The 144179-nt window shown below is 42.8% G+C and overlaps 1 protein-coding gene across 1 annotated transcript; it reads left to right on the top strand.

The window, feature by feature from the left end:
- Positions 1-1404: 1404 nt before the first annotated feature.
- On the top strand, positions 1405-97968 carry LOC121433958 (fermitin family homolog 2-like). Its single transcript, XM_041632638.1, has 2 exons — positions 1405-1658; positions 97454-97968. The coding sequence occupies exons 1-2, from the start codon at positions 1405-1407 to the stop codon at positions 97872-97874; spliced, it is 675 nt and encodes a 224-aa protein (XP_041488572.1). The 3' UTR covers positions 97875-97968.
- Positions 97969-144179: the final 46211 nt, after the last annotated feature.

Here is a 144179-nt window from a genome sequence, read left to right on the forward strand (position 1 = left end):
TAGCTGAGGACTGTGAGGACTGTGCATATTGGAGCTGGGGTCCATGTCACTCCGTTGAAGGGCTGGGGCGGGGGACACTTGGGGGTGAGCACTGAGAGGTTTTGTGTGAGATGCAGGACAAAAGGTAAGCCTCCTAGCCTTCCCACTCTGTTGACCCACATGTAGACACAAGTCCCTCTGTATTTTCCAGACACTCGTTCTGATAGGAAAGACCTATCCTGCTGCAAATCCTTGTGGGAGAGATGCGGATGAGACACACTTACCACGTCAGAGTCTAGCAAGTCCAGCTGTGGTCTTCTGTCCTCAAATACTGGCTCATGGTTGACCCTACCATCTTCATCCTTTGACCCCATCCCTTTAGATCAGTACGCATTTTAGTTCCTGCCCCCAAGACTGCAAGCAGAATTCCTTCAGGATGCCCAGGAACACCTCACCATTCCACAATGGGACACACTGGGGAGGGAGGGGGAGGGGAGTGAGGGGGAGGGAAATGGGAGGTGGGGAGCAGGCAGAAATTTTTAATAAAAAATAAATAATAAAAAAATAGAAAACAAGAACAACAAAATGGTTAAAGAAAAAAGAGAAACCCTCTGTTATATAGAAAACAAAGCAATAGCAAAACTATTTTATCCAAATATTATGAAAATTATCCATTCACTTAGGAGTGTTATTTGGGGCATTTTAGAAAGGAATGAAGTAAACCAAGTAACCAAATAAAGGAAGGGTTGCACTCACGGAGGGTGTTTGGGAATGAAGGTACCAGAATCAGCAAGTCCCAAGTCAGGCAACATTAGAATACACTTCTTGTCAGCTCCTTTGTCTGGTTCTCCCCTCCCACGTGAATCATGCCAACCTGGAGATTATCTGCTGTAACTTTCTATTTGCATTTGGAAAACTTTTATGTGCTGGTAATTTTTTTGTCACCTCGACACAAGATAAGGTTATTTTGGAAAAGGGAGCCTCAACTGAGGAAATCCCTCTATCAGATCGACCTGTGTAGAAGTCTAGGGGCTTTTTCTTGATTAATGATTGATGTGGGAGGGCCTGACTAACTGTGGGTGGTACCTACCCTGGGCAGGTGGACCAGGGTGGTATATAAAAAGGGGGCTGAGCAGGCCACAAGGATCAGGTAGGAAGCAGCATGTCCCCCATGACCTCGGCTTCAGTGCCTGCCAACAGGTTCTTGCCTTGGGCTCCTACCCTGTCTTTTCTCCATGATGGAAGGTGACCTGAAAGTTGCAAGATGAAATAAGCCCTTTCCTTACTGAGTTGCTTTAGGTCATGGTGTTTTAATAATACTAATAGAAAAACCAAACTAAAACACATAGGAGGCTTCTTAGAAAACACTGCAAAATGGAGTAGATGCTGCCTCAGGGGCTGTGACACAGGTGTTGTGTAGCAGAGATGCCCCGGGCACTTGCAGTCAGGGAGCCCACAGAAGTTCTGAAGGACGTCTCATCTCGTGGCTTCCTGTTGAGTCCAGCATCCCAGCATCATCTCCCCATGGACATGCTGAAGCAAGCAGAGGGACAAAGAAGCTACAGTGACAAGGAAAGATGCAGCTCGATTCAGGGTGAAGGGAAGAAGTCTAGAATACCCCGCTTTAGACAGCAAACTGAAGGCAGCAACAGTGACGAGCTCCTGGCAAGACCCAGATGGTAAAATCACCGCTTGCCAAACACAACCCCAGCACTGGGGAAGCCAAGTAAGGAGGATTCTGAGTTTGAGGCCCGCTTGACCTATATAATTATACCCTGTTTTAAAAACAAAACAAAATGGGAAAGAACCAAAACCTTTATGTTTTCCTCCCTAAAATGGGTTCAGATGTTCTGTAAGATTTTAGTGAGACGATTGGGGCTTACAATCTAGTGAACTGTTTACTTCAGAGAGGCCTGGCTACGGGCCAACAGCTTGTAGAACACAGTCACCGTTGATTCCATATCTGGAGAAGTCCTATGTCTCTCCTTTCCCAGGGAGCCAGCAACACAACTTCTTCCGCTAAAACTGTCTGACCTTAGAGCATGGTATTCTCCTGGCAGACACTTGACCATGGCAATCACGAGGGGAAACACTCCAGGTGCTTCAGACATGGCTTCTCTAATAAGAAAGAAACCTATGCTTATAAATACACCTAATTCATTGCTGTAATGTTTCCAGTCTATAGCGAGAATAGCTATTGCTTAGTGGGGCATTTAGAGTGGTTTTAATCAGTAAAGCATATCGTCTCAGGAAACAACAGCTTTTTAACAAACTTGTGCTTGTGCTTACTATTAATTTTTTTTTAACTAATCATAGTTACTGGAATGATCCTAGCTTTCCCTTTCTTTACTCTGCTTTCATTTAAAGTTGTCTGGGAGAACAGAGCACTGTCTTGAAATGTTGTGTTCCATGGAGGAAAAGAAGTTAAAGGAGAGATGATAAAATGGGCAGATATGTGAAAATAAAAGGAGAATACAAAGAGTCAGTGACAAGATCACTGGTGAGTTTGTACAAGCAGGAAAACAACCCATTAGCTCTAGAAAAAAATAGCACCATATGAGAATAAAGAAGACACACACACACACACACACACACACACACAGAGAGAGAGAGAGAGAGAGAGAGAGAGAGAGAGAGAGAGAGAGAGAGAGAGGGGCTCCCTAGGCGTACGGAAGGAGCAGATAGGAAATACAGCCTTCCAGTGTTTGTATCCTGCTGCTGAGGAAGACCCAGCGTCCTTGCAGTTCAACGAACACTTGCTGTTTGAAGCTAAACTGGGAACCAGATGAGAAAAGAAGAGCGACTGACCAGCATCTAAACAAACAAGAATAAATTGCCTTTACAAGCCATTACATGTGTTCATGTCTTAATGATTTGATAGAAGAATTTCACAACTAATTATGCCTTGCTGCTAAGAAGCTAATTTTATTTTTAAACCTCTGCCAATTACCAGTCTCTAAGAACATAAAGACAGATATATAATCATGTACTTTTATATTATAATAGTAGAGTATTAAGATGTAGTGTCTGTTAGGTATCACATAAACTTAAATATAAATACTCTCTCAAACTTTCCACTACCTGTTCCTTGTAAACCATGATTGTGAATTAATTCCCCCTTAATTTATTCTTATTACTATCAATTAAAGTGTACTCAGCCAAGCTTTTTCAAAGAGTTTCACTTTGTATTTGTGAACAGATCTCATTTAGAAGATGAAGTAACTTTGCTTTTTTTTTTTTTTTTTTTTTTTTTTTTGGTTTTTCGAGACAGGGTTTCGCTGTGGCTTTGGAGCCTGTCCTGGAACTAGCTCTGTAGACCAGGCTGGTCTCGAACTCACAGAGATCCGCCTGCCTCTGCCTCCCAAGTGCTGGGATTAAAGGCGTGCGCCGAAGATGAAGTAACTTTGAAGGGGAGTGAGTTTTTGATATTTTGCAGTAAGGATGCAGTTTCAAAAGAAATAGTGGCACTGATTTCTTAAGCCAGCCTGAAAAGCTAGAGAAAGAAAATTTGCCTCTTACTTCCAAGTCAAGAGCTATGTGCTTTGCCCTGTGTGGCCTCCAGCCTCGCTGTGCTGTCTCAGTACAGGTGGAAAGGTTAATGGAGAGATGATAGGATGAGCAGATGTATGAAAATAACAGAAGAATAAAGAGTCAGGGACAAGATCACTGGTGAGTTTGTTCAAGCAGGAAAACAGCCCATGAGTACTAGAATAGAAATAGCACCATCTGAAAATAAAGAAGAAATAAAGAGAAATGGGTCCTCTAGGACATGTGTTATTAACCATCCTAAGGGGTCGACCAGAAGGACTTGATTCCTGGGCATCTGCATACAGAGCAGTGGCTAAGGGATCAGGGAAAGGTAAGGTCACCCCCGGGTTTTAGGAACAACTTATTTGAGGAGTGATTTCATGGGCTTTAGGCTTTTTAGGATGTAGACCCAGCGTCCATGAAGACAAGCTGGCTCTTCTTCACACACACTCTCTGCTTCCTACAGAAAGTCTTTCAGACAAAGCCTGGAAAACTGTCCTGAATCCACTGGACATGCTACAGAGGTTATAAATGTTTTGGGAGTCTGGGCTTAGAGTTCTTAGCTAGTTTCACACATTGTAAATGTCTATGCTTCTATAGATCACTGAGTCTTGAAGGGAAAAAACAAAACAAAACCTCCAGTCCACCATAGGACCAGTTAGTGTCCTAAGCAGCAGGTCAACAGAAGAAACAATTAGTTCAAGGTGCATAAAACTCCAAACCTCTAGATGTCAAAGAACAAAGAACTGCTGACCAGCACTGTGACAGTGGGGATGACTTAGATTCAAATCCTACCTCTTTAATATGATTTGACCTTTAGTTTTCCAACCCAAAAGGAGAAATGTCACAGAGAAATTAGGCATACTAGATAAGATGACATATGTCAAACATTAAGCATGTTGTTTGTCATGTAAATATATTAAACAATAAATGACATTAACTGTTATTGATTACTTAACTCAATAAACCTTAAAAAGTTATCTTCCACTCCATAGTCTGCCACAATAACAAACACCCGAGATAACCAACTTAATGAGAGGAAAGTTTTATTTGTGCTCATGATTTTGAAGTTTCCGGTTGGTGGTAAGTTGATCCACAACATGTCCACTGGTACTGAGATAGCATAGCAAGGCTGAACACCACACAGAGCAAACCATGCACCTCCTGACTTGGAAGCAAGAGTCAAGTTTTTAAGCCTATAATACCCCTTAAGATCATGCTGCCACTGCCCTGAAAAATCCCACTAGATCCAGCCCCCTCAAAAGTTTCACCCCATTCCTACAGTGCTGCAACCTTTTAAGCCCTTATCCATACCATAATAGTATAAACTAAATCAAAAAACATAAAAATTCTGAAAATCAGTCAAATCAGTTGGTTTTGTTAGAATATTCACCCTAATTATTACTGTTTGGTAAGCTGCTGTCTCAGATAATGTAACACCAGGGGCTTGGAGGAATCCTGGGAGATGTTTGTGACTTCTTCTGTTGGCTGTTAGATAAGCAGGATCTCATTACTATGCACTATCCACGAAATGCAAGCAGGTCCCTTGGTAGGCCAGGTGTGATGGTAGACATCAGGTTTCACATTCAAAGAGAGGACTCTTCGTGGAGGAGTTTCTTACCTGGACCATGGCCACAGAACTGTGCAACCGCTCCGGCCCAAATGGCCTCAGGAGCAAGAGTCGGAAACTCTATCGTCTTGCATCATACAGGTGTTAGGGTGGACAGGAGAATGATGTAGCAGCAACTAAAGAGCCATCTCTCTCCTCCTTTCACCTCCTTTGATTTGATAGATATATGAAAACAGTGGGTAGTAAAGCCTTAATAAAGGCAACTGTTATCATCCCCACTTAACCAAAATCCTCCCAAGAGTCAAAGTAGCTCTCTCAAGGAAACCAATTGCCCTAGTAAAAGGCCAGGCAAACTTAATTCTACCACTTCAGCATGCATGTCTACTTTTTTATTATGATTAATTTTTTATTGATTTTAATAAGTTATACATTTTTCTTTACTCCCCTCCCATCCTCTCCCCTCCCCTTCAACCCTCTCCCATGGTCCCCAATTTACTCAGGAGATATTGTCTTTTTTTACTTCCCATGTAGATTAGATCTACATATGTCTCTCTTAGGGTCTTCATTGTTGTCTAGGTTCTCTGGGATTGTGATTGATAGGCTGGTTTTCGTTGCTTCATGTCTAAAAGTCACTTATGAGTGAGTACACCTTTTTGTCCTTCTGAGTCTGGGTTATCTCACTCAGTATGATGTTTTCTAGCCCCATCCATTTGCCTGCAAATTTCAAGGTGTCATTTTTTTCTGTTGTGTAGTACTCCATTGTGTAAATGTACTACATTTTCCTCATCCAGTCTTTGGTTGAGGGGTATTTAGGTTGGCATCTGGATCACCATCTCTGGAAGTCATTGCAGAGCTGACCAGAGTGGTGAAGGCAGAAGTTCAAGGATATTCCTGGAGCAGATCTTCTTCCCAGGCAGCTCCAGGCTGTGAGGGTGCCTGGAAGCGTACCATCACACCCTTTGGAGGGCTTTCTTGCCCTCTTATCTCACATGAATAAGTTTTGTCAAAGCCTTGGAATACCTTTGAGGCACCCAGGCAGCAAAATTAATATTAGAAAGAAGCATTCATCAGACCTACAAAGTCTAAGTCACTCTTTACAAAAAAAAAAAAGTAAGATCAAGTGCAGGTGTATAATAATAAATAATCTGGTGTTTCCCAATGACTGAACACTATCCTTGTTTACATTTATGTATTACAGGATCTTGCCTGTAATATAAATTGTTCTGACATTTTCAGAGCTATTAAGTTTGTTTCCACAACTCTTTCTCAAGAGTCAATAAGGAAAAGCAATAGAACCTAATTGGAAAATAAAACAGAGTTGAGCCCAGAACATCTCAGTTAATGAGCAATAGAGATTATATTGACTCCATTGTATAAATAACATTAACCCTCAACAGTAATTAACAAATAAAGAGATTGCTTGTTTAGTCATCTGGTTAGGTATGTGCATATATTTGGAGTATTAATCTACAGAGGGATATTAGTAGCCAGAAAGTCATTGATGTGTTCCTCTAGAATTAGAGTGGATAAAACATTAGCGGCTCTGCACCTGAAGCCACACTTCGACATGAGATGCCTGCTACAGCTGGTGAGAAGAAAAGGCTCCCACTAGGTGACTATTCCAAGTTGGGTTTTCTGATTCAGAACCATCACCAAGATGATTTACAGTCACGTGTGCATTCTAGAAAACAATGGCTGCGTTCCAAAAGAAAAGAGAATAAAGACGATGCTCCACGAGAGCAACATCAGAGCCAGCGGATCCAGGACTAAGCGTTGAGTGCGTTACAGGATGGTCCTTTGTCCCGACCAATGGGACACGAACGGGATCCGAATGAACCCTGGAAGAATGGGACTGTACATAAATTCAAATTCATATTAGCGTATGCTGGGTAAGACAATGAAAATACTGTATAGGCCAAAAGCAATTCAACAGAACAGCACACAGAAAATAACAGCAGCCTGCATGCATCCTTGGGAATTGGCAGTAGCATCTTTTGGTGGGTTCTAGAGACACAACATAAGATGATCTAGTCACAGTTTCTGACCTCAAAAAGCTCAAAATTGGAGACATTGCAATCTGGGTGGATACCACAACAAAATGGAAATCTAGTGAGATACTATTCACGTCTAAGGAATGGAGTCAGTAGTAGAAGGAAGTGATGTTTGACCTGAGTATAAAAGATCAGTCAGTGGGAGAAAGGTGAAGGAAGTTCCACCCAGAGGCAAGGAGAAGGCCAGATCAAAGGCAGGGAAGGGAGGCAGTGTGCACGAACAAGCTGCTGCCCACTAAGAACCTGGGTTGATGTACCATTGAAAAGCTGTGGCCCCAAGTCTCCCAGCAGTGAGCACTGAAACAAGGAAATGTGTAGTTGTATCCATTCTTCAAAGAGTCTTGTAGAATCCCAAGGAGGAAAAAATTAGAAGGTAGAAAGATTAGTCATGGAAAAGTCAGTTAAGAAGATAAGAATTCAAGCAATGTAGATTTGGAGAAAGGCAAAGTGCACAAGACAGTACATTAGCAGACTACGGAAAGGTTAAAAGGGAGTTGTCAAAGATAGTCCTGTGTTTCTGATGTGTAAATTTCAGAGATGAAGAGTTGGCTCAGTAGTTAAGAGTCCTTATTGCTCCTTCAGAGGACCTAGGTTCAGTTTCCAGCAACCCATCAGGGGGCTCACAACCACCTGTATCTCCATTTCCAGGAGATTCAATACCTTCTTCTTCGGCACCTGCACATAAACGGTACACATGAACTCATGTAGGCATATGTGTGCACATTTGCACACACACACACACACACACACACACACACTCATTTTTACAGATAAAAAAGTACATATGGCAAAGCCAATATGCTGGGTAGAAACAAAGCAATTTTAGGCAAAGATGGCTCTCCTGGAATCAGCGGTGGCCCTGGTATATAAAGGTATCTGAGGAAAAGAATGGATGTCAGGAAATATAACTGGCATAGAATAACTTCACGGTGGCAGTTGTCACCACAGGAGAAGAAAGCACATGCGGAAGATGGTGGGAGCTTCATGCACTTTTATCAAGGACAGAACAAAGGGCACTGAAACCATATCAGCCTGGAACCTGTGAAAATTTTTTCAGCCAGGAAACTGGTACATGTTTCTTAAAAGCAAATTTTCAAGAGGCGTCAAGAGTCTCCTACAAATTGACTTCTAGGATTTGTTCTAAACAATGACAGGAAACATAGTCAGAAAGGTTACCCCAGACATTTTCTTAGGCAATCATCATTAACCATGTAGAAGTCCATGAAAGGAATGTTAAAAGCTAAGATATATATAGCTAAGAATAATTATTATGATTTTTGATACTTAATACAATAGGAAAGATCATCTGTTAATAAAGGTATAACTTGATAACATTGATTTGCAAGTCTAGAGACATCATTGGAAAATAGTTTAATTTTAATCTCGTTAAGATCTAACAATATTAAATATTAAATAATCTCTACACAGTCTTCAAAGAATAAAATTAATTGTATAAACATAACAATTTTATAAGTACATGCATGCATATGGTAGTAGATGGGTGAAGGAGAAAAGCAAAGATCTTTTCAAGAAATGCAGACACTAAAGACCACTGTCAAATCTAAACAGGCCACAGAACAAACTGAACCACCACCAGAATGGAGATCTAGTTTCTTCTCTGAGGTTTCTGCAATTTTAAAAAGCATAAATTTTGTAGTAGAGGAAAACCACCTCTTTCAAAACAGTGTGGCACAGGAGTGATAGATATGTCTACCCTGCCCACTTGCCCACTTTCTGTCAGTTATTTCTCTCTATATATATAATTACAAGTTCCCATTTTAGAATAAAACCCAAAAGCTGTACAGTAAAGCCGGCTTACTGCGCCTAAAGCACAGCCAGTTAACAGATTGCTGGCACACTCTGGTGGTGTGTGCTCATTAGCTAACCAGTATTGATCGCAGGGCCAGTGAATGTTTGCTGGCCGTGTGTTGACAAATCATCGCACTCACTATTTGTTCAATCAATTGATAATATCCCAGGGCCTAAGTATCATAAAATGAAATGGTGTGTGGAAATTTAACATTAAGATTTCGGTAGTTTGCCCTCCCCGCTTTAAAACATATCTGATTGTTTTGATTATCAGTGGCGCCAGGCTACATTAGAAGGAACTGAACCAGCACAGTGAAGGAAGTGATTTATTTTTGCTGACTGCTTTCTTAGGTTTCACAGTCATATGTCCAAGGATTCTTTGATATTGTATCTCTTCTTTGATACTTAATGGTCGATAGCTTTCCTCTTTGGTTTTATTGTCTCTTTATAATCCAACAAGTAGCTAACTATGTTAAGTTACACTTGTTACAAGACTTTAAAGGCTAGTTAACCAGGAAGTGCTAGACACCAGGAAACTGGAGAATAATGGAATACAAACCTCACCAAGGACTTAGAAGAACCCTCCTCCTCTCCTGAAGGCTCATTCATTAACATGTGGAGAAGGAACAGATGAAGGCAGTATTGAAGGATGTGGCAGAGACACTGGGAAATCTATGGACAGGCTTGGAGGAGGGGTTAGAACTCAAGGCTTCTGGAGGATTGGAAGGTAAATATTTGGGGGAGATTTGGAAAGGGCAGCAGATGACACGAGTGAAACAAGCCAGGCAAAAACACACCCCACATTATTGCATCCACTCACAGGAGAATGCCATACCATTTGAGAGTTGAGTAATGGTTACCAGAGACTCAGGGGAGAAGAGGGCAATGGGCACAGGGTAAAGATCATTGATGCATTTAATATGTCAATTAGATAGTAAGAATAAGTTCCAGTGACCTGAAGCATAGCAGAGAGAACACAGCTGATGATGACTGCATCCGAATATAGAAGACCTGTGGAAAGTCTTCTCATAAAGAGCTGATAAGGAATTTTGGTGATGGGTATGCTAATTACCCCCAAGTTGATCATTATAGTACATGCATGAATGAAACATTACACAGATGCCATGGTACCTTATTAACAGATACGACATCTATCAGTTAAAACAAACTTTAAAAATTTGTCTGTACCTCTCAAATATATCCAAGTGGTTTGTGTCAATCAAAAGTAACACAAAATTCAGTTAGGCTTGAACGTGCATGCCTGTAACCTTGGCTTTAGGGAGGATTGTGAGTTTGAAATTGACCTAGGCTACACGATGAGACTCTGATGGGAGAACAGAAAGATGGGGAGGTGTTCTCTCTTTAGCAGCCGACTAGAGCATTTTGCTGGGCAGCAGGCAGATGGACTGAAAAGACTTCAAGCCAGTTGTGGTGGCAAATGCCAGTAGGATTTGCTGAAGGAGGCAGAGACAGAAGGATCACGAGTTCAAGGTCATTCTGGGGTACACATTTATTAAGCCTGGAAGTTGGTGTGGGACAATTCTGTATTCTGTCAATTATGCTTTAAATAAATGCTAATTGGCCAGTAGCCAGGCAGGAAGTATAGGCTGGACAACCAGACAGGAAGTAGAGGTAGGGCAATGAGAACAGGAGTATTCTGGGAAGAAGGAAGCTCTTTCTGCAGTCCTGTCCAGACACCAAAGAAGGAAGATGTGACCTGCCCCTCTGAAAAAGCTCCTGATTACTAATAATAACACTCCTATCTGTTGACTGTGTCTCTGGGGCTTAGATTTTATGTGCTGTGATCTCACAGGGCAGTCTAAGATGAGAAGCTTGTTTTGAGGAGTCCTGGTGATGGGGACATGAAAAGCGCTGCACCCGCAGTGTGCTGTATGCTCCAAGGAGAGCTCACAAGTGCCCTCGAATCCTGGAACCCTGGTGGGCCCAGAACCAACCTTATCGAGTGGACATCACTTTTATTCTTTTCATTTGCTTTGAAAAGTAAAATGGGGAATTTTAGCATTATCAAAAATTCAAGGAGTTTGCCACAAAAAATAATGAGGGGAGATGCATGCATCACTCAGTCACTGTGGGTTACAGGCTCTGGCCCAAAGCTTGAAAGATGGGGGAGCATCAGAAAGAACAAAACTGTCTTCTTAAGGAAGCACCACCCTGTGGGAACAAAGCTCTGAGAACAGTTTCAGTTGCAGCGCACTTCACCCCCGTCTGCGCTCTATGTGCTACAATACAGTTCACGAGCTTCGGGCAAGGGGCTGGAGGTTGAAATACACAAACACACACAAAGACAGACAGACACACGGACGCCTAATCTCTGGTAAAAAGCCCTTTATTTCATAGCAGCATGGAGGCTTAAACACCCAGCAGTCGAGTGGGCCAACAGGTGAAAACCCCATCCTCTGATCCTCAAGGCACAGCTTTTAGTAACTCCAATCAGAAGGCTCTAGCAGGGAAGATCAGCTGAAGGCCAGGACTCCATTTGGTCCCAACATTCAGTCACCAGGCAGCTCTCTCCAGCAGGGGAGGAAAGTAGGTACTTTCAACCACAGGGTAGACCAGCAAGCCACGGCAAAAAGAAACTCGCATCCCTGTTCACTGTGTGGTGACAAGTGACTACTCCAGCATTCTTAGAGCCAAAGCAGGCATCCTGGTGGTCCTTACAGGCTAGGCTCAGTGTCAGGTCCTCAATTAGGCCAATTAGAGAAATAAAAATGAAAGACAGAGGACAGAAAGTCATCCAGTGTACCATGTGCAGAAGAAGAAGCTAGAAGTTTTTCTCTCATTCTGAAAAATACCAGTTCAAAACAAGCCATATACCTTAGGCTGAAACTCCTAGAGGAAAGGGAGGAAGACACTCAAAGATAGAGGCACAAGCAAGGATTTCCTGAAGAGGACTGCAACAGTGCAGGGAAGAATAACAAGAACTGACAAACAGCATCGCACTAATACAGAAGTTTCTACACAGCACAGAAAGCATCGGCCAAGTGAAAAGAGCCTGCGGAGGGGGGAGGGGGAGGAGTCTCAGAGCCACATATCTGATGGAGTTAGGGTCGAGACTCCTTTGTGGATTTCAAAGGTTAAATACACAGCCACCCAATCAATGAATTAGAAGGCCAATAACGGACAATGAATATACGAAAAATATGTTCAAAATCCTTACTCATCAGAGATATGCAAATTAAAACTGTTTGCGAGCCCATCTCACCCCTTTCAGAGCGGCTGTCACCAGAAAAACAATGACAAGTGCTGGTGATTATGTGGGGGGAAGGGCCACAAACACCGCTGGTGAGACTGTAAACCAGCCGAGCCACTGTAGAACCAGCGCGAAGGTTCTTCCAAAATGTAGAAAATAAAGCTACCATATGGTCAAGCTGTATGATTTGTGGGTCTCTACATAAGGACACCACAGAGATCTCCGCGCCTCCACGTCCACGGCTATGGCTGCACTTCTCACAGTAGGTATGGACTCGGCTTCCATGGCAACCAGCAGATGAATAGATACAGAAGAGCCGTACATATCCATAGCAGAGTTCTATTCAGCCATAAAAAAGAAAGAAATGATGTCATTTTCAAGAAGATGAAGATGGAGATCATTCTACTAAACAAAACAAGCCAAACTAAAATACAAGTTTATATACTTGTTCTCATGTGTGTATGGGCCTGAGTGTGAGTGTGTGTGTATACATGTGCGTGTGTGTGTGTGTGTGCATGATATTGTGCCAGGGAAACTAGATAGCAACATGCAGAAGATACGTATATATCATACATATTTATGTATGTATGTGTGTATGTGTGTGTATATACATATATGTAGGAAACAATAAGCAAGAGAGAAGAACAAGAGAAGATAATCTGGATATAAATATATATGAGTGAAATATAATTTACATATATGAAATGTCATAAGGAATTACATTATTTTTACACTGATTTTAAAATTAATTAAAAAAAAATCTAAGCACTGGGCAATGGTGGCACACGCCTTTAATTCTAGCACTCTGGAGGCAGAAGCCAGAGACTCTCTGGGAGGACAGCAAGGGATACTCAGAGGAGCCCAATCTAAAAACAAACAAACAAAATAACTATAGAAGCCATCAAGATGGCTCAGCTGGCAAAGCCCTGGCATCACAAGCTGGTGACAGAAGCCACATAAGGATGTAAAGAGGGAACAGGCAGCAGATGTCACAATGTTGTCATTCAAGGTCCACACACATGCAGTAGCACCCATGCCTATACATGCATGCGGTAACAAAAAATAAAGATTTTTTTTTTAAATTTTAAAACTCCAACCATAACAAGACCCCTAGAAAAATTGTTTATTAGATGTTTTGTGATTGATTAGCCTCTCAGGACACTGTTATTTATTTTATAGTATTGCTTTTCCTGATCTTGACTTTTCAGATGCAATTTTTAAATAGTTCTGTTTGTGTTTCCTACATGAAGGATTTACTATCAATACAGTGTTTGTGGTTTGTTTGACTCTAGTATTTCTGCAGTGTGTGCATGTATGCGTGATAATTGAGGTCAGTATAAAATTCTTGGATTATAGTTCCTTTTCCTCAGGACTGAGCACATCACTGCATGACTGCCTGATGCTTTGTATTATAGAGAAAGTCTAACAATGTTTTTTTAATACATAAGTAATGATAAAATTACTTATACCTAAAGGATGCATCTTTTTTATTCTTTAATTAAAAGTATGAAGAAATTTTATGTTTTTGAAAAAAAAGATGTGAGGAATATCATGTCCCCTCCCCAAATTTTTGGTTAAACTCAAATATCAAAATCATACCATGATGACAACCACTTGGAAGAAAACCCAGATAAACCCAGCCACAATCCAGTGAAGTAATGGCTAACCTTAAATAATAGATACTTTTATATAAGTTATGAGGCAACTCGTCTCTGAAATACTGAAATCCCCTTGGTCTTGAGCTGTTTGTTTTGCTTTGAAGAAGCAGACATTTGAAGCATCATAATCAAAGACAACATTGTACCAGTTAGACACTGAGCCCAGATGGGTGGGTCCTGGTGTTCTGTGGATGGGAACCTTCAGTTTGAGCCCTTGGCATCAAAGCACATAAATATCTCTTGGGCCCCACCCATTAGCCTTACCTGAGGTAATCTCTCTCCGTTTGATTGACAGCTCCAATTTTCACATTCACACCTACTTCTGCAGAGCCTAATGAGTGAGTTAGTCTTAAATGCCCCAAGGCTTCTTTGGGAAGACCATCAGTATAGCGTGCCAAGCAAAGCTTACAACATCCCAGGGATGACTCCGACACTGACAGGTCCCAGGGTTGAGTAACTCTAATTGTGCAACAGAAGAAGAGCTTTGAAACCGTATTTATTTGTAAGCAAAGATACTGTGATAGTGCAACGTTGCTTCGTTAGGGAAATGTCCTCAGCAACTGCAAACACACACGAGAAAGCGGGAGGCACTTGTTAGAATCCCTCCGAGTGCAAGCAGCTATTTGCTATCCTTCCATTGTAGGGAGCACATGTGTTTGCGATGTCAGGCATCGGTGTTATTCCTGGACAGCCTCAGCTCATGGGCCCCCATGAGTTCATTCTGGGAACCAACAGCAATGCCTTAAAGGCAGTTAACTAAATTTAACCAAAATGCTTAGAAAGTGCTGGAGTTACCATGCAAGTTTGTATGTTCAACACATAATGTCACACTTTTCTAGGATTGTCCTGATGCTACCTTCTATCGCAAACTGTCCAATTCTTAGTCTTTTCCCCAGAGCCTTCCTTCTGTGATTCTAAGCCATATCTAGAAATGGAATCACTATCATTGATAGTCCATCAACTTCCTACCAACCCTACCCACTCTGTCTTCCTTGGTGATATTCTTAGTTTCTAGTACACGAAAATAATGTGCCTTTGTGCTTGTAGTCTATGAGACAATGGTAAGGAAGAAAGTGGAAAAAAGCCACATTTAATAGAGGTGGACACTGGTCATCCTCCTTGGACCCAGCATAGGCCAGCCCAACCTCAACGCTGGATTGCCGTTGTGTGAAGTTCAAGAGAAGTTAGGACCCTGAGAGCCAACACTAGACTGACAGCTCTCCTGCCTTCCAAACCCTTCCACACTGCTCAGTACTCCATAGGTGCAGGCACTACTCTATGCCAAATAAGAAAGCTCAAACTGAAATAGGGCTACAACCTAGCAGGGCAAACAGCTAGCACGAAGTTCAGTATCTATGGTTCTACTTGGGACATTGCCTGTGCCTCAACAAACTTAGGGATCCCTGTCTCTCCATCTCCAGTCTCTGCAACACATCTGGCATCTCTCTTGGGACAGCTCCACTCGTTTTCAACATTCCTTGGTGAAGATCTCGTGTGTCTGTATCTCCAGTATCTTGGACTCTTGGCTCTGTCTTAAGCTTCATCTTCACAGCGTTAAGCGAAATGGGCCCTCAGGTACCTAGGGTAGTTTTGCCCTGCCCATCATTGCAGCCTCCTCAAGCTAGGGATTTCTCATTTCAAATTAATTTGCATTTGTGCAAGTTGGAGCCTTTGATGGGCGGAGTCTTTCCCTCGAGGCGTTTCCCCAGTTGTCTCTTGTAAAATGCATCCTTGCCTTTACTAGCAGCAGTGTCTACCAGCTAAGGATGCTTTGTCCTCCCTGCACTCCCCAACAGCGTCTTTCTTTGACTTTAGCCTGATGGAGGAAGGTCATTGGCTAATAAAGGAACTGCCCTGGCCCATTTTATTGGTTAGAGGATAGGTGGGAGGAGTAAACAGAACAGAACTCTGGGAGGAAGAGGAAGTGAGGTCAGAGACTCAACAGCGCTCTCGGGAACAGACGCCTGAGAGAGACGCCATGCTCCGCTCCTGGGATGAAGCTCTGACCCAGGATGGACTAGGCTAGAATCTCCCCGGTAAGCGCACCTTGGGGTGCTACACACAGATGATTGGAAATGGGCTAAATTAATATGTGAGAATTAGCCTAGAAGAGAATGGGCCAAGCAGTGATTAAAAGAATACAGTGTCTGTGTAATTATTTTGGGGCATAAGCTAGCCGAGCAGGCGGCCGGGGTGCTGGGAATGCAGCCCCACTGCCCTTAATACTACATTAGCCAAATTCACACTCCATTAAACTGCACACTTTCATATTTTTCTGCTTTGAAATTTCATTATAAAACTCACTAAATACAGTGACCTGGCTCTTGAAACTTTCTCTACCAAACAACCTGGCCCATAACTTTTGAATTCAGCCTCACACAAGTGTCCAGGACACAGAATACATCCAGATGTCTTGGGAGAACATGACACAAATGGTTTCTAATTTAATTTCGGACAGATACTTTGTTTCCTTCTGAAGCTCCTTAAGTAGACTTTACAGTCTGCCTTTGGCCAGCGTTCTGGTGTTCAGTTCTCCCAGCAGAATGCTCTGATTGCAGCATTCTAGGACCTCCCCAGCTCACGACATCAAACCCCTCCATATGCCTCACTCATTCCAGAGCCCTGTAAACCAAGGGTTCATTCAGGCTTAATGGAATAATGACCCTACTTCTCAGTACCAATTTCATACATGATTTCCAAACATTTATAAGAAGCAACTTAAGGGGGAAGAAAGATGGAGAGTGAGGGTATTATTCTCCTCAAGGTGCCTGAGCCTTGGAGGGGCAGACTTGAGTCCAGGACTGTAGCCCCAATTCATCTCCCACTAACAGAGCACAGGAGAGTACAGACGGGGGAGGATCTAGCACAGGACTTGAAGTACCTTTCTCCTACCCCAGAACTTACTGATATTTAAGTGCCTGCTTCGAAGATTACACTCCTGTCTGGTAGTCAGAACCATGACAGAACATGACTGTACAGGCTTCGGGTGGACAGGCCAAGCAGACACCTGACTCAAAACCCTGAAGCACCCCATAGAAAGACCCACGTGACTTGTGAGCTGTATAGACATAGGAGCAAATGCCTGGCTGGTGTGGGCACTGGCATCTCTGGGTATTCATAGAAATGCTACAAGTCCAGCAAACCAGAAGGCGGTAACTAAATATAGCTTGTCACTTATAGATGCTGTATTCCACATCATTGGAGCCATATGGGAAGGCAACAGAGCCATCAGGAGCCAGAGACAGGGAGGCAGTAATCAAGAGCCTTTATTGCATCTTCCAGGGTAAGTACCAGGCAATGCAAGATGAATGGGCTTTTGATGTGCCTGCTTGAAAAATGCTGGGGTTCCCATGGCAATTGGAAAAGGTGGTTTGTGGTCTTGGTGTGAGAGCCTAATGAAGGAGTCATCTGGGTGTGGACTCCGGGCTTGTGGGTTTGTAGATGAAGGTGAGCTCCAGGGGGAGTTTCAGTATCTCTTGGACTTGGCTAACCTTGGAAGTTGTGGTCCTCTGGGGTCAACAATGCCCTAGAGATTAAGATGCAGGAAAACAGAGGGCTATAGCTGTAGCTCAGCCACCGAGCTCTTTACTCAGTACTCAAAGGTCTGGATTTGATCTCCATTACTACAAACAAGCAAAAAGGGATTCATTTATCAGGAAGCTTATAGTCCTGATGAAAAGGTCCAACTATGGTGGTACCCACCATGGGAGCACATATTTACATAGGACCTGAGAAAGTTTAAAAAGAAAAGCTCTGAGAATACAAATATGGAGCCAGATGTGGCTTCCTAGTTCCATAGTCTCTCAAGCAGGACGTATTGTACAGTTATTGGTCTTCCAGCCAACACGCCATGAGCTAAGCTGCAATGCAGTTTAAAGTTTTGCTCATGCAGACAGAAAATGTTACAGATAAGCAGGAAACCAGGTTCAGAAAAAAAAATTCTAAATAGATTGTAGTGTGTTTCACAGTGTGCGTAGGCTTAAGAAAATAAGAAAAGGGATACAGACAGTCATAAAAAATAAATGGTTTTAAAATAATAAAGTAAAGTCTATAAAGAAAGAAATGAAGTAATAATAAAAAAAAGATAAGCCATGTAAGGATGGGAAATATTATAACATAGGAACTTTGGACCCTATATGGTGCTTTGTTAATTTTGATTTTTTTTTGAATGCTAATAAACTGGAAACAGCTGCTGAGGGACATCGGATAGTGGAATGGACTGCAGAACCAACCTATATACTTTAGGAATGCCTTAACTTTAAAATAAAAGTCAGAAATACATTATATTGGAGAAAAGGTTGTTTCCTGTGGAAACAAAAGCATGTGGATTCCTTTCAGATTAAAAGAGATCAGGTTTAACAGGAGAATACCTTCTGAGTATCTTGGCTACAAACATGGGGGAGGAAACCAAGAAAGACTACAGGACAGGCGACATATAAGCTGATCCCTCTACATGGGAACAGCTTGGAGACGGAATGAGACATGATAAATCTTGTTGACCATGGAGTCCTCATGGCTTATTATTACATGGCATCCTTTCATATGGCACATATAGACATTCATGGTACAGTTTGGTTATGCAGTCCAAACAACTTATAAGGTTGATAGATGACTTTTACCTACTCAAACATAGAACAAAAAATTGTCTTTAACTGGCTTATGTACACTGAACATTCCATACTGTGTTAATGCAGATATGTATGTTACCTTTAAATGTTTGTGTGTTTTCAAAGCAAAAGGACCAGACACCAATGAAAACAAGTTAATATTTAGTAGGGTTGGTCATTGTCAGAGAAAGCTAAACAAAGAAGATTAGATTCAAGGATCTCTTTCTAAAGGGAAAATGGGGGGATATAGTATAGAAATGATGGAATAAAAGGTTGATTGTTAGGTCTACTGTTGAACAATCACTAGTCTCAAATACTTTACATTGACATAGCTTTTTGAATATTAATATAAATTTAAAGTTATTTTTCTCATATTGTATTATATATTTCTATTTCTCATTTAAAGTCTTGTACTTATGCAGTTTACTTAAAAATGTCATGCCAAGTTTTAATCCTTGAAAGCTATTTAGAATATTAAAGAAATACAGGTCATTATTTAGTCTATAACAATCAAATCAATAACATCTATAACAATCAAACTTATAGTCAAGTTAAGTATGCTTTTAAGGTCAAACAGATATATTTTAGATAGTCTTCAAACACTTCAAAGACCTACTGAATATGGCATTTAAAATGTTTTAGTGACATAAGACTTTTCATGACAATAAGACATGTTTGCTCATGGCATCTATAGTCTTCTTCAGAGAAGATAATGGGCTTCAAAGAACTTCCATAAGAAGTTTTCTATCATTGTGACAAAGCTAGGCATTTGGGCAAGAAACTGCCCTTGCCTCAACTGCTGACTGTATGCTGTCCAAATTAGATAAGCACCCTCACTCTTCTCTCCCATTCCTATTAGCACTCTCTGTCCTTACCAGTTTTTTCCCAGGTTCATGACTTTTGGTTTGGTTTTGTAATCCATGTATTTTAATGTGTGGCCATTGGTGAGGTCTGCAGAACTGGAAGGCTGTGGTTTCCCCATCTCCCTGAGTCTGTCAGTAGCAAACAGTTCAGCATGAGGTGGTGCTGGTTTTATAAGAAAGTGGGCTGATCAAGCCATGGAGAACATCAGTAAGCAGAGTTTTCCCATGGTCTCTGCTTCAGTTCCTGCTTCCAGCTTCACGCTTGAGTTTCTGCCCTGACTTCTCTCCGTAATGGACTATGATATAGAATTGTAAGACAAATAAGCCCTTTCCTTTCCAGGTCACTTTTGTTTACCACAGCAACAGAAAGAAATCATTGCTTTTGCTAAGACAATGGATATAAACGTAGACAGTTTGACAATATGACAACTTAGCTAAATGCCAGCATTATTCCACCCTAAGGCCTATGACTTCTCTGGCCATGGGGTTTTGCCCATATTTATGCCCCAGTCATTGGTCCCCTCTTGTGGAGTCAGTCTCAAACCCAATAAGTGAGTGGTTGGTTACCTCTTTGCAGTAGCTCCACTACTGCAGAAGTAGGCACGTCTTCCCTGACAGACTAGTCTCAAAGATGGAGGAGAGCACTGGTACCTTTTCTCCCCGAGATGCCTGTGTGACACTTCCTGGGGCCACAGAAAGTAGCAGGCTGCTAGGCACCCTGCTCCACTCTAGCTTGGTTTCTCTCTATTATGCATCCAAGCTGTGTGAAATCTTCAGCAATAATGTCTCAGCATCTAGTTTTGGTAAGCAATCAAGAGGAATAATCATTATCTCTGTATTATCTTGGAAGCCTCCCTTGCCAAGCCATTAGAAAGGAAGCCATTGGGAAGGTGGCAGTTTAAGAGAGGGTGAGGATAGTGGAATGTAGGTAATATGAAAGCAAAGGGGGAAATTCTGGGGGTGGTAGTGTTTAAACAAGAAGGAGAATAGGAGAGAGAAGATAAGGAGTTAGGAGTTAGCAAAAATGAAGGAGGTATGAGAAGTTGTGTGGAAATCTACTGTCATGTAAACAGATCAAGAGTATAACATATAAAAATTTTCTGTTTATTGCTTATGTATAGGTGCTTTGCCTATGTATGCATGTGGGTACCTTCTGTGTGCCTGGTTCCTGCAGAGAAGAGCGGGCAGATTCCCTGAAACTGGCGTTATCGATAATTGTGAGCCATCATGTGTTATGGGTTCTAGGGACCAAACATGGGTCCTCTGCCCAAGCAAAGTACTCTTTTCTGCTGAGTCATCTCTCCAGAACAATTTATATCACTTTTTAAAAAAAGAGTTTGAAGGGAAATACTCCAAATGTAAGTTACTGTGCTCTGGCTGTGAGAAAACACCGTGACCTGGGAAACTAAAGGAAGGAAGGGTTTGTTCCAGAGGGACAAGAGAGTCAACCCATAATCTGTTTGCTCTCAGACCCAGCGGGCCTTCTGGAGCTCCAGACACAGGGCAAACCTGAGCCACAGGCACATAGGTGAACTCCACACAGACCTCTGTGCCCTTCTTATAAGGTCCTCCTCTCTGGTACCTGCCTGGAGCCCTTCAGCAGCTCTTTCTGAACTGGTTCTGCAATGGGCTGTGCATCCTTGGCCCTGACCCCCAACTGGAGAAATCTACAGAATACCCAGGCAACAGTACAGGCTCTTTAAGTTCACATTCCCCAGTTACCCAAGAGACCACCTTCTTGGCTACCCAGGAAGTGGGGCCTAACAGGACATCCTTGGTGTAGCTCCTATGATCTCTTTCTCTCTGTGTGCTTTTATTAAGGGTGTACCACTGACTCGGCCCCACTTTGACTATTTCCACTTGATCCTGGAGTGGAATTTCCAAATCTACGAGCTAGAAATGTTCCCCTTTAGAAAGATAGTTACCTTGGATATTTTGTTGTAGAAATGTGAGCCCAACTGACACTGAAAGCCAAGGGAATCAAGCTGCCTGGTGTCTGCATCCTTGTTTTAAGGCTCACTGCCACGAAGCACCTTCTGCTCAGCCACTCATGTGCTTAGTCCAGTTTTGAAGTTTCTAAGTACATGACTGGCTATTCACGACTTCAACCAAGGCTAGGTGTACTGAACCTGGGTTTCACACCATGCTGTAGGCTGCCTCTGTCCCCTGACTGATCTGTCCAGCTGCTCACTGAGCATTTAGTCCCTGCTAAGAAGCGGAGCCTACAGTGGCACAGTACCCCCCACCGCCTTCTTAGCCTGCTCTATTGTCTGTCTCTGGTCCAATCCCTTCATGGCTCCGTGCTTCCATTGCTTGGACTGTGAGGCACCACCAGTGACCACATCTGCGTCACAAAATTGCCATGGGAATCAAACATATTCATTCATGGGAGAAGAACAACATACCTTCTCTTTCCCACAAATATTAGCTGTTGTTGTGTGTGCCGCTGGGCATCATCTTATCCAAATTCATCTGTTTTCACTCTGGGTTTGAAAGACAGTCTACTTTAGAATTGTTTTAGACTTGCAGAAAAATTCCAGAAACAGTGAGGGAGTCGCCTGTCTCTCACACCACTTCTCCACGTGCACCAGCGTTTGGGTGAGTGTGGCCCGTTGGCTACAGGCCATCTAATACTGGGGTGGCCAACGGATGACCCACTTGCTTTATTCAGATTTCCTTCACCAGCACCCAACCCTCTCTTCACCAGGGCGCCATCCAGGATACCACTCGACCAGAACTTACTAAGCTTGCTGGGCTTTAGTATTGTCTCAGGATTCTCTCATTTTGGACTCTCTGGGCAGCTCTGAGGCTCCCTGCTCTGGGAATTTCACAGAATATCCCTCAGTTGGAGGTTTCTTCACTTTGCTATTGCAGTTTGCTGGGCTCTTGATAACTAGTCTGGGTTTTTGTGGGCCTAGGAGGAGCACGCAGAGGTGGGATGCCCATATCATCACATTGTGCTGTGGCTCTGTCCTGCCAACTTATAGCATCAGCATTGCTGTTCCCCTCCACTATCTAATAATATATTCTGTGGTTGAGTTTCACTTTTCAGTCTGGTTGCTCATGATTGCGATCACAATGCTCAGCAGCCTGAGCGGGAGGAGTGCTGCCTTGGACTCCAGACTGAGACCCCGCCTTTAAAGTCCAAATCAATAACCTAGCCTTGAAAATGGAGATGTCTTTGGTCTTTCCTCCAACCAATAGAAGACTTTCTCAGACCCTAAGCATATGAAGGTTGCTGACATCAGCCTCAGGCCCCACACTATAGTGCACATTCACCAATTCGCTCTTAGACTAGCCAATAAGAGAGCAATAGGCTAGCCCCATTCTGGAGAAAGGGAGAGGGGAGAAGAGTGTCTGAGGCAGCATCTATCAACTGCCAAGGCTAGGGTGTGACCCCCAGTGAAACTGGCAAAATTGGGCTTTCCTGTGATAAATAAAACATGGACCCTTTCCAGGTTTGCTCATAGCCCTGGGGCTGCCCTTGTCACAACTCCAATAGTGTGGAGTGTGTAAAAAGAAGGGAAGAAAAATTAAGAAAGTTTATCAATTCTGCCACCTTCAGCCAAAGCTGATGCCATTGTTTGAAACTGATGCAATTCTGTCTTGAAAACCCTTGTGCATCTGGCTTTTTTTCTGACTAAATCATCCTCTTACAGCTGGTTGCATTAACTCGAACGATTGGCCAGCTCTTGACCTTCCTTTGAGGGAAAATTTGAAGTGGAAATACTCAGCAAATACCTGGAAATTTTCCGTTGAGACAAGTGGCCTCAAAGCAGCTGATAACATTTAAATGGCTTCATCACAGTGAAATTTTGTTCATGATCATGCATTTTAAAACTTCTAGCCAGGGGCCCTAAAAGTAATTCTATAACCATGAAATGGTCTTCAACCCATTAAGATACAAAAATGTGGCACAGAAAATGTTTTACAGAACTTGTTCCATGTTTAACAAGTTGCTTTTATCCATTATAAGACATAAAAATAACTGTATCTCCATTATTTTGGTCCTTTAGGTTCTTTTGTTAATATTTTTTTTTATCTTTACCAAGCTTCAGCCATTTTTTTGTTTTGTTTTGTTTTGTTTTGTTTTTATTTTTTTTATTTTTTTAATTTATTTATTTATTAAGGATTTCTGCCTCCTCCCTGCAACCGCTTCCCATTTCCCTCCCCCTCCCCCGATCAAGTCCCCCTCCCTCAATTGCTCGAAGAGCAATCAGGGTTCCCTGACCTGTGGGAAGCCCAAGGATCGCCCACCTCTATCCAGGTCTCATAAGGTGAGCATCCAAACTGCCTAGGCTCCCCCAAAGCCAGTACGTGCAGAAGGATCAAAAACCCATTGCCATTGTTCTTGAGTTCTCAGCAGTCCTCATTGTCCGCGATGTTCAGCTAGTCCGGATTTATCCCATGCTTTTTCAGACCTAGGCCAGCTGGCCTTGGTGAGTTCCCGATAGAACATCCCCATTGTCTCAGTGTGTGAGTGCACCCCTCGTCAGCATTTCAAATTTAGAATACTTTAAAGATTATTTTTATTTATTGATCATTTCTCAACTTGAATTTTTTCTTGGTGGTGATCATTCCCACAGGAAAGATAAGAGGCTTTTATCGGCTGGTGAAGGGAATCCCAAAACATGGGGACACTAGCAATTTTCTCTACAATGTTATGACAATGAGCCTGTAAGTTCCTCTCTCTGCAGAGCCAAAGAAGAGATCCCCTGAACACAAGACACTAAACTCTACAAGCTTCAAGGTCTTCAGAGTCTCATGAAATAAACTGCCTGCTCTTCCAGAGGACCCAGGTTCTATTCCCAACACCTACATGCAGCTCACAGCTGTCTGTAAGTCCAGTTCCAGGGAACTGAACACCTTCACACAGACATACAGGCATGCAAAACACAAATGCACATAAAAATAAGAATAAATAAACCATTAAAAAAAAAGAAATTGGGCCTGAACCTGGTTTCTTTCAGCTTTGGGGGAAAAAATAAACAAAAAAACCAGTATAAGCCCTTGGCAGTCCAAGTCTGGAGAACAAGGAGTTCAAGACCAGCCTGAGCACAGTGAGACCTTCTTGAAAAGTATGCAAGTAAACAAAACGTCACAACTGAGAAGAGAAAGCTTTCATCTAAAAAATATATATAACTTCAGTTTTTTTCTTACTTCACAGTCTTACCACATGGTTAACTAGGCCCATTCACGGTTATCTTTTCGGATACTCCATGGAGGGCCCTGGGAGGAGACAGCCTCATGCTGTTCTAAATGGTGAATGTGTCTTGGAGTAGCTTTAGGTTGCTTCAGACCTTCCTCAGTTTCCCTGACTACCCACTTAAAAGTCTCATTAAAGCAGAAAATTTCCCAAAAGCCTTATGCTGGTTGATTTTTATCAACATGATACATATCTGGGAAGAGATCATTTTAATTGAAAAAAAAATGTTTTCTAATACTGGCCTGTGAGTTTGTTTCCTGATTAATGATTGATATGGGAGGGCATTGCCCGTTGTGAGTGGTACCACCCCTGGGCCAGGCGGTCCTGGGTGCTGTAAGAAGGCAGCTGATCAAGCCTTGAGGAACAAGCCAGTAAGCCACACTTTCCCATGGCCTCTGCATCAGCTCCTGACTGCAGGTTCCTGCACTGTTTGAATTCCTACCCTGGCTTCCCTCAGCGATGGACTGTGATGTGGAACTGTAAACCGATATAAACCCTTTCCTCTTCAAGTTGCTTTTGGTCATGGTATTTTATCATACCCATAAAAAATTAACTAAGACAAGCCTACAGGGCAAAATCTTCCAGTCTAATCTTCAATCAAAACCATATCTTGAAATTCTGATCTCCATTGAAGCTGAAAGAAAAGTTGCTGGTGAAAGCAGCCCACCGAGGCATGGATCACAGAGCCACTGGCTTGAGTCTCTGTTCCTTCCCTTTCCTTCCCTCCTATCAATGTCTCTCTTCCCATGGCGCCTTCCAGGCTGGGACTCTGGCTGTTTTCCTGTTCCTGTCCTTTGTCCTCACTCTGGCTCATGCATCTCATGCCTATTACACTTTACATGACCACGACCTGTTGTTGCTCCTCAAGGCAGAGTAAGACATGCCCAGACCTGTTCACTGAGCACCCTGGTTTTCAGGCCATGCAGGCACAGGCTATCCTTAACCAGAGTGTATGACAGCCTCCTCCTTACTTGGCTACCTTTGGCCATCTTCAAGAATGAACTTGGGGCTAGAGATAGGGCTAAGTGGTTAAGAACACTTTCAGAGGACTCAGGTTTGATTCTCAGTGCACCCATACGGCAGCTCATAGCTGTCTGTAACTCCAAGTTCCAATGGATCTGATGCCTTATTGTGTACAGGCACTGCCCATATGTAGTACACAGGCATGCATGAAGGCAAATCACACACATACATACACACACACACACACTTTTTAAAGAATCAAGTTAAGTCTTGTTTCTTCACAGAGGTTCCCTGCTCTGCCTCTTTGGGGGCAGCTGTTCTCAGTAGCTTCTAGCAGGTGCCTTTGATGTATCCCCTGAGTCTTTTCATTACTTTCCTCTGGTGAGAGCAGTGGTAATCTTTCTCCTAATGCATAGCATCCTAATTACAATTTCTAGAAGCTACTTATGCCTTTAAAGTCTCATACTAACTATTGCAACTGTGATCTCAGGAGAGACAGGAATGTGGAGGTCTCAAATGGGGTCAGCTCCTAGGGACATGTTACCAAGAGACTTCAGGCTGTGGCCAACCAATCAGCAATGTCTTCAGTCCACCTTGTTGTCTCCTTGGGGAAGTCCACAGAGAGAATGCCTGCATGGTCACCTAATTTCGTGGCACCAAAGCACTTATACACAGGCAGCAGCCTGAACCATTGAGCCCCTTCTAGAACCTTTGCCTCACAGAATTAGCCCTTGTTTTCTTTTTTCTTTTTTTTTTTTTTCGAGACAGGGTTTTTCTGTAGCTTAGGAGTCCTGGAACTAGCTCTTGTAGACCAGGCTGGCCTCGAACTCACAGAGATCTGCCTGCCTCTACCTCCTAAGTGCTGGGATTAAAGGTATGCACCACCACCACGCAGCCAGAATTAGCTTTTCTATCAGCACAAAGGAACAACATAGTAGTAATAGAGCCTTGACATCTATTGGGTCTTCTGGTAGTTAGTCCTAGAATAGCCTGCACTCAGGTTTTCTTTGGAGCCCCCACTTGCTCCTCACCTGCCTGTGATTTCAAGTGAGAAGCTGTCAAATTGAGCTGTAATTCATTAGGTCATATGTTTCCTCTCACCTACACTTCAACCCCGAGGATGCTTATTCATTTTTCCATTCCTAGTACACACTACACACTCCAATCAAATGTTCAGGAAGTGTTGGATGAACAAAATATCTAAGGGAAAACAGTGATGAGTCAAAGTTCCACGAGATTAGTGAATCAGAGTGATTAGGTAGCTTATAATATGGAGGTGACAACTCTGCGGTATGGAACACATTAAAAATGAGGATCTTAAAAATCACCCTAGTTCTGCCAAGGCAGTGCCCGAAACAGTACAACATTCTTATTCCCTTTAGGTCACCAGTGAGGCTCTGTGATCCAGAGATAATGATGTCAGAGCAATCTGTAAGAATGGGAAAGTAACAACTTGGCCTGCAGAAACCACCGTGGGTTTTTTCCAGCACATTCATCGGCAAAAATCTCTTCCCGTTAGAGTGCTGGAATAAGGTGATGAAAGAAGCCTTAAGTCACTCAGGTACCTAGATGGTCGCTCTGTTCCTGGGGAGAAGCCAGAGTAGGAAGCAGCAACCGGAGCTCAAGCCACTGCTGTCCTCTTGTGGCCTGCTGGATGCTGTGCTCTGGGCCTTCAGCTCCATTCAAGAAACAAGAAAATGCCAGCCCTTCCTGGAGCTCTGACTGCTGTGGCAGAAACAGCAGGAACTCAGTTTCCCAGGAACTGAGCCTGAAGGACATCTGCGCAGGGGACACTGCCCAGGAGGGTGTTTCTTGCCCAGTCTGGGCATGAGCCTATGGAAACAGCCATGCCTGAGCAGGAGGGAGGCTGTCATTTTGAGTGGAATTTCCCCACTTTCCTCTTGGTGCTGGTAGAACAGGTCTCTTTCACAGGACAGTAGACACTGGGGAGCAGAGGGCATTGCTTGATGAGTGGACAAGCTAGAGCAAACAGGGTGTCATATCACAACGTCACATGGAGTAGAAACAAGCAGCTGAATGAGTCTAGAGCCAAACTTCCCTCTTCTAAACTCAGGACATGGGAGCAGTCAATATTCTACCATGTAGGACCATGGGCCCCTTATTCTGAGTTATTCATTCAATAACAAACAACATCAAGTACCAACAATATGCAAGTCCCCTCAAGGGTTCATCATATAGAACCATGCTGTCCTTTTGGAGTTTGTAGTTTAGATATCAGAGTTGAGACCCAGGTTTCAGTATGAAATTCAGTCATATATCACAGCCTGAGGGCGATTTATACAACATTTTCAATGTGCCTGCACTTGACTGTCACCCATCACTTGAGGTCAAGTATGGAATTTTCCATTTGTGGCATCTTAGCAAAGCTCATTTCTGGTTTCAGAAACTCGAGTCAGGGAGTTTCTTGTAATGAACGCTGAGCATAGAGCATCTGGAATGTTTTGTGTTTTCTAACCCAGGAGGCAAGCATGCTCACCCAATGCTGGGTCTGACAGCAAAGTCTTTTGGGACACCGGGAACTCCTGGACCTAGGCTTCAAGTTCCTGTCTGACAGCTCATGAGGACAGACCCAATAAAAACACACCGCTGTTCTTCCCACCACAAGAACCCCATTCGAAGACTCCACAAGAAGATGTGAAGAAGAGAAACAGCAAGAAATATGCGTAAGAAAACTTTGAAAGAAGTAAAAGAATGCCCTGAAAGAGTCATGGTCACAGTTACCACTGGCACTGTCCAGAAACCTAGATCCCACCCTCAGGGTGGCACAGGGAACTACAGATGTTCCCTGTCCACCTGCCTGCTGCCCATCAGGGAGACACTCCCGTGAACCTAAAGTTAGGGGACAATCTATTTGAAAGGAACCATTCAAAGGCGGCCCTGTGTGATGTCCTGAAGGAAGTCACTGGGTACAGAAAAAGTGACTCATGGGCAGATCTGAGAGTCCTATGGGTTATTTTGTCTACACTAAGAGAAGGTTACAATAAGCTGATGTCATTGTGACGGGCATGGTCTGTTTTCCTCTGGAAGAATTCTTTTCCAGCGGCAGGGGGTATGTGTTAGATCTTTGTTTGCCTTGCAGTGCAATTCCCAGCCGTGCCCATGGAGTTCTGAATCTCCAACTTTTGTGAAGGGTAGGAATTCTGTTTCCCTTCCTGATGCAAGAGCCTTTCTTTATTAATTCATAGGCAAGAAAACAGTTTTCTTTTTAGAATTTTTTTTCTGGATACTTTCAAAAGCACCTGAAAGAGAGGGCACTTGGGTGTATTTAGCAATAGAAAGAAGTAAGTTATGGGTCCCATTTTTAAGGTGGTCTATTAAAATGCCAGGCAGTTGTTCTATTTAAAGTGTTCTGATTTACCCAAGCTGTGCAGTAACTATATAGCAGTCAATGTGATTTAAGAAATTAAACTCTGTGGTATGCATAAATAGGATGGGAAAGGCTAAAAATAATGCCATGACTTTTGATGGTGGGTTTTCTGATTGCTTTTATTCTGGATAAATAGGAGTTGGTTCTAACAATAATAGATAACTCATCAAATATAGCTAATGCAATTGAAATGTTCCTGAATATACAATGTAATTCAAATGTGTTCAATATAGATCAGATTAAATATAGTCAGCTTAATGTTGTGAGAACAAATGAATTAGGAATAAAAACAGCGTCTGGCGTGGTCGCATACTCCTGCAATTCCAGCACTTAGCAGTTGAGCAGAGGGATTGAAAGTTCAAGGGCAATTCAGACTATATAGAAAGAGCCGGATTTAAAAACAAGCAAATGCACAAGAATAAAACAAAAAAGTTTTAAATCTCACGAGCTTACAAGAAAAAGAATCCTTTCTCTACCTGTTTTGGTGATAGGAACCCGTTCTACCACAGTATTTCTGTATTTCTTATTACCAACCAGGACTTTTCAGAATCAACACTGCATTTCAGCCTTCTTATTGAGAAGCAATAAATTAGCCTGGAAACAAAAATCAAAAAAAAAATAGTTACATATTATCTATTATTGTTCTTCTTACCAAGACCTCAATTTCCTCTCTCATCAGCTCCTGCACTGCACAGTGAACACAATTCTGGACAAAGAGGACAGAAAACGTCTTTAAAGAGGCCCGTTGGTCAGATTGTCCCTTCTTCTGCTCTCGGTCTCATCCTTCCTTTGATCAGACCTGAATCTGGAGGCTTGGATGTCAGCCCCATCTTATGACCTTAGAAAACAAAATCATGCCCTGCAGATAGGAGAGTGGAGACGAGGGTGACATGCACTTGAGCCATGTGTGGCACATGTGTGGAGGTCAGAGACAACTTGGAGAGCGTAGCTTTCTTGTGTGGGTTCTGGGGATCGAACTCAAGTTGTCAGGCTTAGCTGGTATCGAGTGCCCTTAGCAGCTTAGCCACATAGGAAGGAAAAGAGAAAGGGGAGGGAAGAAAGGGACAGAGGAAAAAGGATGGGTTAGGAGGCTTAGAGACTCAGACATATATGCATGCACAAGTGCGCTCTCTCTCTCTCTCTCTCTCTCTCTCTCTCTCTCTCTCTCTCACACACACACACACACACACACACACACACACACCATACACCCAGAGCTGTGACACACAAATACTTAAGAGTTTTTACTATAGTCATCAATATCTGGAGGACATTTTATGGAAAGAAGGATTCTGTTACATCTTTTATAGAGCATTAAAGATTTCTTTAAAATGTTTCTTCTGTGCTGTATATACTGGGCAAGAAATCCTTAATGTTTCTGAATTTGTTTCGGCCTCAATTTAAGATTACCCCGTTAAATAAAGTGTCTTAAAAGCCGCATGCCAGTGTGTTTTGACTTAAAATTAAAAGAACTCTGCAATTCTTTTGATTTTGTTAATATTCCAAAAATAAATATTTGACTCATAAAGGTTAGGGGATTCATTCCTGTTTACAGCCGTGCACATGTCTTGTGCCGGTGCCAGTTCTGTCAGCCACACAGCTGTCCCTCCAACAGGCTCCGGCCAACCAGCTGTGTGCCCTGGGTTGTTTGAAGACTGTTAAAAGGGGGGTTCAGACTTTCATGTGGACAGGTGTCCCAGCATAAAGCAAAGTTGCCTTCGAAGGAATGTAATAAGAGGGACCCCGTGCGGAACTCTATAAAACAGTTCAAATTGAATGCAGGTAATGAAACAAAAGGGCTGCCTACAGCTTGAACAATAGGTTATTTCTTTGCCAATTTGCCTTTTGTTTTTTATGAGCAGGTACCCGGTGTGGTTAGGCCCCACCTAGGGCATCCTCCCTTAGTTGTCATGAGGCTAAGCTTGCTCTCTCTCACACAGGGCTCCAACAGAGCTGCCTTTGGCTCCGTTCCTCTTGTGTCACTGGGATTTCTCTAGCTACAGGACTAAGCTACTAAGTAAGCCCTGCCTCACACACTGCTCGATCCCAGCACTGGCAGGGTCAGTTCTTTGCCTAGACTGAGCTATGCTCATAGAGAATCAAGAAACATTAGAAACCGGTTAGGAGGGTGTGCCAATGTTGCTCGGAATTCCTTTCCACAAGTCGTGAGCCTCCGGCCCTGCAGCATTTGAAAAGAAATTGAACACGGACATGCAGAAATTTGGTTTATATGATTTTAACGTTTGGTTTCAAAACAGTGGCAAAGTTATAGAAAATTTGCCAAAAGGATTCAATGAGCTTCCTTCTGAATACTCCTCATCCAGATTCCAGATTTGCTAATATTTTATCACAGCATGCAAATAGTTGTGTGTCTGTGGTGTGCAGTGTGTTTGAATGTGTGGCATTTACATAGTATGTGTGTGAGTATGAAAAGTATATGCTGCACGGTGTTTATGACATATGTAGTAGGTATGGAATATATGGTGTGAGGTGTAGTATATAGTATGTGTGATATGTGTGTAATGTTTGTATGTGTATGTGTATTGTGGTGCCTGTAACACGTATGTAATATGTGTGCAGTGTGGCTATGTTATGTTTGTGGTAGATATAATGTGTTTATGGTGTGTTTGTATCATACATTGTGTGGTGTGTATGATATGTGGGGTGTACAGTGTGCGTATGCATGTATGGGTGTGTTTGTGTCTTAGTTAGGGTTGCTGCAATGAAACCCCAAGACCAAAAGCAAGTTAGGGTGGAAAGGTTTGTTTATTTGGCTTACACTTCCACATCATCTATCATTGAAGGAAACCAGGACAGGAACTCAAAGTGCAGACAGATACCTGGAGGCGGGATGTGACGCAGAGGCCATGAAGGGATGCTGCTTACTGGCTTGTTCACCATGGCTTGCTAAGCCTGCTTTCTTATAGAACCCGGGACCACCCACTTACTGTGAGCTAGGCTCTTCCCTATCAATCACTAACTAAGAAAATTCCTTACAGCCTTGCCTAGATCTGTATCTTATAGATGCATTTTCTCAATTGCAGGTCCTTCCTTTCAGATGACTTTAGCTTGTATTAAGTTGATATAAAACTATTAAGCACAGTGTGTGTGGACTATGTAGCATGCATGGTACATATATGCTTTATGTATAGATATGTGTGGTATGGATATGTATGGTGTGTGGTACATTTTTATATGTGTGGTATATGATTATATGTAGCATGTATGGAATATGTGATGTGTATATGATGTATGTGATACATGTGCATATGGCGTATTGTGTGTGTGTGTGTGTTATGTATTCCTGAACTATTCAGTAACAGTTTGTAACACAAACTTTAGGCTTCTTACTTCTTAAATACAATTGCTGTGTACTTCCTGCAAACATGAACATCTATCTACATGTTCGTCAACATACAACTGTGTTGATCTTAGTACCACCAAGTTTCCCAGTACACTGACAATGTCCTTTGGACAGCTCAATTCAGCATCACAGGCCATTTGTGGTTTCTAAGCTCCAAGCCTCCTTCCATTTCAAACACTTCTTAAGCCCTTCCTTTTGTTTCATGAGCTTGACACTGAACGCAACTTTTTCCCTTAAAAAAAAAATCTTTGCAATTATTAGTTTATACATATTAAATGGGAATCAGATGTTCAGTATTCTTCCTCAAATTACATAGACAAATGCAAATGGAAAGAATTTAAATTATATAACAAAACAATTCTATCACAAAAGTACATGAAGTTACATGACCACTATTTTAAAACATCGTCACTTTAAGAGAATGACAATCTCAACAGTTACGGAACAGGCAAATAGTTCTCTAAACTGCTAAGCAAGTAAACACAAATCTAATAAACCTAATAAATGAATTTAGATTTTATAAAGAGAAATAAGATGACAACTGGTCCTAAGATGCAAAGTTTATCTTTCTTCCTTGTGTCTTAATTATAAAGGGACAATTCACAATACAAGAAAGTAGACTTTAATGTGGCATCCAAATTTTAATAAAAGCTGGCCTGACAAACTAAAAATATATTTTAACAGACTCTCGAGCTTCCTGAGCAAACCATATTTTGGCAAATGGGCAAAACCACTACACTACCTTTTCTAGGGCACTCCCTGGCACTGATGTCAACAAAAGTTCAATGGTGGCGTCTTCCATTTTAACATCACACCTTGGCGGACCCATTCTCAGGTCTTCTTTAATAGGGCAACTTCAGAATATGACTGCCATTAATAGGCAATGAGTGAAAATGTCCTCACATCTTCATTTCTCATATCTCAATATATTGGGTGTGTAAGAAAAGAACTGTAGTCGCTGACTGTGTGAAATATAAACACTGCAGTAATCCACGTGACCCAAAAACAGGTGAAAGCAAAAGACTAGCCTCCCCTTGAGAAGAAAAGGTCAGACTGACAAATGGAACAATAGGAATGTATTTATTTAGAAGCATTCAGAATATCAACAAAGCAGCTTCATTTGTTTGCCTTTACAGAATAGTATTCAGTTAACAGAACAAAAAATAATTTCACGTAAGCTGCATCAGAGACAACTAGAAGATGAAAAACCCTGCCTTTCCCATAGATAGCTAATCTGTGCTACACATCAACACAAACTCACTTTGAGTTTCTGTTCTGGTTTACAACACTCATGCTGTACCAGGCAAGGTTGGTGACTAGTGAGACTACTAGAGCTGGAGAGATGGCTCAGCAGTTGAGAACACAGGTCGCTCTTCCAGAGGACCTGGGGTTTGATTCCCAGCACACACACATAGAGGCTCACATGATCAGTAACTCCAGTCCAAGGCGTCCAGTGCCCTCTTCCGACCTCTGTGAGCAACAAGTACATACATGGTCCATAGATATGTAGACCAAACACCTATTCACGAGAGAGAGAGAGAGAGAGAGAGAGAGAGAGAGAGAGAGAGAGAGAACTTCTATCAGCACATCATCTCTGCCTTCCTCCTCCCTCCTCCCTTCAGACCCTCCCTAATGACAGTTTTCTTTTCCGATGTTCCAGGTTTGCCTTTAGCTCTGAAGGCGGCAGCATCCTCTTTGTACTTTCCCTTCTGTTCAGTAGCCTTCCTCTCCTGGGGCTGCCCATCATCTGCAGCAGGGTCAGCCCACATCTCACAGCTTCTTTGCCACTTCACCAGTAGGTGAGTTGGGCCACAATCAATAGAGATGAAGGAGGCCAGAGGAGGCCTCAGAAGAGCACTGGGACTCTTGAGCATCTTTTTGGGATCCTCTTGGGGATGGAAGTAGGTTTCCCTTTCTCTTTCACAATGAGTCTCACTCACTTTCTGTGTTTTCAAGTTTCCCTTTCTCTTTACAGGCAAGGTCTTTGTCTCTCTGAGAGCTCCACAGAAAACGGAGGTGCTCACTGAGGCCTTCGGGTGCTCCTCCAGCCAGGTTTGCACAAGGAAGAATGGTGTTTTCCTCTTGAACTCTCAGGGTTTCCTTTGCCCAACTTTGTCTGTGGTTTTCTGTAGACTTGTTCCTCAGTGCCCATCTGACTCTCACTTCCCTGGTTCTGCTCTGTGGAGCTCAGTGTACTGCAACGGCTGTGTCAAGAACAACAAATCTGTGCTTGCTACAAATGCCCCAGTTTGGCCTTACTCTGCACTTCCTCAACTCACCAAGGGCAGAAATATCTCACAAGTGGAACTATTCTCTGTGTGCCATGTCCCATGCCAATGGCACCCAATGTTAAGTTGCTGGATTCTGTCATTTTGTTTGGATACAAGCTGCAGAGTTTCCCTGTGGTCATTGAATACCCTGTTCTTATTAATTGTTAAGTAATTAGTGAATATTTGCAAGAGAATCTCTGCCAAAGGGCAGACCTTTCTCTTCTTCCATTCACTCATGTATAGTGTATTGACTTGTATAAAATGAGCATCTATTATGTTCAAAAGGTTACATGGTGGGACCATGACTATTTCGATGCAGAATGTCCCATTAGGTCAGTTGAATGGCTTAGATTGGCTTTGTATATTTTAAGAGCTTCCATAATTTCTAAAGCAAGTTGAATGTCCCAGGCTGATCTTGTATTTCCTTATCTATCCATAGAGTCAGTCATGCCTCCAAGGTCCTTAGTTCCTTTAAGTGGGGTGTGACACTTTAACTCAAACTGTAAGTACTGGGGCTGCTCCCTCTCATTGGGGTACCACTGTTTCCAAGCCCTTCCAGTACATAGCCAGAAACTGTATGTATATGTGCATACTAGTAAGTTTTAAATATAAAATGCCCCCCAGAGGTTCATGTGTTTCAAACCTTGGTCCCCAGCTAGTGGCATAGTTTAGGGAAGCTATTTCTATAGCTTTTGGGACATGGGCCCTAGCTACCCAAAATAGGTCATGCTGGGTGGGCCCTTGAATATACCAACAACTAAATTCAGTCTCAACCTCTCTGCTTTCTGGTCCCCAAAGATATAAATAAGCCATTTGGCCAGGTCCTATCCTAATGAACAGAATCTCCCCTTATGCCCCCGAGCTGTGGTGAACTGACTTCTGCTGAGGCTCTGAATCAAATTAAGCCCTTCCCCACTTACATTGTCAGGAAACACACGGCTTGTTTAACTGTCTGTACAAAAATCATGACCTTACAACATTGTGTCCAATTTGGTCGGGTTTATTTTGAACTATCCCTCTTTCCACTCAACTAGCTTCCTGCTCCACCAGCACAAAGCACACTTAGCCGCCATCCTGATCCCTTCATTGATTGGCTCCATTTTTATGCACAGAACCAGTCTCTACTGAAATGGCTAAAACTGGGCCCATATACCAATGGTCTCTTCCTGATACAGTCCCGATTTACTGAAAGGAAGCATAAGAGGCAGGAGTTGGGAAGGCAAGAAGGGTCAAGGTGGGAAAGAGAGGCAAACACTGCTTTTGTAGCGGTTGACAAGGTGGCTCCTTGCCTTGGGTCTAATGATAGAATGATGACATGCATGTGCTATCTGTCTTCATTTGTTCCTAGCAACTTACTTTTACTGTACTTTGCAAAGCTGTTGGCTTGTCGTGGTTTTTAAAATAAAGCTCCATCACCACAGGTAAGCTGCAAATGAATCCGGTTTTTAGCTGGCACTTAAAGCAAAAGAGATCTGGGGGCTGCCACGGGTACTTTCAGTTTCTGCTACATGGAAGAGGTGCATGAGGTGATTACGAAGTCTGAAGTGTTTGCTAGTCGCTTAGGAAAACTCTATGGATGCCAGGTTCTCTCTCTGCTCCCCCCAGCACACCCTTCTCCCTCCCTGAGCTCCTTGTTTGTTTTCCCAGCAATATCTGAAACACCTGATAAATTACCTATTACAACTTAGTTCTTCATTACATTTTTACTAAAATTAAACCAGGGAAAAGGGTTCAGGAGTTGCTATAGTTTGGTTCTAGAATGCTCCCCCAAAACTCAAGGGTCAAAGATTTGGTTCCTAACCACAGTGCTACTGGGTCCTGGGGCCTTTCGAGAAATGGTCTCATTGGAGGATTAGGGTCTTTAGAGGCAAATCCTCAGAGGAGATTGTAGTACCCCTCCCCCATTGCTTCCTCCTCCTTCCTTGCTCAACCATGAAGTAGGCAGGCTTTCTTTGTCCTTCATTCTTACCGCGACCACCCAATAGGCCCAAAGCAACTGGGGTGATAATCAGAGGGAGCCTCTGAATCTGGGACTCAAAATACTCATTTCCTCCCTGTGTGGGTTTCTCACTCACCCTTGTTATAAGAAAGGCTTGCTGAGCATCCTGGGGCATGCAGCCTTTAATCCCAGCACTGGGGGTGGGGCAAGTAGAAACAGGTGGATCTCTTTAAGTTTGAGGCCAGCTGGGTCTATGAAGTGAATTTCAGGACAGCCAGGGCAGTTACACGGAGAAACCCTGCCTCAAAAAAACAAAATAATTGAGAGAGGGAGGGAGGGAACCCAGGGAAGGAGAAAGGGAGGGAGGGACAGAGGGAGGGAGGAACAGAGGGAGGGAGGGAGAGAGAGAGAGAGAAAAAAGAAAGCTCACAACCACAGGATCACCGACAATGCTGGCTTTAGACACGTTAGGTGTCAGCTTCATATCATGACAGAGACACCCAGGTCTTCCCTTCCATCTCCATTAGGCCTAGTGAGCTTCCCTTCCTGCTGTCCATCTCTCTTCCAGGATTGGTCAGTCCAGCCCTCAGACTCCCAGTTCCAGGCCAATTGCCTGTCCTTGTTTGAAGCCAGTACTCCATTAACTTAGCTGCAGTCTAGAAACATGAATGCAAGTTTCAAGACTGTAGCACAAATTCTAATTGTTCTTAATAAAAATAAAAACTGGGGTCAGATATTAGGGGGTGAAAGCTGAAAAATCAGAGAAGCAGTGCTGCCAGCCACTAGGGAGACCTTTGACCTCTATCAAATCCTCAGACCAAAAGGCCCATCCTGTCCTCAGACTGTGTCCCCTGACGGGGTGATCCTCAGACTGCACCAAACTCCTGTCTCCTCCCACCTGTGATAAGCGTGTACATCAGTTAAAGAATAAATAAAATTGCTGAGAGATTGGCATGAGGGAAGCGAGGGAGACGAATTGTTTTCAAAAGGCAAAAGGCAGTCTCCTCTGTGGGTCCCTGTGTCACCCAGATGCCAGGAGCCACCTGCTCGGACTCCTGTGCCATCCGCAGCACTGATCTGAACAGTAGGCAGTAGACTCCTGACCTTGGTCCCCTGTGCGTCCACACTGTGGGGGGAGGGTGATGCTCCCGCTCCTGCACATCTGGGGTCAGCCTGAATTTCCATGTGGTCTCCCTCTGGGTGAGAAGGGGAAAGATCACAGGTTTTAACATTTGACCAGTTTGGGGACAGGTGTGGAAAGAAGGCTCATGATTCACCTCACAGGACAAGCCCACTATCTCAGAGGCCTTCAACTCCCTCCTACTTGTTAACACTTCTATATGTAACTGCTCCCAGGCCCAGATGTTTGGCAAGGCCCTATGTGACAGGCGAGGTACGGCTCCCTGATCTCCAAACAAAAGACAGACCACAGACCTCTGTTGTGGATGGCATTCTCAATGCAGGGAATATTGGCACTAGGGGTAGCCAGTAAAATCCTTGGGCCTTGGGGCTCTACTTCAAAAAAAGAAAACATGAAGTTGGGGTACAGTTGACACAAAAAGGCCAAGTTGCAGCCAGCAAGATAGCTCAGGTGCAAAGGTGCATGCCACTGAGTCTGACTACATCGAGTTAATTGCTGGGACCCCATGGTAGAAGAAAGTGACCCCTACATGTTGTCCCCTGATCTCCACACATGAACCTGCTATACATCCTGCCCCACAGTTTATTATTATTATTATTATTATTATTATTATTATTATTAATTTAAAACTGGGGTAAAGAAACTAATTGTACGTCAAAAGCTAAAGGTTGTTACCAGGCAACCCTGAGGCTAGAGGGACAGAAGTCTGCCAGGCTCCAAGGGCTGGAGCTTGAAGGAACTACACTGCAGAACTTACATGAAGGGGGCTGGGCCAAACCCATGAAGATGGCATCCCCACACTGGCAGCTGGGTACACTGGTTCTGCCCTCCTCCTGCATAATGGTCACCTGACAGCCTAAGGACAAGGTGTCCCAGGAAGGGCTGTGCACAACAGCCTAAGGACAGGGTGTCCCAGGAAGGGCTGTGCACAGCACAAAGCAGGGTAAGCCATCAGCAATTGTGAGGAGAAAGAGCAGACTAGAAAGGGAGCCCCCATTCCTGAGTTGCATACCCCCACCAGGACAACTGAATCTTGGGATGCAGAGAAAGGGGGAGAGGGGATCCTGAAAATCATGTGATACGAGAGGAAATGAAATAGGCCCAGGCCAGCTCACTTCATTGAATCCTTTGCCAGGACCTACATTAGGGTAAAATAACACCAGATTCCGGCAGGGCTGCTGCCAAGTTCTTTCTTCAGACAACTTACCATAAACACCTCCAAACATCTTTGCAGAAAAATTCCAAAATGTGGCCTTCTAAGAAACATTTGTGGCTAGACTATTCACCCGCAAAATGACTGCATCAAGAGAAAAATACCAGTCAGCATGGATGCCCTCTGTGTCCTTCCAGAAAGTGCAACCCAGTCACCCTCCACAGCAGGAAGGTAACCTGTGAGAAAGCAGGTGGGGGTTCTGATGTTCAGTAGACTGAGCAAGACACAAGTCAAGCCTGACTGGTACTCAGCCCAGCAGCTTCCATTTGCACATCTCCCCCCCCCCAACTTCCTCCACAACTCCAGCCAAGATCTGAAGCCAGCTCCGGTCCTTTGAAGAGCAGAGAGGGGCAATCCCCCTGGATGGACCACCCACCCGGTGCCCCATGCAAGCATGTTCGCTGCAAGTGCAATGCTCTGGGTCACGGAGATTTTGATTGATTTTCATTAGAGCAGCAGGACTTTGATTAAAGCACTTGCAGTATTCCATATAAAAAGAAAAGAGTCCAGGGTCCAAGATGATCACTGCCACTGTTTATCTGTGGAGAGCTTTTCTCCCTTAGCAGAAGGAACCCCAAACCCTTCACAATGTTTCTCTTGTTTTAGCTTTTTTAATGCATATTTTTGTGCAATATATTTTATGTTTCCCCTTCCCCAAACCTCTTCCAGATCCTTCTCACTTCCCTATCTATCAAAAATTATGTTCCCACTCTTTCTCCTACTCCCTCTCTCTCTGAATATTTTTTTTTTTTGGTAGATGCCGGGGCTTGAACCCGGGGCCTCCTATATGCGAAACATGTGCTCTACCTCTGAGCTACATCCCCACACCTTCCCTCTTTCTCTGTATGTGTATATATGAGAGTATGTGTGTGCATACACATGTGTTTGTGTGTGTGTGTCCTTAAACAAATCCACTTATACATACACACAAAAAATGAAAATCAAATCAAACAAGCAAAAGACCACTAAGACAAAACAAAACAAAAAATGGGGGGAAAATTATATAAAAATCCACGGAGTAAATTTTGTGTTGGTCAACTACTCCTGGACATGGAGCCTGCCCTGGTTGCGGTTGATATTCCCAGTGATACTCCATTAGAGAAAAATGATTTTCCTTTTGCCAGCAAGTATCAGTTGCAGATTGCTTCTTGGTTAGGAGTATAACTCCACGTGTGTTTCCTCTGCTCATGGCTGGGACCCCATCTGACTTGAACTTGTGCAGTCTCTGTGGGATCACATGTGTATCTGTCCTGTTGTGTCTGGAAGACAGTTTCCTTGAAGTCATCCATCACCTCCAGCGCTTTCCATCTTTTCAGCTCCTCTTCGATATGGGTCCCAGGCCTTGAGGAAGGTTTAGATACAGACATCTCATTCAGGTCTGAGTACTCCAAAGCTTCTCGCTCTCAGCACACTGCCCCATTGTGGACCCTGTGCTAATTCCAGTCTACTGCAATAAGATGTTTCTCTGACACGGATTGAGGGAGGAAATAATCCATATCCCAGACCAGTACAGCCACTGTGGATCCCTGGTGGACCCTGTGGGTCCAAAGGAATTGAGGTGGACTAGAAGAGAAGGGCTGCAAGGGGCAGCAAGAATGAGGGAGGGATCCTAGGTCTGTAGCAAGAGGAAGAGTCCCCAAAGAATCTTTTCCTACATTTTGTTTTACTAGTGATTAAAATCAGTCATGTGTCATCCGAAAGTAGAGGAGAAGGTATGACTGAAACCTAGTCTCTGCTCAAGGGCAGGAATGGCATGAGATGCATTAGGGAAAGAATCTGGACATCAGTGCTTTGTATTTTCCAGTCTCTTCTTCAAAAGATGCCACTGTAATGAAGCCCAAGAAAGCTGGGGGTCATGACCCTGATGGTTGCAACCCCTGAATCTGTTCAAAAGATGCACTGGCCGCAGGAGGGGCAACATGAGTAATGGTTGCGTGTAGGTGGTAGTGACCACAGTGACAGCAGTATTGTTAATGAAGATTGAGGGATGATTGTATTGGAGTACGTCACCCAGCTCTGATCTACCTTCCTGAAACACTCATAGGTTGACATCAAAGAATGAGGGAGGGACAGCAAGATGACTCATCAGGCAAAGGTACTTTCTACTCAGGCTGGTGGCCCCAGTTAGAGTCCCAAACACACCTCGTAGAAGGAGAGAATGGGTTCCTCCTTCAAGTTGACCTCTGGTTGCCACATATGTACGATACATGTGTGTGCACACACATTTTTGAGAGAGAGAGAGAGAGAGAGAGAGAGAGAGAGAGAGAGAGAGAGAGAGAGAGAGAGAGGGAGGGAGGGAGGGAGGGAGGGAGGGGGGAGAGAGAGAGAGGGAGGGAGGGAGGGAGGGAGGAGAGAGAGAGAGATGAGTTTGGTATAGAAACAATTTCACAAGCTGGCCAAGTATGAGAATCATTGAATCATTGTAGCCACCTCCTGTGGGCCACTGTCCTCTCTCGTTTGCATCTGTATCCCTTATCATACAGTTCCTAGGGACATTGTTGCAAGACAATACTCGTTTGCTATTAACTGCTAATGGGGCTTTGAATTTAATGCATGCACAGATCAGATCTCTTATTCCACAGTAAATTTTGCAAGGCCAAGGTATGGCTTCATTTACTACTTGTGATCTCCTGCCCCTAGGCCAAGTGTGGCCTGAGAGCACGGAATTCTAGCTGAAAGAAGCACTGTGGTTTGGACCTAAAATACCTCAATGATGCCAGGTCCCATGACTCCGTGTGGCGGGAGGGGAGTGAAAGCGAAAGAGGTCGGACAGAGAAGAAGGTTATCCTAATAGTGTCAGCTCTTGAAGGGAGGAGAAACCCAGACCTTGCTGCCTTCTCTTGCTTCCCCCTCACACCCCAGCTGTGAGGGGTGGGGTTTGTCATGTTTGCAGCTATGCTTTTGAGCTTCGCCATAATCCAAAGCAATAGGACCAATCCCTTACAAGCTACCTTTCTAAACTGAGCTAGGTATACCTTCCTTCATTGCAAGCCGATTGGCTCGGTGCTCGTTACAGTGTCAGAAAAGCTTTCTAAAGGAGCTGACTGGTGACAACGATGCCCTGTCTACCCTGTGACTGGGTGGCCAGCATGGGAAGGGGCAGGAGCTGGGCAAACAAGGTGGCAGCCTTAACATGAAACAGGTGCCCTTCTGGGGTGTACTGGGAACAAATGGACATTAAGAGACCCACACACACCCCTGCCTCCAGAAAGTGGCTCTGAGATCAGAGACAGGAGGGTCTCTGCCATTCTTTCTTTAGGATGGTCCTGTCACCACCCAGCTTTTCCATCTTCGTTGTGCTGGATGGAGGAGCAAGGATACAAGGATGTGGCCTAAAGTCTCTGCCCAGAAGCTGGAGATCCGCAGACAGCTGGCCCGGGCAGGTCTGTGAAGACATCTCAGGATTGTCATGACTTTCCCAAATTTTCCTATGAAATTTCTTTCTTCTCATTCCTATTAACTTTGCAAGTTAAACTGTCAGGCTGATTTTGAGAGGGTATAAAATCGTTGTCCCTCCTCCTAGGCTGAAGCCAAAATCTATTTTGGTTCACATAAAACTGATCAAATTACAGCTTTTGGCATGTTCCTTAACTAGGAAAAAATAGATTGGATTAACTAGTGCCAATAAACTAAGTATTTTCAATTAAATTCTAACATTAGTAAAAATATCAGTCACAGCAGACTAAGCCCTCGCCAGCTTTACAGTCAGCACTGTGACCTCTGAGCAGCTGTCTGCAAACAGCCTCCATTACTCACATGAAACTCCAGACAATAAAAGGAATTACTTGGGGGCGACCCAGCGTTTAGGCACAAAGACAGCTGTGGGAATCTTGACTTCTCCCATACCAGGCCATTATCAATCCACATACCTACAAACATCTGATTTTTTACAAAGAAGCAAAAAATATCAAATGGAAAAAAGAAAGCAGATTCAATAAATGGTGTTGGCATAACTGGACAGAAACATGTAGAAGAATGAAAATAGATCCTTATCTATCACCATGCACAAAACTCAAGTCTAAATGGATCAAAGACCTCAACACAAAATCAACCACACTGAGCCTCATAGAAGGGGAAGTGCACTTGAATGCATTGACACAGGAGACCACTTTCTAAATATAAACCCAGTAGCACAGACACTGAGAGAAACAATTAATAAATGGGACCCCTTGAAACTGAAAAGCTTCTGTAAAGCAAAGGACACAATCAACAAGACAAAATGGCAGCCTACAGAATGGGAAAAGATCTTCACCAACTCCACATTGAACAGAGGGCTGATCTCCAAAATATACAAAGAACTCAAGAAATTGGTCATCAAAAGAACAAATAATCCAATAAAAAAATAGAGTACAGACCTAAACAGAGAACTCTCAATAGAGAAATCTAAAATGGCTGAAAGACACTTAAGGAAATGCTCAACATCCTTAGCCATCAGAGAAATGCAAATCAAAACAACTCTGAGATATCATCTTATACCTGTAAGAATGGCCAAGATCAGAAACACTGATGACAATTTATGCTGGAGAGGATGTCGGGTAAAGGGAACACTCCTGCATTGCTGGTGGGAGTGCAAACTGGTACAGCTCCTTTGGATATCAGTATGGTGATTTCTCAGAAAATTAGAAAAAAAACTATCTCAAGACCCAGCAATACCACTTTTGGGCATACACCCAAAGAATGCTCAATCATACCACAAGGACATGTCTCAACTATGTTCATAGCAGCATTATTTGTCATAGCCAGAACCTGGAAACAACCTAAATGGCCCTCAAGCCAAGAATGGATAAGGAAAATGTGGTACATTTACACAACGGAGTACTACACAGCTAAAAAAAAAAAAATTACGTCTTGAAATTTTCAGACAAATGGATGGATCTAAAAAACATCATATTGAGTGAGGTAACCCAGACCCAAAAAGACAAACATAACATGTACTCACTCATAAGTGGCTTTTAGATATAAAGCAAAGAAAAACCAGCCTACAATTCACAATTCCAGAGAACCTAGACAGCAAAGAGGACCCTAAGAGAGATATACAAGGATTTAATCTATATGGGAAGTAGAAAAAGACAGGATCTCCTGAGTAAATTGGGAACATGGGGATCATGGAAGGTGGTAGAAAGGGAGGGGAAAAGAAGGGAGGGGAGCAGAGAAAAATATATAGTTCAATAAAAACAATTTAAAAATAGATTTCAAACCAAAAGCAAGAGAATGGACAAGTGTGTATTTGGACCATTCTAACTGACATGCAAAAAAATAAAAATAAAAATCTACACTAACAAATGATTAACATTTGTTGTATGAATGTAAGCAGTTTGATTAATTCTTCTTAGCGGGTTGTTTTGATTCTGAGTAAATCAATTTAACAAGCTGAAATGAAAACAAAATATTTTTGCTTAGCAGTGAGCAGTTTTCCTAACTGGGGCCATGTTTTTGCATGGAGATCAGTAACCAGAATACTCTTTTCAAAAGTTAAAACTCAAAGATCATCACTTACGTTGTCCTGTAACTCACTATATAATGGTTGTAGTCACTATAGAGCCCAGTTTGGAAAACCCAAGTCAAACTAGGTTTTTTTTATACAGAGGGACTTTGATATAAGAACTTGTTTCTGTGGGTTTGGGGACTTAACAAGGACACATGATGCCTACCTCACTACTCCAGGGATGGTGGCTGAGCATCCTCGTGCCAAAGACGTGGGACAAGAAATGCTTCAGATTGGAGATATTTTTATATTTGCAATATTCATATTTACATGATGAAATATCTCGAGGGCAGTGCCCAAATCTGAATGTGAAAATCATTTGTGTTTCATATATACTTTCACTGTATAGCCTGAAGGTCATTTCATGAAGTATTTTTAGTGCACCTGCATTTTGTCTCCAACCCATCTATTAGGCCACGTGTGGAATTTTCCACTTGGAATATCATGTCAGCACTCAAGAAAGTTTGAACATCAGAGTTCTTTAGATTTTTGAGTGCTGTCATTTGGTCTGGGATAATTGTGGGAGCAGTTATTACCTGTGATCTGTGGACACAGAAAACTAAGATTTTGGTGTCCTCAGTACCTCAGACCTCAAAGAGCGAGCTCTGCAGAGCTGGGGCTTGGATGTGTGTGGACAGGTGATGGCTGGGCAATGCTCACGCCTCTGAGGAGACATGACAGAACAATTCCAGGAAGCCAGAAGAAAAGGCTAAGGAAGCAACCAAGCACTAACCAGGGCTCTAAGGCAGAGTACCAAACGGAGCACCTGAGCCCCAGAGGACAAAGTCATTGTCTGAAGTAATAAGGGCGGCGGAGCCGCTTCCCCAGCACTCACATACCAGCTTGCTGACACACTCTGACTGAGAACTTTCAGGCAAAGGAGAGCAATCCCATACTCCATTATCACAAAGCAGAGTACCCAAGGAAGAATCTCTATTGAAAAACATGAGGACTGGGATAGTAGCCCAGTGGTAGGGAGCTCACTTGGAGTGTTCAAAGCCTTGGATTCTATCTCCAGCATCAGGAAGATGGAGCACGGAGAGAGTGTGTCTCTTCTTATCCTCCCTACTTCCCTCCCTTCATCCCCCCTCCATTCTCTGTTCCTCACTTCCTCCTCCGCTCTAAGGATGATTGAACTGTACTGCATAGTCCTTCTGTGCACTATGGCCAAATCACATGGGACCAGAAGAGGGTGGAGAGAAGAATGTGATGCTGCCACTTCCAAACCTGGCTGTGCTGTCTCCTGGGTGTAGTCCCCTTCCTTCTCCTCGCACGAGTGCTGATGTCACCACACCAGGAGCTCATGCCTTCTCCTGTACCCCCACCAGAAGTGTTGGAAGCTACAGAGATATTGAGACTCATTTATCCCAGCCTATTCTAACACGCACAATGGGAACTGAATAGGACTTCTCAATGGAACAGAAACAGTTTAATGGTGAAGGGCTGGCAAACCTTTACTCATTCTCAGAGTCTTGAGTCACAATTTTTGCTTATGAATGATTCATATTCATATTCTTGCTTTAGAAGTTAGAACAACTGGTTTTAAAATCTTGCCATAATATCCACTCTTTCTGGTGCACCTGAGATGTGACAGAAACGAAAAATGCACGCAGCCCTCCTGACTCAGAGTCAAATGCACCGCTAAGAAAGATCCCTGGAAACCACCCTAGTTTCTATGAACACTTTCCCCCCTTGGTGCCTCCTGGAGTCTTTCTGGTCAGTGTTGGCAGAAACAAAGACTGTAGGAAAGAGTTAGGGGGGGAAACAAAAGGCACACGAGTATCAACAAAGACAAAGGGCTTAAAGGAAAGAGATCTTATTGAATTGATAGTCTGTGGGTCTTAAAGATAATACAGAGGTTCTTTTAACTGAATGTCATACAGGTATAGAAAAATATTGATAATCACATTTTAAGAAACAAAAGTAAAAAGTATTAGAAAACTGGAAACATGATAAATGATGCTCTTACTTTTTTTTTTACCCTTAGCAATTTGTGTGTGTGTGTGTGAGTGTGTGTGTCTCTGTATGTGTGAGTGTGTGTGTGTGTGTGTGAGTGTGTGTGTGAGTGTGTGAGTGTGTGTGAGAGTGTGTGTGTGTGTGTGTGTGAGCGTGCATGCATGCATATGCACGTGTGCTCTGGTAGCAGAGAGTGCTTCATAGAAATGGGACATGTCAATGCAAAGAAACAGGCTCCTGAAAGACGAATTTAGCCTCAAAGCCATAGATTATGATTCCTGGTCTACTTAATTCTCTTGAGCTTGCTATAGTCACAGATCTAAAGATATACTTTTAACAATGTTTAATACACTCTGTCAAACTGTGCAATTGAGTATGGCATGAGGGTCTCAGAGAACCTGTATGGCTTGCAATACTGTAGTCATCTAGAAAGCTAACTTAATGGAAAAGCATACACGGCTATGGGAATAAAGTAGATTCTAGAAGCTGGCTGGCTAAAAGTGGGAAATTTCTTGCTTCTCAGACTAAAAGAGTGAAGCTGGAAAGATGGCTCAGCAGTTAAGAGTACTGTCTGCGAGCGAACTAAGCTCCTGAGAACTCATGGACTCTAGACAGACAGCAATGGAGCCTGCATGGGACCAATCTAGGTCTTCTCCATGTGGGAGACAGTTGTGTACCTTGGTCCGTTTGAGAGGCCCCTGGCAGTGGGATCAGGATCTATCCCTGGTGTATGAACTGGCTTTTTGGAGCCCATTCCCTGTGTTATGATGCCATGCTCAGCTTTGATGTAGGGGGCAGGGACTTGATCCTGCCTCAATTTGAATGTACTAAGCTTGGCAGACTCCCATTGGGAGGCCTTACCCTTTTGGAAAAGTGGATGCATGCATATAGACAGGAGGCTTTTGATAGTAACCAGGCTCAGATGGAGTGATGACAATGGAATCTTCCCAATGGGATTAGTATCTTTAGGTGATACCAGAGAGACATTTCTAAGGTTCTTTCCCTCCTTTACCCCTTCCTCCCTGGCTTCTTTCTGTTACAAGGGTTCATTGAAATGGCAGCTCAAATGCAGCTCCCATGACAGAAGCCCCAGGAGGGTCTGCCCGGCCAGAATCTCGATGTGGGGATTTGAGCCTCCAGAACTGTTAGTTCAAGCAAGTGTCTTTGTATTATTTTGTTATAGTGGCTCTACTGGCTAGACAGTCATATATAGGTAAGTGTGTATGTAACATACTATCACCTCTACATTACACAGGTGCAGGTGTATACACATTACACATAGATGTGACGGAGAGAGACAGACAGACAAACAGAGATGCAGAGTCACAGAAAGAGAGCTAGAGCTCCAGCAAAGGCCCCTTTATTCCATTTAAATGTTCAAGTGGAATAAAGAGATTGATAAATCCAAAGCAGGAAATTCTCTGTCAATTCTGGAAAGAATAGCGCAGGGAGTGGCCCAACAATAATACCTTTTCTTTGCCCTTTTAGGGCGTGGGCTGAAGTTTGATTTGATTAAGAAACACCCACAAGTAAAGGCCATGCGGTTGAGGAGGTCAACACAATCTCATTTCCTCTCCTTACATAAACTCATTAGCAAAATTATTGATTATAGTCCTCGCTTGCAGTCCTGGGTCGTATTTCCTTTTCTGCTCTTGTAGGACAGAGCAGTGTGAACAGGACTGAATGGTTCACTGGTTAGTTACTCAGAGCCTTAGAGAATTTCCCTGTCATAATCTCTTGGTTTGTATCCGTAATCTTTAAGCAAAAGGCCAAGAGCCCGTGGGCAGTCTTGCTGAGTCATTTCATCCCCTGGCCCCAGCACGGCTGCCCTGTTGGCTCCAACTCTCTGTTCTTATCCTCTCCAAGGGTTCATCCCCTGGCCCCAGCACCGCTGCCCTGTTGGCTCCAACTCTCTGTTCTTATCCTCTCCAAGGGTTCATCCCCTGGCCCCAGCACCGCTGCCCTGTTGGCTCCAACTCTCTGTTCTTATCCTCTCCAAGGGTTCACGCCACACCTCCTTCTGCTGTGAGTAATCTCGATAGGGCTGAAGTTATTTTCATCCCTAATAACTTTATGGTGTTTACATAACCTTGCTTTGATATTGCTATTGACTTTGGAGTTATAATTACTGCTACTAATTGAGAAAACTAGATGACAGATTGAGGCAAATGGGCCAACCACTGTGTAGGAAACAAGCAACGGCCGTCATTAGAGACCAAATGGCATAGAACAATTTTAATTAGACGTGACTAACGTCAGCTGCCTCCACTCTCAGGGTGGTTATGGTCAGGAGCTCAAAACTACTGCAAGTCACATTGCCTTGTTTGATCTTGAGGGAGCGGCTGTCACTGGCCTCATTGCGTTATCTCTCTCTCTCTCTCTCTCTCTCTCTCTCTGCCTCTTTCTGTGTCTCTCTGTCTCTGTCTCTCTCTGTGAGTCTCTGTCTGTCTCTCTTTATCTCTTTCTCTTATTTTGGCTTTGATTTCGGATTGAACAATGGGATATTTTCTTTTTGTATGAAAAGTCATTCCAAAAGGTTTTTTTTTTTTTTTTTTTTTTTTTTACCAAACAGGAAGGCAAAAACAATCACAGAGACACTTGGAACCCTCAGGACAACTACTCACCTGTCTTATTATAGGTAAGGGTCAAAGCTTCCTTAATATAAAAAGAAGCAGGTACGAGATGCATTCCCTGCTCAGTCTTCTTTCTCAAAGAGGATTTGCCCTAAAGACTCCATATAATGCCTAAGAGTGGCCCAAGTGCCCCCAAAAGGGCAGTGATGGTTCTAACACTTTTCTTGGAGGTAATCTTTAAATCATGTCAAGTATAGAAAGCAAGCCAGTATTACAAGAACTCTGCAGCAACTTCCACCAGGGTTTAGAGTTCTTTTTCCTGCCTTTATCCCTGAACGGTTAGACTCAACATCAGGAACAAGCTACATCTCTGTGGATTTCTCTTTGACCTGCACCCCAAGCCCTTCCTCCCAGCTTGTCCTTAGCAGTGTTCTGCCGAACATCCTCCTATGGGTCACTGCCTACCCTCCAGACACAGGTGGCAAGAGCCACCGGCCAGCATCTCCAGCCCTTGTTCCTTTTATTGTTGCTGTCACTTACTCAATTTACTACAGATTAAGATGGCTCTCTGCTCTGACTTTCTTGGTTTCTAAGTTTCAGAGCTTTGGAATATTATGCTTTTGTTCTGTCTGGCCTTTCCATTCCTGTCATCACCCTCTAGGATGTGACATGCCTCTTTGGTTTCCCAGCAGTTCTGGAACAACCCACTTGCTTGCCCTGCTACCCCCAGCCCTCCCTGTGACTACCCTCTAGGCAGCTGTTCTGCTGGCTGCATGCTGTCATATGTCAACCTCAGCTGGAGACCGACGGGATGGCTGAAGACACTCCAACCTCAGCTCCCTTCATCTGCACATTTTTATCACACAGAACCACAAAAGGTTTATCCTACCATGCAGCAGCACAGATCATAGAAATTGCTAGAAGCTCACTGCCCAGCATACAGAACCTGGGCCCCGACTCTCACCTTACCACTTTCTAGCTCTGTAGTTCTGAATTTGGCACACCACCCAGTTCCTCTGAAAACATTTCGTCATACACGAGAGGTTCATCATAATTTGTATGCAATGTTTGTCAGGTGCTCAAAAATGTTAACATCAATGGATGTGTTGAAAGAGGCCATTTTATTGAGTCACAGGGGAACAAAGGGTAAGGTCTTCAGTAACGTTAGAAAGTCATTGGCCAAGAGCAATCCCAAGTGAAAGGAAGACTCAGAACGGAAGCTGAAGTACGAAAGGCCACATTCAGCCGAGGATCTAGAAGACTCCATCTGCTCAAGCGGAACAGTGAGGAAGCCGTGGCTCTGCAGATGGCTTTCCTGCAGCAATTGCAGAGGCAGATCTCACCTGCAAGGGGGCTGCAGGCAGCCATGCCTGCAATTACACCTGCATGCATCGAGAGATGCCAGAAGAGGCAGTTTCAGTCACTGCAGTGTAGAGGCTTACCGCTATCTATGTGCTTACCAAGTGCTCTCAGGGTCTCCGAGACTGAGAAAGAATTTCACATAGACAGATTGATAACACATACAGGATGGACTTCTTACTGCGTGACCTGGACTCTCATCCCTCATGGACTCCTTATCTCAGAGGCCATTCATAGGGAGCCCTTACCCCCATTTTCCAAGGGCAGACAAAGAGCAATGCACACACTGACACCTGATCTGTTGCAGAGACAACAGCTTTTGGGTTTCAGACCAGCACTGTTGCTTGCCTCTGCTTCTCCATACATGCAATTATCTCAGCAAAACTCCTATTTTCCTAAATGACTGTGGAGGGCTTGGGAAGGGATGGAGTGGGGGGGGGGGTCTCTTCTCTGTGGGAATTGGGGAAGCAGTTGTTTAGACCACGTGAAAGATGGCAACCTCATTACAAAGTGCTTTCTTTTTGTTTTTAATTGGCACATTGCATCCACAAATGTTCATTACAAAAGGTGATTAATGGAGCCCAGAGCTTTCAGGCTGGAGGAAACAGGCCCGGCCTGATGCCCACCACTCCCCTTCACGTCAGCAAGGCAAGAGGAGGCAGCCCCTGCCAGGGTCCAGATGTCGTCAGTTCTTCACTTGTTACTGGATTTGGCCTATTTGTGTCATCTCGGTTCTCTTGGCTCTGTCCTTGGAAGCTCAGAGTTGGGGCCACAGATAACAGGAAAGCCCACAGCGATACTGGAAACATGAGGGGCTGGTGGAGGGTAGGGCGCACCACCCCATGAGTGGCCACACCTTCAGCCACCCTGATTTCCCCAGAAGGCAGGTGAAAAACCCTTTCACACTGGCACATTTGGCAATGGGACTATTTTATTTTTGTGTTTCTGTGATTCCCAAAATAAGCATTCCATAATTGTTATTTAAAAAATTAAATCTGAGGTATTACTTGAAACCAATACAGGCTTAGGAGTTTCTAGTATTAAAAATAAATAAAATAATGTGAACTTTCCCTTTGAGGACATTTGTATCCCTTTGTACACAAAAATATATTTAATGTGATTAATTAAAAACTTTATAAATACAAAAAAGAAAAATTTTATTTTTGAAAATTTGAAACACTCCTTAGTATCTTTGTGGCTTATATATGCACAGGGAATATTTAAATGAATTCTGAGGATCAGGAATAGGCTTTCTCTATTTAAATAAATTTTAATTTCCTTCTATTATTTATATGTGCATGTGTGTTTATGTGTGTTTTGAGCATATGCCATGTGTATAGTGGTAGTGTTGGAGCCCAGATGAGGGGCAAGATCTCACTCCACCCCAATCTGGAGTTTGGGGCAGTTGTGAGCTTCCTGACTTGGGTGGTGGGAGCTGCTCTCAGATCCTCTGGAAAAGCAGCAAGTACTTTTAATCACTGAACCACCTCTCCGGCCACAGGAATGTACCTGCTTTACCCTTTACTGCCTCTGATGGGAAAAAAATGACATCGATCCCTTACTATGCATAGTCTCCAGGATGAAGTGTTCAGAGAAGAGCCATCATGTCCATGAGGCAGCCAGAACCATGTCTCGGCTTCGTATCTAGTGGGACTAATGGTGCAGCAAAGTAAAGCTTTCCCTCCCCTAAACACAGAGACTGCAACGAACCACAAAATAAATTAAAACTTTTCTTTAAAAGGGAAAAAGTAATCCCGGCACCCTGGATGAAGTGTCAAGCAGATCTCTGTGAGTCTGAGGGCAGTCAACTCTACGAAGCAAGTTCTAGGCCAGCCACGGATACATAGTAAGACCTTGTCTCAAAAGCAAACAATAGAAAGTCTGAGACCTTAGGGCTCAAGTGTGGCCATCTAGAGCTTGGGGTGAGTTGACCTTGCTCCTTCTGGATCCAACAAAACAGCTAGGCCACAGTAGAAGTGAAATGACCATTCTTGGAATGAAGCGTGGATGGTCAGCTCGGAGGGTGGGTAGAAGATTGATGGGTGGAGGAGTGAATAGATCGACAGATGGCACAGAAAGCAAGTGTATGTACGTAAAGCAAGCAGACATGATCATGTTCTGTCTCAGTGTTGTTCGCCTACTCTTGAGTGCTTTGAGTTCAGCCTGAGAATGTAACTCAACGCTTTCTTTTTACTGTGTTTGCAGTATGCAGGGACAGTGATCTTTCCGTGAGTCAGCGCATCCTGGTTCCCCTGAGACCGACCCTGTCTCATCACAGGATGTGCTTCATCTCCAGGAACCCCTAAATCCTGGGGAAACTAAACATCTAGCCGGCCTCGTTAGCATCAGATGCTATTTTAAGACTCTGCAACCCGAGTTTCTGTCTGTGTTTAATACCGTGTGGTCACTCAGCATTACATCATAATGGTTTGAGTGGGGCATGTTTTTAGTTCTGATTACATTCTGTGCTCTATAGTACTCTAGTGAGAGATGGGGCTGGGGCTGGGAGAAGTAGAGCTGGTTCTCACCCCCTGACCTGGACATACCTCTTGCTTCTTCAAGACTCATGCCTCATGCACCAGTCAAATGGAGGCTCCTCAAACACAGTCTACCCACACTTCTTGCCAACAGTATGAGTCCCAGCCCTTTTTCCCCTCCCCCTAACTCCAAACACTGCTTCCACAATGTGGCATGTTTAGTCCATGAGGTTCCAGCACTCCAAGGGGCCTGTCCCCTCTTGGGCTCTAATGTGGCCCATGTCTGTCTGCCCACGGTGAGTTGAGTCTTCCCCGCCTTACTGAATAACATTTCATCCCCACCACTCCTCTCAGGGTGAAAATATCTTTTCTCCTGTTTGTGTTGTTGTGCTCAAGATATTTAGTGTGTGAATAAAATAATCCGTGTGAAGTGTTTTCACTATGGTGAACCTAAGCTGGTTTATACATAGCAAGTCCCTCATTAATATTGTTCTGCCTTCTCTTTTTACAGTGCTGACGCCTAAATAACATAAGTCGACCCCAATCTTAAAGTTTGTGGGACTTGAAGTAGTACTTGAATTTAATATCAAGGGTTGAATATCTATACTCCAAAGTGCCTGATTTTGAGTAGCAATAAGTTTCCATGTCTCACGTCAAAAAATAAAATTTATTTTTCTACATAAAGTTACCAAAGAATTAATCTAAAGAATTAATCTAACTTCAAACTTTTAAAACAGCTATGAGAAGAAGTAGATAGAATTTCAAATATGCTCTTGTCAGTATCCACAATCTTTGCTACATGGGGCTTATCTGTCTCATAAACGCCTACCTGAAAGGGACCTCAGAAAATAAAAGTTCATTGCAATGTCTTTAGACTCAGGACCAGGACACTGGATTCGCACCCCTCGTTCTCCCCTCCACACTGGAGTAATTAGAACTCACAACTTCCAAGCCTCACCTTGGTGCTTACCCTTATTTCCCACTCCTACCCCATCTTGTTACCACCAAGACCATTTCAATGACTTGTCTCCTGGTTCTCAGAGCTGTCGTGGGCACCTAAGGGATACCACTCTCCTAAATATGCCTACAGTGTGACTTTTTCCCATCACTGACTTCTCCTTCCACCTCGTGGCCGATACCCACTTTAGAAACACAGATGTGGGTCAGCCATGGAGCCCATTTAGACTATTAGAAATAATCCCATTGGGGAAGTGAAGAACAGTTGTTATATCTAGCCTTGGCTTGGGAAAAGATAGACATCAAAGTGATGAGGTGGTTTTTTGTTTTTGTTTTAATTTGTGTGTATGTGAAATTCCCATGTGCTAAAGCTACTTAATTTTGTGTACTTTCCCTGGTGGAAAGTGAAGCCTTTTTTGATTCTGCAAAACAGAGTGGGTGTGGCTTGGGGGTATCACCTTCCTTTCCTTCCCTTAGGTTTGGAACGGCAGTCCCGAAGAAGCTGAGAAGCAAGCACAGAAAACAGTCTGTGGGTCCAGTCTTTTTAACTTATCTCCTGCCTGGAACCTGGCAGTTCACTGCTCTTCACCCCGGTTCCAGCAATAACGTGCTGTAAGCCATAACCGCGTAGCCATGAGTGAGAGTCCTACAGCAATAATGATTTACACACCTAAAATAGAGCAGGTAGCCTACTCTGCAGTCTATCAGCTGATCTAGCTGAGCAAATTTTGCCCTGAACATATAGTACGACAGTACCCGTGAGCAAAAGCAAGCATGTTCTTCTCCCGTGATTAGATCTGAGCCAGCCGGGTTTAGCATGTGGACCTGGGAAGCACACTGGTTTCCTCGTGGCTCTTTTCAAATGGAGCACAGAGCACTGAGCAGAAGGAACTCTCACCGAGGTTAGGGAAGTCTGCCTCCATTTGTTTAGTTTTCCTGCCGACGTTTGATAGTGACTTCTTTCTAGCACCAGCTAGAAAGTGTTCTGAAGGCCTTCTGTTGAGTTTCACAGATCACCCTAGAATATGGAGCTTCTCATAGGACAGGTTAAACCAAACACAAAGCTCACAGAGCCCAGATGTGAGGCCCAGAATCACCTTAGCTAGGAAATGGCCTTCCCACCTCAAGCTGCCTGGAAAGAAAACTGCAGGGAGTGGGTGGAAAGGCAGAGTGACCTGTAAGCAAAAGTCTCCTGATGCCATGGGACCAAGGTGGAGAGTGGTTTGCAAACTTTCTTTAGTAGATGTTCGAATTCTAAACTGGACCCTGAACACACTAACCTCACTGCTGTTCGGGAGTTGAACGCAAAGCAGGTTGGCTGTTGGGGAAAAGCTGCATTCAGGTTAAAGAAAGGCAGAGAATGTCCATTTCTGGCGGGAGATGGGTTTCCCTTCATGTGAACCAGCTACGATTAAGCTGGGGAAGCTGTTTATGCAGAGCACTGTTGTACAGCAATGCAAACTCAGCAAACACAGTGGTGGCACTGCAGTGTGACCCTACAGTGGCTTCTGGCACACACCAGAGGGACACTAAGGTGTACCGCCACCTCTGAGAGGAGGGGGTCTATAGTGGCATTTCATTTGTATTTTTATAAATAAAGCTTACCTGAAGATCAGAGAGTAAAACAACCACACTAGTCAGTCATACAGACCAAGCAGTGGTGGTACATACCTTTAATCCCAGTAGGCACACTAGTTCCCCATAGAAGCTGGGCAGCAGTGATGCATGCCTTTAATACTAGCACTAGAGAGGAATATAAAAAAAGAGGAGACAGCTCTCAGATCAGTATCATTCAGAGGAATCGAGGAGGCATGATCACCATTTCGGTCTGAGGTAGAGGTAAGAGCCAGTGGCTGGCTGCTTTGCTTTTCTGATCTTCAGGTTGAACCCCAATATCTGTCTCTGGGTTTTTATTACTCATGCTCCAGGGGTCTGTGCTCAGAGTCTGTGCCGAGAGACTGTTAGAACCAAGAAGTGTGAAAAGAATAGGATGGAGGAAAGGAGAAGAGCAGTCTACTGCAGAACAGTTTACACGCAGAGAAGAATGTTCAAGAAGGCAGTGTGAAAATGTGCTTAGAGGGTCAAGAATTGAAGCCTAGGCCAGAACAGCTGTACTCAGCTCTGGAAGCCGAGCGACAAAAGCTAAGCTTCTGAACCCGCTTTGACTGTGTGGAGCAGGCCACTCTGTCGACTCTGCAGGTCTAGAGGACAGCTGGGGCTTGAAAAACAATACAAAGATGTACTGGAGTCTTCTCTTTCGGCAGCAGTAATGGTCATCATGCAAGTTAGCAAGAATCATGTCCATAAGCCCCTATCCTGCCGGCAGCAGGGAGCAATCTGTAGTGATTGCTACTCCCTCCTTATCACCAGCTCCTAAAGAGCCTTTGAGACCAGCAAACTGCCTTACTGTAACAGCAAGGCTGAACTTATCCCTCTCATTTAAAAGACAAATCATTACAAAATTTGTGTCCTGATTTCTTAAAGAGAAAGGTTAGGGGTTTATATAAAGGTGAGGGGTATTCCCCTCATTTTGATTAAAGGCTTCAGATACGCAGAGACAGTTCTATAGGAAGCCACTGGCACCTGAGTCATAGGAATGGGAAGGCTGGAGAAGAAGCCTGGCTTTTCCCAGCAGCAAGAACTTCATGAAAATATCCTGCTTCCCAGCCCTGGGAGAGGACCAGGGTGAGTGGAGGGGTCAGGAAGAAGAAAGCTCATCAAAGAAGAGTATCAGCTGAAAATTGGAAAAGAATGGGCCCATCCCATTGTTTCCACTGAAGCCCTATCATGAGAACAGCCTCCTGGGGCTCAGCTTCCTGTTTGTCCTCCTGTCTTTTCTCATGAGAATGCAGGCCCAGACAGCAGGCCCGTTATAGTGGGGGACTTTGGATGTCAGCTGGGAATCAAGGATGGGGAACACAACCTCACTCGCAATCACCTATCCAAGGCCTCCCAGGCAGGCTAACTACTCATCTCCTGAGACACATCATCTAGACCAAGAGAAGTCCATGGAATGGGAACACAACATTATCTGCTGGTACAAGCCAAGCATCTCAGATCTGAAAACTGCCAAGATGAAAAGCCCGAACTCTGGATATTTGGTTTCAGAGCTTTCAGGTGGGATCTCCCACTTGTCTGGAATTAGGGGTATAAGTCAGACTGCGAGCAGATCCCAGCTTGTCATGGTTGTTAGAGAGCCAACACAGGTCTGCGAAATCTCACCTCCAGAAAGCAGGCATTAGGTTGCCACTACAGGAGAGCTCTATTTCCATAAACATCTGCCGAGAAAATCAATTTCTACCCATAGAAGTAGTTGTCTTCATTTCTGTGCAAAGCTGGAGTTGAACTGGCACAACTCACCCCTCTTTCTCCCTGTTTAAAATGGACCTTGTTTTCTACCAGGGCCAAGCAAATAGAACGCAAGTGAAACCAAAGCCCACAGAGAAGTTTAAAGGTCAGTGGGGCAGCACTGTTAGAACTGGCAAGAAATGTGTCTCTGCTGAACGTGTGTGCTTAGAGATATGTGGGCTTTCCTGTTTGGTTTTCCTGGTTTTAGGTAGACAGGTAAGTAGGTCGGTAGATAGATAGATAGATAGATAGGATAGATAAATAAGATAGATAGATAGATACATAGATAGATAGATAGATAGACTGCTGATGTATAAAAAGGAGAAGAGAGGGAGAATGAGGAAAATCACCAACTAGTCTATTGTCTTTTCTGTCCCTTGTTGGTTTGTATTTTTATGCTATTATTACTTATCATATGCTTACTTACATAGTATACATTTATTATTACATATTACTTATTTTAAATAGAATATAATACAGAAAATATAAAAGTAAATAAAACAATAAAAATGTGAAGTCTTCACTCTACTGTGGCTGAATGAACTCTTCCCCAGCGTGATCACAGGATAGGGGAGACAGGACAGCACCTCACAGTTCCATCAGATTTTTCCTCAATGGCCTTCAATATTATAGTCCTCAGTGGAGCCGAGAGGCAGCTTAGACTTCCGAGGATCACTCTCGGTGGTGGGAAGCAGGTCTCCAGCAGGGCCAGGTCAACCCTCCGCCCACACAATCCTCACACTCTCATCGGAGGTCCAGAAATAACACTGCCGTGCCTATCTTCCTCCCAGCTGCAGGCTCAAGACACAGACTTTAAAGAAATAAAAGAAAAAGCGTGTCTTCCTGTTTCGCAGCTTCTAGACACAGATGGCCGCGGACTCCCCACGCAGTTGCTCTGAGCTTCATCCAGTCCGGCCAAGGCGGCCTGCGGGAGGGAAAACAAGTTGTCACTCTGTCAGGAAGTGGCTGCTGGGAAGTGGTTGAGTGGACTTCTCTGCCCTGCCACAAACAGGAGCAAGGTCTGCGAGACAATGTGGGTGGAGCTAGGTCTTTGTCCTCACTCTGAAGACCTCCCAGCTCCAGGCTTGGGGTGGGTTGTTTCGCCCCCCCAATCCATATTTGCTCAGCAGTGGCAGGCGCCTGGCACGTGGCTTTCTATAGAAGCCCCTTATACCAAAGCGACCCCATCTGAATCCTTAGGCTAACCCTGAAAGCAAACGTGAGCTGAGGCTCCCCAAATTTAATACAACATTGCCCGGTCCAGGTTACTAGAGGGGACAAGCCCAGAGACATGCCATCCTGACCTCCACAGACCACGGAGAAAATAAAGGGTCTACTGTTGGGGATTCCAAGGGCAGTGTCCCACTGTCGGGATTCCAATGGTTTCCCGCCCCTCAAAAAATGCATCCTTTGCCCCTTCACTTCGTCCTCAGCATCTGGCAAAAACCTCTGGAAACCAGAAAATTTCCAGCTGTTTCTACAAAACCTTTATACCTTCGTCCCCAGAGGTTCTCCTGAGGACTGTATTAAAAATGAAATGAAATTTTATAATAGCAGGTATTATATTGCCAATTTTCACTGTGTGCTCTACAGGTGCATAACGTGGACTTGATCACATATGGTATTTTGGTTCTCGGAGAACAGTTTGGAAATCAAGTACTTGGTCCACAGCACAAGCGCCATTCCAATTTTTTTTCTATTAATATATTAGATTAAATTTACATTATTTCAAATTGAAGTACCTTTCCCAGAAACATACCCGTGCCAGCTTCCTGGAACACACTTTGACCTCAGGGAGGAGGGAGTTCAAAGCCAGAGCCTGGGGTTCAAAGCCGTTATCTGCTAATTACTAGATGGATCTCTTTGGGAAGTGACCAGGCTTTGTCCTGTGTACACTGTAGCTAATAGTAACAACTTCCCTGGCTTATTGTAATGACAAGCTGAGAAGACAGATAGGAAAGCAATTTAAGCTGGAAAGATAAATTGTTTAAGGCAGTCAGGAGTAAGAAAGCCCAAACAAGGCTGCCCATGTTCCATTTCCTCTTCACGGTCTCATTGCTAGGTGAAAAAAAAAAATCTTCTTTTCACAAAAGATAACAAAAGTATATGGTGCATCTGTCTCCTAGGGCTACCACACGAAACACCAGAGTCTAGGTAGCATACACAACAGCAGTAATGAAAGCGGGGCAGAGCTGGTTTCTCCTGAGTCCTCTTTCCTAGGCTTGTACATAGTGCCTTCTCCTTCGGTCCTCACAGAGCATCTTAAGGTTCTGCCATCATAACAAAACATCCAAGGTCGCTAACTTAGAAAGTTTAGAAAGGCTTTCTCAGCTGACTCAGTTTTCAACGTTCTGCTCTAGGACTGGTTGGCTTCATAGAGAGGCTTTTATTTCAGAAATATGTAAGTGGGCAAAGCCACTCACTGCTGGCAAGGAGAGAAAGAAGAATGCCTGGGCCCCACAATGCCCTTGGGAGCACACCTGGAATGATCGAAGGATCCTACACTAAACCCCGCCTCCTAAAGACTCCACCTATAGCTAACAACATCGCCCAGGAGAGGAAGCCTTGAACACATCGGCCTTGGAAGATACTCTTTCTACAAACCATCGCACAGTCTCTCCCTGGGCCTGTCTTCATTTCCTTTTCTTATGCATACATCCATCACACTGGTGTAGGACCAGCCACTGATCTCATTTTACCCTTGTTGCTCGAAACACCCTTTATACATTCAGCCACCTTGTGAGGCCCTGGTGGGCAGAGTGCCCAGGAGGTATAGTTCAGTCCTTGGCAGACAGTAGAACAGAGCCTTCACGCAGGAATCCCGTTTCCCCATTACTCTTTTTGCTCTTTAATTTTAGCAGTCAATCCATCCAAACTGTAATGTCAGGTGTCAGTGGGTTCAGAACTCAGGCCTCACTTGATTTCTGCTACAGTTTGATAGGACGCCATGCTCAGCATCCCAGAACCTCTGAGACCATAGGGCAGAAGCAGAACAGCACCATAGAGTCTCGGGTGTGCAAATATTGACCCCAGTCAAGCTCGAGTTCCTGGTGGACCAATCCTCAAACAGACCAAGGAGAAGTTCTACATTATTGCCAGAACCTTAGACTTACGCTCTCAACACTACTGGGCACAGAATAAAATTAATGCTAAGAAACTTGATCTTGCTAAGAAAACTCCCCTTTTCTCCTACATAACTGAATAAAAATACTCCAGTGTGCACTGGTATTGTCATAGAACATCTCTACAACAGAATTCTAATGTTCAGTGGAAATGCAGCTATCACTTTTGGTCCACATGCAGCAAATGTTGTTTTTTCTGCACTTAAAACTTTAAGCATTGCATACTCAATATCACAGTTTTTAAAGCTTACTATTGAGGTAGGTGTTTAACTCGGTGGCCAAGTGCTGGTTTAGCATGCAGAGACCCTGGGGTCTATTCCCAGTACTGTGCAAGGGGCTTAAAAACATTATACTATATATATGTATATTAAAATACTGTCATAAAGGTGACATATTCTTGTTTGCTTATGGTCAAGAAGTTCTTCTCTGAAGCACAAAAAAAAAATTACATACCTGGATCTGTTTGAAATGTAAACAAGAAGGCAGTATCAAGAAAGGGAACAAACAGCCAACAGAATAAACCATCTGCAAGAGATGCAGAACTCTCCTGACTCATAAACTCAGCACCCAGCTTCCTAGCACAGATACTCTCTGAGCGGATGAATGACTAAGAAGCCCAGCGTTTTTCCTTACTCTCTCATCACTGGATCATTTCACCTAAATTGTGGGCTTTGGCCCTTTGGAAATTGTTTCGGTTCAGCACCATGATGCTATTTGCCATGAAGATCACGCCTTCCTCCCAAGTCTCGGGAATCATTTCAGAAGTGGGAGTGGAAAGATTTTAAGAGCCAGAGGTCATGGATGCCTATGAGGGAGCAGTGTTTACTGGGCACAACACAGCAGCAGCGGCACTCACGAATTCATGGCAGTTGAGTGGGCAGGCATGAAATCTGTGCAAGTCAAGCTGGACAGAACTCCTAGCATGAGCAGGAAGGTGGGTTTGGAGTCTAATCCCAAATAGCGATTGGTAGCCAGGAGGAGAGTCAGTTTTCTTTAAGGATGTGGCCCTTAGTTGGTTGATTGTGGTTTAGTGGAAAGGCAGATACCAAGAGTATTTGGACACCACCGGCTGTAAGGAACTCTTCTTCTAAACCATCTATTGCCTGAGACTGCATCCAATCCCTTTCTTACAAGTCAGACAAGTCAGCTTAACCATTTCCAGCACCAACCAGGATTTCTAAGAAGTGATATGTTTGTAACTGCCTATAAATACAGCTGCCTTTTGACAACCCTCTGAACAGGTTTTTCAGCTCCTTTGAATTTGCGTTTCTATGGAGTAGAATTGAAATTAGCCTAAAATAAATCGTTTGTTGTCATTCTTGACTAGGTTAGTTTTATTCAACCAGCCCCAGACTTGTGTGACTTGACTCATGCTAAACAGTGAAGAGGAAGAGATGGGGAATAATTATTCAAGGCTGGACGAAGGTTGATCACACGTGGCTGCTTTTCTTCCCTCTCCCGGCTGTAGGCCAGGATGTCCAAGCAGCTAGTCAGACAGAGGACTGTGGCCAGGAGGTACTCGAAGGCCTATGCTCTACCTCTCACGAGTCATATTTGAACGTCTCCTGTGCGGGGGCACCCAGGAAAGAAGGTCTCACAACCATGCCATGCTGGATTCAGATGAGCAAACTGTGCTCTTCAAGACTGGGCAAGAGAAAGGAGGGTTAGAGACGGGGCCAGCCTGTCAGACTTCCCAAGCATTTGGGAGAAGCTTCAGGAAGGCGTGAATGATCTGGGAGTTTCAGGCAGGGTCAGGCCGCTGGCAGCTCAGTGTGCCACTTAAGGAAGAAGGAAGTCAGCTTCAGCCCAAGTGGTCTCTGAACTCACAGCCAACTAGTATGAGTCTATGATTTCAGGGTTCAGGACACGTCGGGGTGATGTCATTAGATACTGAAGCAAATGTGAAACCAGTGAACCAAATAATTCATGTTTAAGAGTGGATTCATAGCATTGAAAATTCTCTTTCTCTTTATTAAAAACTCAATTTCATTTATTTTCATTTAATTGCTCATAAAATTCATCTTTAAAATCTAAGATTAGTCCAAAGTCCATATAAAACAAGTAATCAGGTATAGTGTGTGTGTGTGTGTGTGTGTGCTAGACCTCTACTGTTATGAGGTCACCTGCAACAGCCTCAGCACTCCCAAGTCTGTGAGTCCGGCCAACAGAAGGTGCCTGTCTTCAGCTGTCTATTTACACACAGCCTGCTCTTCACACTGGCCAGAGTGACACCAACATGGCTGTGACGCTGAACCAATTTTGTCTTAGGGAGCACAAATTTATCCAACGTGAACTGATCCTCAACTTACTACTTTTTGAAGTACAAGCCCCATTCTTTGAAGCTGCCGCTAATTACAAAAGGAGACATCTTTGGCAATGTCATTCACACTAAGTCAGTGTTCAAACCTAGCACTGATGTTTTAAGAGGACACAAATCACCTCCAAGATCTTTAGTTCCAATGCACTACGGTTCTGATCTCCGTTTCACAGGTCTCTTCAGGAGTTGGTACGTATCTGTTTGCTTTCAGGAAGTCCACAAGTACAGTCATAGCTCATAGGCTAATTCACAGCTAAAAGTGACTTTTTATCTATATTCTCAATGTAAGAAATCTCAAAAGATTCAAAAATCTGAATTTAAACTATTATTGTTTTACTTGATCTCTTCTTTTCTCCCTCTCTTCTTCCTGATACACTTACCTCAACCCACGTGATTTCAGAAAACAGAAGAAAAGTTATTATATCAACTTATCCATAAACTCATCCTTTATTTCTATTTGGGGTGTGGTGGAATTGATTTGTCATATTCTTCATTTCAGAATGGACAATTTAGGGTAGGAGAAAAACAAAATCATTTCAAGAAGCCACTTGCTAGGTGCCATCAACCCTCTGTATCTGAGGATTCAAACAACTTTGGATCAAAAAATATTTGTTGGGTGGGGGGGTTGCATCACCACTAAATGACTAGACACCTTCACCAGTCCCTAAAAATATAGTCCAGCAACTATTTTATTAGACTTTACACTATATAATACATTTGAAATAAGACTTAAAGTCTAGGAGTGGATGTGGGTAGGTTATGTGCAAAACCTCATCTTATGCGAGAGACTTGAGCATGCTCAGATGGTGGAACCCACAGGTTCCTGGCACCATTCCCCTGTGGATCTAGACACAGGGGATGGAGGTGCTGACTCAGACTTTCCAGTCCCAGCTGTGTAGCTCTGCATTTGCCTCTGAGACTCAACTCAATTGGTGGCTGACGTGACATTCACCCGAACAAACTAAGAAAAACTATCTCCAATTTTGATTGAAAACAATAAAATAAAACAAAAGAATACATTTTTAAAAATCCCACACCTTTCTTTACTCTTTGGTTTCACCTGATTATTCTTTCTCATGCTTTTTTTTTAATGGTAAACTTACCTAATAATGGGTTTGATCTGCCTTAGTTCAGTCATCAGAGTTTCTGAGAAGTTTAACCTTTATCTTAAATTAACTATTTATATCAGTGTTTGCCCTCCCAAATGCCAGGAGCTGATAGGATGGGTACCTTCAATGCTATCACCATTTCCCCTGGGTAAAGGTGTGAGCCTGCATAGGGGCTGCTATCTATTGTCTTATTAGAACAAGATAAGGAAAGGATGGAATGGGTGTATTCTACTTACAGTCAACATGAAAAGTCTCAGCTGAGATTAGCCCTTGGAAACTGTAAATTAAACATAAAAACATTGTCTAAAACATGGATACGGCCATCACACCTTTGAGAAACTTCAATGGGGCAGGTACCTCTGGAAAATCACCTGTGGTTCTGAGCTTCACCCCTTCATACCACTTCCCTTTGTGGTATCCAAGAGAGTGATGGCTCACCCAGCAAGGTCATACAACCCACTTCCTCTGCTGTGTAAATCTAGAAGATCCCACACAGGCCTGGGTCTAAGATGCTTTCTGGCTCCTAGGTCCACTCATCCTGGAGGCTTCTCCTGCAGAGCTACAAAGAGCTTCTGATGGTAAGATACCCTTCCAGTTTGCCTTCAGATGACCCCATTATTCTAAACTAATATCACTGCCTTGTGACTTCTGACTTCACAGCTACCAGACTTTCAAACTCCCGGGCCTTTTCAGATAATGCTACATCTTCAGTTCCTTTCCCATTTCCCAGTGAAGGCTGAATGAGGAAAAACAGGGCTTCTTTCTCACAGCTCTATCTCAAATATGCCCATCAAAAATAAGTGATTTAGGACAGGAACATGCAAACAAAAAAGCCAGAATCTAACACCCTTTCCCATAGCATATAGTTATAGAACCGGACTGGGAAAGGAAGGAGTCGGGGATCTGTCTTCCTTTCCACTTGTGTTGGCTACATGCTTCCTTGTTGTCATTCATCTGTGTTGCAGGGCTTCATTCATAGGTGGAACCTGGTTTTTACTCAGTTGGACTTTCTGACTGTCTTTATTTTCAAGGTGAAAAGGAGGATGGATGGATAGATAGACAGAACATCTAGATTACCAATAGATAGATGGATGGATGGATGAATGAATACATTAATGAACAAATGAATGGTTAAGTGACTATATGGATGAGTAGGTGGATAGATCGATAGATGGTATTGTACAGTGCTTTTCTCCAAGTTGAAACACTCCATACAGGGAGAAACTCATTAAAATTTGAGAAGTCCTAAAGAAGGGTTTCTTAAGACTGTGAAAGTCCTAAAGGGAGATTCATTGAGATACAGGAAGCAAACAACTCACACATTTTAGAAAGTCCCTAAAATTTACTAGATGCACAAGGTCTCTCCCTCCCCAGAGTTGTGTAAGCATAAAGCACTGAGGAGAAGCGACTATGAAGCCTGTCAAGTTGTCTATAAGTTGTATAGAGAGCTCCAGTGGTCCAGCTTTCATGAGTAGTCACATTTGCTAGGGTGGGTTGTGGGTGAAGCATTTGCCTATGCTCCTATAAGTAACCTTTTACCCATAATCCTGTGGGAACCCCGCCAATAAACTCATTGAGTCAAAAAAATTCAACTGGCAGTGTCATTACTTTGGTTTGTCTTCAGTTTCCTATGAGAGGTAAATAGGTGTCTATTCATGCATCCTCAAGACAAGTGTCACACAACATGTAGATGGAATGATAAATGTATTAACAGATAATAGAAGGGTGGATAAGACAGATGGATGAGTGTACTGTTGGAGGGATGGATGGATGGATGGATGGATGCAAAAGGCTAGATGAATGAATGAACGAATGAATGACAGGTAGGGGCAGGCAGTCACTGCAGAAGAATATCTGTTGAGCTGTTGTTCCCACATGGACGTTTCACCGTCTGCATCATGTGACTCCTGAGAATCTTAAATTTTTGTGGTTAGACTTTAAAGCACAATTAATATGCTTTGATTCCTCCACCCCACCCCAAATGCAGCAGTGGCACAGGGAACATGTCTGCTCAGTCGCATTTGTAAGATAACTGCTCTGAGAAAGCAGAATCCCAACGTTTTTCGCAATAGAGTCTTTTCCATAAAGCGTCTAAGAGCTTTTTCACTCGTGGAAATAGGCAATCACATAGTGTGATATTCTGTTTACGTTTTAACAAATAAAGCTTGCCTGAAGGTCAGAGTTCAGAGCTAAGCCACTAGAGGCCAGGGAGTGGTGGCACACACCTTTAATCCCAGTATTTGGGAGACAGAGGCAGAGGCATCTCTGTTAGTTCAAGACCACCGTGGGGTACACACGATTGACTCTGTCTAAAAGAGAAGCAGCTCACACAAAGGTGATCTCAGTAGTTGTGATCACACACCTTTAATCTCAGCACAGGAGTGATCTAACTGGGTGGAGAGAGGAATATAAGGTGGGAGGAGACAAAAGCTCAGATGCAGTCTGAGGTTTGATGGAGACAGAGTCTGGAGATGCAATCTGATAGGATCGCCTCTTCAGTCTGAGCATTGGTAGAAAAGGTCTCTCTAGTGGCTTGTCTTTCTGCTTCTCTGGTCTTCAGCATTAACTCTTATATCTGACTCCGTGTTTTTATAATTAAGACCAACTAGAATTTGTGTTACACAATCATGTTGTTGTTGACGTTTGATTTAGTTTTGTTTTTCTTCATTCAAGAGACAAAGGGCTGCAGCTGAGCTTCCTTTCCAGAACAGGAGCAAGCTCCCAGATCTCAGCCCCATTGCTCTTTTACCTCTGAAATATTATTGGAACTTGTGATTATTCTGAGAGGTCATCTGTACCTTGGCCCTTCTGTCTCTGAACAGTAACACCTGGCCCTTCCTGTTTTCCAAAAGAAGGCAGACATCTGCTACCCAAGAAGCAAGACTGTGACTGAAGCCTGCCTTTATCTGGACCTTCCAGAACACCTGGCTGAAGAGCACTGCCCAACAGTAAAGATCCATGAAGGAAGAAACCTTGCCTTCCCCTGGAATCAGCAAACATACTTCCATTGCCTGGGGACTATATAGAAAAACAACAGGTTGGAGTGTGAAGGAGCTTGGGCTCAACGCCTCTTCCAGAGCCCTCTGATTCTGAGACACAAGGGCCCCTTTCGTATTTGTAACCAACAGGAAAGTTGAATTTTGAAGACTTCGTTTGCACCCACACAGACACTTTGCCTACTGTCAGACTTTCTCTCCACCACCTTGCTTGCTCTGTAGCTGACTTTTCTCATCTGGATTGGAGGTTAATCTACCTGGTGATGCATGCTGTGTTTGGGGTACACAAACTTGCCCTATAAATTCTTCCTACCCTCACTCTGATTTTTCCAAAGTTCTAATCTTCCAGCAAAAATAATATTAAAGAGTGGGAAACTAAATATAAGAAAAGAGGGACAAAAGGTGCGTCCCTGTGAGAGCCTTGGTATTTTAGGGCCTTCTATTGAATTTTGGTGGGGACACAGCAATAACACCTGAGGAAGAATTCCTATATAGTTGTGTCTTGGTCACTGCTCTGTTTCTGTGAAGAGACATCATGACCAAGGCAAGTCTTGTAAAGGAAAGCATTTAATTGGGGTTGGCTTACATTTTGAAGATTTAGTTCATTATCATCATGGTAGGAGACATGATAGCACATAGGCAGATGTGAGATATGGTGCTGGAAAGGTATCTGAATATTCTACATCCAGATGTGCAGGCAGCAGGAAGAGAGAGAGACAGAGACAAAGAGAGAGAATAGAGAACCACTGGGTCTGGCTTGAATTTCTGAAACCTCAAAGCTCACCCCCAATAATACATTTTCTCTAATAAGGCCATACCTATTCCAAAAAGGCCACACCCCCTAATCTGTTCAAATAATGTCACACTCCCTCTGAGCCCTTAATTGTCATCAAAGAACCTTCATCCAGTAATTGATGGAAGCAAATACAGAGATCCACAGCTAAGCAATGGGCCAAACTCCTGGAGTTCAATCATAAAGAGGGAAAAGTGATATTATGAGTAAAGGGACCAAGACCACGATGGGGAAACCCACACTGACTCTGAACTGACAGCTGGGGAATCTGCATAAAACCAAACTAGGCCCTCTGAATGTGGGTGACAGTTGTGTGGTTTGGGCAGTCTGTGGGGTCACTAGTAATGGAACCAATATTTATTCCTAGTACATGAACCGGCTCTTTGAAGTCTATTCCCTTTGGAGGGATACCTTGCTCAGCCTAGATACAAGGGGGGGGGGGGGGCTTGATCCTGCCTCTAGTGATGTGACAGACTTTGTTGACTCCCCATGGAAGACCTCACCCTCTCAAAGGAGTGGATGTGGGGGTGGGATGAGAGGAAGGTGGGGGGAATGAGAGGATTGGAGGAAAAGGGAACTGGAATTGGTATGTAAAATAAGATTGCTTTAAAAATAATAAGTGATTCACAGTTTATATCTGAGAAGGAAAATTTGAGGTTACTTGACATTTTGAGATTAAATCATCTCTACTAAAAGAGGAATTTTTTTCCAACAAAAAATGGAACAATATTCAGGCTTAAATACAAAGTCTTAAATACAAAGAAAAATAAATTTCTGTTCTTTAAACACCATACTTTAAGAAGAAAACCAGCATCCATCTAAAAATTATGAGTAACTACTGGCCTCACTTCCTACTAGGTTAGAGTCAGTGGCCTTTCATGTCTTACAACAATGTTCTCTTCATAAAATGATGCCAATGAATGCTCACAGGAAATAAGGAACTGGATCCAAAATATTTGGATTAATAAAATATTTTTATTAAGACAATGGGTACACAGAGGAGGGGAGACTAGTTGTGGGGAAGGTTTGTACATACTGCATATAATTTAGTATTAGTTATAGGTAAGTGACAGAAATGAGGATGGATGGATGGATGGATGGATGGATGGATAGATGGATGGAAGACAGTTAGATAGGCAGACAATGAATGCATAGATTATTGGTAACTGTTGAAACACAGAAACATGTGATCCAGTGCCCTGGGCTTTTCTGAGGCATCCATGTCTGGCAAGAGTCATGTCAAACATTGTCTGTGGCAGCCCACCCCCACCCCCACCCCCAGATCGCCCACACACAGGACTTTAATGATCTGAGGCAGATTCCTTTACTGTTCTGTCTCAAAAAATGTCCAAGATGCCTTACAGATGAGAGTCTACAGCAGAGAAAGGCAGTGATTGCTCCTGGCAAGGAGCCGGAGAGCCAACTTTGCCACAAAGGACCTCCCCGCAGCTTGGCTTGTTACTCATCACAGAGCATCCATTAGAAACCCATTCCAGGGCCCCAAGAGAAGAAAGCAACCCAAGGCATTCAGAGGTCTCAAAGACACAGCACAGAAGTCAGCTAAGGAATGGACTCTCTGGTGATGTTCCAATGGATCAGAACCTCTACCGAGCCAGATTGTAAAGTAAAATCTTCCAGATAGGGATGCAGTTTGACCTCAACATGAAAAAGCAGACTTTCCCAGACAGTAAGAGCCAAAGCATGCTCTTCAAATAGCACAATGCCCAAGACACCAGATCTCTCTTTCTTAGTGGACTGAAGTCTCCCAAACCCCCTAAAAGAGAATTCAGGGGCTAACACAAATAGCTAATGTGCTCCTCTATGTAGGATCTTCATTGAGCCACAGAAAGATCAAAGTGGAGAGAAGAAGCAGACCCAGCATGGGCCCTGGCACAGAGCTTCCAGGTGGATGTCACCAGGCACACTTGCTTGGAGAGGTGGAGGGAACAAGCAGAGCATCTTCTATACATCGCAGTCAAAATGTGAAAAACGAGCTCAAAAATCAAGCAGGCCACACTTCATCTGTTCATTTCCCACTTGGGTGCCTTCCTGACCTGCAGGCAGGACTGAGCTTTCGAGGATCACAGTTAATGCTAACACAAACTATGCAATCTGGTCAGCCACCACTTGGCTCCTGCCTGCTGCCCCCTTGAGTAAATCAGATCTGCAGCATGCTGGCTGGCTTTGCTGCCCAGCAAGAACAAGTCACCAAGGATTTGTAGCTTTCAACAAACATTTGGTTAGCAGTTTTAGTTGGCTGGAGCTAGTCTGTGCAGGGGCTTTCGGTCAAGTTCACACTTAGGTGGGAACGGGGGGCATTACGCTGCCCTGTCTACAGGACTTTTGGGAAAGTGAGTAGAATTTCTTGTCCTGCAGATTGGAATTGGCACGCAAATTCCTCTTGGCACCTTTCATTGGTTAGAGCAGTCCACAGTGTCGACTGGTAGTCAATACAGTCTTTGATCGGCTCTGCAGAGTCAAGATGCAAAGGTGCTGCAGGAAGGGAAAAGTGGTTATTTTTGCTTACCATGAAAATGGAGAAAGGCATATGTATTAGTCTTCTAGAGTAATCCTAACAAAATGTCCAGGCTTGGTGCTTTATTAATGAGAAATTGTCCTCAGTTTGGGAGTCTGGTAATCCAAGGGAAAGGTTGGGCAGGGCTTGCTTTTCTTAAGTTCTCTCCTCTTGGTTTGCAGATAGTGTCTTCTCCCCCAGGTCCTCATTTGATCTTCTAGGTGTGTAATGTCAAGTCTTGTCTCTTTGTATATCCTTCTCTTCCTATAGAGACACCAGTGAAATGGGACCAATGTCATTCTTAACAGTGTCACTGCTAATAAATTGCCCCTATAAAAGGTCTATCCCCAAATATATTTGGTTATTTTTTTCTGAAGTCCTAGAGATTAAAAGTCAAATAAATTAAATTAGAGGGAAACACAACCTACAGCAGCATCTAAATCTGTAACACTAAGTTAAAGAGATGCTGTCTTTATGAGGTCAATGACAGTACACCTAAGTGCAAAGGATAAACTTTATCCTTGGCGTCTTAGATACACATGTTCACCAGCTTCCTGTGTCCCAAATTCTCAGAACCCTTATAGGCAGTCAGTCAGTGCTACGTACATCTACTTATATCTCTTTGTATTAATAAGGAATGTCTCTTTTGAAAAATATCACTCACTAAAGCAGAGTTTAAATCAGAAGACAATAGATACCACTAACTTTTTTAGATGTTTGCTGTTTCAGCATCAATGTTAGGCCTTAACTGTTTGAAACTCAGCCATGCTAGTCACCTTGACCTAAAGGAAAACTTTCACTCGCTATAGAGATGAGATAAAGCACACCTAGTCCTCACCCTAATGACTGCAAACCCAACACAGATGTAGCTAATGTAGAATCCAAGCTACCGACCACAATTAAACCTAAATGTCAATACTGGATTCAAGTAAATATGTTCCCCCTTCCCACTTGTCAATCTCAACTCTCTCTCTGGGAAGCAGAAAGGATGCTGAGTGATGCCTATGGACAATAGTAAAGCTGTGGTCCCATAAATCCTCGGGGTCCCCATCTCACTCTTGCTTCACTGGTTGAACTATCCGAAAAACCAAAAAAAAAAAAAACAAAACAAAAACAAGCCGGGCGGTGGTGGCACACGCCTTTAATCCCAGCACTCGGGAGGCAGAGGCAGGCGGATCTCTGTGAGTTCGAGACCAGGCTGGTCTACAAGAGCTAGTTCCAGGACAGGCTCCAAAACCACAGAGAAACCCTGTCTCAAAAAACAAAAAAAAAAAACAAAAAAAAAAACTGGTTGAACTATCTACTACTTCCAAATTTCCATCAGACCCAGCTGCACCACTGATCTCTCTCAGGCCTGTGAGTAGTAATTTGGCTTCAAGAATTTTATTGTCATGTCTCCCCTGCATATCACAGCCCAGGTTGATCTAACTTCACCCTAGTCTGAGCTCACATAAAGAGTAGCTTATAGCCAGTCAAAATAGAAAGACCTAAAAATCTAATTAGAAAGAAGCCATGACAATAAAAATTGTGACACTAGAAAATTTCACAGTGTTTCAAATCTGGTGTAATCTTCTGTAGAGTAACTGGAGGTTTCTTGTCCTGCCTAGTCTCACATGCCACTTTTAAAATAGCCACTCAGAAGCTTGATATTAATTACAAACTGGCTTATTAGCTCAGGCTTATTATTAACTAGCTCTTTAAAACTTAAATTAACCCATTTCTATTAGTTTATAATTTACCACAAGGCTCGTGGCTTGTTACCTCACATCTTGCTTCTCCCTGACCCTACCTTCTTTTTCCCTTTATTGTGGATGTCAGAGTGCATATTCACAGCATATAGAAGGGCATCCCACATCACAGCCCTATAGTGTATATCTGTCCTCAGACAAATGACAAATGCTAGGGTAATGTTGAAATCCAGGCAGGAAGAAACTGGTCTGCCACTCCTCTCTGTCAACCCTGAAGAGAACATCACAGGGTCCCCAGTACAATGAAGATTCCTATATGGAACCCAAGAGTAGTTTATAAGATTTAAGAGATAAATCCAATCTTTATGGTAAAATATCAAAATGAAGCTGGGAAAGAAAAGACTCGATCAGTTCTGGGAATTGAATCATCCTGCATCCTAAGGACACTATTGTCTAATCTTTAAGGACTTCTGTTTTCTCTGTTCCTTTGGGTGCGTACTTCAGAGTAGTCCTGCTTAGTAAGCACATTCGTGATGGCCACGGACATCAAAGATGATGTATTATTTTTCCGCTGAAGGCTTAAAACATACCTGCTTGGGGTTAGGTTTTGGGGAGGGAGGATCAGCCCAGCAGCAAGGCATGTGGTTAGCATATGTGGTAGAACCTTGGGTTCAGCCCTCACTGTCTCACGCACACGCACACACACACACACACACACACACGCACACACACCCATATAACTCTAATAAATAAGCTTGCAAGTGCCAAAGAAAACTCGATGATTGTGTAAAGTCTGCCTTCCTACTAACCAAAATGCCAGCCTCCTTTGATCAGCGTAGGGAGTGGCTACCACCTCATTCTTATTAGGTGGTTCCATGAGGAGCTTGGCCAAATATCTTGCTTAAATCAGTGCCTTACTATTATAGCTCAATCCAGGGAAAGAATAGCCTGTGTGTCTTACACTAAAACATCTGTAAAGGAAGGCACTTCCTGGTTTTCTCACGTCAGATCTATGCTTGCCTTTTAGCCTGTGCCTTCACATACATTCCATGCACAAAGATGTTCTTTTTGACCTCCAGGCTTGCAAAGTAGCATCCATCAGTAACACAGACGATAAAGGAAAGAACAAGCAAAGCTGAGGGACTGGGACAACCATCCCCCTTAGAACCTCATGACAAACTCTGAAACAAAGGCAAGCTGTTTCTAATGGCTGGACTTCATCCGTGCTTTAGAGGTGGTTCCCTATTCATGAAGATTAGCATCCGAGGCTACGTTTCAACTTTGGAAACAGGCACATGTCTTTTAAAAGCTTCCATTATCGGGAAGCTAGTGGTTAGGCCAATCACTTCATAAGAATACTACAAGAGAACACAGGAGCCAGAAGCTGGAGCCTGAGATGTAAGTTGGTGCTCAGTCTTTTCAGAAGTCATGTGTCTTCATCACTGAGCCCATGCTATATTTATACTTGTGTATACTTGGCACCAAGAATTTACATTGTTTTTTCGTCTGCAAAATGCTGAATGAGAAAGGTGATGTTATATATCAGGGTCTTTAATTAGATGTCTGTCTAAGGTAAGAAAGGCTCAAACCAGTGTGTTCTGCAGAAATACATTGCCTGTTGTCTTAGTTAGGGTTTCTAGAGCTGTGCAGAGACACCATAACCACAGCAACTCTTATTTAAAAAAAAAACATTTAATTGGGGTGACTTACAGTTTCAGAGGTTAGTTAAGTCCATTCTTATCAAAGTGGGGAGCATGGCAGTGTGCAGGCGGACATGGTGCTGGCTACATCTTGATCAGAAGGCAACAGGAACTGGACTGTGACATTGAGTGACCCTTAAGCACAAGAGACCTCAAAGCCTGCCCCCATCGTGACACACTTCCTTCAACAAGGCCACACCTCCCAATAGTGCCAGCCCTATGGGGCCAATTACATCCAAACTACCACACTTGTACAACCTTCTCTGCTGCTGGGGACATTTTAATTGCTTCCAAGTACTGGTAGCTATGAAGAAAAATGCTGTCAATATCCACGTGCAGGCTTCTGACGGGCATCCTGTTCAGTGTGTTTGAGAAAGTACCAAAGAGTATAATTGCTGGATCGTGTTATTCTAGAGTGAGCTATGTGCCTCTCCACAGATTCCCACACTGAAGCCCTACCCCAAATGTGGCTGTATTAGCAGAACTTAAAAAGGCAGTTAAGGTTAGATAAGGTTGTAAAAGAAACACCAGGAAGACTGGAGTTCTTGCAAGAAATGGAAGACGTAACAGGGATTTTCCCAGTCAGTCCTGCTGGTGCTCAGGAGCCCTGCGAGGTCAATGCAAGCAGAAGCTGCTGCAAGCCCAGAGAGATTTCAGTAGACTTCAGTAGTCTGGATCACAGACTTTGAACTTCCAGACTGGTAAGGACTTAAATTTATACTGTATAAGCCACCCTGCTTCTGGTGTTCTGTTGTGGAAGCTCCAGCACACTCCGATGAGTAAAGCTCTTCTCGCCAGCAGCCAGCACCCACCCGACTGCTTAGGTTACAGCTTCACAGCCTCTCAATGCCATGCAGGTGAGCATCGCCTAGCTGATCATTTTTCCCGCTCCTCCTCCCCCTCCTTCTCTATCCCTCTCCTCCTCCCCTCCCTCCCTCTCTCTCTCTCCCTTCCTCTCTTTTAAATTATTTCTTTTAAACTAGGTGGTGGTGGCACTTGGGAGGCAGAGGCAGGCAGATCTCTATGAGTTCAAGGCCAGTCTGGTCTACAAAGTAAGTTCCAGAACAGCCAGGAGTGTTACACAAAGAAACCCTGTCTCGAAAAAGCAAAAACAAGAACAAACACATTTTTTTTTCTTTTATCTCTTTTGAGATTATTGTATAGTTATATCATTTCTTTCTTCCATCTTCTCCCTCCAAGCTCTCTTATTTACCCCTCCTTGCTTTCTTTCAACTTCATAGCTTTCTTCATTAATTGTTGATACATACATGTATGCATCATATAAATTCCTAAATACATAAATGCAACCTGCTCAGTCTATACAATATTACCTGCATGTTTGGTTTCAGGGCTAAGCATTAGGAATTGGATAACCAAGTGATGTGATCAACCCTAAAGAAGGCTATCTTACTCTGAGCATTCCTTAGTGTCCTCTCCACATTAGCACAGCCATCGGTATCAACCTTGTTTATATTGTTTAGGCTGCCATATTGGTGACTTCATGGGCATAGCTTCTGAAATTCCTGGGAGACACAGCACACTCACTGCTTCTGATTCTTTCCTCCCCTTCTTCCACAGTGTTCCCTGTTTCTTAGGTGGGGGATTTCTTTTGTAGATGTATCTCTTGGGACTAAGCTCCACAACTCTGCATTTTGGTTGACTGTGGTATTCTGTAATTGTCTCTGTCTGTTGGATGGGGAAGTTTCCTTGAACGTGGTGAGGCCTACAGTTATCTATGAGCAAATATTTAGAACCTAGTTAGGAATTATGCTGGTTTAACAAAGAGGCAATTGTAGGTTCCCCTCTGAGACTCATGACATCACTAACCCTGAGTACTTGGCTAGTTTTCCCTCTTATTGACAAGATCTTAAGTCCAATTTGAGAGCTTCTGGTCACCTTTTGTTATTCATCTATTCAATGCTCTGATCCATTTCTTAAATTAGATTTAATTTTCCCTTTTGTTCATTTGTTTTTCCCATTTGTTAAATTTAAGAGTCCTGGGTACATTTTGGATAACAAGGCTTTAACAGATACGCCTTTTAAGTTGTTCACTCTCTCCAGGTAGAACTATTTAAATTCAGATATATTATAAAATTTATTATTATAAAGAATGAAATTTTGTAGAGTTTTTGGATATTCCCAAAGTCATGCAGCATTTTAACTCCAGAATGTTTACCTGTGCAGAACAAACCGTCTGGCTACTCACAACACTCTCAGTTCTCTCCCCTACTCTCTCAACAGTTGCCTACCTCTCTCTGATCTGTGGATCTGCCTGTTCTGGAAGGTTCATATGCTGAATTCATATGGCATGTAGCCTACTGTGACTGAGGTCTATATTAAGCATAATTTTCCCAGACTCATCCATATTACAACATGTATTAATTCTTCAATCTTTTTTTTTCAAGACAGGGTTTCTCCTTTGTAGCTCTGTAGCCTGTCCTGGAACTAGCTCTTGAAGACCAGGCTGGCCTTGAATTCACAAAGATCCACCTGCCTCTGCCTCCCGAGTGCTGGGATTAAAGGCGTGCATCACCACTGCCTGGCTATTTTAATCATTTTCTAGCTGAATATTAGTCCCTCACATGAGTCGATCATATTTATTCATCTATTCATTTGGTGGATGAACACTTCAGTTGTTCCCACTTTTGTCCTTTATGGATGATGCTGCCATGAAAAGGTGTTGAGTTTACCATCTGCCATTACTGAGAATTTACATGGCTTTTTTAAAAAAGACGATATATTTACTTGTTTTCAGTTGTGTGTATGTGTCTATGTCTGTGTGTGGGCATGTGCACATGAGTACTAAGTTCAAATTCTCCAGATACAGATGAGCTTGATTTGCTCTAAGCAACATTTCCCATCTGTGAGCACTCCACTAAGAACTGGGACTGCCTCAGCTCCAGATGCAGCTTAGCGCTTGCAGTGGTCCGCAGAAGACCCTGGATACTATCATCAGCAATGCAAAATAAATGAATGGATGAATGAATGAATAAATGAATGAATGAATGAAAATACATAGCTTCAGATTATGGATGTTAAAAGCATTAATTTCCCAACCCCTAACACAAACCACAATTGAAGCTTACACATTCAATGTGTATAATTTGATCTATAATATGAGGGGACCCCGAAGACCCTGACTTGAGTACAGATAACTTCCTTACACTGTGAGGCTACTCTTAGCAATATGGTTTCTGAATCTGTAAATATGCATTATTACATAAGCATCACACACACCCTTGTGACATAGATGGGTGGGTTTGTTTAGTGTCCATTATCTGGCTCTGGCCTAAATGGACCAGTTATGTAAACTAGCATGTCAACAGAAATTTTCTAGAACATTTAAAAGAAAAAAAAACACAAAGGTACACCCAGGCTACTCCCCCTGAGAGTTTCAGGAGATCAAGATTATGCCGAGAGTTTAAATAGTGCCGAAGAATTAAAACGAATTTTTCTTTTTGTCACAATTCTCACAAGCTACTAAAGAGTAGATACTGACTCAAAAAGGTCAACAGAAATGAACAAAATGCCGTGAATGAAATTATAAATTCATATGCAGAAAAGAACAACACCACTCTAATGTATTGTTGAATACCACATCACCCTAAAACAGTGATTTCCTGATATTCAGATCTGTTTAATCCCAGCAGCGCCAGTTCATCCAATCTTGATGCAACAACCCAGGAGGCTGGGAACCTCTACCCCAGGATGATCCCAACAAAATGCTTGCTGTCAATGGGGTGCTCATGGATTGAAAGCAGTAATGGCAAAAGGCAGGTCACCCTAGCTAAGTACCACCTACCTTAGTGACTGTGTTACTATCTAAAAATCTAGCCTCAAGACCCAAACAGTAGGTGGATGTGTCCCCAGACAAATGACCGAAAGCAAAACAATGCTGCTGCAGCAAGCCACAGTGAGGACATCTCTTGTCGTCTGCCAGTCACATGAGAAAGTGCCCTCATAGAACTAGCGTGCCCTCCCAAGTCACACAACTGCCACATCAACTAGGAAGCTTTCCTCAACTTTTGTCATCTTGTGGGTTCCACTATGGCCTGCATTCTCCTGTGGGTGATGTCTAGAGGCAGAGGCTATACCTGCCCTCTTTGCTTCATCTCCCCAGACCCTGTCAGAGAGTACCTGGTGCACATGAGAGACCAGGAGGTAACGTGTGGAGGGACAATGGAGGTCAAGGACAGGGAAGAAAAGAGCAGAGGAAGAAGGGATGAGAGACTCATGATGTTATCTATCTTGAGAGTTCTAGCGAGGCAACCAGAAAGTCCATAAAGCAAAAACCCATAAATATGGCTCAGAGAGGTACATCTCCAGAAGAAAATCTCACCCCCAAGTCCAGGCAGCATGGTTTTGGCCCATCCATATCACCAGGGTGAAAACAATATCACCTCCATAAAGCAGCCAATCCTGCCTCTTTGTCAGTGGGGAGATTGGAGAGAAACCTCTGAAAGTTGTAAAACTTCATGTTAGAGAAAGCATTCAAGAATTCATGTCTAGGGACCTTTTGTTTTTTAGCTTTTTTGTCTTTTGAAATAGGGATTCTCTGTGTAACAGTCCTGGCTGTTACATTTGTAGTTACTGAGGGTGATGTCTAGAGGCAGAGACCTGGAACTCACATTTGTGGACCAGGTTGGACTCAAACTCACTGAGATCCACCTGCCTCTGCCTCCCAGGTGCTGGTATTGAAGGCATGCGCCACCACCAGCCGGCAAATGTACTTTTAACAACAGACAGAAGAGGCCACATACAAAGAGCTGGAAGAGAGACGTTTGGCAGAATAAACCAAATGAACCATCTCTCTAGGTAGTTCACGTCAGCCATGGCTGTCATTACCCTATTCGGGAAAATGAGACAAAACCAGAGGCTCAAGGGCAGCCAGGAATGTCTACCAGACCAACCCAAAAGGGAATAGCATAAAAAAATAAATAAATAAAAGACTGCCATTTTAAGGCATATGCATCCCGATCAGATTTCTGAATGCAGGCCCCAGGCTCTCAGGACAAGAGGTTAGAATGTTTCTGTGTGTCTTGTCCTAAACCTAGGGCTCCTGGGATGCAGGCCATGCTCTCAGTCACCTGGTATCTCCTGCTTATGCTTCCTCACTCCTCTTTTCAACCGGGTTTTTATTTCCCCCTTCCCACCCTTTTCCTAATGAATCCTGTGAGGCCTGGCACTGCCTTTTCTTTCTAGTAAACGTCCATGAGGCAGTGGGCAGCTAGTTCCACCCACGACTGTCTTTCTATTTCCTCCTCATCCTGATGTTGGATTCCACTCATGCTAACTTTGTTATTCAGCTTCAATTTTATTGGCTCTTATAATTTTGCTTTCTGCTGATTAAACTTGGTATACACATAATCATCCCTTCCTTATCCTTGAGAATGTGTTCCAAGGTCCCATGAAATTATGGATAATTCCCAACCCCACATATGCTGTATTAAACTTGTGTATTAAACCCCACATATGCTGTATTAACTGTATTATACTTCCTAACCAGACATGTTATGTTAAACTTGAGTTAACAGGTTAGATGCAACAATTAATGATAAAACAAAATGATAACAGGGTGCTGTCATAAGTCAGATGACTGTTTCTCTGGAATTTTCCACGGAATATTTCAGACTGCAGTCAACCACAGGCAACTGCAACCACAGAACACAGAAATGTGAACAAAAAGATGTAGCCTTGGTGACTGGCTCAGGTCCAGGCAGGGCTTCTTACACAGTGGACAGCCTAGAAGGAGGCCAGGTTCTCTCCCACATCTCCCTTCTTTTCTGCATCCATCCATCCATCCATCCATCCATCCACCTACCCACCCTTTTAACCTAAGGTAATAAAATGTGAATCTCCATATTTCTCAGTGATAGGAGGATAGACTACTTGCCCTAGACTCTGAGTTCCATCTCTAGTTTCAAGAGAGGGAAGAGATGAGAGAAATAGATGTGGTTTAACAGGAAAGAGAGAGAGAGAGAGAGAGAGAGAGAGAGAGAGAGAGAGAAATGAATTCTTTGCTTTTGAAGTCTTGCCTTAGCAGTGAGATACACACTTGAATGTTTACTTACCAAAAGTCCCCTCTGTATGATAATCATCCTGGGATGTTGTGATAGATGGAAGACTTTGAAAATTTAGCAACATGGATAACCAAAGGCAACTATTAAACCTAGAAGTAGGCGCAAATGGCCTTTGAACATCCATTCATCATGTATAAAATGTCCCTGCAAAATCCTCCAAATGAAACCGTATACCGAAAGGGCTTGAAGCAATTAATTGATGGAGATTATTTCTGCTTGACAGGGTGGTAAGGGGCAAAGCCTCATCCCTTTGATAAGGGTTTTATTCAGACTCCCAGAGCATAAATGTCTTTCGACAAAGGTAAGGAAGGGGCTAGAAAAGTAGAAGGAATTCCACATAAATCCTAATTTAATCACTGTTTTGTGAGTGAACGTCAAGCTAATTCATTTGAAGACAATAGGAACTGTTAATATCAGTCTTCTTGGAACCCAGGAGCACCCAAGATACTCCAAGCTGGACAGTGTCATTCCTTCCATGACAGCTTTCCATAGCAGGTGTGTCCCCCTTGCCACCACTTCCTTCCCCATGGCCTCACTTGCAGAGCAAGAAGGGTTCACTCAAAGGCAGCAGTTAATCTCACAAAAAGACAGCCTTCAGAGCGGGAGAACACCGTTGACAGCTGTTATACGACAAAGGAAAAAATTCTCAAATATACAAAGAGCTCAAAAATTACATAAAAGCTAAGAACAAGGAAACACACAACCCAATCAATTATGAGCTAGTTAAATAATCAGAAGGGGAAGTACAATTGGTCAATAAATGTGTGAAAATTGTTCAGTCCCATTAACTGTCAGAGAAATATGAATCAAAGCTACAGTCTAGTTGGCATGCCGGTCATCAAGAAGCACACAACAACAAATCCCAGCTGGACAGTGAACAAAAGGGAACCCTTACACACTCCCGACAGGAATATAAAGTGGTATAATCCTTTTGGAGAATAGTGTGGAGGTTTCTCCAAAAGTCTATCTTATGACCCAATGAGTGATACCACCCTTGGCTATTTACCCAGAGGCCTCTTGGTCATCATATCACGAGGATACTCCTGCATCAAGCCTTATTTCATTGCAGCATTCGCCACAATAGCTAAGCCACGGTGACAAGAGAATGGAGAAGGTACACACGGTCTCCATATACAGTGGAATTTTTTTCAACCATAAAATGAAGATACATACATTTGTGCAGGAAAAATGGGTACACTCTGCTGTCAATTTATAGTGCTTGATATTAATGCTAGTTCTCTGTTATCAGAAAACGCTTGCATGTAAATAAGTTTATCCACCTCAATTCAAGCAGACTGAGTCAATCTCAGAAAGACAAATCAATAAATGATTTTTTCCTTGCTTTTTGTGTAGTCATTTAAATCCTGTGTGCATCTATTAAATGAAAGCAGAAGCGAACTGTCTAAGAGAAGGAAGGGAACAAACAGAATGGAGTAGGAACAAGAGGGGGAAAAAGGTGGCGAGGAACAAGCTCAACATTCAATGTCTTGGCTTTTGAAATCAAAGCTCAGCTGGAGAGCTGGGGTGGTTCAGTCAGGAAAACATGCCATTACAAGTATGAGGCCCTGAGTTCAGACTCCCAGGACTCACTACTGTGGACTGCTTTTCTGGAGGAGTTTTCATAGGCATGCAGGCTTCCCCTGCTTACCAACAAAAGCTTCTCTCCCTTGAAGCAAGACTGTGGGAAACCACTGGAATTCTGTGATACTCTACCCCAATCTCTTCCATTTGATGAGGTTTTTTCATTGTTTTCTTTTCCCCGGGTTTACTTACATTATTTTGCGGTTTAGATCTTCTTGATCTTGGATTTCTGTGAGGGCACAGTTTTCACATGATTTTTTTTTCTGGCTGCCTTTCTTTGTATTTGAAGAAATAATCAGGAGAGTCCCAATAAGCCACTGCCTAGCATTTGGTGGAGGAGATGACCATCAAGGTGTTTCTCAGCCTGAGCCTTCTGGGGAAAGTCCACTGAGTCCAAGGAGAACATTTGATTCCAATGGTTTGCTTTTTGTTTGTTCCAGAATTTGGGATTGAACCCAAAGCCTTATGCATAGCAAGTAAGCCCTCTTCCACTGAGCTATGTTCTCAGCCCTTCTGCTGCTGCTTGTCTCCTCCCCATGAGGTTTGGACTTGTCTTCTGTGGGCTACAGAGCAGTTCTGGTATGTCACACTCACCAAGTCAGGACCATGGAGCCCAGGTTTCAAGGTTCCAATCTGGTGTCAATTTATAGTGCTTGATATTAATGCTAGTTCTCTGATATCAGAAAATGCTTGCATGTAAATAAGTTTATCCATTTCAATTCAACCATAACAATAATGAAATGTGTTCACAAATGGGTGTCATGAGAGGCCATTCAGTTAGCTCTAAGAGACTAGGTTCAGTAAGACAAGCAGCGCATGATAGAGCTAATAGGGTCGATAATACAGAAAATGCAGACCAGAGCTGAGTGTGGCAGCTCATGCTTGCAGTCATAGCATTTGGGAGATAGAGGCAGAAGGATCACGAGTTTCAGACTAGCTTAGGCTACACAGAAAACCCTTCTACAAAAAACAAACAAATCAGAATACTGGCCACCAGGGCCTGGGAAAAGTACCTGAATCCTCTTAGGGATGGAAGGAGAGAGGTCACCTGGGAGTAAAGTTCTAGTGATCGGAAGCACATGTGGTAAATTCATGTTCCTAGAGAAGCTAAATAAGGTGAATCCAAAGACAAACACATAGGCATCCTCAGGAATATTAACCTTCATCAGGCGATGAAAGGAGACAGAGACAGAGACCCACACGGGAGCACCGGACAGAAATCTCAAGGTCCAAATCAGGAGCAGAAGGAGACGGAGCACGAGCAAGGAACTCAGGACCACGAGGGGTGCACCCACACACTAAGACAATGGGGATGTTCTATTGGGATCTCACCAAGGCCAGCTGGCCTAGGTCTGAAAAAGCATGGGATAAATCCGGACTAGCTGAACATAGCGGACAATGAGGAATACTGAGAATTCAAGAACAATTGCAGTGGGTTTTTGATCCTACTGCACGTACTGGCTTTGTGGGAGCCTAGGCAGTTTGAATGCTCACCTTACGAGACCTGGATAGAGGTGGGCAGTCCTTGGGCTTCCCACAGGTCAGGGAACCCTGATTGCTCTTCGAGCAGATGGGGGGGGGGGACTTGACCGGGGGAGGGGGAGGGAAATGGGAAGCGGTTGTGGGGACGAGGCAGAAATCCTTAATAAATAAATAAATTTAAAAAAATAAAAAATAAATAAATAAAAAAGACTGTTAACAGTACTGATTGTGTATCTCAGAACAGCTAAGAGGGAGGAGTCTGAATGTCCTCATCGTGATGAAATGAGAAAAGCTTAATTTTAACTTGATTTTAACACAGCATACACATGAAATGAATCCTCACATTATAGTCTCCAGACAAGTCTATTTATAGGTCTATCCGTCAGACCTTGCAAAATACAAGATGCACTCAACAGATCTAACTGAATATAATATAACAAAAGGAGTTGATATAGAAGACAGCCAGGCATAGTAGTGCATATCTTTAGTCTCAGCACTTGGGAGGCAGAGCCAAGCAGATCTACTTGAGTTCGAGGCCAGCCTGGTCTACAAAGCAAGTTCCAGGACAACCAGGGCTGTACAGAGAAAAACAAACAACAGCAACAAAAACAAATCAGCAGAGATGACGAAGCACCCAAGACTGCCCACAGCGGGAAGATGTTAGTGTCTGGGACTAGAAAGAATGAGAACAAATTGCTGAACCTAGGGAAACTGTGGCCATGGGAGTACATGTATCCTCCAGTTACTAGCAAAAAAAAAAAAAATGGCACGGGGTGGGAGGCAGGTTTCAGTTATATCAAAACCACAGACAGGGAGAATGGGGTGAGCAACCCAATCCTTGGCCTCCAGCCTCTCATATCCTGCCTGTAACTCCCTCAGATGATCCATCCTGAGGCCACATAGCCTCAACAGGACCAACTGGACATCACCGTATAGAGCGGGGCCCAGACAGGGAACAGCAAGGGAGAAACCAGTCTGGTGGTGGTCAGAGAATCTTAGCAGAGGCCATCTGTTCTGTAAGGCAGAGAAACTTCCCAACTTAGCCTCAGACATGGTATCCACAACAGTCTCCCACGGCACACTCCAACATCTGACCTTACAGCACATTTAATGCAGATCCAGATGCGGACGGGGTTGACCTCTACTGAAACCTGCTGAGCTTGCAGCTGCTTCTGCCTGCATTGACCTCGCAGGGCACCTGTGCACCAGCAGGACTGACTGGGAAAATCCCTGCCACTTCATCCTTTTCTTGCAAGAACTCCAGGCTTCCTGGTGTTTCTTTTACAACCTTATCTAACCTTAACTGCCTTTTTAAGTTCTTCTAATACAGTCACATTTGGGGTAGGGCTTCAGTGTGGGAATCTGTGGAGAGGCACATAGCTCACTCTAGAATAACACGATCCAGCAATTATGCTCTTTGGTACTTTCTCAAACAAGCTGAACAGGATGCCCGTCAGAAGCCTGCACGTGGATATTGACAGCATTTTTCTTCATAGCTACCAGTACTTGGAAGCAATTAAAATGTCCCCAGCAGCTGAGAAGGTTGTACAAGTGTGGTAGTTTGGATGTAATTGGCCCCATTAGGCTCATAGGGCTGGCACTATTGGGAGGTGTGGCCTTGTTGAAGGACGTGTGTCACTGTGGGGGCCAGGCAGACATCTCTGAGTAGGACAGCCATGTCTACATACTGAGTTCTAAGACAGCCATAGTGACATAGCCAGACCCTATTTCTCTTTTCCTTTTTATTATATCCCAACTTCAGTTCCCCTCTCTCCTCTCCTCCAAGTCCCTCCCCGAATCTCCCCTTTGCCTGCCCCCCCCATCCACTCTCCTCTGTTTCTTTTCAGAAAAGGACAGACCTCTCTTGGATATCAACCAAATATGGCATATCAAATTGCAGTAAGACAAGGCACCTCCGCTTGTATTAAGGCTGGACAAGGCAACCAGTATGAGGAATAGGGTCCCAAAAGCCATCAAGAGAGGTAGAGATAGCCCCTGCTCCCACTGTTAGGAGTTCCACAGGAAGATCAAGCCATACAACTGTAACATATATGCAGAGTGCCTATGTCAATTCCATGCGGGCTCCCTGGTTGTTGGTTTACTCTTTGTGAGCCCCTATGAGCCCAGGTTAGCCGATTCTGTGAGTTTTCTTGTGGTGTCCTTGACCCCTCTGGCTCCTACAATCCTTCCCCCCCCCTTACTCGGGATTCCCCGAGCTCCACCTAATGTTTGGCTGTGGGTCTCTGTTTCCATCAGCTGCTGGATATGACACCTTTCTGATGACAGTTCGGCTAGGCACCAATCATGTTTGCCTTTCTGGGTCTGGGTTACCTCACTCAGGATGTTTTTTTTTTTTCTAGTTCCACCCAATGTCTGTAAATTTCACTATATCATTGTTTGTAATAGCTGAGTAATACTCCATTGTGCAAATGTACCACATTTTCTTTATCCATTCTTCAGTTGAAATTCACTACATATCCAAGTGAAAAGTTATTATCTTTTTAGTCTTTTAACTACATAATATTGGGCACCAGAGTGCAATAGTTTCTCAACTTGGGAAAACATCAAGTCAGTTTTATTTTTGAGGCCCTTTTTATATTCAGTGGTTTTGTGCACATAGCAATGCAAAACTTAGATACAGTTGACACTATGTGTCCATAATTCAAACAACCTCCAAAGAAAATATTCAGAAAAACAATGGTTGCATTGAACAAGCTTACATAGTTTTTCCTTGCCATTGTTGCCTAAAGAATACAGCAAACAACTACTTACATAATTGCTTTTATTAGGAATGACAAGTAATCGAGACAGTGTTTTCAAATATATATCCTGGTGTGTGTAGGGTCTGTGTACACATTCACCTTTTTATATAAACTTGGTGAAGCTGGAATTCCTTGAGGAATGCTGGAATTTGCCTCACAAATGATGAGAGTCACCTGTTTTTGAATTGTTCAGTCACCTAAGTTTGTTCATCTATTGTTTGTCTTGGGCATCTTCAAATATTATGAAAATTGTATTTCCATACTTTGTGTCCCTTTCATCTAAAAAAAATAAACAATGAGGTGTCATGTTGGCCTTGAACTCAAGACCCTTCTTCTCCAGCCTCCTGGTGCTGGAATTCACTAGCATGTGATACTGTTCCTGGTTTATGTATTTCTGAGATAGTAAAAATGTGTTTATTTTCTTTTCTGTACTTTTCTCCACATAATCTTTCAGATCCTTCATGAAAGAGATCTTTTTAAATGTTAGCAGTCTGGGTTAGATCCTATTACTGGGAAATGCTGGAGGGGGAAAGGAGATAGAATGATCATAGAAAGAAGACTTCCCTTCCAGTGGTGGTTTGAAAGAAGATGTACTCCCAAAAAATGGTACTATTAGGAGATGTGGCCTCGTTGGAGGAAGTGTGACACTGTAGATGAGGGCTTTGTGCTCTCATATATGCTCAAGCCATGCCCAGAGAGCACTTCCTGCTGCCCACAGAATCAAGATGTAAGAGCCGCAGTTCCTTCTCCAGCACTACGTCTGCCTATATGCTTCCGCCTGCTGCCCTCCGTGACAATAATAGACTAACCCTTTGAACTGTAAAGCCACCACAATTAAATGTTTTCCTTTGTAAGAGTTGCTGTCATGGTGTCTCCTCACAGCAATGAAACCCTAACTAAAACACTTCCTTCAATGCACAGCCCTTTATGGATCATTCATAATACACCATGCACAGTGTGAGTGGAGTTAGGCTGGGGAGGTGTGAACTGGCCAGCTTTATTCATAGGCTCAAGCTGGGCAAGGCTCCGTAGACATCTGGATGGCAAACTGAAGCTGAAGCATCTTCTACAGCTGGAAACGCTGGAAGGGACCACAGAAAAAACGTCACCACTAGGTGGTGAGTACTGTGTAAGTGCCAGGAGACAGAAAGATAAGATTAGAGTTTTACCAGCACAGATAGAGGATTATACAGACAGACAGACAGATAGCTTTAAAGAAAACTGTTACCTGCTGAAAGATAAGATTATTGCTTTACTAACACAGATAAATGATTATACAGGCAGACAGAGAGCTTTAAAGAAAACTGTTACTGACTGTTATTAAGGAAGGTGTGGTTTATAAGGGAGAACAGTGGTTGAAACCCCACAGAACATACCCCTGTGGTACCATCCTAAGGATCCATTTTCCCAACAGAGACTATACCATACATGGAGACAACAGTTCTGGTAAGAGAATGATGAAAATTGTGAAAAGCGAAACATTGTGTTTCTTGCATGTTGAAATGTACTTCAAGATGGCCTTAATCACTGGACACCACCCCTCACCCCATGCAGCACCCCAAATTTGAGTTGTAGGACTCCAAAGACAAAACCCGAAAGTAACTAAGAATTACTGTGTTGTTTTTACTCTGAGTGGATCTGAGCAGATATGTAGGACCAGTAAACGCTTCTTTTTGTCATCATATGATTGAATGCAAGGTAATATTTCTATTACTAGCAAGTGATATTTATGTACCTGCTCAGAGGTGTATGTTGAGTCTGAAGAGATCAGGGGATGATCATGTGAGTTGCACTGTATACAGATCGACCACATGATCCAACAACACAGAAAGGTGTGTCTATTGTCACAGCCAAAACTAAGGCTGACACAGAAGCCCATCTCCGAAGCTCTGACCTGGTTCCGCTTCCTCAATCTCGAGTCAGGAGGCTGTGGACCAATGGGTGAGGCAGACAGTGTAGACAGCAATTCCTCCTAGCCATGTCTGCCCTCTGCAGAAACACCACAGAAGATACGGGATCTGACTAGTAGAAGACAGCTATCTCTACCACCTGTGGTGTCATCTACCAGCTGGGCCTTGTTTGTGGATTCTAAAGAAAGCAGTCTAATTCCTGTCCTCCCATTGATTCATGGATTTTCTGAACACAGGTGATTTGCACCAGTGGGAACACACTGGCGTCCCTCTGTTTCCACAGAGGACGAATTCCAGGACCTCCTGCCAACACTCATACCACATGGATACTCCAAGCCATAAAATGGTCACCTGTTTGCACACAAACTGGCCCCACCCTCCCAAATGCTTAAATCATTTCTCAATAACTTACCCTATTTTCTGTGGCTAATCTTCATTGCTGGCTTAACAGGACTTAGAATCAGATGGGTATACTCATGAGGGCTTTCCCAGGAAGGTTTAACTGAAGAGAGAAGGGCTGCCCTGGATGTGAGCTGCACCACCTGGTAAGTGTGCTTCCAGATTGAATAAAAAGGAGAAAATATACTAAACGCCAGCACTCATCTCTCTGTGTCCTGACTGTGGTGTAATGTGACCAGCTGCTTCATGCCCTTGCTGCCGTGGCCGTCTGTGCCATGATGCTCTGGAATCTCAAACTCGGCCAGCATAAGCCTTTCCTTCCCTGGATTGTTTCCTCGGGTACTTTCTCCCAGCAGTGAGAAAATAACAGATACACTATGCAATGTGATCTGACTACCACGTGCAATTATTATCCTGTCTCATTTAAGGAACAACAGGAAAAACATCTGTGTGTGTTCAATGCAGATATTTTCGAGCCTTGGTTGGCTGGCCTGTGGATGGGAAAGATCATCTTTCTTTCACAGGCTCCCCTGCTTCCCAAGGCCCCAGAGCTGGACTGCCTGGCTCCAGGGCACTATTGCTCTACATGGGAAGCTTGGTTTCTCAAGCAGACTATAAAACATTTGATCTGTATGTGCCCCCAAGAGAGCCTAACTTACCCAATAAGCTGAACAACTGAGGTTCTCGCATGTTCAACTCACATCAGACACCCACTGTTGATCTCCACTGCTGGGCAGCTTCCAGCCAGGGTGTTCTGTCTCTAGTTTCCTGTTCAGGCTCCTTAGAGCTACATAGTTTCCTGGCCCTGGGTATTTCAAGCAGACAGACTCTGAAGGGGCTTTTCTGAAAGGTTCCCTAGGATGAACTTCCTCAAACCTGAAGCAAAACCAAACCCGAAATCAGATTTCTGTTCCAATCCCAGTGGCAGAAGTGGCTGTGCCCGGTAGCATGGACTGAGCCCTGGGCACAGGAGGACTTCAGTCCCCAGGAAACTGTGGCTAATATGATGGCCACAGTGTACAGAGGTCCAAACTCCAGCGAGGCTGAGTTTCTGAGTCCAGTGTGGTGGCTTTAGAAGTCTAAGCACCTTTACGTTCTTTTTAGTGCTTAGATTTCTAAGAACGGGAGGTGGGAGGCACGGAGTTTACAAAGCAGGGAAGTTTCTATCTCAGTTCTTTGTATCAAACCCAGGGTCTCATGCATGCTAGGCAATAACTCCACCAATGAGCTACAACAAGGGGAAGTTTAATTTCAGACTGAAGAGAGAATGCATGCATGTGGCTTCTACCTGAACTTTGCCAACCCACACCTTTTTAATTAACTTCTCAATTGGGTTGTAAGTCCAATAACTCAAAGCAGGTCCAACTAATTCCTTAAACAGTTGATAATGAATAATCTAGTGTGGCTGCCAGCCAGAAGTGGTTTGTTCCTGGACAAAGTCTAGGTCCTAGGTCTCTAGAAAGGTAGAATTCCAGGAACTATGGTTTTGTGGGACATCGCCTGGCCCTTTTTGATGGAGCCTGAGCCCCAAGACACACATCTGACTATCCCGGGGTTATGAATACCTGGGAGGGGTTCTGGCCCGCTCATGCATTGCTGAGTGACTCCTGTAGCCCTGATCTTCTCAACAAGTAAACAGAAGTGATCCTTCAGTCCTTTTAACATTAGAAATAAAGGTGTGAACTCCAAATGTACAGGAGGAAATGATGCAAGGAGAAATGAGTACTTATATCCAGAAGGAAGATCCAGAAGATGGGGAAACTGCTGGGATTAAAGAGAGCTCGGTCCTCTGACTTCAGCAGGAGCCGCTTTCTTCCCAGTGACCAGCGGCACTGGCAGGAATGTCGGAACGAAGACTTTAATAGTGGCCAGGTTTGAGTTAATGAATATGACGAGCCTAAATATGCATTTTTTTAAAAATGAGTAACAAGTTTAATGTCCTTCAATAGGGGAACAAAACTGACATAATCCCTCTATGGAATTACTCCACATTACAAAGTACCTGCTCACACAGTTGCTGAGACGAATCTCAAGGGAATGATACTAAGCGGGAAAACTAATCTAAAAAGGTCATATACTAGAGGACTCCACCTCCATAGTGCCTTGAAATGAGAAAAAAATACAGGAATAAAAACCAAGTTTAGTGGTACCCAAGAGTTGGGGCTGGGTAGAAACCAGTTCTGCCTATAAAGTGGTGGCTCCAACGACCTAGTATACAGATATCCTTGTTGAATTGGTGAAATCTGAGTAAGACCAGTGGATTATACTATTATCATCTTATTGCCCATGACACCGAACAGTGAATTACATATCATCACCATAGGAGAAAGCTGGAGAAGTATATGTGGGAGCTCCCTGCATTATTTCTTAAAATGTTTTATAAAATACTGGACATAGTTAGAGGAGAAGTCTATAGGAGAGAAACAGAGGTATATAAATATCAAGTTTACCTGGAAATACTTTAAACCCTTTTTAAATACTTTAAACCCAAACCCTCACACTCAATGCTTTAAAACTACCGTTAACAATGAAAATGCATTGAGAAAAGTTAGAAGGGAAGGAGGGGGGGCCTTGGGGAAACAGGAGGATTGGGATAAAGGAAGGTTGGACAGGGGAGCACGGAACCACAATTCTTAGTTAAGGGAGCCACTGTAGGGTTGGCAAGAGACTTGAACCTAGAGTGGCTCCCAGGAGCCCAAGGCAATGTCCCCAGTTAGTTCCTTGGGCAGCTGAGGATAGGGAACCTGAAATGACCCTATCCTATATTAATACTGATGAATATCTTGCATATCACCATAGAACCTTCATCTGGTGATGGATGGAGATAGAGACAGAGACCCACGCTGGAGCACTGGACTGAGCTCCCAAGGTCCCAATGAGGAGCAGAAGGAGGGAGAACATGAGCAAAGAAGTCAGGACCACGAGGGGTGCACCCACCCACTGAGACAGTGGAGCTGATCTATTGGGAGCTCACCAAGGCCAGCTGGACTGTGACTGAAAAAGCATGGGATAAAACTGGACTCTCTGAACATGGCGAAAATGCATTTAAAAATTAATGTGCACTGTGCACGTGAAAAATGTGTGTTTGAAGCGAAGTTTTATTCTTGTCTTATTGTCTGCTATTCTTTCTTTAAATTTCATTATCATTGAGGTGTGGTGGTGCAACCAACAGATGGCCTGTGGAAAGCCTCTGTGTTACAGTTCCCAGGAAGAAAGAGGACATGCCCAGGCCACGAGGCCAGTCACTAGGATGGCACCAGTATCCTTCTAAAGCAGATGGAGTAAGAAGAGGCTGCATTGTGTTTTCTGTGGAAAGAAACAGGTGAGGCAGAGTGATTAGCTTGGGAGTCACCAGAGAGCACTGAGGCAGAGCCTCACCCTAGATGTATGGACCTGGTCCTAAGGTGACTCTGATCAGTGTCTAGAGCCCTGGAGTTAGGAGAAGAAGAAAGAAGGTCTCTAGATTGTGGTCTCGGGTCTAAATGACTCAGATATGATATGCGTGCTCACTTGTAGGCCCTCATTGACTCGAGGGTTAAGCTGTCTCTAGAAAGAGCAGTCCACCAGAGTCGGTGAAAAAGCAGTCATCATTAGGTTCACCTATTGTAGACTCCGTGGCCCTTATTTATGGCTAGAAACCAATTATGAGCGAGTACATCCCATGTTCATCTTTTTGGGTCTGGGACACCTCACTCAGGATAGTGTTTTCTATTTCCATCCATTTGCATGCAAAATTCGAGAAGTCATTGTTTTTTACCGCAGCGTAGTACTCTAGCGTGTATATATTCCATACTTTCTTCATCCATTCTTCCATTGAAGGGCATCTAGGTTGTTTCCAGGTTCTGGCTATTACAAATAGTACTGCTATGAACATAGTTGAACAAATGCTTTTGTCATATGATAGGGCATCGCTTGGGTATATTCCCAGGAGTGGTATTGCTGGGTCCAAGGGTAAGTTGATCCCGAATTTCCTGAGAAACCGAAACACTGACTTCCACAGTGGTTGCACAAGATTGCATTCCCACCAGCAATGGATGAGGGTACCCCTTCCTCCACAGCCTATCCAGCAAAGGTTATCCTTGGTGTTTTTTACTTTAGCCATTCTGACAGGTGTAAGATGATATCTCAAAGTTGTTTTGATTTGCATTTCCCTGATTGCTAAGGAAGTTGAGCACTTTGTGGGAGCCTAGCCAGTTTGGATGTTCACCTTCCTAGATATGGACGGAGAGGGGAGGACCTAGGACTTACCACAGGGCAGGGAACCCGGACTGCTCTGTGGACTGGAGAGGGAGGGGGAGATGAGTGGGGGGAGGGGGAGAAGGGTGGGAGGAGGGGGAGAAGGGTGGGAGGAGGGGGAGGGAAATGGGAGGCTGGGAGGAGGTGGAAACTTGATTTTTGTTTATGTTTTTTTTCTTCTTTTCTCAATAAAAAAAAAAGAAAAAGCAGTCATCAAAGTATACAAGTAGAAGGGCCTGCTTGGCACAGAAGTCTTGACCACAACTGGTGTGGACAGACCTCTTCTCCTCAGCTGGCTTTCACTGATTGCTGAGGCAGGAAACAGCATTTGACTGAGATGTCTTCTGTAGGGTGTCTCCTCCGGTCTAGAACTTGGGGCATGGAGTCCCAGCCTGATCTTCATCCCTCTGATCTTCTAGGCATGTAAATCTTCTTATGGGTATATCTTCTTGACATATAGGCCAGACCATACTGCCATTTCTATCTAAACCCCTTTCAAGTACAGTAACCTCCCTAATGTGGTTCAGTCTAACTGGAGGAGTATGGGAAGCTGCTAGCCACTCTTCTGGGAGGGATACCCTCAGAAGACTTCTCCCAGGAGTGGCAGTGGATTTCCTGCAGAACAAATTGTTATCCATTATCTCTGGCAACTGGAAACAGGCAGTCACTAATGGCTGACTTGTGGCCAGAGGTGAAGGTCTCTCTGTCCCCAGAAGTCCTGCCTAACCTCTTCATGTCTAGCTATTGGTCATTCAGCTCGTTATTAAACCAATCACAGTGACACATATTCAAACAGTATAAAGGAATATTCTGCAACAGGCAGGCATGAAGCTGGAGTAGCTGAGAGTTCTATATCCAGATTCACAGGCAGCACAAAGAGAGAGTAACACTGGGCCTGGCTTGAACTTTTGAAACCTCAAGTCCCTCCCAGAGTGACACACTTCTACCAACAAGGTCACACCTATTCCAATAAGGCCACATCTCCTAATACTTCTCAAGTAGGGCAACTCCCTGATAATTAAACATCCAAATATATAAGCCTCTGGAGGCCATTTTTATTCAAACTACCACATGGAGTATCCCCCAAATACCCAAAATGACAATGGCAGACCATTGGGACCACTGTCGAACACACTACTTCCAAGTGTCAGCCATAATGCATTCAACCTGTGTGGCCTCGGGCCACACATATCTTTAGCATGATTAATAAAAACCCAGAGGCAGGAATTGAGGTTCATCCTGAAGGTCAGAAAAGCAAAGCAGCCAGTCACTGACCCTTACCTCTGTCTCAGACTGAAATGATGATCTGCTTCCAGGAATCTCATAGACTGTGTATGAGAGCTGTCTCCTCTCGTCTTACATTCCTCTCTAGTGCTTGGATTAAAGGTGTGCACCACAACCACCAGGTTTTTATGGCAAACTACTGTGGCTATTGGGTTTAAAGGTATGTCACCAGTCACCATTTACTGGTCTGTAATACTGATCAGTGTGACTGTTTTACTCTCTGAAGTTTTTTTACTCAAGCAAACTTTATTTATTAAAATACAACTGAAATATCACTACACATATCCAAAAATTACTCGCCTTGGAGTGTAGCTTTAGTTTATCTGAAGCACTGTCTCAACTCTTTCTTTTCTGGGGACATTCATCATGTGACAGGCACACTCACTTCCCTGGATTTGAACAATGTGCAAACAATGTCTTCTGACCTTCCCACTGGATTCTGCTCCTTCAACTGCAAAATACCCCTTGGGAATATTTACCTCCCAACTCTAAGCAGCACAGCTCCAAAACACTAAAAAAAAAAAAAAAATTATCATGTTTTTCTTCCATTCCAACCAGGTGGGCATGTGCAGGATCAGATTTTGACACAGCAAAGAGCAGAAACTGAGGAAAAACCCCACATCTTAGCCCCGAGCTTCCCTGGGCATAGGTCTCACTGCAGCTCTTGGCTTTCTCTGGGCACAGAGTTCCACTGATGCTTGAGTCTTGTCCTTGGAAATCTCTGTTATAGGGTGGACCTGGCATTAGGGTGCTTAAAGATGCCCATGGGCTAGCCTCACATACTCCCACCCTTGAGAAAGATACTGACTTAGTAAATTGGGACATTTGAGGGGAAAGAACTAAGCTAGCTCTGCTCTGTGTACCTCCTTGTTTTCAGATTCTGCCTGTAGACAAGGATAGACTTGGTCAGGTGGTTAGCTAAGGGTCCAGGTATCTGGCTGTGGTTGGCTAAGGGTCCAGGTATCCATCTATGGTTGGCTAAGGGTCCAGGTATCCTGCTGTGGTTGGCTAAGGGTCCAGATATCCATCTATGGTTGTCTGGGGTACGGGTATCTGGCTGTTGTTAGCCACAGGTCTAGGTATCCATCCAGATGTGCCTGTGAGTCGTTGGGTGCGGTCTTGATCAAGCCCACCTGGCTCCAGGCCAGCTCATTTTGCTCCTTTGGTCACATCTGACAATTAAACTGCTGTTTGTGTCCCTGTCCTGTTTCCCTCTTGGTTCTAATCATAAAAGTAGGGTCTAGTTTTTTGGCTTGCCCAAGAACCTCAGTTGCTTTTTAAGTCAGCAGACAAGCAGACAAACAAGAGTCTCTGCTTACCCTGGGCATTTTCTCTTCATGAGACTGAATAATTACAGTGAGCTACATTACCTTAAAATAATCTGGAATAGAAATCACAGGCTGGTCTCATAAATAGTTAACTTTAAAACTTGCCAACTCTCTACAATTTTGAAGTAAAGACAGCTGGAGTAACAAAGTTAACTTTGAAGAAATTCTTAAAAGTATCACTATTACTCAAAATATATTGGATTTTTTAATTCCATAAAAGAAACTAGGTTATAATGACTAAAAGTCTTCCACTGAAACCTGTTCCTAGAATCCTCAGCTCCTAGGGCCACCATGCCAGAGCTAGCACGTAACCAGATGTCCTCAAAGGGTATTCGGATGCCTGGAGCCTGTGAATTTGGAAGGAAGGAACAAATCCTTGTGAAGACAGATGTACACAGAAGCATTGCTCTCACAGACTCTGGATGTCCTTTGTGTGACCCCAACTAAGCTATGTTTCATCTTCAAATTGCTGTTTCATCTTCTTTTCAAGTCATCAGAAATTTAGACTCAAGTCACTCGTGAGTGCAGTGTGATTAGGGAGCTGTGGACAAATTCTGTGGAAAGAAACTTGGCTTCACGTGTCAAATGGGTGCAAGAAACTGCTGTTTGGCAACTTAGAGAGCTCTGGGAGATTTATTTATAAATGCAACTCTACATGGTGTGAAGTTTGGAAATGGAAATCAAGAGTTTCACAGGGCCCTTAGCTTTCAGAATTCACGGATTTTCATTGCCAAGGGGACCCAGTAAATACAGGTGCTCTGTAAGTCTTCACTAGATTAAAAAAGTTAGCTATCTATATCTATATCATCATCTATATATGTGTACATACATACACTCACAGTCAGAAACAACTAGAAAGAAGCAGGGAGAACATGGCAGTTCTTATAGTGACAAAAACTAACCTGGGAGCTATATATGATGGTTTAAATGAGAAATGCCCTCCATAAGCTCTGTCATTTGAGCAGTTTGTTTTCAGTTAACAGCATTATTTAAGGGAGTTTGAGTGCACTTTGAGATTAAATGGCCTCATCCTATTTCCATTTCACTCTCTGCTTTCTGTTTGAGATTGAAGATACGATTGCTCAGCTGCCTGCTCCAGCTGCCATGCCTACACTTGGGTCTGTGTCTCCCTACCATGCCCTCTGAAACCATTAGCGAAGGTCACCTTTCTTCTGTGACTCGTTTTGCTATGGTGCTTGGTCCCATCCACAGGGAAATAACCAGTACACTATGCTTGCATCATATGACCAAAGAGTCTAACTAATATAAGCATATAGAACACTGTTCAAGTGTTCTACTCTGGCAGCTATCAAAACACATTCAGACTTTAGAGGGTTTTGTTTATGAGTATGAAGTATGTAAGAAATATAAAGTATGTAAAAATATGGTTTGGGCCCAAATGCATTTTTCAACACGTTTAGACATTACAAGAAGCATATGTATCTGAGTGTTTTTGTTTTGTTCTTAGTTTCATTTTTCATTTTCATTTTTGGTTTAGGTTAGGTGCTGGACATTAAACCCAGCGCCTTGCATAGGCTAAGCACATGGTTGGCCTTGTGCTATCCCTCTGGCCCATCATTTGCCTTATGTTTGATATAGACATTGTCAAGCCTGTTAGCTATAAAGGGCACATTCTCCTGGTCATCCAGAAGAGTGGTGTCAGAACTGACTCTGCATGGCCACAAAACAACTCCTTTAATGTTGCATATCTTGTGCTCATAGTCAAGACAAAATGAGCAACTTTACGGTGCGGAGGCTCTTCCCAGTGATTCACAAGCTCCGTGGTAGTTAAGGGTCTGTCAGTCAAACTAGCATCTAGGTTGCTAGGGAATTCAAGTTTAGCTTAGGCTCAAAGCCACACAAAATCTGTTTAGTGTTCAAAGTCTGGGACCAGAGTTGAGATAGATTTCAAAGGAGTTGTTTTGTTTGTTTGTTTGTTTGCTTGTTTTAAAAAATAAAGCCTATTTAATTCTGGAGGACTAGTTTGGGAAATTTCTTGCAAATACTGGAAGGCAGAATGATTAAAGACTAAAATTAGGGATTTCATGGCCAACTATGAATTTCGCTGATTCTTATTTCCCTTCCTCATAATAAAAATAAAATTGGTTGGTTAAGTGTGCACCTGGATTTGGTTATAAGTGTTCAAATCTTCCTCACTTGGAAATACTTCACAACAATCTTTAAAAAAAAATATTACTAATATGCTTTGCCCGAAACTCTTGGCATTTGTTCCTGGAAGAAAATTTTAACCATTTTGGATCAAATCCTTAAGAAGTAGCAGGGCGTACTCAGAGTCCTGTTGAACAGTCTAGAGACCTGAAGAAATAGAACTGAAACCCACTCTGCCACCCAATCATGGATATGAATATCATGCAAGCTGTGGTAGCAAGAGCAAGGGGTTTTCAGTACAGACTGCTGTGTTAGTGAGCTTATTTTAAGACACATTACTAGTTGTTTTGGAATTCTTTCTCGTGACCAAAATCTCTCATTCCTTTTTTTTTTTTTATGTACTTCATCCTCTGGGTGTCTTGTCATTGTTAACAAAGAAGATGAATCTTTTCCAATACTTGATCAAGTATTGGCAATCATGCTGTCCAGCTAGTGAATCCAAGGGTGTATTAGGAGTGGCACGCAATAAGAGGTCTCCAGGACCCCAGCATAGGCTGTATACATGTTCACACCTTTCCAGACTCTGGAAGGGTTTTATAGCCTATCTGTTAACAATCCTCAGGTATGTGTATATGTTGTGACCTAAACCACATGCTCACTGTTTTCTAAAATAACAAATAAAATAACAGGACAACGATTCTCAACTAAGAATGTCTTGATGTCATTGTAAATGTTCTCCATTTGGAGAATTCAGGCCATCTACTCCATGTAGAGGAGTTGATAAAGTGGTTTGACTTGCGAAAGTTTCTAACATCCTAATATTCATAGAAAGTAATATAATACAGCCTGACACCCTCATACGAAATGAAGCAAGATTGACAGAGTCGACCTACAGGTCTGAAGCTATTGAAGTAATTGCTGAGTACTACAGTTACCAAAATAACTCCCTACCGATTTGTGCTAGGCCTGTTCTGTTGAGTCTATGTCTCAGATGAGTAAGCAAAAATATGCTCAATGAAAATGAATGATGTGTGGCTTATATTTCTGGCATGTACTCACACAACAAATTCACAAGTCAAGGCATTAATCTGTGATAGATACTGAAAAGAAACACTTTAAAATGGGAGGCTGGATCAGAATGTAGCCCAGATGAGTCTGATTGAAGCCAAGATGAGATTCATTCAAGCTTGGCAGTCTCTGCCTGAGTTCGGCATCACACACTTCATTGCGAGATTTCAAGGTGGCAAGAGAGAAGAACTTATTGGAATTGCATACAACAGATTGATTCGGATGGATGCCATCACGGGAGATGCCATCAAAACATGGCAGTTCAGCAACATGAAGCAGTGGAATGTCAACTGGGAGATCAAAATGGTCACCGTGGAGTTTGCAGATGAGGTCCGGTTGTCCTTCATCTATACTGAAGTAGACTGCAAGGTGGCCCATGAGTTCATTGGTGGTTACATATTTCTCTCAACTCGGGCCAAAGACCAGAATGAGAGCTTAGATGAGGAGATATTCTACAAACTCACCAGTGGTTGGGTGTGAACAGGAAACTGTGTAAAGAAACTGCACAGCCATAACAATATTTAACTTTAAAGCTATTGTTTCTTATATGCTGCTTAATAAAGTAAGCCTGAAATTTAAAAAAAAAAAATGGGAGGCTGGAGAGACAGTTAAGGCGTTAAGAGGGTTTGCTGCTCTTCTAGGGGACCCAAGCACTCGGATTAGAGGAGTTCACAACCACCTATAACTCCCAGTCAAGGGACTAATGCTCTCTCCTGGCCTCCAAAGGCACCTACACACACACAGCATGCACACTCATAAACATAAGTGGCTTTGGGGGCGTTTGGGAGGATTGTTTTTAAATTTTATTAATTCTTAATTTCATTTTACATTCCAACCACAGTTTTCTCTCCCACCCTTCCTCCTGCCCCCTCTCGCCTTCCCCCAGCTCTTCCCCCTCATCCACTGCTCTCAATGGATAAGGGCTGCTGCGGAGAGTTAACAAAGTCTAGCACATTAAGTTGAGGAAGAAGCAAGCCCCTACCCCCTGCATTAAGGCTGAGCATAGCATCCCATCATAGCGAATGGGCTCCAACAAGCCAGCTCCTGCACCAAGGATAGACCCTGCTCCTACTGCCAGGGGCCCTTCAGATAGTCCAAGCTTCACCAATGTCTCCCTCAAATGGAAGCCCTAGTTCAGTCCCATGGAGACTCCATAGCTGTCGGTCTGGGGTTTATGAGTTTCAACAAGCTTGGTTCAGCTGTCTCTGTAGATTTCTTTATCATGGTAAGTGTTTTTAATTAAAATTAAAATCTTGAAAGAAGTATGGGTTCATTTTGTTGTATTTTCAGGACCTATAGTCTAATTGTTCTAATGTTCTTGTTGAAAAGCAGACTGTCCTAAAGAAAGGGTCTATCAGAAGGCTGATAATCTCATGGTACCCAACAGTATAAAGAGACAAGAAAGAGCAGTATAAGGGATATCTTTCCAAAGTATGCCCTCAAGACCTCCTCAGCATCCTACTACATTCTGTTACCTCCCAACAATGCCATTTTTATCATAACTCCATCAGGAGATTAATTCACTGAGTAGGTGAGAGCCCTCAGTATCCAAATACTGCCAGGTGGGGAACAGGCCTATGACACATGAGGCTTTTGTGGGAATATTTTATATTCAGCTCATAATAGTCAGTGCTCAATATTTTTGGAGAGTCGCCTCACACTGAAAAATCCATAACAATGAATTGCTTTTTCCAGAGAAGTCTACACTGATTGTGGAAGAGGAAAAAGACCCACTAAAACTGAATATGTTCTGAAAAAATGTAATGACTTCCCTGCTTTGGGAATTGGCACATATGAATTCAAAAGGAATCAGGCAATATCTATTATGGCAATAATGAAATGTTTACTTTTCTTTATCTTTTGTATTTTCTTGGGAACCTGACCAATAAAAATTCTACTGTTGGCTAGCATCTTTTCTTGAGAAACCTCTATCGATTTACTAATGAAAATAGAATCAAAACATAAGAATGGTCATGACAAACATTCGCTTTTCCTTGACGTAAAGACTATGAGAAGAAATGGTAACCCTAATTCTGATTCTGATCCCAGACGTGAAAAGCAATTTGAGCAGTAGCTTTCCAACCCTGAAAGATGTTGGAAATTGTTCACAGTCTTTTGATTGAGGGATCATACACCCCTTGTTATTGTCATGCTACTTTCAATGTCTCTCTGGAAGAGGGAGAGATACTTAGACAACACACATGACGTACCTTGGACAATAGCACAGAGCATATACCATATCCGGGCTGTGTGTAAAGAACTATTCTATAATGTACAATGCTTTGCACTTAAAAATCACAGCTAAGAAGAAGGCTGAAGGGCTTGAGGAGTTCGAGACCAGCTTGGGCGACATAGCCAGATTCTAACTCAAGAAAAAAATGAAGACCTATTCTGTCTCTTCCCTCCCCTTACGAGGTTAGTGTGTCCATATGAAGCTGTTCCTAAAACACATCCAGGGATGAAAACCTGTAATGTGGTAGGGGAACAAACCTCTTAAGAGACATTGGAACTGGTATATTATTCGTAACTGGAGAATAAAGTTAAGAAGTTGAAAAATACAAAGCAGGGAGACTAAAGGTGAGTGACATGCGCAGTAAGGATAGATGCTCAGAGCATAACAGTGTGGAGTCTTGTGGCATCACTCAGCTCCAGCATCAACTCCTGGACCACCTACCCATTCTTGGGAATTGGAATACAAGTCTATTGGATGAGACTTGGTTAGTTGCGTTTGTCTTAATTGAGCAGACAGCTCTCCCACTGAGATGGCATTCACCCTTTCTATCCTCATTCTGTCCCAGTGGTAGAGAGACCTGCATCTCACCTCTGTGTTCCCAGGGCTGTTTCTCCACCAAGCACCACCTCTCCCTGTATTTGTAACTTCCAGGTGCATTTAGGTACAATCAGTGCCCTGCGACTCTGATATCCATCCTGACTACTTCAGTACCCACCATCATCTCCAGCACACCACAGTGCACTGAACACCTAATGTGTTAGCCTAACTGGTTTTCTTCTTGCTGTGTTCACGATTCTATAGAAGCTTCTTTTTCATGACTGTCAATGTTCAGAGAAGTGTTGTTCAAAGAAAAAAAAATGGATTTTTCTGAAAGGAATAAGCTTTGCACTACAGTACTCGCCAATTCAATAAGCAAATGCTATGCAAATAATAAACATTTATTTTAAAAGCCTGAGCTGATGCAGGAAGACAGGAAGGATGTCGTTCTGGCAGAGAGAGGCCGCCCGGCATGTCAGATGTAGGGAATAAACTGGAATTAGTTTGTGAGCTGATGACAGACAACTTTGAACATGGCAAAGTGTCTGTGCTCTTCCCTCTGTGGACAATGAGAACTACCACAAGACTGGACTGTGGAAAAACATGTTTCCAGTTGCATTCTAAGGACCTGTAATGAAAACCGAAAGGCAAGGAGTGGAAATCCCTGGATACTGTGATTCTATCAGGTGTGATGTCAGTCACGCAAATGGTGGTAGGAAGAAACATTAGAAATCCAGGCAGACACACGCAAGATGAAACTAAGTAGAACTAACTGGAGGGAAGAGGGTAGGGAAGAAGGCCCTGAGCATTCCTGGTCCGGATGTTGGTGGCCAGAGGACGGAAGAAGGAATGTGTCGAGGACAGTGAGGTCAGCAATAGATTGGGCTTTGGCAAGACGCCGCTCAGAAAGACGTTGGCTCTAAACAGTGGTGGGGAAAGAAACGCTGCTCTGTGAGTCAGCTGCAGAAAACGACAGTCAGGAGGGAGGAACAAAGACAAACTGTAGGAGCCATGACAGCACACACGCAAACATAGTCTGGAAGCGGCTTGTATTTCAGAATGCCTGGGAGGGATAGCCACAGAAAACTTGAGAAAGCACGCTCAAAAATAGAGAAGACTCCCGAAACAGGGCAAGCAAGTTTCAGAAAGGAAGAATGGACTGGTAGGCAATGCAAAAAGGAAAACATCAGCACGGAGAAAAAAAAATCTCTAACATACGTAAATTTTAAAATTCAGGTAGGGCGCAATTCATTGCAGAGGCCTCAGCAGGCATTGCAAGCCAGGCTCGGCTTCATCCTGAGCACCATGAAGGTTAATGTACACCACTTCCTGAATTAGATAAATTGGTGATGGTGTAAGAGAGGATGGGAATTCCTGTGAGGGCCACACTAACAAAAGGTCATATGGACAGAGAACACAATTCCCACTACAACATGACTAATCCACGTCTACGCAAATCATCAGTTCCATCTAGAGTCTGCTGGTTTCCCCACCAATCAACTAAACTAAGGGATCATCGGCCATCGTCTCCTGCTCCCAAAGACTGTTTCCATCCTGTGGGATGAAGCTGTTCATGAGTTCGCTTTCACTGTTTTTGTGGGGCTCAAACCCAGACAGGGCCTCTTCGGAGCTTGGCAAGTGCTTTACCATTGAGTTGTACTCACAGCCTTTAAATTGATTAAAACACGATGTTACTTTGTCTGACTGTCCAGTCTAAATCCATCATCCTTTACTCTGTAGAGCCAGAGAAGAATTTTTTATCAATCATTAATTTTCTTATGAAAATTCCTAGACTCAAAGCGATGTACAAACCAAAGCTTGAGTTTAAAATCCATAATAAAATACATGTGCGTTTTTAAAGACTGAGAGATGCTCGCGAATGTCTTTTAAAAGCCTCATTCCTAAATCACAGAACTATTTTTGCAAAGAAGGGTGTGGTGTGACATTTACTTACCACATTTAGGTACCATTTCTGCCCTACAAAGAGCAGGAATGTATCCAAAAGGCCCAATTACTCTAAGCAAGTATTTCCATGAAGAACATCTGGCTTTTTGGCAGATATGTGTACGGTTAGGTTGATGGCTATTCTGTTGCCCTGAGATGCTCTGCGCTCTCTGACTTAGGCAAATGCCCTCAAGGCTACGCAACAGCTTTCCCTTTTACTCCAGAATACTTTTGACTTGCTCGTCTTGCGAACCCTCTGGTTCTGTTCCAAGATTGGTGGCCATGCTCAGCAGGAGAAGTTTCTTCCACTCTTTCTCACAAACTATACTCCAACCTCTATTCTTTTCCCCTTAGGTATTTTATGTATAAATAAGTACAAGTTATAGTTTGTTAATTATCATCTGTAAGGCTTCAGCGCGGTTCAGTTCTGCTGTTGTCTTGGGACTCCTGAGAGTCTTTCTGTCTAGGGAGCTGGCTATGGATGTCAAATCCCCTTTGATGTTCCCAGCAGCTGTAAATGCCAGGCAGACTATAAAGATATTCACGGGCAACCTCCAAAGCAGAGGAGAAAGCAGAATCATACAATACTAAGTAGAATCTGAAGCCTCAGGACTCCAGAGAATAGAGGAATCACTGTTACTCCTTAACTAAGTAACAAGAAGTGGTGTATTCCAAACAAGAGTCAAAATATAGATGCCTGCAAGAAAACCTCATAATGCCTGCCCGCAAATGAGGATCTGCCTACAAACCAAGGCAACTTCACCTTCACCGGTTGCTGTGATGGGCGATGTTCCTGGATAAGTTAGTGGGCTGAAGATGCATGATGAGATCTCCTAGTTCTAGTTTTGACATAACCTAAATGGGTAACACCAGTGAGAAGATTAAAGCATATAGAATACATATAGATCATCATGGAATATGACTCAGCCATGGAAAAAAAGAGAACCAGGCATAGTGGGACACGCCTGTTTTCCTGGCTACTTAGAAAGACAAGAGAAGAGTCACTCTTGAGCCCAGGAGTTTGAAGCTAGCCTAGGCAGCAAAGTAAAACCCTGATTCCAAAAACTAAATAAATCTGTAATAATAAAGGGAGCTTGCTATGCGGAAAAGCACAGGAAGACTTCCAAGACATGGTACTAAGTGAAATCAGCCAATCAGAGAAAGATAAATACTGATCAACTTCAATGTACAAAATGACTCAAAGAAGCAGGAAATAGCCTGATGGCTAGTAGGGTGGTTGTGGGGGTGCCAAGGAGCTGCTGTTACATTGGCTGCAAGTTTTATTTTTACAGAAAGAACAGTCCCTAGATGTCTGCTGTGCAGCCCTACTTACAGTTCACAGTCCTGGGATGTGTGCCTCAGTGTGTCCAGTGGTCACAGAAGCTAGAAGAGAATTAGATACAGCATGAAACTCTGTAGGTAGAGTAAGTGGTAGAATTGACAATTAGACAACAGGATAGAGGAAATTTTCTAGAACTTACCATAGAAATGAAATGAGAGTAGAACGAGAGTTAGGAGTTGTGATGTGTGCACTGTGGGAAGCCATCTCTCAGAAGCAATGCTATAAACACAGAATGAGGATCTCAAGAAATAGGGAAGACAGAAAAGCCCCACCCAGGGAATGTGGCACAGAGCAGACTGTCAGCTCACCTACCAGCACATCTGGGAACTGATGTCACAGCTGAGCCCACCATTAAAGCTATCAGAGTGCAGGCCAGACAGTGCACAAAGATGCACGAAGACAGCAGACATCTTCCCACCAGAAGAATCCAGAAACCTCTGTGCAGAGTACAGGGGGAGCAACAATGCAGGGGTAATTTTTCATTGTAAGTGTTACTTGTATATGGGAAGAAAGAATTATTTTTCAACTTACCAGTCAGACTACATAAAACCTCAATACTGAGAAAGGAAAAAAGGAGAGAAGGGAGAAAGGGCGGCTACCGAAGGCACTCTGTTCATTGTGAGAGTTTAAGAGAGTAGAGACATTTTCCTGAAGTCAGAAATTAACTGAACTGTGAATTCAGACAGAAGCAAGTGCTTCTTGCTGGCCATCCTGAGAATCTTGAGGACGAGAGTGGAATCTGAGCACTGCTTATCTGTAATTTGATATTCAGAGGAAGGTATGCAGCATCTTCATGCTGGGAAATCATAGTAGTAACCAAAGTCCATAAAGACTGAATCTCCGTGAGGGAATAGGCTAAGGGAAAATTACCCTGCCAACGACAGGCAGCAACATGCTCAGCTGTCACTCATCTACCATGTTTCTGGGCCCAAAGATGGCAGCCTCCCCTGAGCTCAGGCCCTGTAGTCATAACTGTAGAAGTAGTAGACTTTTTGAGATCCTTGGAAAATACCACGAGTCACTTATGCCAATGAATTTCATGGGAATAAATTTCTGGAGGTAAAGGATGACAGAACTGACTTACAGAAAAGTTAACCATTGATGATCTTGTCACAGAGCACAGCCTATGCCCTACATGAAAGATCAGGCCAATTCTGATAATGATGTTTTTTTTTAATTGACAAATAATTGGGTATGATTACAGAATACAGCTTGATACTTTGACAAACAACATAGAATGATAGGATCATGTGAATATCCTCTGGATTAGCTCTAATATTTATCATTGCTCTGTATCTTTTCATTGCCTGAGATTTCTGTCCTGCCTGGTCCCACAGCCATTCAGTTCCAAAGAAAACACAGAGGCTTAAATTAATTATAAGCTGGTTGGCCTATTAGCTCAGGCTTCTTATTAACTCTTACATCTTAAATTAGCCCATTTCTTGTCTTGTTAGCCACTTGATTTGGTACCTTTTATCAGTGAGGCATTCTCATCTTGCTTCCTCTGTGTCTGGGTGATGACTGTAGACTGAGCCTTTCCTATTCCCAGAATTCTCCTATTCTGGTCAGCGCACCTATACTTCCTGCCTGGCTACTGGCCAATCAGCATTTTATTAAATCAATACAAGTGACACATCTTTACAGGGTACAAGACCATTGTCCCACAGTATCTTTTCCTCCAGATGTTTTGAAATATATAGTAGTAACTGCTGCCTCTCGTCACCTGCTGTGCTATGGAGCATGCAAATGCATCCACTTTATAAACTGTCACTCAACAGTTCTTTACCTGTTACCATCTCCACAATGCCCATTTATTCTGCTTTATACTTCAATGGAATCAACTTTCTTTGTCTCTACATGTGAATGATATTTGTATTCCTGGGTCTGGATTCTTTCACTTAAATTGTCCTTAAGCGAATTCATGTTGTCACAAAAGGCGGAATTGCAATTGTTTTTACAAATAACATTCCATCCTATAAAATATACCACATTTCTTTATGTATTTATCCAGTGATGGATACATCATGACTTCTATTTCTCAGATATTACAGTGACTTTCTAATAAACATTGGAGTGCAGCTGTGTCTGTCACATACTGAGTTGATTTCCTTTGACTACATATCCATTCAGAGAATTGGATTATAATGTAGGTCTACTTGTAGCTTTTGAGGAACCTTCATGCTCTTCCCCATAGAGGCCATATAATTTACATTTCAACAACAATGGATGGAAAGTTCCTACTTCTCTATTTTTTGTTACATTAGCTGCTCCAACTTGCCATTATCTTTTTGTGGTTTTACTGTGCCTGCCCCCAATGTGCAGTGACGTGAAGACTTTTTCATATACTCGATGGCCATTTATGTATATTCCTTTGAGAAATGCTGGCTCGGATCAAGTTTTTTTTTTTTACCTGATTATTCGTATTTGTTTTGTTTGACTTGCCTTGGTCTGGTTGTTGTTGATTCTTTTGATTTACTCCTGTATCCTGGACATCACTCTCCTTTTGGATGACTAGCCTGCACTTTCTCCTACCCTGCAGGTCGCCTCTTCACTATGCTTCTTGTTGCCTTGTCAAGCTTAGTTTCTTTGCTGGTTGGCCTAATGTAGCCCAACAGTCTAGTTTTGGTTTTGTCAAGCTCTGTGTGACCCAGCTCTTGCCATCCTTGTGAACTTCAGTGCCTCCTGAGTGCTAGGATCACAGGCACGAGGGCACTTTACAGTATGTCCAGCTCCCTATTTGTCATTTTGTTCCTGGAGTTTATGTCCATATCAATATGCTTATAGGCACACCCTTTATGTTTCTTGAAATATGCTTTTTGAAACACCTGTTAGGTTTCTTCAAAGTGTAAGGGTTATGTTCAAAACTCTAAAGTGTTTAAACATGTTTGTCTTTTATATGGGAAGAGGGAGAAATCGGTTTCACATGATACAAGAAAGCAACCTAAAGGTGGGAACCCAGGGAAGCACCCCATGAGCAGCACATTAGTCTGGTCCAGATCCCTCCCCGTGTTTGTTTTTTGTTAACTCTTTCTCTTTAGGGGCCTGCCACCCAGCTCCCAGATAAATACATAGAGGCTTATTCTTTCTTATGAATGCCCAGTCTTAGTTTTCCTTCTTGCCAGCTTTTCTTAAATTATCCCACCTACCGTTTGCCTCTGAGCGCTTATCTTTATTCTATATACCTTTCTTTCTTACTTACTCCATTGCTGATTGTTTAGCTGGGTGGCTGGCCCCTAATATGCTTCTCTCCTTCTCCGGCTCCTCAATCTTTCCTTCCCAGATTTTGCCTTCTATCTATTCTCTTTGCCTGGCAGCCTATTCTATTCTTTCTACTATCTTGCTATTGGCTGTTCAGCTCTTTATTAGACCAATCTAATACAGCTTCACAGAGTTAAGCAAATGCAACATAAAAGAATGCAACACATCTCTGCATCATTAATCGAATGTTCCACAGCATAAATGAATGCAACGCATCTTAAAATAATACTCCACAACACCTACCCCCAGCTAACAGAGAGATGCCTGCAAAGTTCAGGAGAAGATAGGAGATAGGGATTGAAGAAAAGAGCAAGTGTCTAAAGAAGAACTGCCAGGGGATGCTTGAGCTAGCTTTAAATTCAGTTCAATTTCGCAAGTATGTGGAAGTACAAAAATTATAAAGATAATTTGCCTTTACAGTTTCCTCAGTGGGGAAAAACACATTGATATTCCTAGAATGTGTTTGTTTTGTCCATGAAGGGTGGTGAGTTTTTTGTTTGTTTGTTAGTCTTGGGGGTGAGTTTTTTGTTTGTTTGTTAGTCTTGGGGGTGAGTTTTTGTTTGTTTATTTTTGGCTGATTGCTTTGTTGTTGTTTTGCAAGCTAATCCGTAAATTGTAAGCAATAAAATTAAAGATGATCAATGGCAGTCTGTCTTAAATGGAATTTAAATGAATCTAAACGGGAAATGACAAAATTGCTCTCTTAAAAGAGACTGACTAAGAGAAGTTTGGGAACTTTATCAAAATTTAAGGAAGATATTAAAGATGAGAAAATTGGTAAGAAAATTTTAGAGACACATCCTAGATTGCAGAGCTTTTCTTGGCCCTTGGCTTGTGTCTACCCTCTCTTTCTTCATCCTCTACCAGAAAAAATGGTTGGCTTCCTCCCCCTTGTCTGCCCTTCCCTTCTATCCTCATCACCAGCCATCCCTAAGTAGAAAAAATTCCACATCAAAGGAAAAATCACTGTAATGGCCTCTTTTAAAGCAAAATCAAGATAGAGGAAGTCTCCATATTTAGTCTAATTCTCTGGGGGGCGCGGGAAAAAAGAGAAAAAAACTAGGGGGCAGGGAATCTAAAGACTTTCCTTGTGGTGTTTCCTGTATCATATCAAGACTCTCTAGAATTTACTAAAAACATTTCAAATCACCCATTAACATGAAAACCAGAATATGCTAATTTTATTCTTTCTAAATGTCTATTTATAAGGGCGTCTCTCCTCCCCTCCCTCTACCTCCTTCTTATTGGTATTTAACACAGAGAAAGGTTTTGACCCAAGGCTTCCTAACAAGATTCCCTTGCTCACCTTTATTCTTTACGTAAGAGATACACATTTTCTATGTTTCTAAGAATCTTCTATCAGGCTGACGAGGTGGGTCGGTGGGTAACTGCACTGCCCTGGTAGCCTGACAACCTGAGCCTCTGCACCCAGAAAAGGCGGAAGGAGAGAGACTACTCCCCAGAATGGTGCTCTGACACCTAGGCACCCACTGTGGTCCAGGCGCCCGCACGATGTCATGCACACACACAACAGTAATGGATTTTCTAAAACAGTTTAAAGAAGGCACTCTCATTTAATATAATTGAGATATGGATGTTTGTGGTGATTGTTTTCCTATCATTGTTATTAATGTGCCAGTTTTTTATAGAAAATTTTGTGGGACAAAGTCTGCTCTGGTCCTAAATAGCAAAATCTATGGGTACTTCATTTTTATATTTTCCAGTTTGTTGTGTTAAAACTATCATTCTTCAAATATCTGCTTTAGATGTGTGCATGTGAATATAAAAGAATTTTAGAATGACTTCTGAGTTTGCAATTATGGCATGATTTCTCACCTGCCGGTACTGTCCCTCCCTAGCTAACTACTTGCCTGCCCCCTCCCTTCTGCTACTGCTTCTTCTGAAAAACCAGTTATTCTGGGTCCTTAGCCAGATCTAGCTAAACTACTGGGGATGGAGAGGAGGCTCAGTGGTAAAGAGTACTGGCTTCTCTTCCAGAAGACGCATGTTCAATCCCAGCACCCACAACACAGTTCACAAAGGGAGTCTGATACTCTGTTCTAGCCTCCATGGGAGTAGGCACACAGGTGGTACACAGACATACATGTCAGCAAAACACTCATACATATAAAATAAAAAGTGACCTGTAAAGTTTGAGACCAAAGTATGACCAAACAGGTACTGATCATACAAAGATTAAATCTCAATGAGGCCTGACATAATAGTAGATATTAAAATGCTGTTTGGAGCTTCCTAGTGGAATGGTTTGGATACAGCATTCTCAAATGTTTCGTTCTAAAAACCCAGACATTAAAATAAGAAGACAGAAGGTTTATAGGAGAGAACATTGATATCTTATTGTTGGAGGTGGTTCTTTTGCTAGCAACTTTGAAACATAAATACAAAAAGGTTTTTTGTTGTTGTTGTGTTAAAAAGCTGCCCTACAGATGCTTTTACGTGGTTTCTGGCCTTCACCCCATGGTAATATATGACATACATCTGTTCTGTCAGTGTTGAAATCACTATTTTTGCTAATGGGAAAATAAAATGTCACCTCAACATTAACTCGTTGCTAATAGATAATACCTTCTGTTATAAATGGTGTTAGTTGATTAGGTGATTTAATATGTAACTTGCTATATACTCACATTATAAAGTTATCAAGATAAAACTAGCATTGTTCCCAAAATGCTAGGACTAGATTTTGAGCTGCTGTTAATCCACTCGTCAGGCTCAGTGTGCCCATGAGAGCTGCTCCTGTACTGCCTGCGACACAGAGCTGCAGGAACAAGTCCCCAAGACCTGCGGTGTAATGATGTGTCCTTAACATTTGTTCTTTTAGTTTTCTGATTGTTTTCAAATAAAAACGCAAATGTCCCAGGATGCAAACTCACCAATCTGAGCATCAAGACTCTCATGCAGGCTGAAGTGCAGGGCATCCTCTCTCCCTCCACCTTCCAGAGAGAAGGAACTGTTTACTAGCATCTAAAGCAGTGGTCCTCAACCTATGGGTTACAACTGCTTTGGGGTCACATATTGGATATTCTGCATATCAAATATTTACATTATAGTTCATAAACGTTGCAAAATTACAGTTATGAGGTAGCAATGCATAGATTGTTTGATTAGGGGTCACCCCAGCATGAGAAATTGTATTAAAGGGTCACAGTATAAGAGAGGTTGAGAACCACTGCTCTAAGCCATTCAGATGTGCAGGTGTCTTTTGCACCCAAAGCTGCAATTACAGATTAAAGACCTAATAGATGGTGATGTTTGACTCTACAAATCTCCCCCTGCCTTGTCTTGCTGAGCTCGTGGTCCAGGATTACTTCTTAAGTTAGCCAGTTCTTGCTAAAATATACAATTCTCTAACTCTCAGACTCTTGCTAGGACCAAAAGAGAAAATACATAAAGGACTTTTTAAAAGATCCACGCAATAATAGCTTCTGCATAAAACACATAACACGTGTGAGTTCGAGGCCAGCCTGGTCTACAAAGTGAGTTCCAGAACAGTCGGGACTACTCAGAGAAACCCTGTCTCAAAAAACCGAAGGGGAAAAAAAGCAAAAACTTATTTGTATATACATTCACCCTAACTTAAGGTTATTAATAATTTCCAAGGTCAAAATTAAATATACTCACGTAAAAAAATAAGCCTAGATGTCTATTTACAATAATAAAGCTTTACATTAACATACACTGGCACTGAGAACAAAGATTTTATGTTCTATCTCTTTGCCAAATAGGACATTTAAAGCCTACCAGTTGGAGTTTCTCCCAGTGTCTCCAACACAAAGACATAAATGTGTCTGACCGCTGGTTCGTATGTTTTCCCCACTGGATTAAAATTTTCTCTTGCCAGGAAGCCATCCCCCTTAGTAGTAGGAAAAGCTCATTAAAAACAATTATTCGTTTTTGTGGCATTACTGCTGAGTTTCATTATAATCATAAAACTGTTTTTAGTGGACAAATATTTAGATCCATTTGTAAATCTGTATTGGACTTCATAAGCCAAGGACATTCCCACTACTTCTAAATCTGAGATTGATCTCTTTTGGAAAACATCTGTTATCTTTTCATAAAATAATTACGGGATAGCCTATAAAAATGGACAAATGACTGCATGAGCCTTCGCCATTAAAGGGAGATGTTACATATTATTACAAGGGACTCTTTTAAACAATAGCCAAAAACTCAGAACTGGCTACAGGGTCTCCACAGTGAACTCCTGGGAGATGAGAAACTAAATAACAAGAGCTAAAACCAGCTGAATTTGTCACTGGAAAAAAAAAAAAAAGAACACATGGAAGATGCCAGTCAGCTTGGAGGAAAAAGGACTCTGCCAGTACTGCTACCACAGCTGAGCTATGAAACGCAGAAAACAAACCCCTACATTCATATTTTTCTTTTTTTTTATTGCGAAAAGAAGAAAAAAAAACATAAACAAAAAACAAGTTTCCACCTCTTCCCAGCCTCCCATTTCCCTTCCCCTCCTCCCATCCTTCTCCCCCTCCTTCCACCCTTCTCCCCCTCCCCCCACTCCTCTTCCCCTCCCTCTCCAGTCCACAGAGCAGTCCGGGTTCCCTGCCCTGTGTTAAGTCCTAGGTCCTCCCCCCTCCGTCCATATCTAGGAAGGTGAACATCCAAACTGGCTAGGCTCCCACAAAGCCAGCACATTAAGTAGGATCAAAACCCCCTGCCATCGTCCTTGGTGTCTCATCAGCCCTCATTGTTCGCCATGTTCAGAGAGTCCGGTTTTATCCCATGCTTTTTCAGTCACAGTCCAGCTGGCCTTGGTGAGCTCCACTGTCTCAGTGGGTGGATGCACGCCTCGTGGTCCCGAATTCTTTGCTCATGTTCTCCCTCCTTCTGCTCCTCCTTGGGACCTTGGGAGCTCAGTCCAGTGCTCCTGTGTGGGTCTCTGTCTCTATCTCTATCCATCACCAGATGAAGATTCTATGATGATATGCAAGATATTCATATTTTTCATCTCAAATCTTTGCCAACTTGTTCTAGAGACACATTCAAATGGGCTTCAGAAAATCTGGGTGATACCATCTTCAACTACACACACAATAGGGTTCCACCATTCATTGTCACCCCTGTGTCTGATGTAACATACTTGTGACTCCCAAACTCTTTAAAATCCAATCTAAACAGACCACCAGCCTCCACACGCTAATAATCTTAATGCTAAGAATGCTATCCAACAATAGCTGAACCTTGTAGCAGGGTTTTCTCAGTTTGCTGTAACCTGCCAAGGTTCCCCAGCAATGAATTTGAAAGATGCCTCCATTTAAAACTGTCTTATTCCTGTAATTAACTAAATCTCACATAACCACTTCCACCAAGCATGTCATTGAGGGCTACTTTTTGTATGTTTCTGGGCTACTGACTCAAGAATAAACTGTCCCTTATCCCTTTGAGGTAAGAACTGTAGTTTGGGGTCAACAACCTGAAGATCCGGTTTTCTTATTTGAAGACACTGTTGATGCTTGTCCTTAAGCCCAATCTTGGAGCTTAATAGTGAACTTCACTGAGAGCTGTAAACGTGTATTCGTTTCTGGGTTCTTTAGCCCACACTGTTGATATATGTGCTGTTTTACACCAGTGTGACACTTTTATTCTGTCTTAGCTTTGCAGTATATTTTGATGCCAAGCAGTGCAATGTCTCCAGCTGTGTTCCTTTTGCTAAAGATTGTTAAATTTAGAACAATTGAGAATCTTCTATGGTTCTGTGCAAATTTCAGAATTTTTTCTATTTATAAAAATAATATTGTGGATGTTTTAATAGAGATTTTCTTGGCTCTATTGATTATTTTGGATGGTATGGCCATTCAAACAATTATAATTCTCCTGATTTATTAATATATTTTTAACGGCAGCCTCAATTTCTTTCATGATTGTGTTGTAGCTTTCCTTGTATAGACCATTCACCTCCTTGGTTAGATTTATTTACAGGTATTTTAACTTTTTGTAGCTACTATAAATTAAGATTGTTAGTCATAAATTGCCTAGTTGGTTTTTTTTTTTGACAGTTTCTTATTAACATATACACATGCTCTTGACTGCAGGGTTTGGGTGTAGCTAAATGGTAGAGCACTCCCTACTGGATTCCAAACCAACCCTGAAGGAGCAAGGGAGTAAAAATGTTGGAGAAAGGGAGAGGGGATAAAAAAAAAACAGGGAAATAAGTGGAGGAAGAAAAGCTACTGATTTTGTTTATTGATATTATAACCTACAGCTTTAGTTTAGAATTTTGCCCTAATCTAAGTGGAGTCTTCTTAGGTTTTTTAACTTCTTCCCAATTTAGATGATTTTCTTCTTTCTTTCTTCTCTTTCCTGAAACAGGGTTTCTCTGTGTAGTTCTGACTGTCATGGAACTAGCTTTGTAGCTCAGGCTGGCCTCAAACTCACAAAAATCAGCCTGCCTCTGCCTCCTGAGTTCTGGGATTAATGGTGTGCAGCCCTTCTGCCTGACTTAGATGCTGTTCGTCTCTCCTGTTTTCTAGTTACTGGGATTTCTTAACTGTGCTGAATAAAATGGTAAAAGTGAGTGCCTCTGTTCTGTTCCTGAGCACAGAGGGAAAGATTTTGTCTTTTCTCTGTCACTAGAATATAGTTAACACAAGCTGTAGTTGGTTGTTTTTAACTCTTTTACTCTGTAGGAAAGCCTGCGACACAGCCCCCCAATAAACCACACGGAGGCTTATTCTTTTTATGAATGTCTAAACTTAACTTGGCTTGTTTCTAGCCAGTTTTCCTTAACTTAAAATTATCCCGTCTATATTTTGCCTCTGTGCTTTTACTTTTCTCTGTTTCTTTTTTTTTTAATTTATTTATTTATTAAAGATTTCTGTCTCTTCCCCGCCACCGCCTCCCATTTCTCCCCCCCTCCCCCAGAAAAACATATAGGCATCCTCTCTGTTTCTTTATATCTTTTATTTCCTTCTTACTCTGTGTCTGGTATGTGGCTGTGTGACCAGCCCCCAGCATCCTCCTCTCTTCCTTTTCTCATTTCTAGATTTCCTCTTCCCAGATTTCTCCTTCTGTTTATTCTCTGCTTGCCAGCTTTGCCTATCCTTTCTTCTGCCTTGTTATTGGCCATTCAGTTCTTTACTAAACAAATCAAGTGTTCTAGGCAGGCAGAGTAACATAGCTTCACAGAGTTAAACAAATACAACATAAAAAATGCAACTCATCTTTACATCACTAAACAATATTCCATAGCATAAACAAATGTAACACATCTTCATCTTAAGCTAATATTCTACACCATTTCTCCCTTTCTGTCTAAATAAAAATAAAAAGTTTAATTTTATCATAGTGAAGCTATATACAACAAAACAATGATCAAGTAAGAATTCCATTTACAATTTTTATTGTACAATAAATAATGTATTTAACAAATTCAGAGAAAATACCCTACCATCCATCCCATCTTAGTGACACCAAATTTTCATACCTAATTAACTTTCTATCATAACTAAGAAAAATTGAAACTCTAATTATTTAGTCTTTAACTCCATCAAAGTTCCCAGATTAAACAGAAAGTGCATTGCAAGCAACTTCCAAACTCTAGAAATTAAACAGAGACATCAGTCTGCATCAGTCTGCAATGTTGGGGCATTTATCTGTTAGTTTACAGGCCTAGGATATCTGGCAGACTCTTTTCTGAAGCAGGAATTTTGAAGGATTGTCATACCTTGTATTGGCAAAGCTTACCAGTCACTTTCCTGTGTCCTGAGAATGTCTGACAGGCTCTTCTCTGAAGCAGGAATTTTGAAGGACTGTCCTACTTTGTTTTGGCAAAGTTCAACAGTCACTTTCCTGTGAGTCCTGCCTGCATGTCCAGTTTATATAGTATATTGCCAGCAGCCAAGGCAAAGCAATTTCTTGCCCAAATGGCTAGTGTTACCACATTGAAAGCAAACTCCATAAATGGTTTATCTGAAGCCCATCATGTTCTCTAAAGTAAATTGGTGCTTCCTGGAACAGATATGTCTCATTGTCATGAAAAAACCTTATGTTAACAAAACATTTTAAATGGTGTTTAAAGACCATTTATCTATCTAAATATATCTATTTAATCTTGAAAACATACCTAGTAGGACTACAAGTTTGATTATTATAGACTAACTACTAACCTCATCTCTTAATCATACATTGCATCTTTAAATGAGCAACATAAGCACAATACCCCAAACAAGAGTAGAAACATATATACAGTGTAACAAAAATAACTTTAAATTTGTATCACTACACCAAAATCCATGCTAATGCAAAATATCTGAGGTTAACAGTTGTCTTTTTATCATGTATTCCTGCATTCCCCTAAATGATAACAAACATCCATAACCCATCAAATAACCAAACACCACCCTTAGCACTTCTTGGGAATGTGGACATCATGTTCTCCAGACTGTTTCTTATTGTCTGTGGGTAAAGACATCTTTAAGGGTCCCTGAGAAAATCTGAGATAATGGCCAAGTCCTGGGAAGATCAGCTATAACCTGTGTTGATAGATATCACCTGTCAAGTTTCAGGAGGTCTCCCTTGATCAAACCTGATCCATATTACGCGGGAACAAATCTACAGTCTCTTGATTCCTGTGGTAACAAAAGCAAAATCTCTTCTCCAAAGCATTTATTACTTCCATTTGCAAAGAAATTTTTTGACTTCCATTCTAAAGTTAAGGCATTCATACCATATTTGGCTGGTTTATTTCTTCAGTCCTTTCAATCCCATGTCTCTTAGCAGCTGTCATTTGCTTTTCCATAATCAAAAAAAAATCAAAATCAACACAAAAATATACAGGATCCAGAGTCCCAGTGTATTTCCCATCTTAAGAGACTTTTTTGTTTTATATTACTTTTACTCTTTCTTTAAAGACTACATTTATTTTGTTGGGAGGGTATAAGACAGGGTTTCTCTGTAGCTTTGAAGCCTGTACTAGAACTTGCTCTGCAGACCTAGCAGACCTTGAACTCACAGAGATCCACCTGCCTCTGCCTCCTGAGTGCTGGGACTACAGGTGTGCCCCACCACCTCCTGTCTTTACCTTATTATTTTTAACTATTAGTTTCTTTCCGAGAATGTCTATACCTATTTTCTTTTCTTTCTTAAGCCAACACACATTGTAAAGCACACTGGAACATGTTCAGAGGTTTTCTCCCATCTAGATCTGTCTTTACTGCCTATCTTTTAGCCTTTTCTGACCATCTTTAAACAGCTGAGCTGAAGCTGGGTCCTCCACTCGGCTCCATTGACTGACTCTGTCTGCTTCTAGGCTCCTGAGAGCCAAGCCTAAAGCTAGTGGCCCAGTAGGAGGCATGTTTGGCCAGAAATTACATTCAACCCCGCAGAGCTCTAAAATGTCAATGCTAGCACTTGGTAGGTGTGTTTGCTTAGTTTTCTGTTTCTATTTAGTGTGAAAAAAAGTTGTTTGTGTGTTCTGCTATACGGCAGAACTTTTTAAAGGAGCCGTATCCTTTTGTTTGTTTTCTGGTTTTTGTTTGTTTGTTTTATTTTTGTTTACCATGTTTGCCACTTGCCATCCTCTTTCTCTGTCATAGTGGACTCTCGGGCCAAATAAACTCTTCATTCTATAAGTTGCCTTGGTCATACTATTTTATCACAACCACTAATACATTGACCAGTAGAATTGACATGGACTCTCACTGCGAAAGGTATTTCTATCTATGAGCCAGACTATGGGGTGATATGGAAGTCTTCAAAGATGATATTGGATCACACCCCAGCCCACAAGGCAGTGGGAACAAGTACTTCTTTTTTACTTGTAAAAACAAATTCTACATTGCATGTGCAAAGAAATGGCTCGAAGACGAGCAGATCCAAGCTACTGACAGATCCACCCTAACAACAGCTTGAGCCAAGTGCACAAGCCATGTTCACGCTCAACTTTATACATTTGGGGTTTCAGTTCTTGTTTGAATTTTTTCAATCAAAAGTAAAATGTCTTTTTTTTTTCTTTTCACGATATGTGGCTGCTGTTCATCTGTATGAGGTCCCTGACCTGTTTGTGGCCATGTATGTTCACAGCTAACTCTATCCCTATAATAGGTGATGCACAGCATCTATTTTGTATTGATAGATTTTAAGTGTATATTTTAAGCAATAGTTCCATAATTTACTTTCTCTTTGTAAACTTATTGTTCTACATTTTATATTGTCCATATGCAACGTGTGCATCTAATTTATATTTTCTCATCTCCTTTCGGAACTCGTGCCCTATAGCATGTCAGAGTCCTTTCCTACCTCTGCAAGATCCCCACTCCTGTGTGATAGATGTCAGAGCTCAGTAAGTTTTCTCAAACTCCTCCCCCAGGATTCCCTGTAGTACAGATGTCAGGTCTGACTTGTGGAATCCAGTAGCAATGGTCAGGTCAGGAAGTATGAGGAGGCTGAACCAAGTGCTGCCACGTGTTCAAATTCACAAGAAGAAACTAGAAAGAACACTAATGTTTGTGTGTTTGCTTTCAAATTAAAGACAGTATTTTAAACTTCTGGGGAAAAAATCTTATATGGAAGCTAGCCTTTAAGTAGTCATCAATTCTACCACAAAATAGGCTTTCTATGTCTGAGAAAATCAAAAACTTTTTAGTGAATCACACATTTTAGAAAGAAAATGCATTCTCTTTTACAGGGCTGCCTGATTCTGGCATGGAAATCAGGGAATGTGAGTTCATATTATACCCAACGTGGCCCAAGTGCCCAGAGAGCCTGGTTCTGTACCCCAGGGCCAGTTCCAAGAATGCAGCAAAGGGAATGAATTTGTGAAGGTTCTACTGTGTCACAAGGATGCATGCCTAGTTGGGACATATCTGGCAAAATTTCACAGAGTTTTCTCAACTTTGTTTGTAGTATGAAAGATTAAAAGGTGAACTGGTCCAAAATTGCATATCTGGCAACTCTGAAAAAGTCAGTTTCCTTTTCTAGGAGAACGCTGCGTGTATGCTCTCACCATTGTAAAAATACAGTTTCTGAGTTGGGCAAATCATAGCACGCTGTCACTCACAGATCAGGAACAGACAATAGTGCACTGACTAAGCGAGCTACAGGAGAAAGAACGAATGATTGGACATCGCTAAAGTCATAGTTGTTGCCGTCTGTCACATAAACATAGTGCATGGAATCAATGCCCCTAGAAAGGATTCAGTTCTGCAGCTCTGCCACTTAGCCCCATGCTGAATCAAACCTGGTTGATTTCTGAGAGAACCCCCCATCCTGACTCTAAGGTGTCAGAGCTTCCCTTCCTTCTGTTCTCTCTAGCAGATTCTGACCACGCTGAGCAAGAGATGGAAATGCACGGCTGTAGAAAATCTAAAATCTAACACTTAGTAGCAAAGCAAGCAAACAAATGTCTTAATGCTCACATTCCCTGTGCCCCTGTTGTCCCTAAGTCACTGTTCAGCCAGCACTAGGCTGTGTGCACAACTCCTCTGTCTACTTCAGAGTTGAGACAAACATTCCCCCTGACTCACAGTTCCTGGGGGTTATGGCAGAAGCAATGGTGGCATCTGCACATATACAGACACATGTGTTCAATATGTGTCACACATACAGACACATATGATCACTATACATCACACATACAGGCACATATGTTCACTATGCATCACACATACAGACACATATGTTCACTATGCATCATTCATATAGACACATATGTTCAATATGCATTACATATACAGACACATAGGTTCAATATGTGTCACACATACAACACATAGGTTCAATATGCATCACACATACAGACACATATGTTCAGTATATATCACACACACAGACACATATGTTCACTATGCATCATTCATATAGGCACATATGTTCAATATGCATTACATATACAGACACATATATTCAATATGTGTCACACATACAGACACATATTACAATATACATCTCATTCACTTACTCGAGCCGTTCATTCTGCACTGTAGGGAAAGGATCCACTTTCCATTTGGGGACATAGTCCTTACTATGGGAAGCAGAGTCTTGTGGTAGGTTCATATTTTACCAGTGAACTCATCTGCAGGTTCAGAAATTACTTTCTTGAACTATGCTATACCTCTAAGATAATTTTACCGAAGTATCTACCTAACTATACAGAACTTAAATTTTATATTTTTATATCTGCATTTTGATGATATAATCTAATATTCCATATAAATGATAAGGAACTAGAGGCTAGATGTCAACGCTAAGCATTATCCTTGGATTTTTAGTCCACACATAATTATAAGACTTTACTCAGTGTTTTCTGATTCTGAAACAGAAGCCTCTTTATAGTTCCTGACAAGTATATACTCTAGTCCCATGAGGCAATGCCTCACTACACACATGCCCTCCATGCTCCATGATGTTGGCCTGTTGAATAAATGAAGAACTTATCTTCTGAGCTGTCAGGCTTTGTTCTGAACACTTTCCTAGGAGTCTACCCCTTAACCTGACAAACGTCACCTAGATGCCCCTCTCCAAGGACACTAATCCTGTCAGCACAGAATGACTATATGGTCTGAAAGAACTAGCCATTAGTGGCCAGTTCATTCCGACAGGTGACCTTCTCCAGCTTAGGTGACCTCGTCTTGCCCTGAGAGGGTGAGCCATCAAGGTAGAGGAATTGCATGGCCTGAGTTCTAGGTGGACAAATGTAGATAAAGGGGACACCCCATGTTGTAAAAAAAAGATCAAAATGAGATAATATGTCACGTTACCAACAAAAGCAATATAGCATCTATGTGCTCCTAAGAAATAAGGCAGTGTCCTCACTGCAGAATAAGTTGGGGAAAACGCCACTCACTCTGTTGAGGTGGTCACAGCCTCAGTCACACTCTGTCCCACAAGGCTACCTAGAGAAGCAAGGACTCCCCACAGTAAGAGACATGACATGTAGCATCAAGGAGGCCAGTCACAAGGGAAAAGTACCTAAGTCAGACTTGCAAACATCGCATTTTCTCTCAAATTCAGAATCTAGATTTTTAAAGAGTTTTATATGGAACATAAAAGCAAACGAGGAGATGTTACAAACACAGGGGCATAAAAAGTTTCATATTTTCCAGTTGCTTCAACAAAAGCTGCAGACCCAGGGTGAAGACTGGATCGGACTCTGGGTCAAGCCGCAGGGAGTTCGAAAATTCACAGCAAAAGTTGCGGACCAAAGCAAGAGGCCTAAAATGATACAGGATGATATCATACCTTCAGAGAAAGACTTGAAATAAGCCTCTGATCCTAAATGCCAATCCCACAGAGAAAAATGACACCTCAATTCTGCTACAACGTAGTCCTCTTCTGAATATTGCAAATACCACCACCATAAGAATGGGATTTGAATTTTTAGAAAAAGAAAGAGAGAGGGAGAAAAAGAAAGAATCATTTAACAAACTAACTCCAAAAGCTCAAGTCCCAGGACAGAAATAAACATAACATGAAAAACAAGACAACATGACTTTCTCAGAGATCATTAGTCTTGTAGAACTCCTAATAATAATGATTTGGAAGAACTCCCAGACAAAGAATTTGAAAGACTAGTTATAACTATGTTCAAATAAATCAAAGAAGGCATGAATGCATTACAAGAAAACAAAAACAAAACAAAGAGTAGAATGAAATAAGGAAGTCAACTCAAGAAATAAAATAGAATCAATGAAAAGAATTGCTGTAGAAAAAATTGAAATTATGCTGGAAATAAAAAAATCAATAATTAAAATATTTAGTATTAAATTTTAAAAATAAAATTCACCAACAGATTTTATCATGTGGAAAACAGAGTTTCATGGCTGGAAGGCAAGACTGAAAAATGGATTACATAGTAAAAAAAAATCAGTAATAATTTTAAGACATACAGGAACAAAACAAAGATGCCCTTTGGGACACCATGAAGAGACCAAAACTTCAAACTATAAGCATAAAAGAAAGAGGAAAAAATGCTTCACCAAGGCATAGAAAACATTTCCAATAACATCATAGAAGAGAATCCCCCAAATCTGAAGTAGGAGATACCAAGTCAAGCACAAGAAGCCTTAACACCAACTGGAGAAGACAAGACAAGAAACTCCCTGTGAGACATGTCTTAGTTACTATTTTATTGCTGTGAGGAGACATCATGACCAAGGCAATTTATGGAGGACAGTTTTTAATCAGGGGGACTTGCTCTCAGAGAGTTAGTCCATTAACATCGTGGCATTGAGCATGGCAGCAGGCAGGCAGGCATGCAAGGTACTGGAGAAGGAGCTTTGAGTTCACACTCACATCTGATCCCAGTTTGCAGGCTGAGTAAGAGCAAGACCGGGCTTAGCATGGGCTTTAGAAACCTCAAAGCCCACACCTCCTCCAACAAGGCCATACCTCTAATGCTTCCCAAACAATTCCACTGACTAGGAAACAAGTATTCAAGCATATGAACCTATGGGGCCTTCCTCATTCAAACCATTATAAACAATTATAATTAAAACATCAAACAAATACAAAAGAAAGGACATTGAAAACTGCAAGGAAGAAAGGTCAAGTCACCTATAAAGGCAAGCACATCAAAGTAAAACCTGAATATTTGGCAAAAAAAAAACCTTTAAATCAGAAGGGTCAAGAAAGATATGTTCAAAATTCTGAAGGATTTTCAAGCTGTGAACTGTGTTCACAACTATGAACACAGACTGTACTAGTCAGTAAAACTAGATGTTAAAAGTGAAGGGGAAATAAACTTCCCATGCAAAAATGAACTCGAGGGATTATGACCACTAAGTCAGCTCTACAAAAGATGCGGATAAAAACACTTGGTGCGGAAGAGAAAGACAGGTGTGCCAAAGATGCCACAGGAATAAATAAATGATTACAAGAAAATTAGTTAACAGAGTTCTAAGAAAACAAACCAAAAATCCCACAAAAATCAACGATGACTGTGCTCAAAACATATCTACCAATAACTGAATATTAAAGGTCTCCATTCCTCAGTAAAAAGACACAGACTAGCAGATTGGGTCAGAAACCAAGATCTATTTTTTGTCTCCACCAAAATAGGCACGTTATCACCAAAGACAGACACCATCTTAAGGAAAGGGGGTGAATAAAAAGATATACCAAGCTTCCTTTTGTCAGTTATGTTTGATTCTCTGGGGTATCCTGCCTCTGTGTCCTGGCCCTCAATGGGGAGCTCTCAGATCTCATGGTATAGCTCTCAAGCTGGGCCAGTCATTGGATGGCCACTTCCACAATTTCTCTGCCATCTTTATCCTAGCATATCTTGTAGGCAGGACAAATTATAGGGATTGTCACTGGGTTAGTATCCCAATTCCCCCACTGAAAGTCTTTCCTGGTTTTAAGAGATGGCCAAGCAAACTGAACTTAGAAATAAGCAAACGTTATCTATTCCAATATCTAACCAAATAGACTTCAAGCCAAAAATAGTGAGTATAGATAAAGAAATTTACTTTATACTTATAAATGGAACAATTCATTAAGAGGAGATTACAATTCTGAACGTATATGTGCCAAATACAGGCACAACCAGTTTCGCAAAATGAGTACTACTGGATATAAAACCACAGGATAACAACACGGTGATCATGGATCACTTCAATACCTCACTCTCAAAAAGAGAAGTAGAGAAACACTGGAATTGAATGACATCACAAATCACATAGATCTAACAGACAATGACAGAATACATTCTTCTCAGCAGCCGTGGGACTTTCTTCAAAATCAGCCACATATTGGTACACAAAATAAGACTCAACAAATACAGGAAAACTTAAATACTTACTGGATTCTACATGGCCACAGTAGAGTATGGATAGATATCAACAACAATAAAAAACTACAAAAAGTGCACAAAGTCAGAAATTAAACAACCCAATATTAAGTGATGTGTATGTCACATACAGAAATCAAAAAAGAAATTAAAACTTTTAAGAACTGAATGAAAATAGAGCATGTCAAAAGCTATGAAACACAGTGAATATAGTCTTAGCACAAAACAGGAAATGCCAACATCAAAAACAGTAGATGGGAATAATTAAAATTATGAATGAAATTAATAAAACAGAAATGAAAAGATGGAGATGACTAAATAGAGTGGGTTCTTTAAAAAGATAAACAGAACTGGCAAACTCTTAGCCAAATAACCCAAAGGAGAAAGACCCAGATCAATAAAATGTAAGTTGAAAATGGAGATGTTACAATTGCACCAAATTAATTCTTTGAATTCAACAAATCATGAAGATATTGCTAAGAGGGAAAATTTAAATGAAATGGATGGATTTTTAGATGTATATGATAAACTAAAATTAAAGATGGAATAAATAACTTAAACAGATCTATAATAACCAATAATATTGGAGCAGCAATAAAGAGTCTCCTAGCTAAAATAAAAACCCAGGATCATATGGATTCACTGTAGACTTCTACTAAAGCTTGGGAGAAAAACTAATATCAACACTACTCAAATTACTCTATAAAATATAAAACAACAGCTTCCAAACACTTTTATGAAGCTTAACTGCAACCAAAACCGGATAAAGATCCAACAAATAGAAAAAAAATCAAAGGCCAATCTCATTGATAAACATAATAATTTTTTTTCGAAAAAAATACAGACTATATTCAAGCTCACATAAAAAAAAATAAGATCATCTGCCATGATCAAGTTGATCTCATCCCAGAGACAGAGAATGTCTCAAAATATGCAAGTCCGTAAGCTTAATTTACCACCTAAGTAGAATCAAAGAGAAACCACACAATCATCTCATTAGATTCAGAAAAATATTAAAACATACATGCAGGCAAAACATCCATATGCACAAAAATAAAATGTAAAAATATAAAAATATGTATCTGAAGATACCACATTCTTGAATCACAGAACATGGAGAAATCAAGCTGATACTGATGTAGAAGCCTCATTTCTCTCTCTCTGTTGCAAGGTGCTATGCCCCCTACTGATGTGGGATGCCCCTCTGTATGCTGTGAATATGTTTTATTGCCATTGGTTAAAAGAGAAGCTGATTTGGCCAATAGCCAGGCAGAATAGAGGCATCAGGGAAATCCAGAGATACAGGGATAAAGAAGGCAGAGTCAAGAGAAAACACCAGCAGCCCAGGAAGAGAAAGATGCTGGGGCATTACCAGTAAGCCGCAGGCCACCTGGCGATACACAGATTAATATAAATGGGGTAATTTAAATATGTAGAGCTAACCAATAAGAAGCCTGAGCCATCAGCCAAACAGTTTGTCATTAATATTACGCCTCAGAGTGGTTATTTGAGAACTGGTGGGCGGGAGAGAAACCTTGTTATACCCTACTGGGGGTGTAGAGTAATTAAGAGTCTCACCCACTTGTGAGTCCTGTGAGTTACAACAGGCTTAGCACTGTGGCTTAGCGGTCATTAAGACCTAAATTGTTATTTCTAAAGACAGCACTGACTGTGGATGAAGTACATAGAGAAATCAACGCAGGACACTTCTCCCTGCAGGCTGCTGAGGACGTCAACGGCCTTTTCCAGCACTTGACCCTGCACTACAGTACCAACCTGCCCGGCAAGCAGGTCCACGGGTGCATAACTGTTATGGGGCAACTAATCGCTCTCTAATTGTATCTGAGGTCTGCTCCACAGGAGGGAGTTTTACGCCTGGCGCAATTATCCTTGTCAAAAGCCCATGGTGAATGGGGGTCATAGGCACCAGAGCAGAACCCGCTAAATGGCAATGCTGTCAATTGACTTCTAAAGACTCACGTTCGTACCATAGGTCTGGGCTGCTCCCAACCTTGGTCAGACATGCTTCCTTTTCCAATGGGCTGCAGTAAGTGAAACGAGAATAGGAGACCGAGCACCTGATCATCAATGGGATTTGTTTTTTAACTACACACACCCCACACATCCTGTCAAGACTCAGGGACCATCACAGGAAGGAGACTGAAAGAAAACAAGAACCAGAGAATTGGGGGAATGTTCAGAAATATGTCTTCCGGACGTGACACAGCTACCACACCATAAATGATTCACTGCTGCTGGAGTCACCTGTACAGGTGCAAACCAACCTATGTGGGCAGGTGGGTAAGCTGCAGACCCTGCCCCTTATTGAATTGCTGATGAGAGCGGAACAATCCTTCCTTGAGGATGCGGCCACTGGTAGGTTTCCCACGGTCTGAGGGGTGCTCCATACCCACACACATGTAGGCAGCACTAATTGGACGTAGTAGAGTAAAAAAATAAAAATGAAACAACATGAAGTTAGGAGTGAGTATGTCGTGGGGGATTTGGAGGAAGCAAATGGATATGTATATATGTATGTTTATATATGAGAATGATCATATTTGAATTGCATACATTATGAAATGCTCAAGAATAAAGAAAGAATAATTTAAAATTTTTAAAAGTAAGTAAAGAAGGAACTATGCTGTAGAAGCAAGAGGACCAAGGGGAAGCAAAAGGAGAAGGCAATGAGAATAAAGGCAAGCAGATGTTGCGTATCTCACATGGGAAGTCTGGCTGTTATCTATCAGTCATCTGTCTGTGGGCATATAAGCTGAAGCGGACCATTTGGAGGGATGGGGGAGCAGAGAGAAAGTGTGCAAATGAGCAAAGCAGAGTACTATCCACGCTGCAAAACGGCATAACGAAGCCCATCATTTTGCACTCTAAAAATCTATTGAAACAGAAAAAGGGCGGCTAGTAGGTAGGGCCATTGCTGTAAGAAGTACCAATTAAAGAAAAGCAAACCAACGCATACAGGATTGCACAGCAGAAGACATCTCTTCCAGCGCGGCTACTTTGGGCGCTTTAACTCCTTCGAGCCCTTTTGCATGCTGACGGGAGGCAAGCATGCGAGAAAGACGGAGATAAAATGGAACTGGAAAGCAAAGAGCCCCCGCTTCTGAAACAGGAAAGGGCCTTTAAAAAGGTGAAGCATGCTCCCCTCCCCTGTAGTAGGACCAGCAGCCTACACCGCGACTGTCGCGGGCTTCTGACGCAGGAGAGTACCATGGCTGGGCTGCTCGTTTCCTTACCTTCGAAGCTGTTGGTGTAGAAGAGACAAAAACGCCATCGTGATTTCTGGCTATGAAATTAATAACCAAGCCAGTGAGACGAGACAGCTCAGGTGAGCCTCCAAAGACCATTCCTCGTCAGCAGGAAGGTTAAGAACGAGGGCGAAGTTAATTAGTGGAGACTATTCCTTTCTGATTCGAAACACATTTCTCTGAAAATGTTCGCATGTCTGAAAAACGTGCATCACCATTTTCCAGATTTTAAAATGCTGAGTTAAAAGTAGAGGGGTATAGGTGAGCCGTATTTTTTATTAAGTATAATTGAACATGACTGCTTGCTGTATCATTTATTACATATGAGATTCCAATTTTGGAAATCCTTATAATTTTAATTGCGTATTTTAATGAAATCAACTGAAGTTATTAAAATTTTAAAATATAGGTAACGTTTTATTCAGACTTCCAAAGGCAAGTAATTTAGCAGAAGGTTCCAACAGCTGCTTCATAGCAGACTTAAGAACCTCAGACCATAAGGCTGTTTCTTTGCTTCGCTCAAGCAAGTGCAGACATGGAACGGGGCTGGCTGGAGGTGTTCCTATACGTCGGAAGGTTCCTATACATCCAAAAGTCACATAGATGTCACTCGATGAGAAGATTCCAGAAGTGCCGTAGAACTAAAATGTCACCGAAGTGCTCAAGTTCTGCCCACCCACCCCCCCCATTTCATGAAAAGAAAGAAAGTGTGGGGGAAGGGAAGGCTCAGGAGCTGAGGTCCAGGGCTCCTGGCACTGTGTCCTCCCCGCCCACAGGAGACTATCTGAACACCCACCAATTCTTTAGGACTCACGTGAAATGACAAAATCAGTCTATATTTATTTCGATGAAATCTAAATCATAAAATATATCATAACTGGTTATCCGAACCCCATGAATGGAAAGAAAGTAAATCTGGGACTTTCCATATTCATATTTATACAATGATATATTTTAAGCCCTTGTTTGAAGAGTTCTATTGCACTAAGATTTGTGGAACAAGGGCCATTCATTTGAAGTGTATAAGCCAATGGCTTTTAGTACGTTCACAATGATACAACCATCACCACAATCAATGTAACGATAGTCTCATACTCTAAAAAAAAGCACTCCTGTCTCCTTAACTACCCCAACTACCACTCACTGCCTCCCACATTCCTAGGCAATCACTGATTTGTCTGTGTCATCAAGGACATAGAACACTCATCTACACAGAATCTTTCACTATCTACCTCTTTATTCCTAATTAACACCATTTTTAAATGACTTTACTAAAAATATCCATATTCAAAAGCATTTATCTAAATCACAATTACTTTTTACTTCAGTAATCTAGACAGCTTTCTAATTCAAGTTCAAACTTCATGTTTCAAACTTTGAAAATACGAGTTTCCTTTTATCTCTGAGAACATGAAGAATGTTTGACTGCGTGGCCCAGACCTCTAGCTGTCTCTGAGAAGGAAGGCAACCGATCCTGGCATTGTGTGTTCTCTTGCGACCCCTGGTGGTTGATAAAGAAAGTGTTTTTTAAAGGAATCCCTTGGAGTGCTTTAATCTTAAAACGGTACATAATTATTAATTAATGTCAAATGTAACTAAAATTTTAATTATGTTGCTACGTTTAAGTGCCCTACTATTTTTCTATAAATCATAGACTTTAAACCTGGCCCCAAAGGTTTTATTAGGACCCTATCCAAATGTTTTCTTAATACTTTCCATTTTCACAAGGAAATCTTGTGAAATACTTTCCATTTTCACAAGGAAATCACAAGGAAAGTGTTTCATTTCATTCCCTACCAAAACATAAAATCTGAGGGCCCATTCATGTCTTCATCACTGTCTTTAAAAATAAAATAAACAAGAGATCAAAATTTGCTAAAATTTTAAACGCATAAAACCAATAAAACAAAGATGAATACGAAAATTACAGACTTTATATTAGCAACTCCAAAGTCCTGTAAGGTCTAAACCAGGTGAAACTTACCTTCGATGGCTGATTACCACATCTACTGCTCTTCAAGTATTTCTTCGCCTTTAACTGATTTAAAATTGAAACTTTAATATTTACTGAGTTTTTTTTCTAATACTAAATTCCCTTTGTAAACTTGGAAATAGAGGAGACAATGAGATAAGATAATTGTGTAAATAGTTTTATATATTCCTTTAAATATAATAAATTACCACATGGCCACATAAACACTAAATCATGTCTGATGCAATAGTATTTCTGATCTACTAATAAAACTTTATAATCTTACAGTCTCAGATATTGACAAAATGTATGTCCAAACAAGCATCCTATCACAAGTGGCATCTAGACTCAGGAAAAAAAAAAAGCAGGACTTGAAAGCAGATGGGATCCGGTCAGAGCAGGACAAGGACAAGAGAGGGGACAGGGGGAATAAAATCACAGCTCACAATAAACAGTCATAAAAATACCATAAAGAAACCCATCATTTTGTACAGTAAATACACACTAATCAAATATTGAAAGAATATACATACACACATATGTTTATTGACAGTAACTTTTTAAAACTATTTTAGTCCAAGAAGAGCTTTCAATTTTGCTCCAAGTTTGAGAATTCCTTAGAAGCGAATGTGTGATTTAACAGACATTAATGCTCTGAATTTCTCTTCCAATTTAAAAAAGAAGAAATGACCCCACAAGCAATCTGGAGTGAAGAATATGTGTATTTTTGTTAGACCTTCAATTATTGCACGTTGCTTGTATGTTTGGAGTAAGTTTACTTCAAGTGCTTTATTCTAGTTTATGGGGATTTAAAAATATATCCCTCTACCACCTAAGACAGAGAACTTTTTTAATTCATCCATCCATATGGACATAAATACACTTTTTGAGTTAAACATTGCAAATTAGATGATTGCATTTGTAAAACTGTAATAAGCTATCAGCAGACCTATGTGCGGGGTAAGCACATAGGAAATCAGCCATTCTTCAGATCGCAGGAAAAGTGTGACACCCGTCTACCTGCATAAAGTGCAGGAGGGAGGGGGCTCTAGAAGAAGCTCCGCTGTTCTCATCTGGAGGCCCACTGACTCCTCAAGTGCTGGCCATCACAGCTGATGCAGGTAGAGGGGGGAGGGGCTAGTCTTTAACTACACTGGAGAAAGGAGAAAAGGCCCAACTCCTGTGACAAAAGAAATCAGAAGAAGGAGAGCGAGCGCGCAGGTACCCGGATTCCTATGGCCCTGTAGGCACCACCGTAGGACTCGGCGTGAAAAATCACACGGCATTACTGCCTGCACGACTGACCCCAGCTTTACTTCTTAATTCTTCCTAAATTTCAAGTCAATATAGAATATTCTCTTGCCTTGTTTTGTTTTAAAAAAAAAAAACAATAATTTAATTGAGGCAAACTTGATTTCTATGATGCTGGACCCTTTGCTGTTTTGCATTGCCGAAAGAGTTAAAAAGAAACCTGTTGTTTTATTAGTGTTTATTTACTAGAATTGTAAGAGAATAATTTGACTCATTTTATTTTACACACACACACACACATACACACACACACACACACACACACACACAAATCGGAAATTGAAAGAACGTGGCCTGAGATGCAGATTAGCGGTAGAGCGCTTGCCTGGCAGGACAAACCTGGGATCCATCCCCAGCATGGCCAATAACAAATCAAGAAGTCAAAACCCCTTTTGAACTGGAGACTGATATATGATCCTGGCCTGGTGAATGTAGATAGACAGGGGCTAAAGACAACAAAAGACCTTGCCTTAAAGCCCTTCTACCTTTTCTCTAAAGATGGCCAATTACTGTTTACGGCTCCAGCACTCTTTGATAGCAATCAGCGGCTTGGGTCTCCCTCCTCGGATACTGCTGTTTACTCTGCCAGCCAGGGCCCATTTCCATACAGTGAAACACATGTTCTGCTGAAACCCGACCCTCTGTCCCAGAGCCCACACTGCAGAGATCAGCGGGACTAGACAAAAGGCTGTTGATGACAAAAGCAGCCTCTAAGGACATTTCGTAGAGCCTTGGAGAAGCTAGGCATTGGTAGCTGAGAGTCTCCTGGTGAGGTACTTGAGAGCACAAACGTTCTGTTGGGACCTCTGGGCTGGGACATGTCCCACCCCCTCTATAACTGGCCATGCCCTCCAGTGGTAGCCCCGATATAATTGCATGGCTGCAGGGAATCTGGAGCCACATCCTGGCACTGACAAGGTAACAAGGCGCTGCCAGACGCAGCGGGTCTTCTGGGTCCGCAGTGGGTTTATGGTTATTGCGTTTATTTACCACTGGTCTGGATTGTCCAGGACAGGGACCTGTCCCCACAAGCATCCAAGGACACTGAAAAAGCTGGCAGTGACAGGAGCACGTCACGCGGGTAACAGGAGGGTAAATGGTTAAATCTTCTGTTTCACATCCTAGATACTTCTGCGTTCTGCTGTAAGTGCGTGAACTGTGCAGACATAATGCTTTGTGGAAACCCTCTTTCTGCTCATGAGCGCTGAAGTCTTACACTCAGATGGACTGAAAGCCTTATTTACCACCGTAGCCTCACCTGCTAAGGAGCGTAGCTTTTGTTGTTGTTTAGTTTCTTGGCAAGTTGCGCAGGTCTTATTCCGTTCTCTTCACTGTGGGGCTGGAATATTGACAACACCCACAACAGTAGGTGCACTGGGGCTCCTGGAGACCTTCCCTTCCTGCTGTTTCTGAAGCACATACGTAAGTCTCAAAGAAGAAAGAAAAGGTTTACAGGAGGAGGTCCCTGCCCACAACCCCCAAACCCCTCTACCCCCACCCTGACTTGCCACCAAGCTCATTCTTAAAAATGTCATCCTGTTAGATTTCATCATGGCTCCTAAAATTGGACTTTTGCTTTGGAGACTTACTGGCCTTGTGGGGTCATCACAAAACACACACACACACACACACACACACACACACACACACACACCTACCTGCCCCACCCATCCAGTGTCTCACTGCAGCTTCTAAGCACCTCTAACAGAAAGAAAAAAGTAAAAAGATGTGGCCACCAGCATAGTCAGCAACCTTCACACAGAGCATAGGAAATCTGTTGCCAATTTATGGGGAAAGTTCAGGTTTGGGGACATGGAGGAATACTTCAGTGGGGTGGCACATTCGTATCACATCTGAAGCCCCAACTTCTAGCCCCAGACCCCTCCCCCAGTGCCCCTTGGGAGCTTGTGAAGATTTTTCATACATTGTGACTTCCTGAATACACAATTAAGAATCATACTCAACTTTATTCAAGCTTCACTAAAAGTAACAAAGTAATTTATAAATAACAAAGTAATTTATAAAAGGAAATGAGTGACGTGTAATCAGATGCTGGGGTGCTGGAATTTCTGGTGGAAAAAATACAAATTCTTTCTATTGTAAAGGATAAGTATGTAAATGAAAACTGGGATATGAATACTAAGCAAAATATTTAAATGTCAGCCTCAAAAGCCTTTTTCAAATGGCATGCTAACTCCCAGATTCTATAATCAAAGAATTCCTCGTTCTTAAGTGGTAAAACTTACAAATGAAATACAAAAGGAACTGGAGTGAGGGGGGCCGGGGGAATGGGCTAGTTACTATTAATGCCACTTTAAAAGCCAAGTTGAAATTGAATGTCAAACAGCTAAGGTTTATTGTACACGTGTTCTTGCTCGTGAAAGCCTGTGTTGAGCACGAAAGTGGCCCATGGGGATGCTAGAGGAGAGAGGCGGAGGTCTGGAAATGAAACTCACGGTCCCACTAGTCAGCGTCCCGTGACATGTCCACTGTGTCACGCAATACCTGGAGCGAATCTTGCTTTTCCTCTTACCCTCTGTCCTCCCGGCTGCGTTACTTTCTTGCTGGTCTCCCTCAGTCTCTTGACTTCTTTCCCTCTGAAGCCGAGTTGGAAATGTTTGCAGGAGAGGAGAGTGAGATCAGCTGGTTCTGCTTGGTTAGCGACTGTCTGAAGTTGTCTCCTCGGAGCCGACCAGGGACTGTTCTGTGCAGAGAGCTAGCTGACGCTTTCGTCTTCCCGTCCTTCCCTGCCTTTCTGGAAAGAAAGGCTTCATCATTTGGTAACAAGGGACTTCTCGCACAGAACTTTGGGTACACATCAACATGGAAGGACCAAAATATCCCAGATGCAAACAGTTTTGGGGTCATCGTCATTTCGGATTCTTCCTGTGATTTCTTCCCCTCCGCTTGGTTGAGAAACAAAGAAATCAGCTACAATGAGTGAAAATTTCTTTCTTGCATCAATTCTTTCCTTGCTTTAGCTTATTAGTTTTCCTGTATTTTATTTGAACATTTAGCTACTTAAAAATTAAAAATGAGATTTACTTATATTATAGTAAACATAGCTAACATGCGGTTTGAAAGACTTTTTTTTTTTCCTAACATGATTTAAACAATGACATAGCAAGAAAATAAAAGGCTGTAGCAGGCGCATTACTCATTACCACGGTGCTCCTCTTCCTTTCCCAGATGAAGACAGTCCGTTGTCCCCTTGCCATGCTAATCCATGGTTGGTAGGAGTTTCAAGGATTAGTTTCACTTCCAAAGAAAGCCTGTTCCGTTGTTCAAAGCGCTGCAGTAATTCTGGCTGCTCTGAGGCTTTGGTGGCTTTTCTCTCTGAGTCGCCCATCTGTCTACTTCAACTTACATGCTGGGGGAAAAAAACAGAAACAAAACAACAGCCACAGCAAAACTGGATAAGCTGACATTCCCCTGCCAGTCCCAGCGAAAGCAAGCTAGTACACACGCTAAGAGCCCCAGAGAGGACAACACATACCCAGGGCAGGAGCAGAACTGTGTGGTCTTTTGACAACAGCATAACTTTCAAAGAAATAATGTAAATCCTGAAGAAAACGCATCCACTCTACAGGAAACTAGAGAGAGGGGGGAAATGGACAGTTGAGTGGGAAAAAAAATGGGTAAATCATTCTGATCCTGGGCTGGTGCCCTGGCTGTGTTCCCCATATCTGTGCACCCTCATCTCCCCAGCCTGTTTCCTAGGACTCTGTGCTTAGTAACAGCAGTAGCCACCACTATTGGTGGGCAGTCATACAACCTCTCTGCTGGATGCTTTCCTACATGAACTCTAATTTTCACAACAATCAAAAGTCATCATCACGCAGGCACATTAACACATGCCTTTAGTCTCATCTTCTGGAAAAGGCTGAAGCCAAGAGTTTGTGGCAGCCCAGGCCTGTAAGAGCCAGTTTCCAAAACAAAACCCGTTACTGTCCCCATTTTACAGATGAGATTGTTTTGCTTGTGACTGCGCATGGACCATCTTGGCTTGATCCATCAATTCTAACTGTATCACTTCTTCATATGATAAAACTGGGAGTGGCTCCAACTGTTCACTGGCGTAAGGATGCCTCTTCAAACCCGCAGTGCAGAAACCAAACCAGCAGTGTACAGAACGCCCAACTATTCACACAGCTTGTCCTGTTGGGGACAAACCACTTGCACTGTCAAAGCAGTCTGTCTCAAGGCTGCTGCCTTAAAGGCTCGTGAAGCTGCTTCTCCAGCAGTCCTGCCCACTGTGTGATGATGGTAAGACACACAGGCCTCTGCTCTGCAGTGGGCATCTCTACAACGTGGGCATCTAGAGGTCAGCACGGCTCCCCTGCCCTCAAGGGCTGTGGTTTGAAATCATATTAATCAGCAAAGTTGAGGGTGTGCAGGCTTCTATCAGAAGACATCACAAAAAGACTCTTCCTCGGACATGGGCTCATTCTAGAATTAGTAAGCAGCATGAACTGTTTGTTTACCACGGGGCGTTCAGATCATTTCTACACAAATGACTGCCTTCCTCCCCGTGAGCATTTTGCAGACAGTCCGTGACATCCAGAAAGCTTCGATCCTGTTAACTATTTAACTCCACAACACTGCCTTGAAAAAGAATATTAATACCCAAAAAATCTCTCTGTTGTCTTAGTTTCAGAATCCAAAGCCCAGTCAAAAGTAGGCAAAATAAGGTTTTTTTTTTTTTTTGTCTATTTGTTTTGGTCCCATTTTAAACCTAGCATATAAAACACTGAAATTTCTTGACTATTAAAAGTACTGATTCTGGTTCAAGTTGCTTGGAAAACAGAAGAGCTAATAGGGAATAGAAGGAAGAAAGGGAGGGAGGGAAGGAGGAAGGGAGAAAGGGAGAGAGGGAGGGAGGGAGGGAGGGAGGGAGGAAGGAAGGAAAGAAGGAAGGGAGAGAAGATGGAGTTAGGCTTCTCTTGTTCATGAATTTGTCTTGTGTCCTGAATATATATATATATATATATATATATATATATATATATATATTTCTTTTACTCTCAGGTCCTCAGTTTCTCCAAGCGTAAAAATAACCACAAGGCTTGAATTTCTAAACACCATGACCAAGATGAGCCCAGTCCCGGCTGACATCCACATGGAAAGCCAGACTACCCTGAATCACCCCAGGAAGGAGCAATCTGAATCCACCTGCTTGAATCAAATCTTAACTCCTCGGGATTTTGTACAGTCCAGATTTCAACCTCCAGTTCTGGTTTTGGATTTTTGTCTAGAACAAGGAAAGTACTGTAGAACCTTCCAAGGCTTCCTCTGGAGCTGCACAAGCCCCACCCCTACCGTTCTCCCCAACATGACAAGTTAGCAGGAAAGGACACAGAAAAGACTCCAGCTCTACCAGTAATCCTCTATTTATTTCACATAAAAAATGATCTGAGGCAGATATCTTAACACATTAACATCGGTTAGTCTTGAGAGTGAGTACTGGAGCTTTGGTTATATTACTTTCAGTACTTGCATTTAAAAAAAAATTTCCAAAAGAAAAGACAGCAAGAGATGTTAAACACAAAGTATTAAAGCGAGGAATCTAAGATTTCCTGAGAAACGTTAACAGACTTTGAATATTTTAAATTGAGTATTTATTTTATTTCTTCTCCTGGATTTGCTAATCGGTCACACATTTCTTTTTCAGGAAGAAAGAATTCAGAAATCAAACAGTAGTGCTTGCTACTAAGTGGATACTCTTTTTTCTTAATATCAAGCATAATAGGCATAAAACATCCATAACTCCTCAAATCCTATTATCTATCTTTTTGTTATCAAACTCACTACATTGAGATAAAAATCATATTAAGATGAATATAATTCCATATTTGTACCTGCACGGAGAGATGTCCCTAAGGTACAGAGAAACCAGTGCTCTGAGATGACCCTCACTGCTGCCTATGGCTGCAGCTTCACACTGGGGTTCATGCAAAATATGCAAATATATTCAGATGTCACCTAGTTTTACCAGAAAAAAATTTAACCTGCTCCGAAAGAGATTTAGGAAGAAGGCTGAGGCTGGAGGATCACAGATTCAAGGCCAGTATAAACTGCATATCAAAACCAGGTCTCCAGAAGTCAAAAGAGAAAGGGAAGAAAGAACGGATGGATGGAAGAAAGGAAGGAAGTCAGAATGACAAGTGGGCATGCAGAAAGGAAGGAGAGAGCTTTACAGTTCTAGATACACAGTAGTGTCTGCCTTCCCCTAAAGGAAAATGTATATGCAGGAAGTAAAGGAAAAACAGGGTGGGCTAACATTCCAAATAGCAGGTAACCAGAGAATATCTGTTTGGGAATTAGGTCGCAAGCTGCAGATGCCCCAAGGACAAGTGACATTACCGTATCTAGTGACTGCTGGGAATATTAAAAAATAATAATGTCCTTTAATGTGAACAATGAAAGGGAAATATAACAGTAAAATCTAGCCATATAAACTGTTACAAACAACAAAGTAAAACTACCAATGAATTGTTAGATGTGAAAATACACACACACAAAATGTAAGTGGTGGAATAGAAATTAAAAAAAAAAGGTCATTTTGAAGGAAAACTGATACTATGTTTTGGCATAAATAAAAGCTAGTAAAACTATATTATTATTGCAGATGGGAAAAGATAATTAAATTCTGTATTCCAGTAGAGATTGTTTCAGTAGTTATCATTGCCATCTATGTAATTTGTAGAATGTTTTTAAATATTATAAAAGTTTGTCTTTATTTTGAATAACTAGAAAACTTTTATCTTCAAAAGCTATGAGGTGAGCCCTAGCTACTGCTTAGCCTGAGGGTTCAGTCTCTGTGTTCCCTAAAATAGAAAGAAAACACGATGCCAGGAAGCTTCCCATGAAAACCTCCCTAGCCCAGAAGGTGCCCTCCCAAGTCCCGAAGAATTCAGTCTTGCTGCTGGGACCTAAAGGACTCTTCCTTGATCGCTAGCTGTCCTCCCCTGCATCCTGGTATGCATTCGGGGGCACTGCCACATGGGCCAACCCACAAAGGCTCAACCATGCAGCCTGAGGAAGGACACTCTTTATGACCAGTCCTCTCCAGCGCCACCTGTCCAGCCAACTTTGAAGAATTATGCCTGAAGTTCACAACTGGTGTTTACCTGCCCCAGTCCTGGGTGTCCTCAGACCAAGGGAAAAGAGATGTGCCTGATATTCTGAGACCTACAGGCTGCCTAGTCCCTTCTTTGTCTATTGACATTATCATAACATTGTCATTCGCTCAACATTCGTGGAGAGTTCATCAGTGATTCTTTCTTGGGCACAGTATTTCCTCTTATGGCCAGCAGGGATGACCATTCAAGAGTAAGCTCATCTGTCTGTCGTCACCTGTCAGTCACTCCATTCTGCCCTGTGGTGGCTGCAGTCCCTGAGTTTGGGCTGACATACTCTGGGCTCTGCTAGAATTCACTTCTGGCTCTTTGGTTTGGGTTTGCATTTTTTTTTTTGGACTATTGAAGTTTTCTCTTTTTCCTTTCGTGATATAAAACAAATATGGAGAGGGTTTGGACCACAACTGCTGTCTCTGCAAGGCCACCATGAGCTTGTCTTTAGCATCGCTTGCCGTTGTTATAGTCCATGTTTTTCACTTAACACAGTCCACGCTTGGCACACACAGACTCCCCCACCCGTGAATTCAACTATTCTCAGATTTTAAATGTTGGGAAAACTGCATCCATATGAAGCATGTGCAGGCGTTTCTCATTATTCTCGAGCAATACCATATAACCACTATTTATACAGCACTAACATCGTGTTGGGTGATACCCCAAAGTATAAGAAAGGGGTGGTCTACTTCACATCTGGCAACTCTTTGCATACGGGCATCCTCAGGCTTTGGAATCTTGGGGCCCTGAAGCCAACGTCTGCTGCTAAGGATAAGTGCGCATCACTGGCTCTGCCTGTAATTCGATTTTCCTTGCTAATCATAGCTGCAACAGAGTCAATCCACCTGTAAATTGCTGCCATTTGTTTTCGATTGCTCTTTTTTCCACGGTTAAGTGATTTCTTCCCAGCAGCTCTTATCTAAAATCCCTTGGTAGAATGTTCCAGCTGCGGGCACTATGACAGTTCCTTTGTAGTCTTGTGCTATCGATGGCATTTTGCTTCTTTGCGTTACTTTTTTATAGGATTTTATGGTTTTATAAGGTTGTCCCCATTCACCCTTTGACTCCTTTCTTTTTTCTGTTATTTTCTGTGTGTTGTTTTCCACTTGATTTGATACTTGGAGACAGCTGGCCAGGCTGACTTGTGAATTTCTGAACCTCCTGTCTCAAGCTCTGGAATCCTGGGCTGTAGTCATATTGTGATGGTTTCAATGACACTGGCCCCCACAGGCTCATACATACATTTGATGTTGGTCCCTAGAGGCATGCACTTGTCGGAGGTGGTGTGTCCCTGGGGCTGGGCTCTGAGGTTTCAAAAGCCCAGGCCATATTCTCTCTCTCTGTCTCTGTCTCTGTCTCTGTCTCTCTCTTTCTGTCTGTCTGTCTCTCTCTCTCTCTCTCTCTCTCTCTCTCTCTCTTTCATATGTAAGCTCTCAGCTACTTCTTCAGTGCCATGCCTTCCTGTGTGGTGCTACCATGCCACAAGCCATGATGGTCATAGACTCACTCTCTGAAGCTGTAAGCAAGCACTCCCCTCATTAAATTTTTTTCACAAGTTACCTTGTTCATGGTGTCTTGTCGCAGCAGCTGAACAGTAACTAAGACACATGTGGCACCATGCTCAACTCACCTGTAGTGGCACAGAGCCGTGAGTTGTAATGACATACACCTCAAATGTCATATTCTGTGAACAAACTATTCTTCTTTCTTCCTCACCTCTTTTTGTTATTCCCTTTTGGTGGTGTTAATAACTGAACCCAAGGTCTAGAGTGCTTTAGGCAAATCCTCTTGTACTGAGCCGTACCCCAACTCTGGGCTGTTTCCTGTGTGCAGTTCTTTTTATTATTATACTACACGCACATATTTCTTAGCTTCAACACTTTAAATCTCTCCAAATAATTCTGATGAGTTGTTAATGCCGACAGTAGCAGAAGTCGGATGATGGGAATTTCCTTCTGCCTTGAAGTTGGCTATTGTGTTGGTCTTTGTTAACACTGCATACATAAACAGCTGCTGGAAGCTGTAGTTTTCTGTTATGATTCTTTAGGAGAAGAATAATGTGTCATGTTCACTGTGAAATACAGTGGACTGGGAAAAATAAGGTAGATAAGAAGCCCTGGGGGACAGAGAGACATAAATGCTATCCAAAGAGCATTGCCCTACCATGTGGAGACAGATTCAGAGGCTTCCAATGATGAGACACCTCTCTTCCCAAAACTCTCTGGTCTAGTTTACCATCACGTAGACATTATTTTATTTTTTTTTATTTTTGTTTCTTTTTTTATTTTTTTTAATTTTATTTATTTATTTATTAAAGATTTCTGCCTCCTCCCCGCCACCACCTCCCATTTCCCTCCCCCTCCCCCAATCAACTCCCCCTCCCTCATCAGCCCAAAGAGCAGTCAGGGTTCCCTGCCCTGTGGGAAGTCCAAGGACCTCCCACCTCTTTCCAGGTCTAGTAAGGAAATCAATGTGGCAGTTCCTCAGAAAAACTGTAAATCAGTCTAGCTCCAGACCCACCCAGCTATACCACTCCTGGGCACATACCCAAAGGATGTTCCACCATGCCCCAAGGACACTAGTCAACTATGTTCTTAACAGTTTTATTCATAGTAGCTATGTTGGAAACAACCTAGATGTCTCTCAGTCAAAGAGTGGATAAAGAAAATGAAGTACATTTACACAGTAAAGTATTACTCGGCTGTTTAAAACGATGACATCTTGAAATTGGCTGACAAATGGATGGAACTAGGAAAGATCACCCTGAGGTAACCATACCCGGGGGGGGGGGGGAACATGGTATGTACTCACTTAGGAACAGATATTAGTGGTAAAGTAAAGGAGAATCATGCTACAATCCACAGACCCAGAAAGGCTAATTAACAAGAAAGGCTCAAGGCGGGCAGGAGGGAATGCAGGCATCTCCCTGGGAAGGGGAAATAATTTTCTTTCAGTGGACTTGGGGTGGGTGGGTATGGGACGAGAAAGGATCAGACAGAGGGGTAGAGTAAAATAGCACTGAGAGAGATGACTGGAACAGGGGTGGGAGCATTTGGGGGCCATGTAGAAACCTATTGTAGTGTAAACTTCCTGGAATCTTTGAGAGTGACCCTAGGGAAGACTCCTAGTAATGGGAGATACTGTGGTAGTTTGAATGTAAAATTGGCCCCCATAAGCTCAATGTGAGCGACATTATTAGGCGGTGTGGCTTTTTGGGACAGGCAAGACTTTCAGCAGTGGGAATAGAACCCGAACCCAGCCCCAAAGCTTTAACCTGCAATCTGTCCTGCCTCCTAGGTATATATGTATATACATGTAGATATAAACATGCAGCAACAACTTATGAGAGCAAGGAGCAGTATATGGGAGAAGTTGAAGGGAGAAAAGGGCAAATGATATATTACAATATCAAAAAAGAAAAGAAATAAGAACACAGAGGTTCACAATTTCTTCTTCTTTAATCCTAAATTTACTGCTTACTCAATGGGCAAGCTTCTCTTTAGTGTTGTGTGTGCGGGGGCGGGGTGTGTGTAGGTAGGTTGAGGGCAGGGGTCAACACTGGATGTCCTCTTCTGAAGTAGTAAGGGCAGCGGGGCTGCGTCCCCAACACCCCAGCCGCCTGCTCAGCTAGCTTATGCCCCGAAATAACAACACACAAACTGTATTCATTTAATCACTGCTTGGCCCATTCTCTTCTAGGCTAATTCTCACATATTAATTTAGCCCATTTCTAATCATCTGTGTGAAGCACCCCAAGGTGCGCTTACCGGGGAGATTCTAACCTAGTCCATCCTGGGTCGGAGCTTCATCCCGGGAGCGGGGCATGGCGTCTCTCTCAGGCGTCTGCTCCCGAGAGCAGAGCAGTCGAGACTGACCTCACTTCCTGATCCTCCCAGCGTTCTGTTCTGTCCACTCCTCCCACCTATCCTCTAACCAATAAAATGGGCCAGGGCAGTTCCTTTATTAGCCAATGACCTTCCTCCATCACTCTTCAGTCACACTCCACTTTGGGTTTTGAGACAGGGTGTCTCACTGAACCTGGATCTCACTGACTTGCTTTGACTGGCTGCCCAAAAATCTGCCTGACTCTGCCCCACTCGCTCTTGGGTTTTAGGTGTTTTCAGTCAGTCCCAGATTTTTATGTGGCTTCTGGGGGATTGAGCTTAGATCCTCAAGCTGTGTGAGAAGCACTTTACTACCAAAGTCATCATCCCTGCCCCTCTAGCATTTTTCTGAGATGGACAGACACAGTAACAATGACTTTTGAATGGGATTAATAATATTTCCAAATTCTTGGCTGCTTTCTCTCTCCCTCTTATTTTCTAATGGAAATGGTTTTTTTTTTCAGACTCACAAATTCATGAAGTCACCTCACCTGTGCAGTGTACATTCTGTTTCCGAGAACTGTGGAACAATGACCTTGCTAGTATACCTATGGTGAATTCCCAATTTCTCCTCTGGAATCCATCCAGCAGAGGTCATGAGGTCCTGTCCTTCAACCACTTGTCAGGGTGTGAATAATCTGCTCAGGACTGACCCTTGGCTTCGTGTCCTTGCTGATAAGCCCTTGACTTCTTGCAGGGAGTTCTCCTGCACTGACTTTCAGGGTCAAATTGACAACAAAAAGCCTTTTATCCTGTCCCCAAATTTCTTGTCATTATTTGACTTGGAGGATTCTACAGGCCTCATCCCCACATGCTATATGTCCTTCCCGTGACTTCTACATTCAGCTTTTTCATTATTTGAACCAAAGGTATGGCTATGCCATGCTTCCTGGGCTTTTGAAATCTTGGGGACATTCCCTTCTCTTGACAAGAAAGAGGTCATCCCGGAAGGGTGACTTGGTTTTAACAGGCACAATCTTGAAGCTGGACTGGGAGGCTCTGGAGGAGGCCAAGCAGAACCTCGGGGGTACAGTGTTGGAAGAATGTTCTGTGCCACAGTCCTGCAGGACAACACCAGTGGTCAATCAATGAGGTATGCCCAGGTTCCAGTCTTCTGGATCCTCAGAAATAGTTCTAGGATGGGATAGACTTCCAATGGTCTCCAGCCATCCCTTATTAATGTGAGAGTTAGTTAACCATCTCCCCAGCTTCCACGGGGAGTTCCCACTCACATGACTCTTCCTCCTCTGCCTCCTCCAGCTCCCTGGGGTCCCTGCTACTTGTTGATTGTGATGTCACACTGATCTTCCAGAATGACACCCCTTGGTACATTGCTCTTAAATCACACCTCTTGGTATCCACCACACCCTTACTCTCCTGGGACTCATAGACACCCTTGACTAGGCCTGGATTCGGCACTGGGTTGCCTGTCCAAGATCCAAGAACCATTTCACTCTGCCAGGCTCTGCCCACGAGACTCGGTGGGGTGAACACAAAAGTCGTATTGTCCTCCTGGATAGGTGTAGGGGTTTCAGAGGTCACAGAGTTGTCACTAGGTGGGGTCCCTCTCAGAAATTCAGGCTGGAGGGCAGGAGAATAGTTCTGTGTAGACAGAGATTCCACAGCGGAAGTTCTGTCACTCTGTCACTGGAGGACTGTGAAATGGGCAAAGTTGTAGCCTTGTTCATGTTGAAAATATTTATGGTCTTGAGACCTCTGAGGAGCCGGCTCTATCTGTGCCTCACCAGGCATCCTGTAAAATGTGTTCCCAGCAATTTTTGAGGGCCGGGATCCTGGAAGGAAGGCCCATTAGAAGTTTTCTTGCAGGTGGTTGGAATATTCAAAGAGTGTTGTCTACATGTGTTCTTATTACTCTGAGTTTTCCAGGGAGAACAAGGCATCGTCCATATGTTTTCCATGACAAATGCCCACGGGCACCTTACTGTACTTGGAATCCCTACACTTGTTTCTTGGGTGGTTTGGGGATAGTAGTAGAGCATCCATTGAATAAGATGTAGGGTTGATCTAGTGGCGACCCTGCTATGTTGATAGTAGCCACAAGGGACTCACTGTGGGGAAATGGGAAGCTCTGTTTTTTTTCTATAAATGGTTGCTTAACTTAAAAGAACTTCTGATGACCTGAAAACTGCTCTGATTTGCAGTTTCTGCTCCAAAAGGAGCGTGAGGCGGTACTGGCCTGCTTCCTGCTCTGGGGCTGCAGCATACAGTCCATACAGCTTAAGGCACAGTCAGATCTTTTCCCTTTCCACTTCCAAATTTTCAGTTCAACACTCTTCCTAATCTGAACTTCCAGCATCTCCTGGACATCAGGGTTGATGAAAGAGGGCTCCCTAGCCTCTACCTGCCTATGTGTGGGGACTGTCCAGAGCAATGCCTCTTAGAAGTTGAGAGAAAGATCCTCTTGCTAGAACACACCATGTTTGGAATTGGAGTGGCACCAGGTTTTGGCAGCTACTTGATACCTGGAAAGGCCTTAGGCAGGCCTCCTTTAGTGGTCAAGACCTGGGGTGGTTGAGATAGGCCTGCTTGAGTGGTCATGACCTGGGGTGGTTGGGATGGGAGCTGACACTTAGGGTAGAGTCTTACGTGGTTGACTTAGCACTCGCCGCAGTCCTGAAGACTTCTTGTTTGTTTGGATCTTGTAGGGTCGATTTAGACTCCCCCCCCCCCACACACACACACACATCCAAAAAAAAATTTGTTCCCATAACTACAGTATAATTGACTCTGACTACAGTGATGGAACTTGGAGATGGTTCTGACCCCCCTTTGTGGAGCCATGTCCTCTCCAGAAGCAGTACTCTAATCTAAGGTGGACCAGATGCAGACATTTCTCTGTGGCATAGCAAGCATATACAACCTCAAGATAAAACATACTCAGAGGAAGTAATGTCTAAAAGTTTAATTTGGGGAAAGACTTCTTTCCAGATCACACTTTTATGCTGAGACAGTACCTTGGACAGTAGATAGGGATCTGTTGGACATGTGGAACATCGAATCTGTATGGATAGGGGCTGGCTTGGGAGACAGGGTCTCTGGATGCCTGGGCCTGCTTGTTTTCATAGGGCAGTTGACTCTGTACCCTGAGGTTTGCATGGTGAACTGTGCTAATGGTTTTTGGTTTTTCTTTTATTTGTGGTGGGAGACAGGCCTACTCACTGAATTTGGGGGAACACAAATCCAATTTCCCCTTTACAGTTTGTCCAACAGAGGTCATGAGGTCCTGTCCTTCAACAACCTGATAAACAATTTGCCTCTGACTGGCCCCTGGCTTCCGGTCATAGATGGTAAATCCTTGCATTTTTGCTTGGAGTTCTCTTGCACTTTAGATTTGGGGGTTAAAATCAATAGTATAAATCTTTTCATTCTGTCCCCAAACGTTTCATTGTTTGATGTGTTGGCTTGGACAGGCTTCGTCCCTTTAAGTTATATGTTCTACCTGGGACTTCTGTATTTATCTTTTTAAATATTTCTAAAAAAGCTATGGCTATGCTGTAGTTCCTGCAGTTTAGAATTCTTGTGGACACTCCTTTCTCTTGATAAGAAAGGGTACCTGTCCTGGAAGGGTGACTTGGTTGTAGCAGCCTCAGTCTTGAAGTTGGGCTGGGAGGTCATGGAGGCCAGGATATCTGCAGCAAGCAGAACCTCAGGGGCCCAGTCTTGGAATAACTTGCCAGTGGCACAATCTTGCAGGACTAAGCCAGCAGCCGAGCTTAGGTCCGAGTTGTTTGCATCCTGGAAAAAGGTTTTAGAAGGGGATGATAGGTTTCCACTTGTCTCCAGCAGTTGAGTGATTGGAAAATCACCCATCTTCCCAGCTTCGACAGGAAGTATCCACTCGCAGGACTCCTCCTCCTTTTCTCCTCCAGCTCCCTGATATCCCTGCCCCTTGAGGACTGAGAAGCCCCACTCATCTCCCAGACTGAGACCCCATGGTCGTTTTATGTCTTAAAGTCACACCCTCACTCTCCTGTGACTCACAGACATGCTGGCTTCAGCATGGATTCAGCTCGGGGTACTTTGCCCTAAATCTAACAACTGTATCCCTGTGCCAGGCTCTGCCCACGAGGCTCTGTGGGGTGGACACAGAAGTCACATTGTACCCCAGGGCAGTTGTA

Source organism: Microtus oregoni, unplaced genomic scaffold (genome assembly GCF_018167655.1).
Source record: "Microtus oregoni isolate MIOR12 unplaced genomic scaffold, Mior012 000042F_ref0000377, whole genome shotgun sequence".
In the NCBI taxonomy this organism is placed as follows: domain Eukaryota; kingdom Metazoa; phylum Chordata; class Mammalia; order Rodentia; family Cricetidae; genus Microtus; species Microtus oregoni.

Coding starts and splice junctions, on each gene's coding strand:
- LOC121433958 (XM_041632638.1), top strand. CDS start 1,405: ATGCCCCGGGCACTTGCAGTCAGGGAGCCCACAGAAGTTCTGAAGGAC. Junction 1,659..97,453: donor CTCCTGGCAAGACCCAGATG/GTAAAATCACCG, acceptor TTAAAATGGGAG/GCTGGATCAGAATGTAGCCC.